This window comes from Drosophila simulans, chromosome 2L (genome assembly GCF_016746395.2).
Source record: "Drosophila simulans strain w501 chromosome 2L, Prin_Dsim_3.1, whole genome shotgun sequence".
Classification (NCBI taxonomy): Eukaryota; Metazoa; Arthropoda; class Insecta; order Diptera; family Drosophilidae; genus Drosophila; species Drosophila simulans.
The window spans coordinates 14,528,392-14,667,938 of record NC_052520.2 but is presented as its reverse complement, the minus strand read 5'-3'; the positions used below and the strand labels follow the sequence as shown (position 1 = coordinate 14,667,938).

General features: G+C 39.7%; 17 protein-coding genes and 3 long non-coding RNA genes across 37 annotated transcripts; 10 read left to right on the top strand and 10 right to left on the bottom strand.

Moving 5' to 3' along the window:
* The first annotated feature begins 11,877 nt into the window (after positions 1–11,877).
* LOC6732371 (sodium-dependent nutrient amino acid transporter 1) lies at positions 11,878–18,783 on the top strand. Of its 4 annotated transcripts, none has more exons than XM_016178264.3 (7): positions 11,878–12,357; positions 14,559–14,661; positions 14,723–15,026; positions 16,701–16,968; positions 17,262–18,003; positions 18,063–18,339; positions 18,395–18,783. In XM_016178264.3, the coding sequence occupies exons 2-7, from the start codon at positions 14,578–14,580 to the stop codon at positions 18,637–18,639; spliced, it is 1,920 nt and encodes a 639-aa protein (XP_016025021.1). In that variant the 5' UTR covers positions 11,878–12,357; positions 14,559–14,577; the 3' UTR covers positions 18,640–18,783. The 4 variants fall into 4 exon arrangements, with proteins under 4 accessions (XP_016025021.1, XP_016025022.1, XP_039149682.1 ...); XM_016178265.3 differs by lacking the exon at positions 16,701–16,968 and adding an exon at positions 15,485–15,731; XM_039293748.2 differs by lacking the exon at positions 11,878–12,357 and adding an exon at positions 14,334–14,454.
* A 1,613-nt stretch (positions 18,784–20,396) lies between these two features.
* LOC27209368 lies at positions 20,397–21,312 on the bottom strand. The gene is made up of 2 exons (XM_016184803.3): positions 21,208–21,312; positions 20,397–21,129 (listed from the first exon to the last, which is right to left on the bottom strand). The coding sequence occupies exons 1-2, from the start codon at positions 21,269–21,271 to the stop codon at positions 20,567–20,569; spliced, it is 627 nt and encodes a 208-aa protein (XP_016025019.1). The 5' UTR covers positions 21,272–21,312; the 3' UTR covers positions 20,397–20,566.
* Positions 21,313–21,420: 108 nt separating this feature from the next.
* Positions 21,421–27,766, top strand: LOC27206736. Of its 2 annotated transcripts, XR_001600110.3 has the most exons (3): positions 21,421–21,856; positions 21,916–22,123; positions 27,448–27,766. It is a non-coding gene; the product is annotated as an uncharacterized LOC27206736 (long non-coding RNA). The 2 variants fall into 2 exon arrangements; XR_001600111.2 differs by lacking the exon at positions 27,448–27,766 and having other exon boundaries at positions 21,916–22,322.
* A 23,743-nt stretch (positions 27,767–51,509) lies between these two features.
* LOC27206557 lies at positions 51,510–53,701 on the bottom strand. Of its 4 annotated transcripts, XM_016180157.3 has the most exons (3): positions 53,341–53,701; positions 52,766–53,270; positions 52,560–52,701 (listed from the first exon to the last, which is right to left on the bottom strand). In XM_016180157.3, the coding sequence occupies exons 1-3, from the start codon at positions 53,344–53,346 to the stop codon at positions 52,676–52,678; spliced, it is 537 nt and encodes a 178-aa protein (XP_016025016.1). In that variant the 5' UTR covers positions 53,347–53,701; the 3' UTR covers positions 52,560–52,675. The 4 variants fall into 4 exon arrangements, with proteins under 4 accessions (XP_016025018.1, XP_016025017.1, XP_044779407.1 ...); XM_016180159.3 differs by having other exon boundaries at positions 51,510–53,288; positions 53,341–53,700; XM_016180158.3 differs by having other exon boundaries at positions 51,510–53,270; positions 53,341–53,698.
* Positions 53,702–55,730: 2,029 nt separating this feature from the next.
* On the bottom strand, positions 55,731–56,629 carry LOC6732368. The gene is made up of 2 exons (XM_016180155.3): positions 56,009–56,629; positions 55,731–55,957 (listed from the first exon to the last, which is right to left on the bottom strand). Exons 1-2 carry the CDS (start codon positions 56,531–56,533, stop codon positions 55,913–55,915), a joined length of 570 nt encoding a protein of 189 aa, XP_016025014.1. The 5' UTR covers positions 56,534–56,629; the 3' UTR covers positions 55,731–55,912.
* Positions 56,630–61,075: 4,446 nt separating this feature from the next.
* On the top strand, positions 61,076–65,930 carry LOC6732366 (serine protease grass). The gene is made up of 4 exons (XM_002079451.4): positions 61,076–62,728; positions 62,827–62,872; positions 62,935–63,086; positions 63,184–65,930. Exons 1-4 carry the CDS (start codon positions 62,500–62,502, stop codon positions 63,654–63,656), a joined length of 900 nt encoding a protein of 299 aa, XP_002079487.1. The 5' UTR covers positions 61,076–62,499; the 3' UTR covers positions 63,657–65,930.
* A 5,225-nt stretch (positions 65,931–71,155) lies between these two features.
* On the top strand, positions 71,156–73,672 carry LOC6732365. 3 transcript variants are annotated; one of them, XR_006542020.1, is made up of 5 exons: positions 71,156–71,552; positions 72,430–72,950; positions 73,003–73,289; positions 73,390–73,453; positions 73,515–73,672. It is a non-coding gene; the product is annotated as an uncharacterized LOC6732365 (long non-coding RNA). The 3 variants fall into 3 exon arrangements; XR_006542021.1 differs by having other exon boundaries at positions 71,157–71,490; positions 72,430–72,945; positions 73,515–73,670; XR_001599965.3 differs by having other exon boundaries at positions 71,160–71,552; positions 72,430–72,945; positions 73,515–73,669.
* Positions 73,673–74,518: 846 nt separating this feature from the next.
* LOC120284193 (serine protease grass) lies at positions 74,519–75,953 on the top strand. The gene is made up of 4 exons (XM_016178267.3): positions 74,519–74,873; positions 74,951–74,996; positions 75,058–75,233; positions 75,289–75,953. Exons 1-4 carry the CDS (start codon positions 74,639–74,641, stop codon positions 75,870–75,872), a joined length of 1,041 nt encoding a protein of 346 aa, XP_016025013.1. The 5' UTR covers positions 74,519–74,638; the 3' UTR covers positions 75,873–75,953.
* A 116-nt stretch (positions 75,954–76,069) lies between these two features.
* LOC6732364 (chymotrypsin-like protease CTRL-1) lies at positions 76,070–77,644 on the top strand. Its single transcript, XM_016178268.2, has 4 exons — positions 76,070–76,340; positions 76,397–76,442; positions 76,492–76,670; positions 76,748–77,644. Exons 1-4 carry the CDS (start codon positions 76,121–76,123, stop codon positions 77,566–77,568), a joined length of 1,266 nt encoding a protein of 421 aa, XP_016025012.2. The 5' UTR covers positions 76,070–76,120; the 3' UTR covers positions 77,569–77,644.
* Positions 77,645–84,168: 6,524 nt separating this feature from the next.
* On the top strand, positions 84,169–88,685 carry LOC6732363 (vitamin K-dependent protein C). Of its 3 annotated transcripts, none has more exons than XM_039298035.2 (4): positions 84,169–84,405; positions 84,461–84,506; positions 84,564–84,630; positions 88,588–88,684. In XM_039298035.2, the coding sequence occupies exons 1-4, from the start codon at positions 84,183–84,185 to the stop codon at positions 88,675–88,677; spliced, it is 426 nt and encodes a 141-aa protein (XP_039153969.1). In that variant the 5' UTR covers positions 84,169–84,182; the 3' UTR covers positions 88,678–88,684. The 3 variants fall into 3 exon arrangements, with proteins under 3 accessions (XP_039153969.1, XP_044779611.1, XP_016025011.1); XM_044923676.1 differs by having other exon boundaries at positions 84,171–84,405; positions 84,564–84,724; positions 88,588–88,685; XM_016178269.3 differs by lacking the exon at positions 88,588–88,684 and adding an exon at positions 84,817–85,326 and having other exon boundaries at positions 84,186–84,405; positions 84,564–84,724.
* A 168-nt stretch (positions 88,686–88,853) lies between these two features.
* On the bottom strand, positions 88,854–91,388 carry LOC6732362 (chymotrypsin-like protease CTRL-1). Its single transcript, XM_002079447.4, has 4 exons — positions 91,178–91,388; positions 91,027–91,072; positions 90,814–90,968; positions 88,854–90,709 (listed from the first exon to the last, which is right to left on the bottom strand). Exons 1-4 carry the CDS (start codon positions 91,380–91,382, stop codon positions 90,246–90,248), a joined length of 870 nt encoding a protein of 289 aa, XP_002079483.3. The 5' UTR covers positions 91,383–91,388; the 3' UTR covers positions 88,854–90,245.
* Positions 91,389–92,469: 1,081 nt separating this feature from the next.
* LOC6732361 (outer mitochondrial transmembrane helix translocase) lies at positions 92,470–94,432 on the bottom strand. 4 transcript variants are annotated; one of them, XM_044923640.1, is made up of 3 exons: positions 94,321–94,337; positions 93,066–94,262; positions 92,470–93,005 (listed from the first exon to the last, which is right to left on the bottom strand). In XM_044923640.1, the coding sequence occupies exon 2, from the start codon at positions 94,232–94,234 to the stop codon at positions 93,080–93,082; it is 1,155 nt and encodes a 384-aa protein (XP_044779575.1). In that variant the 5' UTR covers positions 94,235–94,262; positions 94,321–94,337; the 3' UTR covers positions 92,470–93,005; positions 93,066–93,079. The 4 variants fall into 4 exon arrangements, 2 of the variants coding, with proteins under 2 accessions (XP_044779575.1, XP_016025010.1); XR_006542071.1 differs by having other exon boundaries at positions 92,474–92,832; positions 92,882–93,005; positions 93,066–94,432; XR_006542072.1 differs by having other exon boundaries at positions 92,475–92,807; positions 92,882–93,005; positions 93,066–94,432.
* A 1,741-nt stretch (positions 94,433–96,173) lies between these two features.
* On the bottom strand, positions 96,174–97,520 carry LOC6732359 (COP9 signalosome complex subunit 1). The gene has a single exon (XM_002079444.4). It carries the CDS (start codon positions 97,371–97,373, stop codon positions 96,279–96,281), a length of 1,095 nt encoding a protein of 364 aa, XP_002079480.1. The 5' UTR covers positions 97,374–97,520; the 3' UTR covers positions 96,174–96,278.
* Positions 97,521–98,300: 780 nt separating this feature from the next.
* On the bottom strand, positions 98,301–99,473 carry LOC6732358. Its single transcript, XM_002079443.2, has one exon. The coding sequence runs from the start codon at positions 99,258–99,260 to the stop codon at positions 98,472–98,474; it is 789 nt and encodes a 262-aa protein (XP_002079479.1). The 5' UTR covers positions 99,261–99,473; the 3' UTR covers positions 98,301–98,471.
* Positions 99,474–112,941: 13,468 nt separating this feature from the next.
* Positions 112,942–114,868, top strand: LOC27206938. The gene is made up of 2 exons (XR_005544305.2): positions 112,942–114,543; positions 114,631–114,868. It is a non-coding gene; the product is annotated as an uncharacterized LOC27206938 (long non-coding RNA).
* Positions 114,869–114,891: 23 nt separating this feature from the next.
* On the bottom strand, positions 114,892–115,963 carry LOC27208582. The gene is made up of 2 exons (XM_016184155.3): positions 115,253–115,963; positions 114,892–115,199 (listed from the first exon to the last, which is right to left on the bottom strand). Exons 1-2 carry the CDS (start codon positions 115,262–115,264, stop codon positions 114,894–114,896), a joined length of 318 nt encoding a protein of 105 aa, XP_016025007.1. The 5' UTR covers positions 115,265–115,963; the 3' UTR covers positions 114,892–114,893.
* A 136-nt stretch (positions 115,964–116,099) lies between these two features.
* Positions 116,100–116,629, bottom strand: LOC6732356 (antifungal protein). Of its 3 annotated transcripts, none has more exons than XM_044923206.1 (3): positions 116,522–116,629; positions 116,317–116,446; positions 116,100–116,202 (listed from the first exon to the last, which is right to left on the bottom strand). In XM_044923206.1, the coding sequence occupies exons 1-3, from the start codon at positions 116,531–116,533 to the stop codon at positions 116,138–116,140; spliced, it is 207 nt and encodes a 68-aa protein (XP_044779141.1). In that variant the 5' UTR covers positions 116,534–116,629; the 3' UTR covers positions 116,100–116,137. The 3 variants fall into 3 exon arrangements, with proteins under 3 accessions (XP_044779141.1, XP_039151569.1, XP_016025006.1); XM_039295635.2 differs by having other exon boundaries at positions 116,347–116,446; XM_016180152.3 differs by having other exon boundaries at positions 116,100–116,446; positions 116,522–116,628.
* Positions 116,630–117,737: 1,108 nt separating this feature from the next.
* On the top strand, positions 117,738–118,389 carry LOC6732355 (heterogeneous nuclear ribonucleoprotein A1). The gene is made up of 2 exons (XM_002079440.4): positions 117,738–117,987; positions 118,051–118,389. Exons 1-2 carry the CDS (start codon positions 117,976–117,978, stop codon positions 118,315–118,317), a joined length of 279 nt encoding a protein of 92 aa, XP_002079476.1. The 5' UTR covers positions 117,738–117,975; the 3' UTR covers positions 118,318–118,389.
* Positions 118,203–120,077, bottom strand: LOC6732354. The gene is made up of 2 exons (XM_002079439.4): positions 120,062–120,077; positions 118,203–119,887 (listed from the first exon to the last, which is right to left on the bottom strand). Exon 2 carries the CDS (start codon positions 119,839–119,841, stop codon positions 118,792–118,794), a length of 1,050 nt encoding a protein of 349 aa, XP_002079475.1. The 5' UTR covers positions 119,842–119,887; positions 120,062–120,077; the 3' UTR covers positions 118,203–118,791.
* A 5,734-nt stretch (positions 120,078–125,811) lies between these two features.
* On the top strand, positions 125,812–131,337 carry LOC6732352. 2 transcript variants are annotated; one of them, XM_016178271.3, is made up of 5 exons: positions 125,812–127,209; positions 127,328–127,443; positions 127,503–127,716; positions 127,951–129,260; positions 129,446–131,337. In XM_016178271.3, the coding sequence occupies exons 1-5, from the start codon at positions 125,898–125,900 to the stop codon at positions 131,300–131,302; spliced, it is 4,809 nt and encodes a 1,602-aa protein (XP_016025005.1). In that variant the 5' UTR covers positions 125,812–125,897; the 3' UTR covers positions 131,303–131,337. The 2 variants fall into 2 exon arrangements, with proteins under 2 accessions (XP_016025005.1, XP_016025004.1); XM_016178270.3 differs by having other exon boundaries at positions 127,298–127,443; positions 129,446–131,336.
* Positions 131,338–139,547: the final 8,210 nt, after the last annotated feature.

Genomic DNA, 139,547 nt, shown 5'->3' with positions numbered 1-139,547 from the left:
CCTGCCACATTATAAAATTAGTAAATTTTATGCCAAACTTCTGCTGCAGTCAAAATATTCGTACTGAAAAACAAACGCCAACGCAGTCCTGGCTGTCCTTTCCGCCTGCGATGCGGTAGTTTTAATTTCGCAATTTGCAGTTCGGTGTGGTTTTGTTCTATTTGCCATTTTCGGCTGTGATCCGATACTGTAGTGTTTATGGTAATTTTATTAATTCTAAACTAACACACAGAGCTGGCATGGCACGTTACTAGTACGAACCTATTTAACGAAGATCGCTAAATGTGTTTTATTATGTAGAATCATATATTTTTTTTGTATTTTTTCAAAGGATTTTTCAAATGATTTTTCATAATTTATGCATTTTCCATTAAACGAAATGGCGGAGCTTGTAAATGCACTGAAATTAACACATTTGTTTGCCTAAAATCCGTGCAAATCGCAGGCAACTTAGTAAAAAAGTCAATACCTTTGGTACATAAAAATACAAACAGCTTATTGTTCAGGCCGGTTCAAATGGCCTCGCCCTCGACGGTGTATTCAATCAACAATAAAAACGCACACGCTTAATTAATTTAACCCGAAAACTCAACCACGCGAAACGTTGACGAATGACAACGACAGAAAGGACGACAAACTCACAAACAATGCCATCCAGCCCACAGTCCACCCTCAAGAAATGTGCCCCAACAGCGGACATCGACAACAAGTTGATTTTGATTTCTTTGTCGACATTAATATAAAAAAAGTCAAATTCACCAGGACAAAGGACACAATCAAGCCTTTTCCCTTTTCCCAGAAAGCAATGTAACTATACTGTACGTTGCGCCGAAAGAATACCTCTCAACTACATTTTGCAAAAAATAGTATACCTTGGCTTGGGCAAATACATATATAAACAGCACTGATGATTTCTATATTTAGAAAAGGTATTTTCCATAACAAGCTAATAATACAAAGCGCCTTAGAGGCATTAATTTTATTTTTGCGTGACACTAAACAATTTGAAGGATATCCAACGATTAGTGGGGCGTGTCGGTAAATACAATAGAGGAACAACCAAATATAGTATTTGTATCCGAACTCTACTAATAATACTGAGTGTCCGAGATACCAGTTGTTCGACAGGTATAGATATTTGAAACCAGACTACCGATAAGCTTAAATTTCGTTGCAATAGCATGGACCCATCCACAAATGCAGGTAAGCAAACATAAACTCATTTGCACAAATCAGACCTTATTAAAGCGGGTGAAGTCGTAGTGTTCAAGGGATTACTCAATTGCTTAAGTATTCAATATTCCTCCACTGAGTGAGCGGGCAGCTCAATATCAGATAATCGCAATACATCGTTGCTTAATTAAGGTTTGTTAGTCAGTCCTCGCTTTCATCCACCTCAATCCGTCCCGAATCCCCGATTCAATTGAATGGACTTATGCACACATGCTCTTGTACGCAGACATGTTCACCAATCGCCAAAATTCATTCAATATACTACAATCCCAAGGTATCCCAGCAGGTATGCAATTGCTCCATTTTAGCAGGTAATAGCCAAATCAAATCAACAATCGAAATTTAGACCGCAATCTCTATTTCCGGAACATACAAATTACAAATACTGATTTATAACAAAAATTCAGATGTTCTCTTCATGCCGCGAATTCTTCAGTACGAGCTTAATTTGTAATGGGCTTTTTATGCATTTTTAGTTTATCCAATTGAATTTTCCTTACTTGTACTTTTATATCTGTAGTTACAGTTTAATGAAACCTATTTTCCATGATTTTTCAACTCACTTAAGGGCCTTTTCCCTCCGCTGAAGTTTTGGCCCCCACACCCGAGAAGTTTCAGCACACTGCTGGCTCAGCAGGAGTCGTTGACCAGAAGGCTGCGGGCGGGTTAAATGTCGTTGCTGTCGCTTGTGCTGTGTTGACCGGGAAAAACGCGGGAAATTAAGGATAATGTAATTTATTGATGTACTGTAAAAGTTAAGCTCCAGACGGCGGTGTATGTGCTGCGTTCCAGTATAAATTACAATTTGACAGAGAAGCCAAGATATGGGAAGGAGTCGCGCAGGGCTGCATTCATGCGGGTTGCCCAGCGCATTCATGAGCTTTTATGAGGCCAATTAAACGCAGTATAATTATATTGAAAAAGCTTGCGCACCTTTAAAAGGTAAAATAACTAAAAAATATCAATATACCAAGCTATAAAGCCACTTAAAAGCCTTTGCAGGTCTCAACATATATTTATTGTGCACTTGTGTCGGCAATAAGTGGCAAAAACTGATATTAATACAAAAACATATTTTTATTGATTTCGTTTTAAATAAAAAGTGCTAAAATTAATTGTCATGGGTTAATTACGGCCATGAGTAACGGTTATTCTATGAAACGTTTTATTAATTAGCATAATTTGACCATAATCAATTAAATAGGATTTTATTTTTGGGGTAACAAGCAGACATTGTGCAATTTTGAAGTACGCAACTCGAATTGTAAAACTGAATGAGCTGCCGTGTATTTTTCTTAGGAAAACTTAATTGAGGCAATTAAAGCACGATCAAGAAAGTCAAACGTTTTCGGTGACTGCAACGGAAATTCTTTCCGACCAAACAATCAACACTTGTCGGGAACTGTAACAGTTCGCCCGTTCGAAGGCAAGTGTGTGCAAATATTCCATGGCTTTCGGGTTTGACCAAACAAACATATTTGCCGAAATGCCTTTGGCTTTAATTTCGGGCGACGTCTTTGGCATTGGAGGCGCTGGTCTTATTCTGTCTATTTATATCCCAAGTTCCCGCCCATATGTATCCTATTTCCCGCATCCCAGACACAGATCCCACACACAGATACACGAGGAATGCCAGCAGCTAGTGGCAAGTGTAAGTGTGGCGCATTCCGGGCGTGTTGAAACTGTAAAATAGATGCTGCCATCCCCATTTCCGCCGCCCACCCAAGATGCAATTGCAGCTGGTTATATACGAACGAGCGTCAGATAATTACAGTACGTTTCATAATATCAAGTACGAAATCTAGTTAATTAAAGTTCGGCAATACAATGATAGCATTCTCTCCAGCATTTTGAATTCATTTTTTATTTGCTACCTTGCAGATAAGTTGTACTAGCAAATGTAAACCATATCTTAAGCTTTGACTTTATTTAAAAATATTTGAAAGATTCTTATGTTGCTGAAACATAGTGTACCACTCTCCCACATACTTAATCTGGAAATCCTTTTTGGCCTGCTCACACAAACACCATATAACTAACAAGGAGGAGATGTCGGCGAGGATCCCTGCCTCCCTTCTCGTATTTTAGGTTCTATACGCTCTGAGCTAGCTTAGCTGGAGGAGATTTATGGAGGAATTCCTAAAAGAAATCCAAGTCAATTACTTGCTTAATTATTTCCTTTGAAATTTATTGATTTCTTTCGCTTTACCCTTGGAGAACGCTAGGAATTCTCGCTCGACACGCTTCGTTTGCTATTTGTTTTGTCTTGGAAATCGGCAACTGTACGATTCCTTCAGCCAGAGGAAATTTGAAATGTAATGGGAAAAGCGAGTGAGTTTTGCTTTTGGCGTTTGACTTTAGTTTAGGTGTGACTGAGCTGTAGCCATGGTGCAATTTGTGACTGTCAGTTACCTTGAAGCCAATACACATACTTGACCGGAAAAATATAAATTAAATGTAATAATAAGTTTAATTTAAAAGTCATGACAAGTCATGAAAGCCAAATATGTGTTATTTTTAGTCGGCTTCAGCGAATTAACTTAAATTATCAAAATCAATAGGAGAATTCGACATACGATTTTTCTTATCTTAAACTAGGCTTAAAACTTAACTAAGTAGTTTTTCCTATGCTTAACTGAGAAGCATGAATATTGGCATCCTTACACATCAATGCATTTAAGGTGTGGAAAAAGTTGTGCGAAAACTAATTTAACTTTTATATAATTTTTTGTTTTTCCCCTTTTTGTTGTCGTTGTTTTATGAATGGCTAAATATACATATGGACTTTAAAAGTGGTAGGTGGTCTTCGAGTGGACGTGAAGTACACTTACGGGCCTTTTCCTGGCCATTTAAAAAATGAAAACTGACAAAGGAAGTAGTTGCTTTTTACTGTATTTATTTAAATACGTTTCATATAAAAAAGCTTATTTTTTTATGTAGGAATGAGTTTATGTATATAAAGTTTAAGCCTATAAAGTGTATTTCCTTCACCTTTGTTAAATACATTTAAAAGTAAATAATTTAAATGTGGCTATTTTTAATAAAAAATCGAGTAGTGTATAATTTAGTTTTATTATTTACACTGATTCACTTCGATTGCATTGCAGCATGTCTCTATTTTGTGCTGCAGAAATTACTTGTCTACACCATTTCTAAATTCCGTCGTTGGGGGTCCCATCAATTGTTTTCACAAACACAAGCGCGATTTTTTTGCTTGTCGTGTCTCAGCGAAAATGTTTTCCCATTTTTTGAGTGAGTTTTGGGTGTATGCACCCCACGGCTACAGCCACAACGAAAATCTCTTTATTGGATTATCCTGCAAAATTTACGCGGCATTAAAAGCGGCCAAACGAAACCCACTACCAGGAGCCCCAGGGGTAAAACGAATAGGAGTGTGTGTGTTGTTGGGTGTGTTGGAGGGCTTCAAGGGGTTAAGCACAAGGTAGCCAGCTCGTGAACAACAAAACGAGAGAAACATTTATTTACATTTTTAAGGTCGTCGTCGGCGCTTCCATTAGTCCACAACAACAACGAGCCACCAATACCCCCATCCCAAATAAAAAGAAAATAAAGAAAAAAGAATCCATTAGCCAAGCGCATATTTCCCAGCCATACCCTACTTAGGCCATTTAAAGTTTTAAGGCCGCAACAGAGCATCGGATTTTGTGTAGCGGACTGAAAATGAAAAGGATTTAAACTGTTGGCGATTAAAGCCCTTGGGGTAGAGTATCAATTAACTGAGAGAAACTCTTAAATTCCTCAGTACCTGTTCTGGAAGGCAATGTTTTCCTTTCAAGTTCATAAAATATAATTGATCATCAAAGTGTTTTAGTGTTCGAGAAACATAATTTAAAGGGAAATAATCAAAAATAGTATGATCAAACTACATCTCGAACTGGCTTTTTTCACCTGTCATTGCATTAACATTTTCCCTGGACGAATATGACATATCGAGAACAAAATCAAGACCTGATGCTCTCTCCAATCATAACTAGCTAAATATAGTTTCCAGCGGCTTTGATCTGGGTTCCTTTCCCCATGACCCACCACGAGAAAAAGCGAAAAGAATGCAACGAACAAATTGCTGAGAAACCTCACCAATGGCAGTTATGGTGCTGACTTCCAGAAACAGGATTATTCCGGGACTTAAAAAAAACACAACTTTCTGAGAACATGCGTAGGGTGGGTGAATGTGAGTAAAAGTAAGTAACGCTTGTTTGGCTGCAACAAATTGGAAAATTCAACCCAACAAAGTTCCCTGTAAAGAACGTGTTATAAATTACTTTTTCAAGGGAAATTAAATGCCAACAAACCAGTCCTAGAAAAAAAATTTCTCTTGAAGCACATATGTAGATTAGTCGCTTGATTAAAAGTCTCAAGACGAAGAATGATTTGTGAATTTTATTTTATGATATTACATTACGGAAAATAAATATTTTTTTGTCAAATATAGTTATTTATTTAAGAGAATTTGTTTATTTTAAGTTGTAAGAATAGAGATTGGTGGCTTTATATACATATATATTTTTTATATTTTGACGATTGATACGTTTAGTTAGTTTGTTCTGATAACTACGCATATAATTATTGTTAAAAATGGATGAAAGCATATATGCCCCTTGCTACCCATGCTGCTCCTTCTCGGCAGAAAGAACTGTTTGACATGTCAGAAGGCAAGAATGCTGCCATAGCAACAATAATTGAATATAATTTAGTATGGAAATCAAATAAATGCAAAAAATAAATCAAATATGTCAAAAAGCAGAAGAAAAATGTAGATGGGTGGGAAATTTTCATTCATCCATATATTTAGAAATGCATGTAAGAGTGCTTTCAATTTATATATAAAGGGCTATATTTACACAATGTAAAGACCATCTGTGTATGTGTGCTGTGGGAAAATCAAAATGCAAATGCATTTCCGCATATTTATTACGTGACCGATAAAAAAAGTATGAATGATGTTTTTTTGATTCGAAAATTACCTACCCTAAAAGTTAGCTTTAAATTAAATATTTAGCTATCATTATTTTGTGGCACGCCGTATTCCTAGTTGCATCCAGCACAACTTAGTTTATCGTAATCTGTCTTTAATCTTTAAGTCCTATCGACCTTTATTCCCAAGTGCACCCTAGCAAGCGCACAAAAATATATGTTAAATAAAAATAAATAAATAGGAAAAAAATATATTCGGAGGCAAAGACCCGTTGCTGCCGTTGGTTGCAGCAACACAATAGAGAAAATACGCAGACCCCAAAAAAACCCTTACCTAAAATCACGCATGACAAAATGCCAAAGAGCCACCAACAACGATATTTACAGCAGCAGCAACCAAATATTCGAAGAAATTTTGAACTGGATTCTCCCCTTTTTTCGGCCGCAGCAGCAATGACTTTTTACAATTTTCATATGAAATGAACCATTAAATTGAATTGGCATTAAAATTATGTGCATGCTCGTGAGCGAAACAGAAAGTATTCAGAAAAATAAGGGAGATATTTTCGAAGCTTTTGGCACTTTGCATACGACTAGCCAAAACCCATTCGAGTTCGAGTTATTTGCATTTTTATTACAACAACTGCGAGCGCAGTTGGAGCTGCAAATAATAAAAGAAGACGGGTACGGGTAGGGAAAAATTCAAATAAATGTTTGTTAAGTATTTTTGAATTGAGTTCACATTCACGTGCACACCCGCCCAAACATTCATACACGCATTAGGCCAAAGCGAATAGGAAACCGTTTAGATCCGTGCACCTGCTGCTTCACAGCCACAACATCACAAATGGCAATAACAGAAATGCCCTCATGGCAACGACAGCGACAGATGTGGGCACAACAATGGTATAGGACTACAAAGGTGGAATCTTGTATTGGGGTTCAAGAAATGCAGTTTCCCCGGCTCAAAGAAATAAGATCGAATATTTATAACAGCAATAAGCTATGTAAAGCATAACTAAAAAGCATCAATTGTGATTTGATGAATATTATCCACTAATAGTACAGAAATCGTCAAATAAATAGTTACTGCCTTTAATGTTTGATTTCAGATCGAGGCACTTAAAACAACGATTTTCGGTCAGCTTTTCCTACGCATTTTCCTAACCATCAATTGCGGTTTGCTTTTCGTATTGTGTTCCAATTTGGCCCTTTTCCCCGCCAGCCAGACCCTTTTTGGTTTCGATTCTACGATTTCCTCGCACTAGTTGCAGGCATCGCGTGTCTCTAATGACCCGCGACAATGGACGCTTACGAAATTTCGGGCCACCGCCTCCTTTTGCATATTGCACTGCAGCTGACATAAAATTGCCATCGCAGTACGGACAAAACCCCAAGCCACTCGATGGCCCATTCACAAGCCAGTATACAGACGGTCATTGCAGTTTATCGGTTCGCAGTTCTAATTTTCTAGGGGGCAGCGGAAGTTGGTCACTCAAACGCAGACGTTGGTGTCTTTTTCAGTCAAGTGGCACAAGTTTTCAGTTCAACTTGGTGAAAATATAATTAGAACCGCTCAAGTCAAGTCTCTTTTTATCTCCGTTTTAAGTTTCAATAGAAATTTTTAGTTCTGGACGTGGATAAGAATCGTGCCACTGGGCTGCCTCTAAAGTCCACATGATGTATACTTGATATTTGTATAGTTTAATTTGCAAGGGCATGACATTTATGTTTGATTTACCGCGCTCTCTACTTCTCTTACAGCAATCAAAGAATCCTAAAAATAACTGAAGGTAACCTTTTTAACTTTTTCTTATATTCATTGCCAGATTCTTAGGACGAATTCCTATCATTTCGACTGCTCCAAACTGATTTCATTCCCCTTCCAATGGATTCTAAAGTGCCTGTCAATGGGTTCGATGCCACTTGAAGCAGTTTGCATGAAAGAAACAACAAAAAGGCGAAATCCTTTTCATGTTTTGGCGTTATTTAATTAACAAGCAATTTGTTTCGGCCCGTTGCTAATTAGGCGCGCCCCATCAAAGGCAGCAGAAGACAAAAGTCTGGCGATGCATCGAAGCGAGCTCGGATTTCGCCCAGCGCCTTAACCCTTGACAACTTGAACGCCTTTCAGACACATTTCCATTTTCACACTCAACGTGCCGAAAACAATTAAGCGAAAAGAAGCCTTAAAAAGGAAGCAGTCAAAAGAATACAAAAAAAACGATGGCTTTGTCTTAGGGAATACTTTTAGCTTTCAGTGGGGAGGGATCGACGAAAGGTAAGGGCCCTAACGACGCAGCAAGTTATTGGTGTGTATACCCCGAAAATTCTCGAAATCCAAGTTTACACTTTTTGCACTCCTCGCGGAGCCAATTGGTTTGACAGAGCCACTGTCCGAGAATTTGAAGAACACCCAACTTACAGCGAGAAACTTGCGAACTGCACGCACCACAAGAGTCAGCTAACTATATCAACTTGCATTGCATGCCTCTTTGAGTCGAACAACAGTCAACACAACTAGCACAGCATTAGTGGTTCGGCGGGTCTTGTATCCATACAGCGATGCACTGAGGGAATTCCTTTTATTATTAAAAAGTTTTGGTCTCGAGCTTTAGGGAATATAATCAAACCAAAATCGACATGAAAACTTAAATAATATTAACATTGGCATTTCAGTTTTAAAACATATGAAGGGCAACACTGCGTATGATTGATATAAAATTGCCTAAGCTTTAATACCATTAGCATATACCTATATTAGATTATGATCTCATAATCAATGACAATTTCCGAACTTTGGTATACCGTATGTTTTTATCAGTGTACTGGAGGAATCGTTGTCATGGTCACGTTCAGCATCTGGTGGTGCTTCCGGCCGGCGCTCCGCACGAACGGACGATGAATAGCGGCCATGTTCCAAGTTCCCTGCTCCATGCACCAACCACAACAATTGTCAAACAAGCCAGAAAAATGGCGGCTTTCTGCTGCATCTCCTCCTGCCACTTTTCACTGCTCCTCCGGAAGCCGAGGGCGCTTTTAATGCAGTTCTTATTATCCTCTAATATTTTCTTTGTACTAAACTAGTTATGGCTGTCTGAATTTTGACATTGTATCCGGCATGTTTTTGGATTACATATTAATGTATCATTCTTAATTATTAATTCCTACATTAAAAAGGAAATGTAAATAGTAGTAGTAATTTATTGGAAATTGACACATAAAGCTGAAAAAGAAACGAAGTAAAGGAGAGGAACCAGAATAAGAAAATAATACGAAAACACGTTTTCTTTAGAAGAAAGAAATTGGTTTTTTCCTTCCACTGAAAGTGTCCTCCCGATAAGTCTAAACCAATTGAATAATTTAGTCCATCTACCGAAATATTTATAACAATTTAAGAAACCATTTAAGAGCTAGAATATCTACCGTTCACTGAGCACCAGAAAAAACACAAATAAGTGGCCCAGAATCATTTTCAATTAGCGCTCAGCTTGGAACATTTATGGGATTTGTCAAATATATAATTTGAGGAAAACTTTGTTTTATGGTTCCGTGGCTTTTTGAACCCGCAAATAAACATTTGCGTAATGCTCACAGTTTGTCCCATTGCCTGTTATGCAAAAGTTGTAAACGACAAGGACGGCGAAGAGTCCTCTGGCATAGCTCCTGGATATACTGTTTTATGCCCAACTCCCATTCTCCAGCTCCTCACAAAAGTTGCCGCAGTAATAAAGGAGATTACCGTGCACATAACATGTGAGTAGCCGGAGTCGAGTCGGAGATAGAGAGGGATTGGGCAAGGTCTGAAATGATTTCTGGCCTGGCCACAAAAGCCAAGGGATCCTTTGAGTCGGTCAGGACATGGATATACTGGACTCTGCAGCTTCTCCCAAAAGAAAGTTGTACAGTTGAAGCGGCACACTCATTCAGATGTGCGGAAAAATTTTAAACTACATTTTCTTATGTTCTCCTTTTTTTCTTCTAAACGTTGACCACAATGGGGGTCTAAAAGGATCTACTTGAATATGCTTGAATAAAATGATATTATGTTTCATCATAGTTCGTAGTCATTTTTTCCAGTCTTGACTTGCCGCTCCTTATTTTGACTAATTTCAGTAATATATTCAGTATGACAAATGTTCGCTTTTAAATTTGATTATATTTATTTACAACGTACATTCGGATAAAGTCATTTTAAAGCCATCTTTAAATCCCACCAGCTTTGCTATGTACAACTTTACCTCATTTTGACACCAACCTTTACCGTCTCTGCAATATTTAAAGTAAAGTTGGAGTAAAATTGCAATCTGTAAGTTTTTCGGTCTCAGCCACCGTCATTTAATTTGAAAGAGCAACAACAGCAAGCGCATCAGCAACTAAGCCGAAGAGTTAAAAATTTCTTAGCCAAGAGTTTTGCTTAGTTTTTAATTGCAATCAAAAAGTTGTGTACCAGGGAGCGATGGAGGGAGCTCACACATAGGGAGGTCCATTTGGCTACGCTCTGGGAAGTGGACAGTTTGGCCAGTCGGTCCAGTTTTGTCACCCCCAAGGTCCCAGTCATAATGACAAAAGCCGAGACCCACTGAAATGGCAATAGAGGATGAACTCTGAATGTTGCATTCGAGAAGGGCGTCGAGAAAATCCCCGGTGGCTTGGAGTGGACCGCAAAATGGCCATGCAACCAATTCTCTAGCATAAAACAAGCCAAGACCATACCCCCAAACACGTTGTCCTTGCCCATAGTCTCGGTCTCCAGCACATCGGCAAAATGCTCCGTGCAGACTTAATGATTTTTGGCTTAAAGTTTTACCAGTTAGCAGTATTTTTGCAAGTAGTTAACATTTTATGAGACAAACCACCCCACACACCACTTACTCGGACCAAATGCCCTGGGGTCTTTGTTTTATGCATTTTCCAGCTAGCCCACGAAGAACTCACTCGCTCTCCGGCGCTTTTCCTATCTTATGGGGGAAATCAACGGCGGAGCTAGACCAATTCCAAGACCAAGACCAAGATGATGACGACACACAAAAACGAAGCGAAACTTGATAAAAACTTTTATCATAACAATTTGTGTTGTTTTGCTTAGCTACCGCTCCTCGTGCTCCGGCTGCCCAAAATAAGAACAATGGGTCTATGTGTGTATTTGGTGTGCGTAATGAGAAAAGTGTAAGTGCATAGCTCAGGGCTGTTAGACGGCTATAGTTCGTCGCTTAAAGCATTTAATTTTAGATCTAGCTGGATTTTATTCCAGCAAAAATACTAAAATGTACCATGTTCAAACTTGATTAAAGTATATAAACCAAATTGGTACCTTATACCGAAAAGATTTAGTACTAAGAATTGATCTCTCTTCAAATTAGGCTTATTAATGGAGAATAATTTAGTTAATGAAGTACTTGAAACCTTATATCTTACAATTTCTTTATGTAAGTGTTATATGGCTCTAAGTTCACGTCTTAATATAGTTAAAATTTTTATAAACAGTCCAAATATACCTAAGCATATTCTTATTTACATATTTTAGATTAGATCAAGTAACTCATACCGCAGTTAGCTAGGTTACCCACCAATTTGATGAAGATCAGTTGTCATAGACACCAACCCAATCAGCATCAAACTGTAGGTTGAGCTTTCACCTATATTACTGGCAGTAACGATGGCTCGAACGACGACGGCTCTAGATTCAAGTTCACAATAAAACCATCGAAACCTTGCCCTGGCTCATTCAGTTGGCTGCTGGCGCTCGGCTTGGCTTTTTGGCTATTTGACTCACGCGATCGGGAAACGCGTTTCGCGGCAAAGGCTCTTGCAATAATAACGGGTTTCTCGGATGCGACACTCTCGGCTCGGAAGCTTTTCTAAAATAGCCAAAATCGTGTGTGCCAATCAGTAAGCCCTACAGTTCCCAAAACAATAACATTAAAGCCAATATAACTTTTAACATTTTCAAAACTCATAGCCTTGGCTTGGGCAAAGAGTTTTAATTCAACAAAACTTCAGCCGGTTCAAAGCTGTTTTAGCCGCCTGGCACTGGTACCTTACCAACATTAACAACCACTACCGACAACAACACCTGCAAATCAGCATAAGCCCAATTGTCGCACAGTAAATTGAGTCGAAGTGAAGGTGTAATTACAACTAGTGTACAAAGAATATCGAGTTGAAAAAGTGGCTAAAATAAACCGGGTAAGTCTCCATAAATCAGCTCAAGGAAGCAGAGATCAAATTAAGCTGCACCAGGCGTGTCCTTGAGATTGCAAGTTTTATACACAGCTTAAAATTAAGAAGCCATCTGACGGATTAATAGGCGATTAACGAAAATTTTTTTATTTTAAAATAATAATGTGCTGCATCTTAACTCCATTACATTCTTGTGCATTTCGATTCATTCAGTATGGTTTGACCTCTTCTACCGCTACCACTAAGGCAATAATGACGGGAATGACGTATACGCAACGTGGGTAACAAAATCATAACACTGAATGCGTGCATATTAAATAGTGGTTCGCCTATCGATCGTTATCATCCGTTTGTTTTGGTACTGAGCGCAACAAGTTGCCCATATAAAAACACGTTTTTGCATGCTAATGCCCAGACGGTAGCCGATTGAAGTGTTTGGGATCCAAACTGAGCAAATTTGAATGCGTTTTATTGTACCATTCATTTGAATATAGGTAGGTGTAAAACTGTTTGCAATGCAGGAAAATAAAAACAAATACATCAAATGAATTGGTAGCTATAGTAGAGGAAAATAACCGAAACATTTGCTATTTATGCAAGCATTTCATTTCCTTAAAGCTTTTTAACTTGTCTCAAAACTCATAATATAAGATGTAACCAGATATAACTGCTTCTGACCAATCACGGATCTCTGAAATTAATGACGTCACGTTCCATTCTCTACATTTTATTCCAAGAACAAAAATAAAAGATAAAAAATAGAGTTCTGATGTTCAGATGGTCTGACTCATAGCTCGGGGAAATCACTTTTTTGTCGCGACGCCGAGAACTGAATATTTTTAAGCAGAATTCAAAACCAGTTTTATAATGAGACCAACATAAATAAAAAATGCAAATGCTTTATTGTGGATTTAGACGTCAATCAAACATATTTGTTTCAGGTTCTCAATGAGTCTTGTTTAAAAATAATTGAAAATAGAGGAGTAAAGGGTTTCTGACCCCTACACTAATTACCTGATTTTAATTGATATTTGATGATCAATGTATATTTTATGCAAAAATTGGCTTAGTAACATTTTTGCTTGTTTTAATGGTGCAATAACTTGTAATTTATCGTTGTGGCCACAGCCTGATATTTTAAATTAATATGTACACTTGCGTGCCAACATTTTATTCAAGTAGTTGCGCTATCTTAAAAATTGGTATAATTTTCTAAATGCATCGAAACTAAATAAAATTTTAAAAAGTTATATTTTACTTGTACTTAATCAGAACTACCGTTTACATTGACATTCTTCAAGAAATCCCCAGAGAACTCAACAATTCCGTCAAAGGTATCAGACAATAGAATGAATTTTATTTAACATGCCAAATTTCAATCAAAAAACGTGCTCCTTTACGGCAAATTAATAATTGTAAATTAATGCAAACAATACGTGTCAATATTTTTCCAACAGTCAACCGGTTCGTCAAGTCAACCATACCAATATTTTGTGTGCATACAAATGCATATAAATTTATACACATATATCATTATATCACTCACGGTTTAGCAGTTTTATCTCTCACACCAATTAACAGTTTGATGCCGTAAATGCAACAAGGTGTAAATTGCTTAAGTGATTCGGTAAATAAAGGAATTTATCTTTAGTTCGCTCACATAATTGTTCAAGCCAATAAATAAATATTTATTTATTAAGCAAACGTAATTTTTTAGCAAATTTAAACACTGGGTTGATTACTTCCGATAAATAGCAACTAAACTTAATTGCAACATTAAACTAATAGGTATCAACTTAGAATCTCTAAATTACCCAATATGATATATAATTTTATTGAAGAATTTTATTTTTAAAAGCTGCACGCAAATCATAAGTATAACTGAGTAATTAATGTTACCTTAAGGTGAGAAATGTTTAATCTCTTTTACAATTTGTAAACTTTCCAGAATATTAACTTTTTAAATCTCTTATCATGGCCAGACAAGTGCCATATTTCAGTATCTAAAGGGCAATGCAGCGAATCTTTCTTTGTATCTTATTAACCATCTAAGTTTATCTGGCTCGTGACAGTGACATCATATCTTATCTACAAGATCAGTGGGTTAGTCTGATTGTCAGTTATACAGCTTCAACAAAGAACATCCAAAAGACGATCTAGCTTAGTTTTAGTCCACAACTCGATACTAACGGAACGAAAAATTTCAGTTAGATTTCCACTGGCAATATGGAAACGACGCAAAGGAACCACCAAAATCTAGCCTTCGTGGGCGACGACGGACGCAGTACGGCCAGCACAGTGGAGATTTCGGTAGGCTTTCCGTGAAACGGTTGGAGCATAATCCACGACCCAACTAATCGTCGTTCTATAGACCAACAGTCCAGCACTGCGAGACAATTCCGATGACCAGGAGGCCGCCAAAGTGCCAGAGGAGCGTGCCACCTGGGGCAAGGGCGTGGAGTTCCTGATGTCCTGCATCGCCATGTCCGTGGGTCTGGGAAACGTGTGGCGATTCCCCTTCACTGCCCTCGATAATGGCGGTGGCGCCTTCCTCATACCATATCTCATTGTCCTGTTCCTGATTGGCAAACCGATTTACTATCTGGAAATGGTAATTGGCCAGTTTTCCAGTCGCGGCTCGGTTAAAGTGTTCGATTTGTGCCCGGCGATGAAAGGTAAGCGTCCCAGATTTCATTGCAGTCAGTTCGAAGATGTCATACTCTTGTGGGGATAGAACATTTTTCAGACTAATTAAAAATCGAAATATAGAACGAAATAAGCTATTTAAAGCAACCTTGTTAAAGACAAAGTAACCTTTAAAATTGGTTAAAAATACATTTTGAATATTATAATTTAGAGTTGTAATTTATGTACATCTGTGATCCGTATAATACAGTTTTTTGAACAAATATTTAATATTCCATATGTACCTCAATGACCATTTGATCAAAATCTATTTAGTTCAATCAGAAAACATTTTTCATTTTCTGGAAAATGATCTCAAAATTCTTTTTTGAATATTAAACTACCCCATTTAACCAAGAGCATGACAATAGCGAACTGCAGAATCTACATCGTCATTCTGTTCATCAACTCGCCCGCTCGTGTCCCAAATACGCGACCACATCTATAGGTGTCGGAATCGGCCAGGTGATATCTATATCCATGGTGACCACCTACTATGTGGCCATAATGGGCATAACCCTGCGCTATCTGTACGAATCGTTCCGGTCGCCGTTGCCCTGGTCTGAGTGCCGACCGGAATGGGAATCCTTCTGCGTGGCGTCCAGTCTGGGTAACACCTCCCAGCTCGCCAGTCCCATGGACATGGATAGTTTGCCCCAGCGGCAGCCAGTGGCATCCGCGGAGTTGTATTTTCTGTAAGTGGTTTGTTCTCTCTCCCTGTGGTTGTTGCCCTCCGATTGCCTGTGTCATTGTGGATTGGTTGGTGGTGTTGCAGTGGCATGTTTTTCGATGGTGTTACGGGTATGTGTGGGTGACTGTGCACTGTGGGTAATCTTATCGCGGCTCGGAACTCGAAATCACAACGGCATACTCAAGTTTATGGCCCGGCCGACAAAGGCGCGGAATGTCCGCTTTATTACGCGACTAATTGAATGAGTGCCCGCATCCCTCTGGCGACAATTATGGCACCCATTGCCATCAATTGTGCTGCAGTGGCTCTGCAATAGACCGATGCGATTGCAACAGCCAAACAGAAAGTTATACCATCCACTGGCAGTTCAATTGACAGCCATCACCATCGTCAATATCTGCATCCAATTTCAGATTGAATAACTCAATAACAACAATGTATGGCCGTGACCCAAACTTGAAATATTATAAACACGCAATACGATACAATTCTGCGAGAGTTCAAAGCTCTCAAAAATCACGATCTTAGCATAAATACTTGCACTATATTTTAAAAATGAAATAAGTACATAATTTGAACGACAAAAATATAAACTGAAAAGATCTTTTCATTTTAACTAAGATTTTCTTAAATAGACGAAAGTTCTAACATTTAAATGTTTTATCTAATTTTCAAGACGTAACACTTTCATTATTTACTAAGCTAATCGTTAGGACATTTGAGTATATAATCCCTTTTGTTAGTAACGTTATTTAAAATTATGTTAAAGAAATTACTGATTTATTCTCTTAACTGTGACAGACAACCCTTGCCAACGGCTTCTCACTAACAAATTTATGTTTTAAGCTTCCTTTTTCCAATCATCCAACCATCATCCCAGATTCCTAATGCATCCAAAACTCTTTTCTATCCCATTTGATTTGTGTTTAAACTCTTTTTTTTTCGTAACTCGTTTGTAATCGAATGGATTAAGGTGTTGGAGCTGGCCAGGCTTTCCAGGTGTTTATGCTGAGCACTTACTATGCCGCCCTGGTAGCGATAATTGGCCGATATTTCATTGAATCATTTCGCAACCCATTGCCCTGGTCCACATGCCGTGCGGAATGGGGTATCCACTGCATTAACTCAGCCCCCGATGCGAGTAATTGGTCTCGAGTGGAAAGCGATGATCAGCGCCCGCAAAATTACACAATGAAATCAGAAAACGATCGGGTCATCACCAGTTCGGAATGGTACTTTGTGTAAGTTGGAAGTGTCGGGAACAATACTGTTAAGAAATTCACAAATTGACTATTTATATGACTACTATCGTCTTGCAAGGTTTCAAATGTTATTCTAGGAATCACTTTTCAAAAACATTTATAAAAAAGTTTATATATATTGATGGTCATTTGGCGAATTTCCTTCCAGTAATGAATGATAGTCGCATGCAAATATAAATTAGTTATTAATGGCTTTGTTTAACTTTTAGTACTTGGTGGTGGTCTATATTTAATGATATTAGTGCTGATTAAATTCTATCCGTTCCCTGTAGTAAGGAAGTGCTGCACGAGAAACCAAATATCGAGGAAGGAATCGGCCTACCAAACTGGGAGTTGGTCATTGGACTTTTTATCGCCTGGTCCTGTGTGTTTTTCATTATTCGTCGCGGAGTGAAGAGTTCGGGAAAGGCATCCTACTTCCTGGCCCTCTTTCCATACGTCATCATGGGTGTTCTTTTGGTGCGAGCTGTAACTCTGCCGGGATCAATTGACGGTATATACTACTTCATTAAGCCGCAATGGGGAAAGATTTTGGACCCGAAGGTCTGGTACGCAGCTGTAACCCAGTGTTTCTACTCCCTGTCCGTTTGTTTCGGCAACATCATCATGTACTCCTCGTTCAACAAGTTCGGCCACAATGTACATAGGGATGCGGCAATTGTAACGGGTCTGGACACTATGACCTCCTTGTTGGCTGGATTCACGATATTCGGTATCCTCGGCCATCTGGCCCACGAAATCGGAACTGATGACATCGGTTCAGTGGTAAAGGGCGGTGCCGGATTGGCATTCATCTCATATCCCGATGCCATTGCCAAGTTCAAGAATCTGCCACAGATCTTCTCAGTGCTGTTCTTCCTGATGCTCTTCGTGTTGGGCATAGGATCGAACATAGCCATGACCTCCTGCTCGGTTACCGCCATTCGGGATCGGTTTCCCAACTTTGGGCAGTGGCAGTGCTCGCTGCTCATCGCTGTAGTCAGCTTCTTTATTGGTTTAATGTATATAACACCGGTAAGTATTAAACACCTACAAATTTCGAACATATTCTCAATTTTTCATGCGTATTTTAGGGCGGTCAATATATGCTGACTCTTGTGGACTTTTTCGGCGCCTCAATGATTGCTTTGGTACTGGGAATCGCTGAGCTGTACACCATTGGATGGATTTATGGCACAGATCGCCTGTGCAAGGACATTGAGTTCATGCTGGGTCGCAAAGTGGGCCTGTACTGGAGGCTCTGCTGGAGCATCATTACACCGCTGATCATGACTGTTATTCTGATCTATTTCTATGCGACCTACCAACCTCTAACATACAACAATATCGTCTATCCAAATTGGGCTTACTGTTAGTACTGATTGTTCATTGAAGATACTCATAATTAATACCCCTTTATTTATAGCAATTGGCTGGCTAATAACGGCCTTCGGTATTCTTCAGCTGCCCATTTGGATGATCGTGGCCATTGTTCGAGATCCAGGTCAGACTTTGGGTGCGAAAATCCGTGGAGCCTTTACGCCGAAGAAGAATTGGGGACCCAGTGACCCTCTGCTCCGTGAACAGTATCACAAGGAAATTGAGAACGAGTTGACTCCGAAACGGGGACAGGGAATTTGGGCTGCCATCAAGCAAAACATCTTTGGTTGATCCAACATCAGTGAGAACAAACTTACCACCATCGCTCATGTAAATAATCTTATTTTAAGAGAAAAGAATTTAAAAGATCTTGTATAAATCTTAAGTCTGCCAATAAACTTGATAAGTATGTAGCAAATGTGGGTGGTGTCATAATTGGCCTTTTATTCTTTTTTCCTATTCCAATAAGTTAAACAGTAGTTACCTCTCTTATCACCTTGATTAACTTCTAACCCAGCTCAGGCGCAGTTTGCGCTATCCCAAAAAGTAGGGATTTAAACACCATTAAATAACCTCGCCTCGCTCCACTTCCCTTTGACCCCACAAATTGACCGCAACATTTGACAATTTTCGGCATTTGCCAAATCCGCCGCAAAAATGGTGGTCCGGGTAAGAGATAGAGCAAATCAAGAGAAATGTTATGTACTTTGTCTCCGTTACTGTTCCAAATCAAACAAAGGCAACCGGAGGGTCCAATTCACAAAAGCAGACGACGGTCACTGTCATTGTCAGCGAATCACAGTGGTTGGAAAGTTAACATTTGATTACAATAAATAGATATTAAAACCTAAAGCTGGTATTTGCCATAATGAAGTGTTTCCTTTAGGGTTAAAGATTAATAATTATTCTATGTATATTATACATATAATCTTTTTTTGGCTACGACTTCTTGTTCCACTGTGCGATGTGACTTCTCTTTTACTAACCAGAATGGGCGGGCAGGTCGCCGACGAGGCATCTTAGAGATAATTGCTTTGATAAGGCTTCGCGTTCGGTCGAAAAAAGGAGCCCGGGGCTGTCCGAAAAAACATTTTTTATAAATGTCGCCAAATATTTACATGTCGCAGCTTTGGGAAGCCGCCCAGCCGATTTTTTTCTCAGGCTACCTTTGTCTATTTCCACCAAGTTTCACCCTGGCCCGCATTGGCCTGCGGCTTGACTTTGCCAACTGACCGGGCGCAGTGGCTTCCTGGCCGGCGATGGCGATTCCGGATGGCGGTGGCCACCGTCGCGTTTCTGGAAACCGCATAAAAGTCATTGTCACAGCAAATGGATTAATTTTCGCGGCACGCTGACATATATACCTCTCTTTCGCGCTCAGTCTTTAGCACCCACTCTGTCCGTTTGTTTTTCCGACTCTTTTTTCGTACCGCTTACTTTTTGGGTATATGCGGTATCTTATACCGCTGGACATACCTCTTGTTTTTTTATGTATAATTTATTTTATTTTTACTTGGAGTGTCATATAGCCATTATCCACACTTTATATTAATGTAGAAGTAATTGCTTGTATTTTATTACCTTACATTACATTTTACATTGCATTTTACATTACTTTAGTTTTCGAATCTCTATTTTTGGAATAAATACCAGTCGAAAAATAAGTATCTTTAAGAATGGGGTATTAAATAGTCGTAGAACAATAATTTTTTTGGTATATAGAAAAATTAAAAAGCCTGTTCTGTGGTCGAGCAGGTCGCCGGCGTGGGCGTGGGTGTGGGGTGTGGCATTTACCGCAACAATAATTACGTTTTGGGTGGGGTTTTCAGATCCTGATGCTGGCACGGAAGTGTATAATGTTGCTAAGTAGTTGCGGTTATTTGTTGTTGTTGGGTGACATTTTTTGTTCGCTCTGCCTCATAATGCTGTTGTTGTTTCGTGTTCCGTAATTATCCTGAGAGGCAACAGGAGGTTTATTTCCCGCTATAAATGCTCCATAATTAAGTTTTCGTTTTTGGTTGCTCTTAAAAACAAGAAAATAAGTAATATTCCTATTCTTTCTTTGTTTTTATTATATGCAAAGGTGTTGTTCGAGAAATACAAGTGATTAGCTACAGTCCGAGCCGCCCAAGGGGCATTACTTGAAGAAATAAAACAATATATTAATAATATATTCACATGCCAGCTGAGATTAATTTTAATAAATTAAATAAATAGTTTATCCTTTCCCTTTCCCCCATCCTATAATTTGGGAAATTATACTCTTTTTTGTGGTCAGATTAGACCCTATCACTACTACTTTTTTCTTTTTAACGGTATTTCTACGTGTTTTAGTACTCAATTGTGCACTTAGTGTTGTAGTGCTACTGTATCCTTCGCTGGAATACTCTACAGTAGTTTCCTCCGGATATGATGCCGTGGTTTCCAGATCTGGTATTTCAATAACAATCGTAAAAGTCTCTGGAGTAGTAACTGATAAGAAATCGGTCGATGTAACCAGTGAAGGAGTTGGCGAGAGCTTTGGAGGCTTCGTTGTTTTCAGCTTTTTCCTCCTTTCACTTTCTTTATATTTCATCAACATCCTATCTATCATTTGAAGTATTTTGGATGATTCGTTTCCCTTCTTTTTTGGGACGGCAATGCAAGTGCTTTCGCACTCGGATCGATAATCAAATCCGCTTCGACAAGTCAGTCTGCGCAGGCAAATACCAACCGCTGGGTTATGAAACCATTTTATTTTTCCTAGTTTGCAATCGATAACGAAACGCTTTTTGCAATGGCCTAAAAAAGGTGTAAAGCTCTATTAAAATATTTTACTTTGTCGGTAGCTATGTATTTTATATAATAGCTTCAACTTACTAGGATCGAGTTTTTCCGCATCGACAACCATCAGCAAACGCAGAATTATTAACACTAGGAACATGTCATCAATCAAAACTGTTCCAAGAAGATGTGCCAATCCACAAATGAAAATAAAAATTGTATAAGTGTTTCCCGTCCAAATGCAATTAGTTAAGCCAATTCCCGACCAAGTCGAAACGATTTCCGAATATCTTTCTTTGCCACAGTAGCCCTATCTTGCTTAGTTGCGATCCGAGGGCTGACATGTTGCCAATCAGACCGAGTGCCAAAAACTTGGGCAAACTGCAGGCCAAAACTACTATTCGCAGAATGGTACATAGGGCGGTAGTATCGCAGACTCAAAACGGAGTGCTATTTAACTAAAAGCTAAAAAGCACCGACAGAAGCCAGTCGGCAAACTAAAATTCCCCTTCGCCAGAGACCGTTTTTCTTGCCTATGCTCACAAATGCATCTGACTTGCCCAAAAACCCGCAGACATGCAGGGAAAAGGGAGATGCAGTATCCAAAAACTAATCACCAATTAGGGATGGCATAGAAGATGAATGCTATTCAGTTATTCAATTTAAGCTGTAAAGATTCTTTACGGAGATATGGACACTAATATCAGCATAATCTTTAAAGCTAAAAATTTTTTGATTAGCTACGGTAAGTCCAGAAAATTATTTAAAATATATTTTGATATTTTAAAATGTCGAATTCCTTAGTTTTCCTACATCCTTTCCTGTATAAATTTAATTTACCCAGAAAACTCGGTTACTAATGTACTTGCAATCACGCTCACATCTCCAACTCATTCGCACTCCAGCTCGCAGATAACGTGGCCAAAAAAAAAATAGCCCAGGCAAAAGAAAACCAGCATAGAAATAGACCAAAGGATAGGAGAGCGAAAAAAAGGAGACTGGAAGAAATTCGGTGTGTTCTTTGGAGATTTGGCAAGTAAAGTTGCTCGCTCATGCGAAGAGCCGCAAATGTGTGCAATGGGCACAAGTTGCGAGGTGGGCCAGAGGAAGACATCCTTTTTCCCTGTTTTCTGACTTTTTCAAATGCTCTCTTTGCCAGTTTCGGGTGAAAATTTCTACGTAATTTCGCGAATAAAAAAAGGTGGAAAATGTTTGGTGTTTAGAGTAACTGACAGGTGCATAGCGCTTGTGTGTGTGTATGTGTGTCCGGTGGGCGGAAGTGGAAAATGTGTGGGTGTGTTTGTTTTGTGGCCGGCACATGGCGATGAAACATATGGGCGGGTGGCGAAAATCGGATGAGGATACAGAAAAATAAAGTAATTGAATTTTCATAGTGCTCAGAGCACACAAAACTTGCAGACTCGGTTGTTGTTTGCATTGTGCACGGCACTTGCTACTTTTAATGCGTGGATTGTCTTCTTGCAACAACCAAAGGCTTTGATAAAACTAAGCAAGTAAACTAATTTCGATTGCGGAAACCATTGTACAATCAAAATGTATATTGTATATATACAAAGTTCTAGGCAAAGACAAATCATGTTAAACAAAATTACGCGCTGGTAAGCAAATTTATTTCTTTGTTTTAACTCTTATGCATGGTAAACTGATTGAAGTGACATTTAAGCCGCTTTTGTCTACGAGATTAACCAACTTTTAATTACGTAACAAACAGCAGGGATCCGGTAAAAATGATGGTTTTAATGGTCTGATAAATGTCATTCACGTGATTATTGACATTTACGTTTTTCTTTGTTTTTTTGGTGACCCCAGCCGGGCAAAATGACAATCTAGCGGTAATGCCGTTGGTGTGGTAGAAATTCGCGGGCCTACCAAGAAGCCGCAGCGTTTGTGGTCCACCACAAGCGGATGTGCGGCCTTTGGCCAAAATGCCAATAGCCATTTCCCTCCGCACACGTATACCATTTATACATTCCCTCGCCTCGCAGGATGTGCGTTAAACTGGGGTAAATGTTTATAAATAGGCTGCGGTAGCCGTCGAAATTTAACAGTGATAGCAGCTCCATTCGGTGGTGCATAAACCACTTCTGGCAGTGGCGAAGCTCTCGTGGTTTAGTGTTCATTTATTCCAAATTGTTTGGTTTTAGTTACACATAGTTTTCATATGTTCTCTTATTCGCATACCACTTAAAAGTTAATTTTTCGAACTTTGCAACTTGGTAAGGTAAAGTGCACTTTCAAAAAATTTTAATGTAAAATATTATAATTTTAGATAAAGTGACATTGACTGTAAGATCAACTTTATCATATATTCACAGAATGGATATGAGTTCCCTCTAAACATTTACTAATAGTCCCTATATCTATTTCTATATCAATGATTGTGATAAAAATAGAATATTTTGTATATATTCAAATATTCTCTGAGCTGCCGGCTTGCTTCCAAATTGGGCACCAATCTACGCAATCAGAAACTTCGCCGAAATAAACATTTTACAACAAAACTAAACCAATCCAATGGCTACCACATTGAAACAAATAATGGGACCAACAACAAACGACAACTGGTTATAACTGCAACATCTGTTTGAACAAATAAGCAAAACACGGAAATGTATTTCGCTGCTTTCCGCACCACGCCCATTTTGAAATCGGTCTGGAATTTCAGGAGTCAGACCTTAAAGCACACTTTTCTTTTTCTAAAAAGGACAAACCAATTTAAAGTAGATTCAATAAAAAATTTAAGACTTAAAACACAATTTTTTTTGTTTGAAAGCTTTGAAGGCATTTGTTCTGTATTAATATATATCAATTGTGGTCAATTAACCCACAAAGTTATTTTTGCTTTAAGTGTTGTTCTTTATTTTTTCAATCAAAATAAAAGTCTACTATTTTTTCTCACCCAATCCAATTTAAGCACATTCATTTTTTAATATTTGAACCTATTGAATACAAGTACGTTTATTTGTTCAGAGACGGAAATCTCATTTAGGTTGTAATAACAAAATGCCACGCGAAAATCAATTAAATTCATTTCCCATTAAAATTGTCCATTGCACGGCAAAGACCCTCATCCTCCCGTGGGCGGTGGAACTGGTTCAGCAGCCCAGCTCATTTGGCATCTGTTGCCACCGTTGTCATTTTGGTCGCAATTCACGTGTCTCCGCCACTGAAACTTCCCGATCCCCTTCGCCATCCACCCTACCATGTTGTTTTACATTTCCGGTAATAAATATACGTTTGACAAAATAATAGAGAAAGCTGGGGAACAGTCAGAGATGGCACACAGGTGGCACTTGGCAATTTGCCCAAAATTTTTGCGGGGCGTGGAAAATTGGAATTTTGGAAATACACTCGCTAGGTGAGAAACTTTGCGGCATTTCATTTCCTGCAATAAATTAATTATTGCTTTGAGTCGTGCCGATTGCCTTTAAACAGTAAAACGTATGGGGCGTACAATATTTGACCGTAAAGGTGCTCTATAAGCTCTGATAAAATGATAAATATTAAACTATAGATACCTATATTTTAAATTAATACGTTCGAAAGAAATAAATAGGTAGTGACCCCAATGAGTTACCAACTAAGTTTGCAAATTATTACAGTTTCACACATCCTCTTGTCATTTAACTGACATCGCGGCTGAACAATGGGACAATGCGTGGCCGATGTGAAACGGGCGTGGGAATAGGATGTAAAGGGTGAACACTAGGGAAAGGTGAAGGGCAGGAGACCGGAGGCACACACCTGAGAAGGAGTCAGGAGTCATAACCATGACCAAAGTCACACGACATGAAACTCACACACACATGCAGCTAGGTCCACATCCGGTGACATCCGGTACTTCCTGTTCTGCACACTCCGCCTGTCTCCATCGCACTCACTGAGCAAGGATACTGGGCCGCAGCGTTCCTGCGGCCTTGTCACACGTTATCCTGCCCACCAACTACTCTCTCGTGAATGCAGCAGTCGAACACCAACCATCTCACTTTACTAGGAACCTAGAGTCTAGGCTGCTTATGCAGTTTTGGATGCCCTAACATCTGATAGGTTTAATTAATTTTACATCCAAGAATTTGTTGTACGCAATAATATTAAGTTCTTTGTCCAAGCTTGCCAGTCAGTTTTATAGTAACTAATGGGAGTTAAAAGAATAATATTCTACATTTTTATAATACAAATATATGTATCATATAACAAAGGCAACCATCATATTGGATATATTTATTGGTTTTGATTAAATGTTCCTAGCCTTACGAATAGAGTGTAGGATATGAGACTTGTTAAGTGCGATTTGATATTTACGGCTTACTTCTTGAAGTTAGCTGCTGGAGCCGCTCTTCGTCTCCTGTCTGTCATGCATCCGTTTGCAGGACGCACGGAATAATTCCATTTGTGTGTGCGGGCCCCTTTCCCGATGTCCTGGTCCTGGCATCCTTTGGTCGTGGGTATGCGTGCTTTCAACGGGCGTGGGCGGTGATGATCCCAGTTGCACTGTTTCCCCCGCCCGCCCAACTGGCTGACTGCCTGGCTGGCTGGCTGACTTATTCCACTTCCCTCCTGGGATCCTGGAATCCTGGGATCCGAGCCACTGCAGCCCTGGATCTCTCACGCTTGATGTAGTTGGTGGTTTACTACTAATTTGCAACCACATCGTTTGTTTTGTGTGAGCAGCCCCACTCCTCCGCCAGCCAGAGTCCTTTGTGTGTGACAGGAGCTCCAATTCAGCCCTTCTTCCCCTGCTGCGACACGTCTGGTGCATTAATTCTTGCATCACAATAGCAGCATGAGAGGATGGCTCCTCTGCCTCGCACACTTTCTGTCAGCTTGCTTTGTTATAAATGGTCCTCGTCCTAGTTCCCTCACTGGCTGTAGTCCAGAAGTCGTCTTTTCGGTATTTTCGCCGCTTATCAGTCCAAACTGCATATTTTGTGGTGCCATTGACATGGCCAACAGCGAAATTTTCTGGAGAAAATATACGCAAAGCGAGTTATTTGTCATATTTTGGGATCTCTGTAATTATGAATACATTGTACGGTGCAGAAACTGTTCATAATCTTGTAAGAATATAACTTACTATCTATTTCACCCATCAAAGAAAAAGTCTGTAAGTTGGTACCGGAAACTGAGTTCTGTAAAAGAAAAAAATTTTTTTCGTGTTTCCTGAGCCTAAGAACACATGAAGTACCTACGTTTGCATTGAATAAATTTTGGTCTTCCAAACAATAAGTGGCGATGCTTCAATGTTATTTTCCAATGGTTCATAAATTGGCATTAAAAAGTATTTAGCATGTTAACAAGGCAACTAAAGAACTTGAAGGTATGCATTCAACATTGGTCGCATGCCACATTCAGAAATAATAAAATGAAAAATTGACAGAAGCCAGAGTTCATACGTGAAAGCCAAGACACAACATAAACATAAATATAAGCACATACTCCACAGGGACATGTGTATGATATAGAAATTGCCTTTATAATCGGATTACGATTTTGATATGGGCACAACGGTGAAATAACAGTACACGGGAAAAGCTTAAATTTATTTTCCTGCGCAATCAATATAAAATATATGTACTAAGCACATGCAGTATTAACATCCTTGAAATACCGTAGCCTTGTTTTAAATTTGTTATGTCTTTTCGACGGTTCGTTATTTATTAAAAAGCACGATTTATGTCAATCAGCGAAATAGAGTCAATAACAAATTTAATAACTGACTTACTAGCTGAGATTGGCATTATTTAATACAAAATAAAAATTAGTTTATTCAAATTCAAGTGAGAGTGGTAGTAATAGCTATATATAAGGATCATAGTTCAAGCAATTCAACTTCAGTGAAACAACAAGAAAATCGCGAAAGAACTAGTCCAATCCCGTCTATTTGTCTTTATTCATCTTCTGCATCAACGCGCTAATATAAAAGCCGGAATCGTCCTTCCCACTCCTTTGAAACAACAAGCCATTCAATCTCCCAAACGCCCCAAATGCGCCGAATGCATTATTCATGCTTCAGTTATTTGATTATTAGAAATTTATTGATAACCATTTCTCTTACAAGGATTTATGATTGCTGCATTAAGGAAATTTAATGGATTCAATTACTTTCATTGGTTTCTGATTCTGAAATAACTAGCTTTAAGAGTTTTAGGTCCTAACTTTTGAATGAACGGTTTTGAGCTCTGTTTAGTTAACAACTAGTTTAAGGCTTCTTGTAATTGAACGCTTCAACGTAATTCCTTTGTTCAACCCTTACTTTATTTGTATTATCCTTTCATCCCCCATTCAAACTAATTAAATATTTTCTTTCATTTTCAGCATTTGTCTTCAATTACATTGAAATGTCACTCCCTACCTTCATTCCTTCATTCTGAGAAAATTAACAAATTGAGCTGCATAAGGTAAGACAGAAAGGATGGTTGCGTAGAGTCAAGATGGAGCTGACTGAACGAATTAAATAGGCATGGTTTGGCTATCATCGGTGCATCGGATACAGTTACAATATTCTTAAATATTTATACTTGTATTATTCAAATTAGAATGAAAAGGTCGCATAAATCAGATTTGAATGATAGAACACGTTACATAACCCGTTAAATTCAATTTTTTCTTTTTTCGAAAGAAACAATCTTATTAAATAATTAAAAATGGAAACAAGAGCCTGAAATGTGTTTTAATAATTTAAGATGTTCTTAAAAAGCCTCCGGAGCTTTTTGTAATAATGTAGGGCTCTCGTTTATTCGAATCAGCTGGATCAGAGCACTTTAATGCGCAATTGCCCCGGCTTAACCCATGAAAGCCCCACTACCCATGCCAACCCATCCCCTTCCTTCCGCCCATGTCCCGTTGTCCACATATGTGGGTTTTGTCTTGCTGTTCCTGTTGTTCTTGTCGCCGTTGTTGTTGTCGTCTAGTCACGTCTGCTGTTGACAAGCGTCTGTTGTGCACAGTACACCCCATATTGAATGTCCTCTGGCCTCCTTCCCGGGACATCTCCTTAGCACTTCCTCCGGCTCCTCCTGGCCATCAAACTCCCACCAGCCCCAGGCTGCACTGCATGGCGCATTTTGCGACGCCATTGTCCTGCTGGAGGTACTATTTTTGTGTCGCACAATTTACTGCACTTCCTGGCCCGGGCAAACAGCAAAAAACATCGTACACCAGAGCCAGAAGGAGCCGATGGGAAGGGGTAGCAGATCTGGGAAGGTGGAGAAAGGACGCGAGCATTGTCTCGATAATTACCCATGTCCCCTGGTGTGGCGACGCCGACTTCCGACTGCTGACCCTTGGCCCCGTTTACTATCTATCAACAACTTCTCGAACAAAAGTTGGGCACGTACGCCACAGACGGAGTGACAGGCTGCGAGGAGGTGCCAGCAAAAACCCAGTCCTTCCCTATAATCGAGAATCGGCCAACGTATTCTCCAGCAAGAACTTGTCAAAAATACATTCACTTTGGCCACTTCAAACCGCTTAAAGAGAGTACCCAGCTGAGATTCGAAAATGTTGGAAGACTCAAGCGTTGCGACATCTCGAGTACTTGTCCTTTAAATTGGAAATAAAGGTTGAAATCGTTCGCAGGAGTGTTTGAGATTGAAAAGCATTTAACGTTTTCGGACATTAAAGTACAGACAACTCCTGTGATCCCTAACCATCCTATGAGATATAATCTCCTTAATGATACGCATATGCGCCGATATTGGTTCGGCTTGTATTTGCCTATTTATTTGCATATTCCTCGGTTTAATATATTATAAATAAATTATCTTAATCATTATAATTTAATATTTCGAAATGTGCGCTTTAAATCTTTCAAACAATATTAATTGGTATTATGCAGCATATTTGCAAGCAAAATTGTGACCTAATGGGAATTGAATATGACTGACCCAGGAGCTTGGCTCCGGCACCCACATTGGAAGTAAATACACCCACGCACACGGTAGGAACAGAAACTGACGTGCCGCAACCATAAACATAAATCTCTGGCATTTAGCTCGGGCTAAAATAAAATCAGGCAGCACACAAGCCCACTAACCGTCTAAACGTTACGGATTGTGTTTGAGGGCTGGGAAAACCTCTGATGACGGAACCCGGCACGATATTCAATTGTTTTTGCAGCCGGAGAATTTAATTTGACACGTACTTTTAATGTGGGGCTCTATGCCCTCGGCACTCGCTGGCTAATGCCAGGACACGAGTTTGAGGACCCAGAAGCGAGCATCCAGGACCCAGGACCCAGAGCACTGAATCCAGTACCAGCGGCACACTGACACACATGTGCGTGGTGGGGTAGTCACAAATTGAATTTAGATACAATTTCCTGTGACTGCGTGACTCCGAGCCTAAGCCGTCCAGGTTTCATTCGAATCAACGCTCTATTCGGCGCCATTTTCCATGGCAATTAAAAAAAATTGCTGCCCCTCCTGATCGTTGGGCGGTATTGGAAAAATTTGCTGTCGCCAAACAATAAATAAGCAATTTATATGCACAAATGCATTTATCGAGCGTGAAAAGATGCCATGAATGAACGGTTCGCGCATTGAGAGCTGAGGGCAGGAGGATCAATATTGTTGAACCTTTAAAGAGTAGAACAATTTTTATATTATTTACTACATGTTCGCTCCGTGGCCAGCTGGCGCTATTAATTATATTTGCAACTTCGTAAAGAAAAAAGTTCCGAAAAAATGGCCAACAACCATTTTTGCAACCGAATTTATAATAATAAAAGAGGTTTGAATTCGATGATTAATGCATATAAAATGCCCTTTTTAATGCCAATTCTTCATTTCGATAAAAATGAAATTTAGAAATATAGTTAAAATATAAATGTATTGTACGTACGTGCCAAACTTTTTACTAAATCCGCACAAATAATCCAAATTATCAAACACCTTCTGTAAGGGTATTCACAACTCTTGTAAAATATCAAATATACCCAGTTTTTGTATCGCACAGTTTTTCTTACATGCCCACCAAAAAACACTCGTCCTTTATTCATTTTTTGCTCAGCGACAACCATTCAATATTTGCCTAAAAAATTTACGAGGCGTAGGACCCGCGTGCATTGCGTGAATAATTCTCTCACTGAGTGGTCGTTGAGTCGCCAACGTGCCCACGCCAGGTCGTTTCCCATTTCGCAAATATGATGGCGAAAAAATACCGGCGTGGCTCCACAAATTGCCCTCAAAGGGAGCAGTCCTAGATGGTGGAAGGGGAAAATGAATGCAAAAGTAAAGGGACCTGTTAATGAAAATATTATTCTGCATTCTGTGTTTTTTTTTTGTTTGTTCTTTTAGGGTGAGGTGAGAAAAACTAGTTTTGAAATGCATTTGTACTGTACTGAATGAAAACCTACTTGATAGCAATTGGCTGCCACATATGACTAGATTTTATTCACCATGCTTTGGTATGAGTGTCCCATTTTGTCGGCCAATCTAACATCCGGAGCTGAAAAGTAAAATAATAGATTTCTTAATAAAACGTTGGGAGCTGCGTGGGATTGTAGAAAATCAGCAAGTTAAATATTAGTTTTTGTTTTGCCTCTGGATTATTTTTGTCTTGCTGATGGTGGACCATCTGTTCCGCTGCTCCACGATGCAAAATTAATCACGGTCGGCACTTTCGAGTTGTTTGGACAGCAGCATTATGACAAACGGCGACGGCAGATGGCACCAGCATGCATGTCATGCAAATTATGAAACTTTTATGCCCGTTTCCAAACACACTCACGTTCAACTAGTCGTATGCGTGATATTATTGAAAGCGGTCCGGAAACAAACCAACTAATGAAGAGTAACAAGTTCAAGTTGCGTTCTTTTGCGCGCTGTCTTGCTCCTTTGCTGGTTTCATTTTTCAAACTTGTCAAATAAGTTTTATTGCTTATGATAAACAAACAATGCGATTGCATTCAGAGAAACCCCAAACCGAAATATTTATTTCGGCAACGTAACCCGAGACACCAAAAAAGTTGCTGTACTTTCACTTTCAATACCCCCACTATCATCCCCTTAAGAGAAAGTTTTAATTTTCCGAACACGTTTTGGTCAAATGAAAATAGCAGCCATCTGTATGCCTGTTCTTGTATCTTCTTTTGTACCCAACAAGGGTATATAAACTATTGTGTCGTACGAAATATAATATATTTGTTTAAGTCTTGGGGTTTTACGTCCACGAAAAGTTTACAACATATATGATATAACATGTATAATAGGTCCATGAAAGCTAGAGAGTTATACATTTTACCGATTTTACTTCCAAAGTACTTTTGCAGTCGCACCTCAAAGCTTGCACTGCGTCAACTTTCATCTAAACAAGTAGTTTATTTGGTAGAGAGTGTTAGATGGTTGGGTGGAGAAAAAAGTTCCAACTAGTCTCTCCAGTTTCAATTTCGGGGGTATCGAATTTGCAGGACATCAGCCCCCACTTCTGCCAGGCTCACTCGTCCGAATTGTCTGTGCAAACATATGGAATAGAATTGGAGAATCGGATACGTGGAATTGCGACCAGCACCCCCATCTAAACATCCCCTTTACCATCGCATTAATACGTACAGAGCGCACGACTTCACCTTCCTTCTTCCGGAGAATCTTTTGGGGGTCATCCCAGCGGATGGTTAAAGTGTCCGAAACGATTTAGTGGCTGCTCCCTGCTTCGGAGGTTATGTGTTTCCTGCGTGAAGTACTCACTGGGAATAATGGAGTGTCTTGGCCAGGAATTGCTCTTGTTTCGGGGTGAAAGTGTCGCTTGAGAGGTCACCAAAGTGATTGGACCTATGTATACAATTGAGTGTCAAGACTTTTTCGGATTAGTCTGCATATAATTGGATTTTTTACAAATATGATTAAAACACGCGTTTGAGAATGGATCAGCGTTAGGTAATAGAGATATAGTTAGGAATGCTTCCGGAGATCACCACTTGACCGAAGCCCATGCATTCAATTAGTTATGTATTTGATATATACCACAATATAATATCTGCACGACCAATGGGCACTGAAAAAAATTTAGCAATTTGCATTTCGCTGGGCAACAGCGGCGACCGCTTTCAAAAACAAACACATCCGCGCCTGGGTAAACATTTAGATGGAGAACGCCCAAAGTTCCGGTGTTTCCCCCGGCAGGTGTATTTGTGGATGTGTGCGCCGTTGTGTACAGAACGCAATATGCTCAACATGTTGGCAAACTTTCACAACTGTTAGTGTAAATATTGCATGCAACAAAACGATGCCTTAAAATAACAAAGCACCTACGCCGAACGAAGGCCGCAATGGTTACAAGGACGGGAAGTGGGTTTCGAGAGGGGCTGAGTGCCGCAGGATGGTCGATGAGTTTGGAAATTCATGCAAAATATTAACAATAATTGGTTATTTTTACTACTTCTACGGAAAACTAGTAGCTTATATAATATTTCATACAGAAAGGGATTTCTTACCAATTTTGAAAAGGTTGATGAACGTTGAAATCCATCCTAAATACATACAACTTACGTTTTATTTTAATCTTTGAAACTTGCCACAGCGATTCGTGTTTTACTCTCGGATTTTTAGTTGGCCACATGACGTCTTTGCTAATCACATAGCGTGGTCATGTTCAGGGGAAGGGATATAGAGCAATCGCTGTGGAAACTGCAGCAATAATCGGTTCTTTGTTGCAATATCAATATCATTTAAATTCAAATGTTTGGAAGAGAGGCAAGCTTAGGTACACTGATGCAAACATTGTGTGATTTGTCAAAATGTTTATAAGCCTAGAGTAAGAAAGCGGTTATTTGGAGTTTTTACCTCTTAAGCGTTATTATACTTTAAAAATACCTATTTTCTTCTTCTGCTTTAATCACGGCCGATATTTTTTAGTGCAGAGAAAAGTTTAGCATGGACTTCAATTGGCAACGGTTTTCTCCTTCTCAATTTTCTTTCACAATTTTTTGTTTTGTATTTTTTTTTTGCCGATGCAAAATGCTTTCAAAGTCGAGAATGGTAGGGGAAATGGAAATGGTATGGCCCGGCATATTAGTAAAAGAACCAAGTTGGCAAAAACGGCGTGCCTGTGTGTGTCTGTGGAAAATTGAAAATGCTTTTTAACAGAACGAAGTCGGAGGACTGCGTCCGCCTGTAAGTCCAGAGCCGAGTTCAGAAACAGTTTTTACTCTGAGCCCAAATTCATACCCTCTCTCTAACCCCGCCGTGACCCCACCCAATTCAGATTTGATGCATTTGCATTTGCACCTGTGCCCGAAACATACACACAGCCAACCGGTTTGTAAGCTTAAGTGCCATTACATGCAATCGAGTCGAGTTTGAGTAGAGTTTTCTCCACTTCACTCCGTTTTTGCTCACTCTGTCCAATCAGTGATACCAACTGTAGCCATGGCTTACAGAATGTCCTATGATATGAATCTACCGTTGCCGATTCATCAGATTTCATATTTGCTAAATGGCAATAAAAGGATGTTGATTTCAACAGAAATTAGTATTATTAGCACTAAGTGTTAATTGTTTCAATAGATCAAAAAAGATAAAAGAAACCATTGTACATATGTTAATTTTCGTGTAAATTCTTTTGTGAAGTCGGATCATTATCATCAAATACTGAATCAGCTATTGAGATTTTATATATATCCAGTATTATCTTCTCTCTTGCACGTTTACTCGCAGAAGAGCACCAAAGCGTTAATTACTAAAAAAGTGCGCAAAAGTGCACTAGAAAATTACATTCAAATTAACAAGAATTGAATTACCTACAACATAGTATATATATTATAGTGAAGTTAGGTGTTAGTTAGTTCATGTTTAAATCTCTAGTTAAACATTACTTATTGTTTCTGCTCATACACCTAAAAGCACAATTTACAACCCTCAAGTACAGAGACAGGCACAAGAAATTCAACAATTCAAAATCACAAACAAATAGTACAAACTAGTCTCTTTCGATCTTATTATCACTTCTTTAATAAAAACGTTTCTTTGTTTATTTTTTATTAATTTAAAAGTGATTGTGTTGTTTTTAAACAAGCGATTGTGCGCACGGCACTCCGAACAGCTATTTTAAACAGCTGATATCTTAACCGTGCGTGATTTTTTTTTTCATTTCTGGTACGCAACACTAAAGTCTAATTTTATACTAACATAATGGCATAATCAAAACTTAGTATTACGGACTTTTCAAAATGGCTTTTTGGCCACAAAAAGGTACCATTCAGCCTATAGTGCATAGCTCAAACCGGCACTCCGAGTCCTGGCGCAAAGTGTACTTCATCAGACAATTTGTTGGGCGGTTGTCTAGAGGCACTTTCTGCTGCTTTATGAAAGTATCGCTTGTAAGTGGCTAGATTATGAGCTGACAAAGTTGTGACAGCATCGAGTGACTGCAGGTAAATATTAGGGCAGATGGCCACCAGTTGGCCGGTCTACTTGTTAAAAGAATCCTAATAGCTTACTATATATATTTGGTTAATGCTTAAGTATGTTTAATGCTTCTGACTGAAATTCTATAGATTTACGCATTTTTGTTTTACATAAGTTGTTCGTTTGGCTAAATCAAGAAACAAGTTAATTTCCATTTAAATTGCTCTGGATATCGAAGCCCAAATTAAAATTTGAGCACTTTCCGTCTGTATCTGCGAACTACATATTCCCTGGCCCAAATCAGACAGCATTAGGAGTAGGTGTTGGGGTAACCCCATGTAACCTGTAACATGACTGAATAAACACAATTTCCTCCTGTTTTGCCGCTCCGTTCGTATGTCAACAATTCAATTCATCAAGCGAAAGTTTCACCTGAAAGGGGAGAGATATTTTCCTACTGTAGAACCCAGATAGAGAATCGTTTCGTTACTTTCCTTTCTCTATTTTCTTTAACTAAAACCCCCTTGAGAGTTTTTCTTTATTTGATCATCTTAGCTGCCACTTGCAGCTCACACAGACAGACAAACACTCGGCGGCAGGACGAAGGAAGTCGACCTCCTGACATCCTTGACTTGCTGCCTCCCATAGACTTTTACTTTTGGCTTTGGCAAACATGTGGAGGTTGCATGAGGGCGTGTGCGGGTGTCTGAGGCACAAAAAGTTTGCCAACTTATATTGAAAAATGTTGTTAACACGCAAAAGTTTTTTGCAACGTTTACTCAGCTCCAAAAACAACAATATCTACCTACAACAGCAGCACGAGCCAAAACAAAATAAAGCTAAACAAGTGGAATTCAATAACTGGACACAGAGTGCAAACAAATATACCAAAAAGCAGCTCAGCCCATGTTAAAGTGCTCGGAAAGATGGCCCGAACAGGAGATGAGCCAAGTCTGGGGCCTGATTTGAATAGAATTAGAATGTTTTCCCTACCTGAGACGTGTGCAAACGAGAGGAGTTGGATGGGTGAAGACAGTGTGGCAGTGGGCTCAAGGTAAATATTTACCCGAGGTTAGGAGCAGCGGCCATTTGAACGTAGCAACTTCTGAAGATCTGGCCAACTGGCTGCGAACCATGCGAATACCAAAATTTGTGTGTGTCCGCTAATTCAATTTGGGAAAACTTTTTGGAAAGCATTCGAGGTGCTTTTTTCATGTTAATTTTCTTTGCCGACATTTATTCTGAAGATATTTGCTTTATTTGTATAAATTCTTGATTAGTAGACAGGACAAAATGGTTAAGTTGGGGGTTTGTTATAGATTTTGATGTATTTTAATTCAACAGAACTCGTTAGATATATAAGTTTGTTGGATGCTGTTATAAGCATTTAATAAAAAATTCGCATAAAAAATTACGCCTTTGTGAGTTCCTTTTAAAGTTAAATTAAGCAACAAAAATTGTTCCGCGGTACCTTGAATAAGCAAATATACTACGAGATTTTATATGCGCAGTTGTGTTACAGTCGTGGTTATACTTTCTATTTTCCTCTAGCAAAGTCTATCACTTGTTGTTGCCATCTTCGTGTAAAGCTAATCATGATTTGCAATTTAATTTGTTTGCTCGCGTGCGTGGCGTAAATAAATTTATGTCACCTACACGTCCACGCCCCTTGGAAAAGCCATCCTCTTCATGTAAGTGGTGTTCTGTTTTGCTTCAGGAACACTTCGGGCCTTTGGATGTCCTTTTTTCGGAGTGTGAGATATTGCTTTCAACGCGTGTACTCGGCTTGCACACATTTTAATTTTATAATTATATGCATGGTGTATCACGTATTCGTCTACGAACAAGCACAAGGGAATCGCTCATGATGAGCCATAAGTAATTTGATTTGTGATACATTTCGACTTCAAAGAGTAATAATTTGATGACAATAATTACCACGCACTTCATTATTCACTGTTGAAACACTTTTCGCAGAATCCCTGTGTTAATAAATTATTTTGAGTTTCTTTATGTATAACTAGCTTAGCTAACTAGAAGTAAAAAAATTACACTGAATTTAAGTAAATATCTATACGTAATGCAACTTAAAACCTATTTAATATGGTTACTTTTAATTCCAGGTGTTGAAAACGGTTGGCTCAGGGTATTCAAACAAAGCGACGAAGTAAACAAACATTGAAATAAACAATAGCTAGATGGAGATCCGTAGCAGAAAGTGGTCAGAACGGATGCAGAGGGTCGAATGGAAGGGCAGATATGTCTGGGGAGAACATCGAACCATTTACGAATGCTCAAAAAGCCATTTAAAATGATTTACGTATCGAATCGTGTGCATCCGTGTGGTGGCCGAATAAAGCGGGACTAAGGCGGTAAGGCGGACATCGATTCTAGTTTGCCAGTTAATTACAATCGGTGCACAACTTCCTCTCTCACTCTCCGCTCTAATCGTGAATTAATAAAGTGCCAGTCAGTGGGAGATTTATGAGGCAAGCATCGGAAATCGAGACAAACCGTTTTCAGTGCAAACATTTTTGTCAATGATTTACGGTTTTCTACTGGAGTATGAGCAACTACTGGAAACTTGAGGAACTAAACTATTTAAGTTCATAAAAATTATTTGAGTTACCTTCCTAACGTAGCCCACACAATTGGCTTTCTTAAAGAGTTGCCACTTTTAAGAAGTTTATTTATATGCTTAAGAGTTGAAGGGTTTCACAAACTTAAAGTCCGACTTCTCCATGTCGCCTAGGAGGTGTGTTGCATAGGAGCAGGAGATACAACCCTTGAGGGATATTGAAAATAACGCTAGACTGGACTCGAGACCGGGGCAGATTGACAGGAAGGGAAGTGCACTTGAGCATTAGAGCGCGTGGCGGGGGCTAATGCCTTTTTCCTCAGATGCACTAAACGCCGGAGTGTGCGGCCCATTGTTGAGGGCTGCCATACAATTTGACTTCCTTATCGCCGGCTTTCAAGTGCCAATACAACAGCCGGCTCCAATGAGAGCTTCAATTTCGTGCCGCTTCCTCTGCGCCAGCTGCTCCTCTGGCCCTGCTCCTACGGGATCCCCGGGATCCAATGGCTCCTTTCTCTCCAACGACAATGAGTTGTGCTCGAAGCGGAGTTCAATGACGACGACGCATCGTTGACATCAGCAGCGCATTTGATTTATCAAAAGCTGAGAAAAGAAAAGAATAAAGCGGAAAGCTGGCAAAGTGGCAACGGCAACGGGAAAAGCGCAAATCACTTCCGTGTGAAAGGACCAACAAAAAGTGCGATCAGGTTTCCGTTCCGTTTCGAGGGCCACCTAACCAGACACTAAGGCAAGGCTGAGGGCATGTTTATGACTCGGAATTTATTGCAATTGATATCGCTGCGCACAGTGGAAAGTGGCTTAAGTCATTTCTTTGATTGTTTTTCTGAACAGTCGTTGTGGCGTTCACGTGTGTATTTACTCCTTACCAAATAAGTTGTAGACTGAACTAATTGCCTCAAACCTTTTGAAAAGGGTAAAACAGTTAAGGGAAAAGTGGCGCTTATATAAATATTTTAACTGCTCACGTCACCTTATAGTTTCTTGTGGGTAAAACATTTAAATACCCCAGAGGAACAGAATTAACGTATTTATTGCATTCATTTGAGAATGCTTCAATTTTAAAACGAGTTTTGCTCACACATTTACTAACCACTGTAGCAAACGCATTCTCCAATAAGACGACATTGAATTTCCTATTTTGCATGCTCATCCAAAAACCGAAATAAATGCGAAGAAGAAAAATCGAGCGAAGGCATGGCGACAAGAAATTTTCCCAGCACTCACGTCTTCACGGTTGCTTTGCCATAGTTTTTGTTCTTTTTAGGGAAAGATTTTCTTTTGTTTATTTTGCTATTTTTGCCTTTTTGTTCTTGTCTGGGGCAGGCAGCGAAGCAAGAACAACATCACATAAATCTTCATAAGCAAGTTTGAGCAGAACCACAGCCTCTCGGCTGGCTCGGTTAGTTTACCTTTACCTGAGCACAGCCATTTGGCTTGGGCTCCCCATTCCCCCATTCCCCACCACCCACAACTGTTAGTGGTAGTGCTAATTTTTTGCACGCCCTCGTCTGTAAATAAAACACGTTGCAAATGGCACGCCCCTGAAGAAGATATCCACACACAGCCAAACACAATAGGCGCCATAATTCAACATAAAATATAACGCACAGAGCTGGGATTCTGGAGAAGGGGAGACCCGAAGCCAACTGCTCTGCAGTTTGGCAAGTGGCTGGGAAGTGTTCCTTTAGTTTGCCGCACATTTTGGGAAAGCTTCGGAAAAGTTTGCTGAAAACCAAAGATACACGACAAAGTGCAACGATATTTTTTGAATTGCGAAATTTAAAATTACAATCGCAAAAGCAAAAGAAGTTAATTCTTTCAAACTTAAGTTTTATAAGCCAAACTATTGAAATCATCATTAAACCAAAGCATTTCTACACTTCTGGTATCTCTAGCCATCTTATGTGATAGTAATTAGACAATTATCTTGAATTTTTGATAATTTTCGAATCGATCAGACCTTTTATCGGTAAATATAAATAGCCGCTTCTAATTCAAGGGAAACGTAAGCCATCCTATTTCTCTATAATAATAAAAAAGCACTACAAAATTTACCATCAGCAAGGCAATGAACGAAAAAGAACGAAAAACTTTTCTTATTTCGGATGAAAAATGCGAAACTTTTTTAATATGCAGAAAGTTAAATTTCATTTAAATCAAGACTGCTGCAGACGCTTAATGCGATGCTTTGTCTGTTTTTTTGAGTTGATGCAAGAGCTTATGTGCGGGTTTTTGACATTTTTACAAATTAAAACGTAAAAAGCAGGCGAATAACCCATTTTATTGGTTGAATGTTAAAGCCGCTATAAAAGGCCGCCTGTAGTTAGGTAAGCTACATATCTAGGAATTTTACACGGTGTTTCGTTGCTGAATCATTTATAAACATTTTTTTAATACGCAACTGCGAAATTTTCCAACAATTTCCGATAGAAACAGCAATGAATTTGGGCCAAATTAGTACACAAACAAATAGTGGGCCCAAATTTCAGCTCGTACTATTGGCCGCAATTTTTCAAGCACAACCGCTTAAAATTCCTTTGCAGTCCAGCGCCTCTACATCGGTGAATTTTTGAGTTGGGCGTATCAAGTACCCGCCACGTATGCCGTTGGAATTCATTCCAAAGCTAGGTTCGCGCGTTTGCTGGCTGCGAACAAATAATTCGTCTATTGAGCAATAATTTACGAACCAAATTATGCAACTTCCACCACATGCTTTCCAAAAAGCTTTAGTTACAGTATAGTTATTTGAACTAAATTAAAAGCTTTTAACAGGATTTAAGTCTTTCCTTCGAGAATTAATCATTCAATTTTTAAGCTACCAACTCGATCCGATGTCCAGTGGCAGGAAAAATCATATCAAAGTGCTCTCCACTTGAGTTAGGTGCAAAAGCAATTACGCGCATTGACTTTGTAATTAAAATCGATTTTCATCAAGTTTTAGTGCCAACCAAAGCGCTTTTGATTTTCCCTTAAACGCACACACACACACGACTAGGCACTCATACCCCATTTCCACTCTTCGAAAGCGCAGCCCCGAAACAATCCGTTTTTGCCTGCTGCAACTGCTGTTTTGCGGCAATTTTGATTAGAAATTCGGCACAAACCCCTTCACTCTTTCTCTGTGCAGATTAATCTGCCAGTTGAACACTGCCCACTTCACACAGCTCCCCGAAAAAGGAACTTCCGTCCCATTATCATCATCGACATCATCGTCGATGGGTAACTCACATAACTGTTGGTGGCTCAAAAGGACAGCAAAGCCGAGCCTCCCGCAATGCAATCCTGTTCTTGACAAGGATATTTTCATATTCTACCATAGCCAAGGCTCGTTGAATATTATGAAATATGGGAAGAGTATCTTAAAATAAGGACTAAAATTTCAAAGGAAAAAATCAATCAATACCGAAAATGCAATTTCCATCTATACAAAGTCTTATAAAATCAGCTTTCCGCTTTCGATCCTTCAGTTGACTTTACGCTTTTCCTGTAGCCTTTTTAATTATCATTGTTCCTGTTAAATAACAGAAACCGCTCAGTTAATTCTGCAACGTTTGCCTTCCTTTAATTATGGACATATTGGAGAAAAGAATAAATAAAGTAACACCATAATTAAAGGAAAAAATCTCATTTCTTCTCGCACATATATTCATTTAAAACTTTTTTTCTGCTGATGCCGGCAAAAAGAATAATAAAAATATTTTTTAAAACCTGATTGAATGCGTCGTTTCACGTGCTTTTGGTGCATTGTGCCAACAATTCAATTGAATTAAATTTTACGCCATTACTCCAAGAGCCCTTCGTTCTCCCCGTACACCCCATTCCATAAAGCCCGACTCGTATCCGCACTTCCACAGTTTCATCCTCTGGATGTCTGTGCACATTGCCCACATGTGTAATCTGTTTGCCAATATTAAAATATTCATTCACCTTAATTGTCAACGGTGCAGGTCCGGCAATGGTCACGGTCCCTGGCTCGATCTCGTTCTGAGCCCTGATGCCCACAACCGCGTCAAAATCCCCCTCTATTTATACCCCTGTCACTTGGTCCCTACGCATATCTATATATAGCTTTATCTCCCACCAGCCCACACACATACGGATATAATAACTTGATCTCTGTTGAGTTGTCAGCAGAACATCACGAAAATTGTAACGAGCAGTGGAAAACTTTCTCTTTTTTGCTCAGGTACTTGTTGGGTAAGGACACGGTGTTGACGTGCTCTTCAGTATCTTTCACATCAGCTTTAGAAGCTATAACTTACAAAATATTTCAATAAATATATATTTACTCATTAAAAAATATGCTAAAATTCAAAATTTTTCTGTCAGGTAAATATTCTTATTTTCATCAATAGTAATGTAATTAAAATTAACTTAAAAATTAACGCAATTACATTTGGTAAGAAAACTTACTTGCTCTTCTTTACAGGATATCATGTAGCTCAAGTCGGTTTCGTAACAATGATATTTTTAGCTCCATTTGCTCAGGGTCTCGTGTACGAAATTTTCGCAATGCTCGCCTCACCCACACAGGAAAACTCCGTGTTTGTTGTTCTTTTTTATTTATCTGTATATGTGTGCTTTTCGCCACCCCGTGAGTGGAATCGAGTATAGGGGGCCAGGACGATTTGCGGGAGGTTGGGGCAGTGGGACGGTGGTCTAGGTCCAGGAATACAACAATTGTAATCACTGGGAATCAGCATGTTTCACATACCAACACGAAAATCTGTCGAACATAAAAAGCAAAAATGCTGTGGCCCACCACCACCCACCATAAAATAAAACTGTTGAAGGTGCAAGTATGAGAGTTTCCCTGTGAGTGCTGTGCTCCACGTGAACAGAAATAATAAAAAAAAAAAACACAACTTCGGACCCTGTAGGGCGGTGCCACGCCCCTTGCGCCCATGCCCGCACGCATTTGTACCTTTTGCGTTCCGCATATGAAAATTCAATTTGCTCTTCAATATTTGTGCTCCGTGCCCACCATCTCCATCTCCTTCTACGCCTCTGTCGCCTGTGTCATCCGCTTTTCTTCGTTGTGCTTACTTGGCTTTTTCCTTTTTCGACATTTAAATTTCATTCAGTCTTGTTGTAATTAATGATTTTTATGCAGTGCAATAAAAGCGGCAATTGTTTGGCCAATTCAACCGACGACAACGCTGAGCGGTGGAAATGGCAAGCTAAAGGAATTGTCCTTTACAATCTGGACTATACTTAAACATGTTTTCGGGGACAAATTAAAGCAGATTAACATTTTTCTCTGAGTAACGTTTATCCACTTTTGGGAATAAATATTGTTAGGATCAAATTTTTAGCATAAATATTGTTAGGTAATAAAGTCTATGTTACCGTGTGCTTCGTTATATATAGTATTTAGGCTTAGAATGATTAATTTATTTATAACCCATAAATATAGTTTCAATTCCTGTGAGGTTGGCCAAAACCGCATCCAGTGTCAATTGATTGTAATGCCATATTTAAATTCCGCTAATGCGGCTAATTCCAATTAACCGCAGCGCCTGTCATTAAGCCAATGCAAAGTTGTAAGTTGCGATAAATATTAATAATCATCAGTGCGGAAAGCTCCGAAAAAAGGCCATATAGTATTAATAATCATTTCGCAGAGACCGCAACTTTGAAAGGCTTTGTTGGCTCTGGCCTGAATGCATTTAGCACGTAATTCACAAGCAATTTAAAACCAAAAACACTGGGCGACCTTTTGGCAAACCAGGAGCCATCCGGCTTATACTTTCGCTCTACGCATCATTTGTTTGCAATGCGAACGCGACCGCAGAATATTTATTCTATATACACGCTATATTTATACATTTTTTTCAATTTTTTCCCTCTGGCTTGTCAAACGATTTGCAAAACCAACTGTCGGCTGCCGTTAACAATTGCATTTGCAGGTCTGTTTTCTGTTTGCGTGGTCAATTCCTCCACTTTTTTGTATGCTCTCTTTTTCGCCCGCTGTTGTTTTAAGCGTTAAATTTAATTACTCGCCAATGGCTGGGAAAACTATAAAAATTCATGGTGGCATCCGAGTGCGTTTCTGTGTGTGTGTGTGTGTGTGTGTGTGGAATGGAAAACGCATTCAGCGCGGTATAGAAATTTGAACAGCTGCTGCAAATAAGCAAACAATCAAGAGAGGTGCTTGCGAAAATATGAGGATGGCCAGTTTGCAGATAGTCGACCGCATACATCCGAAAACCGTTTTTATATTAACCAAACCAAAAATAAATATCGCTATATATCAATTAAACTTGTTTATTTTTTCAAATCAAAATATTTTTAGCGGAGCAATAGGAGCATTGTTTTTTAACATAAAAACCACATTTTATTGAAGAGAATTCTATGTTTTACAAATTGGGGAGGGTTTCACTCATTGCTTACGACAATTCTAATTAATTTTTATTGCACTTTATGCCTACGGTATTGAGATTAATTCATTATTCATTAACTTGGATAATCTTCTCGGTAACAAGTACAATTTAATGAATTTCAATTTTCAAATTAATAAACTCGTTAATTCAATCCAACATTTCATCGAAAGAAGCTATTCGATTTTTTTACACTTAAAACAAGACCTCGTTAATTGAAGACCCTAATAAAACCTTGGGTGGAAATGGTCAGCAAATAACCGCGTAATATTGTCGTGGTCAATTTCCGATTTATGGCTGATTTAATTCGCCAAACTTCACTATCGGGTTCACTGGGCAAATGTTTCGGCAACACGCATTGGGTTTAATTAATTTAACACGAAATCATTGAGGCGCTGTTTCCGAAATTAAGCGAAACCTGCACCAAATAGCTTATTGACATGCCACAAGTGGATGGTCATTTGTTTGTTGGCGAAAGCCAGAAAAAGTCCACCATTGGGTTTTATAGAGTATTATTATAATTTAATTATAATTAATCAGTAGCTAATACATGCACTAATGAGCATATGGAGTACAAGTAAAAAACTAGTATGAATTTTAAAATTAAAAGTCTAAACTGTACCGCATATTAACAAAACTTCTATATTAACTTTGACGTCGCAAATTCATTTTATTTTTCTTGTAGCTTAAGTGAGCAGCGCACTTTTTTCGAGAAAATAGGAAAGGAAAACAAGTATTTGCAACGGTGAAAAATTTTCAATTTAAATTTTCAGTTGCAATCTTTTCGGCTTGTTAACGACCATTTACTGAGAGCAAAGTTTTGCAGCCTCTATCCCCGCCCACGATACTTGGATCTTGGTCTATTTCAAAGTGTTTATGCGGCTACAAAATGAAGCAAAGCAAAGTTTTCGGTTTCTTTTCTTTTTTGTTTTTTTTTTGTTTTGACAAACTTTACTTTTGGTCACAAAAACTTCTGCAGTTGGCAGCTGGCAAGAGTGGCGGAAAGTAAAGCAAAACATTTTTCATAAATTTAAAATTGCAAATTTTTGGTCCCCAAATCAAAGGGGAGTGAGAAGTGAAGTGAAAGGGCCGCGTAACGAAAAATGTATCTATTTCGGCAAGCTCGGCTTTGGCCAGGAATCAATAGGGCGGCACAAGACGGCTTAATTGTGCGTCCTTGCGGTTGTGCGAGTATGCGGATGTCGGCGGACAGGACATTAGATAAATAGGCCCACGGCACGGAATACGATATACGGTATACGGGATACGGGACACGATGGACGGACGGACTGTGCAACGTCTTAATTGATTTAACACGAAATCAGTCAAACGATAATCGAAAATTGCTACGCAAACTGTTTGATTACATGCAATGTGGGCAAAGGACCTCAGCCGGCACAATTGACCCATCGACCCACCATCGGCCCAACCACCCAATCACCCACTATATCCTTCGGCTCATCCGCTTCCCGCACGCTTCACTGCCGACTGAGGAATTGACAAAGTTGCTCGATTTGGCCTGGTCGTGGGGACATAATTGAATTTCCTAAATTGCAACCGTTAGTTACTGCGGCTTCAACGGATTTGATTTGGGCGGTCCGAGCTGTGGGCGTGGCCAGTCCTATCAGCAATTGTCGTAATTGTGTGAGTTTTCTTTGCTTATCATTCATAATCGCGCCTCTCCCCTCCCACCAACCAAGCAAAACCACAAACCAGTATCTTTTGGATTTGGATTCATCGACAGTGAACTACAGTTGTACCATCCAGTTTCTTATCGCCAGGCTTTACATTCGATTTGGCAATGAACTGCCGGTCTGCCACTGTTGACTAATGCCCCTAATTAGTCAACGGGGCCGTTGTTTTTTCCACCCCGCTTATTTCTGTTTGCTTGGCTTATTTCGAGTTTCCCATTGTAGTTTTCCCGCTAATGTTGGATAATTTATATTTATTTTTGGTTATTTATGGGAAATGCGCCAATCGTGGGAGGTGCCGAGTGCGAGTTTAGTGAATAATATGTACACAAGAAAGAATAGATTGAATGCCAGTCCTGATTGTGATGAAAATTGATTGAGTGTTTTTGTGGTCGGAAATATGTGGAACAGTTTTCCCTTGAACTGTGAGTCTGGGATGAACTCTAAACTACTTACGACAAAGTTTGGTGCCGATAGATATACCAACTGTATTCTAGGGGTTCACTGATTCCATTATCATTACTCGTAGAGTAAGAGGGTATTCTAGATTTTTTTTACCAACTGATCAGGTAAATTTCTTAGCTTCAACAGGAGGTGTTATGTACGTATGGCGGTCAGAGCCGAGCAATTATGCATGCATAAACAAAATGGTCATTTCGGCGGACTGTGGGTCAATTGAGGTCGATGGGTGGCCAGGGGAAATACGTGAGCAAGTTGGCACTTAACCCCGACCACGACCCGCAAACCCCTTGCTCCTTACCGTTGTCTCCGGAGAGTTTGCAATTGAATTGCCAATGAAGCAAAGTGCCATCGTATGAATTAATGAGCAGACGGTTCGGTCGGCGACAACAATAAGAGCATTAAAGTGGGTCGGGGTGGGGCAAAATCAGTCAGGAATCGAACGGAACGGCACTATCGAGTGTGATAATCCGTAGGCCGTTTCGCTTTCGCTTTCCTCCTTTCACTTTGGCCGAAATGGTTCTGGCCATTTGAAATATTCATGCACCCCATATGGGCCGGCCGTAAATGATGCACCAATTTTCCCTCTTTGAGTGAAACCCATCGAACAATTTCGTTTCATTCAAATGGGTTTCAAATGTTCCCATCTCCGAGTTTTGAAGGAATGAATGAAAAGAATTTAAGGGGCTAATTCAAAATAAAAACATATTTTTCATAAATGATATATATTAAACTAAAACAATTATGAATTTGTCGGAAAATGTTCCATCTATAATTCTGATAACTGATTGAAGCTACTGAGTAATTCAATGAATAACGGCCGAGTGAGTCAACACTTTGATAGACATTCGGATACGTAATCGAGCAGACTCATTTTACCTGAAGTGGATCCACGCCCACAATGCACACGACGCCCACGCACGACCACACACGCACGGCAATGTCGAAACGAGATTCATGCATAAAATTATAATAAATCATGGTCCGCAATAAATATGGAATGCAGGGAGGATGGCCCATATGCGTGGGCGTCGATAAGCTGCCCGAAAAGCGGCTAAACATAATCGAAAACGCGTTTCCGTTTCCTTCCGCGCCCCACAATCCACTCACCCCACCGTTTCGAAATCCATATTCCCGAACCCCTCCTCTTGCCCCCTGACGATGCTGTCTTTTCTTCTGCGTTTTTTGTATTTAAATATAAATGAAAATGTTTTGCAGCCTGATTGCGGCATATTTTGACGCAGCCCAAGGGTGTCGATGGGTCCTGGAGTGGGCTGCAGTGGAGTGGTGTTCGCGGTGGGTGACTTAGTGGGTGGCTGAGATCCCCGTTTCGCTTTCCCTTTGATAAAATCACGTACTGCCTCCTCGGGCGCTGGGCTCTCCAGAAAGGCTTAAGCCTTAAGTTTTACGCCCAACAAAAGGAAACGCTTGCGCCATTTTGTTGTCTGCCTCAAGTGATGTTGCTGCTGTTGTTGTTGTCGATGCGTCACCACGCCCACCTCCCCCAGCCTGCCATCCCCTTAAAGCCCTTTTAAATCCCCCCATCGGTGGCACTTGAGATGGCTCTGAAGTGGTGAGAAATAAGCAGTTTACAGAACTTGATAAAGTCACATGTGCGCCGAGTGCATTCGGTGGAGTTGAGGCGGGTTTTGTCACCATTTCACGGGTGTTTAGCCACGGTCCTTTGGCCGCGCCCACTGATTGAAAATGCCGCCAAGAAGGCGTTCAATTTCATGGCTGACTACCGGCAGGTGAGGTCACCGAGGGTCAATCGTAATGTTTGGCTCCAGGTGCACTTAATGCTCGAAGTTGTAGAAAAACTACTTGTGCTCGCACGTTTCTCTCGCTTTTTTTTTTGAAAATTGATACCTCGTTTAAAACTTATTTTATGATCTTTAACCTTTCCTATTTTTGCTATTATCTACTCTATTCAACGCTATTCTCTCAGATCCAAGTCGTCAGAGGATTAGCTTTGCAAGTTCGTTTTAAAGTAATACTAATAAATTAGATTTAAAAATCAACATATATGGTAAAAGCTGTTAGTTTTACGCATTAATTTTTATTTTTACGTTAAGTAATAACTGCGCTATTGAAAAACTCGTAATACCAACAATTCCCTGCGGCTACCCTCGATAATGTCGTTGTGATTTTACCGTATATACATTTCTGATTTAGTAACCTTATCCCATATCGTAGCGGAGCAATCTCGCTAAACGTATTCGCAAACAAAACGTTTTTGTCGCCGTGCTCGGCGATGGGTGAACAATTAAGCAAGTTGCAAGGACCGTGAGTTCCCTCAGCAGTTTTCCATAACGAGGCAGAAGAACCCATGCCATCAGCCACTGAGATCTGGCCAAAAGTCAAACAAATTTAAGTACTTTTATGCGCCATAAGAGCCACCTGATAGAAATCTTTTATTTGAACAGGAGACGAGGCAACTGGCGCATCCAACCTTCCCCTTAAATGCACTTTGCATGGGGGCTGTGAGCAATAAGGGTTGCCATGTGTGCGTCTTTCGTATCAGCGCGCTTTGTGCGATTTATGAATTAACTTTTTTTGAATGAATGAATGAAGTCGACTCGCAAAGCACGCAAACACACACGCTCACACACACCCACAGACACATTGGAAAGAAAGGAAGACATGGAAAATCCTTACAAATGCTGCCCAGACATATGTATGCACAGAAAAACCAAAGAAAAGAAATTCGAATGCACAGCGAGGAGATATATCATATGTATGAATGCTCTTTATTCCAAAACGACTTTCGATAAATACTCAAAACTAAGGAAACTAAAATAAAATTACATGTTTTGAGATATTTTTGTGTCATCAAACACAAATTAAGAATAATATAATCGGATCCATTTATTATTATAAAATTCAAATTGCAGTGAATTTGTTTTTAACAAAGTGCCCAAATTAGCTGGCTTATTTTGGAAAACTAGGAGTGTTTTTATACCGCCAACTGAACATTTCACTCTTCTGTGCATATCGTATTAGTTGAACTTTTGTACCCGCAATTCTCATTTATGTGTATTTTTCTGGATGTGTTCCTATGCCATCTTGCACATTGCGAACCTTTAATTGAAATGCCTCTCAGACTAACGAGTGACTTGACTTGCACGTTTTGTTTTGACATAATTTCCACTTGCCTGCAAAAGTGCCTGCATAATGCATTGAAAAGATGGGACGGATGAGATGCCTTCGTTATGGGCTTTGTAGCGCTGATGCCGAGGTCCTTTGAGCACATATTTGCTGATTGCATATAGATAGCATTTGTCTAGTGAGTATTTACAGAGGCACATCACCAGATGAGAATTTTATGTTTGACTTGGTGTAATCAGGCCAATGTGATTCTCAAATCATGAATGTGGCGCATATTTGGTATTGAGGTGAGCACTCAAGAATCGATCTGTAAGGGTTTTTATTTATAAATTCCTTTTTTACAAATTAATACGAGAGGTATTTTGGGGAAACATTAAATGTAGTGACGTAATTCTTATATTATCTTAGTTTTTGATTAATGAGTACATATAAAATACCTTTATTTAATATATCTTTACTTAAATAACCATCCCACATCATTTGACTTTTATACGGCGTCACTGTCATGAACGCAGCATGGATTTTTGCCTATCAATACCCCGCCACTGATAAGCAGACACTGAATGAGCTTGCAACTTCCAAGTGGCTCTTGAGTACAGCCTAATATTAATTTCATCAACTTTGCCAAAGTGCAAAAGTCATGCACAGTCGAAGAGGGGGCGGAAAAATCTCTCAAGAGTCATAATCATGCGAATGTCAAAGTTAATGCGACTCAGTATCAAATTGCTAAAATAAGAAACATAAATATATACTTACATTTTTATATAGCAGCGCACATAATGTAGAAGATGACCCTCATTTGACAACCGGTCTCAAAAACAGAGTTCATCACTTTGTGGCTGTCATCGTTGGGAATTGCTTTCGGCCACGCCAATCGGTTTCGAGATTTTTTTGCCGGAGATTTGGCCTTTGTCTGGGCGGCGTTTAAGTGATTTGACGCCACTAACTCGGTACAATGGCTCCTGCGTTGTCATTTCCTCGGCCAGCCAAAATGTAATATTGTATTATCTTCTATCTGCCGCAGAGCCTTTTTCTTTGGCATGATGAATTCATGTCTGGTTTCTTTTTTCTTCTTCAATTTCTCAACCAAACTCTAAGCGAAAAGACTACACATAATTGGTTGTCCATTGCTGCTGAAAACTAAGTTATCAAAAGAAGTATAAAAAGATATGGTAAAAAGCGAGCACTGATTATAAAATATTAATTAACTAACATCGAAAATAATTTACTTTCCTAAACAGACAAGCGATTTTGAAGATGCAATTGTTTGGCACAAATAAATTGAAAACATAATGCCAGCAATTCTACAGCTTCGAATTAAACAAATAAAAGCAAAACACGCAAACACAAATAGTTCATTAAGAAGTGCAGTGATATTTCAAATTCATTTGTATCGTACCATTTTGCGATTTGCATATTTATTTGAATTGGGGAGACCATTTCTCTAGCCTTCGTTGGCTTTCTCGTCAGCTGTATGGCTGTTGGGCCCCTTAAAATCTATTCATGGTAAGTGCTTTTCCGAGTTGGTTTGCTCTGTTTAATGAACTGAACATGAAGAAATTATATTTTGCCCAACAAGCATGGAGACACACACTGAGAGCGGAATGTATCTACCAGATACAAATACACCCTGCCACACAGATACACACAGTTTAATTTTTGCTTGTCAAGCTTAATTTGCGCTTGAATGCATTGCCCCTCAATGAGTGCTTGTGCTTGTATCTGTGTGAGTAGTCAGGTTGTTCTGGCTGTGAGTGTGAGTGTGGCAGTGCTTGTATCTGTGTGTTTTGGATTGCATGCACGAATAACAGGACACGGCAGGAAATGCCAAAGAAAAAGCGACACACACAAATCCCCTCTGCGGATTGCAGCTGACGAGCGTCCTCCGCCCAGTCAGCATTTGCTTGAAAGCGTGTGATCCGATCCGGGCCATTGCTCATATTTGACTGCGGTCGTTGTCGGTTGTCAGTTTGGCGATCTATACAGGAATAAGCAGAACAATTACCGTAAATGTCGGTTGGACACACACCTATATTCTGTGATTGCAGCGCACAAAACCAATCCATAGCGCAGGCTTAGCTTTGTTGGCATTATTTGGCTACCCTCTATATACTACAGAATATCTCGAACCGGCATAAAAACATTGGTTGTTTAGGCAAGTGTACCCACCTTAAATATTCTTCAACATTACAAACCTATACTCAAGTGTACACTTTCGAGACATTAGATATTCAATGCTCATCAGACTGGTACATTTTTGCGGTGGTTCCTGAGCTTCACATCCCGTTCGGCTAATCTAAAATTTACGCTAGGGTTTGCTAGGGATATGGCCAATTCTCCAGCAGAATAAGATGAAATAACACCATCCACTAATGCGCATTGATTTTCGCATTTCTACTGGCGTCATTTTCCATTGTTATCCGTCGCTCTTGTTGTTTAGCAACGGCTCTGATGGTTCCGACGGTGAACTAATAGCAGCGGATGTGGTTAAAAGCATTTGCCCGGCTACCTTTTTCATAGACCATTAAATTTGCATTTGCTGACGCTCACTGGCGCGATTGGCTGTCGGGAAGGCTGCCATTTCCATCTTCATCTGAAACCGGGGAATTTGGAAAAAGGACTAAGCGGGAAATACTCGTAATCGACTTGGTACTAAATACTTAAAAAGTTTGTTTCTGAGACACGTGCATTTCGCAAAAAGGGCACAAAACGTATAAAAGTCACTTTTAATAAACGGGTGGAGGGGATTTACCTTTACATTTTTCCCAAGATTAAACTCAAATAAATACTTCTTGTCAGGTCTTATTTTATTTATTTAAAAAATATAATTGAAATTATCAGATTTATCGATACCAAAACATACCAAAATTCTCTGCCAAAACGTTAGATTCGGTCGCACCGAAAATATATCTTGAAAGATTAAGAACGAAGTGGTGATGGCAATTGCACTTAAGATATTACATATTACGCTGAATTCAAATATCACAAGTTCCCTCCGCCTATCTGCATTGGGCATTTCCTCTTCAACCCGCAATTCAAGCAATATTCTTCTGCGGTAAATATTATTCATTAACTGCTTATAGTGGTTCACTTCCATAGGGCTTATATGATTGGAGCCATCGGCCAACATTTCCTCTTGCGTCTGTTCGAAGTATGATTCCTCCTCTTCGTTACATAGCAGCGAACTTAACTGCATTGTCACCACTAGAGTTGGATGGGGATCATCATAGTTGTTCCACTCTCCGGGACGAATTGCCATATTAAAATGCAGATGTGATGCATAAGAATGATGCCGACTAGGGCGAATAACTTGCAAAATGTACACACATGGTTTATGCACCATCCAAATATGATTGACCTGGTTTGTCAACTGTTTATCACAGCTTAACAGAATTGTCGTCAATAGTGAGGCATCCATGTGAGGCCAACAAGGGGTAGCAATTTGTAAAATGGTCACATATGCTTGTCGTACCTTCCAAGTTGGATTGACCCCACGGAATAGTTGATCGATGCATTTAATGTCTTCGCCATACTGTGCATCATTTTTGAAATCGTTGTCTACAATGAAGTAATTTTCCGGAAGCAGTCTCTCGTCTTTTTTTGAGTGGTTTGTCAATTCACTCGCCTTATGTCCTTGGATGTAAACTTCTTCCTTGGATAGAAAGATATCACTATCATCCTTATCCTCTGCAAGCAGTTGCCCATGACTATCAAATTCATATTGATCTTCATCACCTGTGGATATACCCGATTCATACCCTGTCCGACTTTGATCATCTTCTTCCTCTGAAGTGAAGATATCGTTATTATCTAGTAGACTGCTTTCTGTTATCGTGTCATCGCTGCCTGTGTCAGAGCTGTAGCATTTTTCACTGTCATTATACAGTTGATAATACCTGGGTATTATGTCTTCAAAGTTGCACAGTGTTATATTATCATATTCAAGATTTTCCTTAGACATCCTTATTTCACTTCTTCTTTTGGTTGTGCTATATAAAGGTTTCGATAAATGACTTGTGTTACTCTTCTGCACTCGGCAATTTCGGGACTTACTGGCGCGTCGCGGCAATTTCTTTAACTTGTCTAGAATGCCTTTATCTATCGGTTTAACAATCTCGGGATTCAATAGAATATGTAGCTTATTTTCGTGGCTGAATATTTTATTAGGTTGTTGCCGCGTTACCATATTATTATAACATCCAGGATCATTGGTATCATTACGCAACTTCGATTCATATCGTGTATCTGAAATGTTGTTTTTCGGAGTTAAAGGTTTCGGACGATTTTTCATGACCGGTCCTTCAAAAAAATTATTTACGTCTATTCCCAAGTCCGTGATGTGTTTTTTCTGTACGCCAATAGTTTGACTATGGCAATTTAGCCAGGTCGTTGTACCTTCCTCGCTAAGTTTATAGTTTTTGACATTTTTTACTTTCTGGCTGACGCCAGTCAGCGATTGCCTTCGACCTAGACCATGGCTTACATTGCAAGTGGGTGTTTTCTTAATTGTCTGACCATTAACCTCTTTTCTGTTCCTTATTGTCTCGTTGGCTATTATCTGTTAACAAATGAAATTCTGTTGAGCAAATGAAAATAAATGAAACAAAAATTCAAAATTTGTAACTTACCGGCATGTTTTGATTTGGTTTATGTATATCCTACGATTGCTAGTGATAGAAAAATCAAGCCTTGCCGCAAAAAGTAGGCATCTATGAAGTGAAAGCTAAATCTTGAAAGTTCAGAATGCGTACCACTTGTTTTCGGGTACGCATCTCTGAGCGAGCCCCTTTTATAAAATTTGAAATCCTTTTAAAGCATCACCGTCATCACTGACAAACGGTTGGCACGTGCCCGATGCATAAATCGAACTGGGATGAGTATTGTCGACATCTGCTTCTGGTCTGGCGCACATGAATCATTCATGAATCGTTTTGGCACAAATGCAAATCGTGCAAATCTTTACAACAAACAAAAGCCGCCCCCCTACAACGAGCTCGCCCGCATAGCGACACGAAAACGCCAGCTAAACAATGTAAAATGTTAAATAATTATTTAAAACAGTCAAATGGGAGGGTTGTGCGGGAACGAACAACAATAAAATGTTTACTGTTTACTTTTTGGCAAATTTATGGCCTAATGCAGCTGGCACTTGACCAATACTCTCCCAAAGGCGATTCAGCAACAAAAAAGGACTATGCGAAAAATCATTCACACTGCGGGCTGGCAGTTATGTAAATAACACAATGCAACATAAGTGATTTGCATTATATGCAAATAATAATACCACAAACATAGTTTAGAAAATAATGCAATGCTTTAAATGCTGCACATAATTCATAAAGCGATTTTATTTTATGACTAATAATCTCCGATTTTTCATTTACTTCTAACTTAATATTAATAATGAAAATGACACATTAGTACTTCCAACCAAGAAGATTGCTCGTTCTCGCTGAGTACGCTTGTTGTGTTTGCCAGTTTAGGAGGCAAATCAAAGGCCCAGAATGGCGACCACAATAATCAGGGTGGCAAACAAATCACGGTATTAAATTAAGTAACACCTTCGGCAGTGCAAAACATAACCCAAGCCTCTAGCAACTGGAACTAAGGAAGGAAAGCTGGACAGGCAAATGTTTGACTCTGGCACATATGGCCTCAAGAGTGGAAATTTTAAAGCAATGCGAACCAACCTGGCAATTATATTTATGTTCCCATTTACCAAGGGGCACTCTGTTTACTTGAAAGCAATTAAAAGCAAACCAGAAGCAGGAATCCAAACATATACACCCAACTCTGCCCACCTCCACCCACTCCCCCGATACTTCATCATATTTGTGTGCGAATATTTGCTTAGTTCTGGCCCCAAGATAGGGGTTGAGTAGCTGGGAAAGATGGTTTGGGTGGGGCCACTCCGACTGAAAGGCCTCGCAGTAAAATGGCCACTCAGGAAACGAACTTCGTTTATTGTGTCAGGGATATATATCTTTTCTGAATTGTTTGTCTGAATGTACGCTAGCATCCCGGAATGTAGACCGTGCCAGCGAGTCAGAGCAATGCACAAATAACCTACGGGGCCATAAAAGAAATACGTTTACTACGTACTAAAATTGAGTAAACGCTGCTATTACACAGGCAGGGCACAGCAGTCAGAGATCCTTGGATCCTCCTACCAAGTTTTTAGCTTTCAGTTTGCGTTTTGTCCCTTTGTCGTATTTGCTCTATGCTGCGCTCTATTATTTTGAGTGCACACAACCTGCTGCAGTAAAGAAGACAACACAATTTAGAATGGATCTCTGAATGGGCATACATTCAATTTGAATTGTCCATTTTAGATTGGGGGCTTTGGCATTGCCCATTTGGGCTTCGGTTTCCCTGTCTCATCAATTAATCTCGTTTGCAGCGTTTGCTCAAATCAATTAAGAACTACCACACACCGATTGACGATAATCGAATTAACCCCGTTTTGCCTGAACAATATCAACCAGCGATGGAGTTAGCTAAACCTGCTTATATCAAATCGTGAGGGGAACATGAATTAAGGCAGGCAAAATAACTACTGATTAAGCTCAATTTTCACACACCTGACGTATATCGGTTTAGACCCAAATTCAAATGTACATTTCGACTTTAACAATCATCAGCTCAGCCAAAGCTTTAACTTGAGGCTAATGGAATGGAATGAAGAACATCATCCAACCACCTGACTTGCCACTTTGCCAACATTTACATTTGCACAACAGTTGCGGGCTCGGATTCGAATTCGGTGAGGGCAAGAAGTGAGATACAGATACAGTTCAAGATACATTTTAAGCAACAATCAAAGCTTTGCATTCAAGGCATCTCCTCTGATGGAAAAAATGTTCGATTTCAAGTGGTTTACCACATAAATTTGCACTTTGCTTTGTTTACAAAGCCATTGAAGGAAAAACAGAGAGATAACAAAGAAATTGGGGAGCAAGTGAGACTTGCAATTGAAAAAGGTAGAATTGAAAGGTCCTACAGGTTATTCACAGTTAAGTCAGGCTATCCAACGTAGTGAATTTTATAAAATGTTCAAAAAGATATTTGTTATAAATAGTTGACAATTTTATAAATGGTTTTTAGTTGCAGTCCAAATTTAATTTGCGCTTTGCGTCCATGAAGTATTTTTTTACCCATTGAGGTGAATATCATTAACATTTTGATAAGAAAGACGATGGTTTAGATACTTCCTGCGGTCCTGAGGTTCGAGTTTGATGTGTGCTCCTTGATAGCGATTGTTAGTTGAGCTTATTAACTTTGAAATCGATGACGTACCTTTTGAGTCGATGGGACTTCCGTTGGTGGACCAACAAGATGGGCACTCAACTCTTTGGGATCGTTTGTGAGATAATGGCGCGAACGGATCAGCAAGTCTTCAGACTTCTTAACATGTCTTAAAAACATTGCTTTTTTCGTGCTGCATAACTTACTGCCACTTTTATCGAGTTTTTCAAGTTTATTATAAATAGTGTGCAAGTCCAAAAATATTTCAGCTATATCCCGATCCATTGCTTCCGCTTGCTGGCTATACGTGTCCAGAGATTTTTGGATACTATCAACCTTCATTTCGATCGCATCATATTTGTTTTTTATTTTGGGCAGAATTGCATTTACAATGCTATTCACAGTTAGGTCGACATAGTTTGGAGGTGTTGGAATCTCTTTAACGGTGTTCCTCACGATTGCCTCCAATTCTGAAGTGCTGAAATCTGACTGAGTCTTCAGAGAACTGCTATCGATTAGTGATTCTTCTTTCTCCAGCGCGATGTCATTTGTACAAGTATTATTTGTTTCCGACATATTTTGGCCAAAGGGATCAAATTAAAATTAATTTTGAACACAAAAATTTTGTAGGAGTTAATTATTTTGAAATTAAAACTGACAAATTTTTCTGAGCTATCGTAAAGTTGGAGACAGTTTAATTGAACATCGGATATTCTATAATTTTTGTGTTCTTGATTAATATTTCGTTTTTCTTTTTGTGTAGACTTAAGCAAATATAGATTAACATAAAATCACCTTACAAAATATTTCGTCTAAGAGCTTTGCGACCGTCAAAATTGACGTTGTTTTTTTCATATACAGTTCGTGTTGAATGCAATTTTCTACCAAAAATCCTTTGCAGATTTCACTGATTTATTCCTGGGCCTCGGGGCCTAACTCAATTGCCTAAATGGGAAACTGCCCGCTATTTCCTGCATGCAGTGCGCAACCATTCACTTAAACCCACTCATCTGGTTCCGACTCGCCTCTGCCCACAGTCAACCATATTTTGTACCATTTTTATGGAGCATGCAAAAAATTGCCAGGGCAGAGCTGACTCGAGCCCAGCCGAGTCAATTCGATTCGAGTGGTCGATGGTGTATGTCGATGGCCGGGTCCGTGGAGAGTTCAGCGGGACGCTGAGCGCTGTCAACAATCACGAACCAATTGTCTATAAATACCAGCAGCGTTAAAGCAAACTCATTCGGAAAGGGCCGTAGTTCGAGGTCCTGAATCAGAACCGGGCCCACTGGGCCCCCTTGCTGAAATGGGGAGCCCCGCTGCGACTTCCGCCCTGTCCTTTTTCATTACATCGCATGTAACTTCCGGTTTGTTAAAGCGACACGCACTGTGCTCTGGTCCTCGTCGTCGTCCTCGTCCTCGTCCTCGAGCTGAATCCAGTCACCAGTCCTTTGGCACGGCTGCTGACAACCATGCCAACAGAAGCCCAAACAAGAGAAGGACTCACGAATGGCTGAACAGCGATCATGAGCCTATATAAAGGAGGATCATCGAAAGTGCTGACTAACTACTAAGACTACTTAAAAGTTTTATAACATGTGGAGTCACAAGAATAATATACATATTCAACAATCAAAAGATTAAATGTTATAGGTCATATTCTAATATTAAATGGATTGATAAGCTAAAATATTATAAGCTTACAAATATAAACCACATTTGTGGCAAAACTCTGTTCTTCAAATTACACGTTCGATTATTTACACAAAGAGACATTTTATTGGTAATAAACTGAATAGCTTAATTGCAATAGTAATTTTATCTCCATTATCAAAGTACGCTTCACGCAATCATCTCTATGAGCAACGCACACTGGAATCGGCATTGGGCAGGCACAGCTTGGCTCGGGTTTCCGTGTTCCATCTCCTGGTGGGTCTGTCCGGCCCTCTGCGAATGCCGATTCCCGTATCGTCGTATCCCCGTAACCTCGGGCACGAGTGATTCAGTGTTTGTCCGCACGTTTAGAACTGGAAATGACAAATTCACTGTAGGTGGGCCCAGCGACGGGATGGCGCTGTCCTGTCCCCAAACTCATCCCGCTTAGCTCCGCCAACACGTTTGCGACTCAGCAAACACCATCATCAATTTCCGTGGGGAAATCACACAGAATTTTTGCACAAACAAAATGTTTGGTTGGTCAGCGGCAGCAGGAGCAGCTAGAAAAAACATCGAAATGCCCACGAATTTTTGCATGTGACTCTGCGGCGAGTTTTTATCTTTCGTATACCAGTTGTATTTCGAACTGCGGCTTAGGCCCGCGGTGGAATATTGAATTAAAGCGCGTGTATATGTGGAGTTGGGTTCATTAACGTTGCAATTCATCACCTCCGCTTGGCTCATATAACGCTGAAATAATTATCATCTACTTACAATAAAATGATTATAATTAGCGCTCGCAATTAAAGGTGATTGATTATAAGTGAACGACATTTTATGTTTTAATAAATTAAATTAAATAAATACACATAAGTACATGTCAATTACCTTAAGTTTAAATTTTAAGCTTGCATAACCCACCAATTGACCCATTACATTAGAGCCACCCCGAGCTGTGGCCCAATTAGTCGCAATTTTGGCTCATTTGTTGCACTCACTTGTTGGGGACCAAAAGTCCCGAAGTCTCGACCATCAAATTATGATGAGGAGCGAAGTGAGGGTCACAACTTTATATCTTTGGCAGTAGCTCCTGCCGGATGTCGATCTTCTTGCTCTTGTTATTGTTGGCCATAAGTAATGCCGGTTCGGGTAATTTGCGTTTTACTTCTGGTGAAGCGTAAAACTTTCAAAAAGTCATCAAAAGTTCTTTTAGGCGGACCCACCTAAGTCGAAGCACACAGCATTTTGCCGGCTCTCTGATTTTTTTTCCTTTGCATATGTTAACAGAGAAATTTTCAACGTTCGCAAGTTGGGCACAACTTTTAAAGTCTTCTCACTTTAGAGTCCATTTAAGTGGGCATAATTTAAGTTGGGGTTTTGGGGAAAAGTCGGGGCGCTGTTTCAGCTAATTAGCCAATGCCAATGGGAAACGCAACGCACTAAACGTAAACTCGATTCGATGCTATCGGGTTGCGACTACTTACATTCTCCCATCCAATTGCTTGTTTCTGCTTCGCTCACTCTCGCCTCTTGTAATTGCAAAAGTTTATCTTTATCTCGGCCAACGCAGCAACTCGCAGCAGCAGAAGCTACATCAGCAGCAACTAAAGCGGCAAATGGTCGCATTAAAGTAATTACTTTCGCTGCCCTGTTCGCATGCAAAGCCAATGCTACATGAGACGAAACCAAAACCAGCAGAAAGAAATGAAGGATAAGGAAGCAGCTATATAATACCCATTGATCATGAGTTAACCCTTCGTTTTTTGGTAAATATAAGTTCTGATCTAAAATATAAACCACTTATATACTTTATAACTTATTTTAGAGCTCAATAAATATTGATTTTTAAATAGCTGCGACCATTTGTAATAAAGTCATCTCTGTGACGTTTGTAATTCACAGTATAGTAAACACTAGTTTTCCAGAAAAGTATATGCAACATACAAGAAAAGGGAAGGCTACAACCTGGTAATGAGTTTAGTTGTTCCCAAATTTGTTTTGCAGAAGAAAAATAAACTTGGGATGATAGAACCAGCGGTCAAATGATTCCCATATGGATATTCGTTGAGTTTTCCAAATTCGGTGTAATCAATCAAAGGTTTGCTACGTAAATCGAAATAAGCTGTTTATACCATCTGAACCAGGGATGTTTTAGGAAGAAAGCTGAGAGCTATAAAAGCTGCTATAGAAGGATCTGAATGCTTCTTGGCGAGTTAGCTCCTTGGCTTGCTTTATTACCAACTCACATTCTCCACTGATGACAGTCCTCCACTGGCACCGCAGCTGTGCCCGATGCGAGGGCAGTCTCACTTAAGAAGATTAAAGACTATTCGTTAGTGGGACTGCGAGTGCAGTATTTCCCATTTCCTTTTTCCACTCGCCAGCTCAATTTTCCGTTTGCGGCTTTTCGCGGTCTGCCTATATGTATGTATATAACCACTGGTGACAACTTCATTTGTTTGCGGCATCTCTTACAATCAGTTCCAGGAGCCGCAAAGTCGAATTGCTTTTTATGGATGCTGCTTTCGCGCTTTCCACTTTCCAACTGGCAGAAAGGTATACAGTTATTTTTTAGCTCTTAAGTTATGGAATAAACATGCATTTTAAACATGCCACGATAACGGAACTACCCTCTTAAGCAAGATGTTCTGCACACCTCAAATAATAATCCTTAAAAAGGAGCTCAAGGTTGTATCTATCCTGTCATCGCAAACAATCGCATTCCCCTGGCGACATCCCTTTCCACCCCCATCTAGTTATTTGCAAGTATCCTTGTATTTTCATCTCCCCCCGCTAACACATTTATAGCTGAAAACATATTTCTGCTGCATTTGTCGCCATTCCGTTCGTCAGCCAAAATGCAAATATCGCACTAAACATAAATCGAAGCATTTTCAATAAATTCCCACAGTGTCGACGACGTTTCTCTAACTCTTACTATGACGGCCCTCCGTTCCGCTGTTCTATCTCTCATCGAAACGAAGCGAAAAATAATAAAAACTAAAAAATGTTCAACGAAATAGCGAGACACGAGAACAATGTGTTTCACTATTTGCAATTGAATTTGGCACTCTTGATTTGCTGCACCCCACATTTCCCCCGCCAAATGTACCAGCCATCGACTCCTGAATTTTATTTGCAATAGATGCCGTTTTCGTTAGAAGAAGAACTGAGCGGTTGGAACAAGATCCGTTGAATTGAATTGTGCTTTTTAAATTTTTCGTTGTTAAATGTTTAATAATAATAAAATAATTACAAATTAACGAATTATAATTTTGCTTGCTTTGTATTCATAGTTACATAGGATTTGATTGGGAGGCAATATGCAAAAAATGACACTTATATTTTGAAAATTATTTATCGAATTTTGTTCCGTTATCTATATTAAAAAGTTATTTAACATTGGCCCAATCCTTTAGACTTAATGTAAATTACCAAACCATCGCCAAATCGTATAAAAGTGTTATAAATTTATACCATTTTACCATTTTCTTTCTCTCTTCGAATACATGTTCTGCTCTCTTATATGCGGGTTTTTAAGAGTCCTTTTGCCGGCTTTTAGCTCCAGTTGGCCTGTCTGTTGCTCCACTTATTGGCTTCGTTGGCAGCCGATTTTTCCTTGGCCTACCGCAAGCAGAAACTTGGTCAACATTATCCGCCTCTCCACATTCAGCTGTTTCCCTAGACTCGCTGAATCGGCTCTCTTTTGTCCCCATTTTCTCTCATTTCCCCAAAAATGTTCTCGTGGCGCTTGGGCCTCGTTCGCCATGCCGCTCTGTGTCAGTTTGAGTTTATGTCTTCATCGGATTGGGTCTGCTGGAAATTTATTTGCATGCCGGTCAGGCCTTGCCCCTTGGAGTATGCTCTATAAATTAAACATAAATCAGCTGCACGGCAAATCATTTGATTTCATTTGACGAAGCTCCCTGCTTTGCATTCTAGCTGGTGACACTTAGTCTTGTCTCACGTACTCCATGCATGGATGGGCCTTTAGGTCCGAGGTCCAAAATGACTGGAGTTAGTCAAATAAGGGGCAGCAGTTGATGAGTGAGTGTCAAGGGTCACAGGTCATTGGGGTGGGGTGTTGGAGAGGTGCTCCAATGGGTTGAGACGGCATTGATAAGCAAATAGCCATTTAATGGGCCTGAACTGAATACTCAAAGTAATCAGAGTGATTAGCTGTGAATTAGGTTAGGAGCTACGTTTTTTTTGTTCTGTCTATCAGGCTTATTATATTCTGGGTAGTAGAAAAATCGATGATGGCACAAGGTACCCCAAACCACACACCATCGATATATGCATCTATCAATATATAATATTTAATGGTGCATTTTCAAGCAAGTTTACGATGCGCCAAAATGAAAAGTTTTGAAATAAAAATGTGGGGATGGTTATGTGGAAATAAGAGCTTACATTGTTAGACAGGTTGACGACAAAACAGACAGCCACGTGTGGCCATAAAAACTGGTACACCGAATATACGTTAGACGTCGATTGTATTCCGCAAATGTATTTTAGGTTGCCTGACCTAGATTTAGCTTCACTTTTTCATCATATAGTAAGGCAATATTATCGACCATTTTATCGTTTTTTGAACATAACATAAAGACAGCCAATATTATTTTACATATTATTTTTTAAATAATGACTTTTTAATCGCCTCATATGAAGCTTAGCTTATTCTTAAAAAACGCAGTGGCATAACTGGAAAAACAGATTATATTTAAAAAAGGGCAACCCTCTTATCACCAAGCAATGGCGACAAATGACTACATATGCAGTTCCAGAAATGCGCCTTTATTGCGTGATCTCAAATTCCTTGAATTGTACGCGTGATAAGCATTTATAAAATCGACTTTCCCAACTGATCAGTTGGCATTCCGTCAATGGAGATCGTTGTAATCGGAATGGCATTCATTCTGCTGCTATTGGCAGTTTTTCCCCTTCTGGGGTCAACGCAATTTCTTGATTCGGAATGTGGTACACGGTCCCCCTTAAAGCTTGGACCTCGTGTAGTTAACGGCAAAGTCGCGATTAGAAACTCTAGTCCTTGGATGGCATTTTTGCATACGTCGAGTAATCAATTCATTTGCGGCGGAACTCTTATATCTCGCAGTGAGTACATATACACATTCCTAAAGAAATTTTAATTTAATCATAAAAGTTGTGTGATTTCTAAGTTGTGAAAATATTGATTCGATTTTTGTTTTAAGGACTGGTACTAACTGCAGCTCACTGTCTTATTCCGAATACCACAATGTAAGTTTTGTTAAAACGAATATGAATATGAATATAAATTAATATGTGGTTGTCCTCTGCAGCGTTGTTCGTCTGGGCGAGTTTAATAGAAAGCTAAAAGGATATCGAGAGGAGCATCAAGTGGATAGGACCTTTCAGCACCGCCTTTACGATCAAAACACGCATGCCAATGATATAGCCCTACTGCGACTGCTGTCCAATGTAGTTTATAAAGGTGAGGCTTGTTTGAAATCCAATATATATTTAAATGTAGTCTTTTATTTTTGACCTCCAAGGCACCGTATGGATTTTTAACTGATTTTCTTTAACAGCGAACATCAGACCTATTTGCATTATGTGGGATGTGTCGTGGAAACATCATATCGATATCATTAAAGTGTTAACTGGCACTGGATGGGGAAGAACTGAATCGATGCATGACAGCAATGAGCTCAGGACACTGGACATTTCGCGTCAGCCTTCAAAAATGTGCGCTTTTGGCAGCGTTTTGAGCAATCAGTTTTGTGCCGGAAATTGGAACAGCAATCTTTGCATCGGCGATACTGGTGGTCCTGTGGGAGCAATGGTTCGATATAGAGGTGTATACCGCTTTGTTCAAGTAGGTATAGCCATAACTAACCAAAGGTGCCAGAGACCAAGTGTATATACTGATGTCATGGGCCATATCGACTTTATCCGTCGTATATTTTTGACGCAGAACGGCAACGATAGGATCCAGGTGACACCAAAGCCAGATAAAGAGGCGGAATTCGATTGGAATAATTCTTATCCTATACTATGGTAGGCCTCTTACAAATAATGTGTTCTTATCATATTTAAGAGGTCATAAAATAAGAGTACGGCCATGGTAGCTTATCAAACTACTTTCTGATATGCTGACCTGAATGTTGCATTGAATAATTTTTAATTTTTGTTAAGTTGATGAGCAAAAAACCAAAATTACCGAAGCTATAGATGCTCCAAGCCCGTTTGCTTGCACTTAAGCCCAAATATTTAAGCCTGCAGCCAATATAGTGGCTAACCCCTTAATAGAACGTGAGGGATTTTTTGCCACGTCATTGAAAATACGCAATAAAATCAAATCATGCTCAAAATTTGATGAATATTCATGGCATTAAAAGCTCTTGAATTATTAACGACGAGCATATTCAGTTGGCCAAATGCTCTTCGGCAAAAGCACTTGCCCATCCACACCCCCTGTGTGGTAACCTCATGCATATTCCCGTACTATCATCTCCGTCGAAGGCAGAAAGTGTTCAATAATGAATTTTTGACAATGCTTCCCTAGCAGCGGCGACCTCGAGTAACCGGCAGAAGGTGGAAAAGCTGCAAAAAAAAATGGTCTGTGAAAAGGGGGCTAACAACCCTTAAATGGGTCTGCAATTTCACCTTTGCCAGGACTTTATAGTGAAGAGTCATTGAAAAATGCCTTTGGCAGAGTGCATCCGTCTGATCCCCAAAACTGAAAAGAGCAATGCAAGTGAAAGGGCCAACAAAGGCGCTGATTAGACGATGGAGGAGACAAAAGAAGGAAAGTGTCGTCCTGGATGCATGTTAATTGAGACAGAGGAATGGGATTTGTGTCGAGCGTATGCAGAATGATTCTGTCTGGAAAATTACTCTTATTGCTCTTCTAACAATCACAATTCTAAGAAGTCCTTAACTTGCATGTGTTTTAAAACAATTGTTCACGAACACATCGTTTTCTTAAACTTTGTAAGCGCAATGCCTGCAAAAAACTCAGAAAATAAGTTCTTGACAGGCAACAATAAATTTTTTTAATATTATTATTGTTTATGTTTACTTTTGTTTCATTGGACGCACAAAAAGCTAGACTGTCTAGACGGCACAACGTGGGTGTAGAGCCCACACATTGATATTTCGTTTTAAAATCATAAAAAATGGTATAAATTACTCATAATCAAATAGTCGAAAGTCAGAAAGTTGTTAAAAAGTATTCTGTTCACATTAAACAAAAAGCATATGTTTTATTTTATAACAAGTATAAGCGTTGGACTTCGTAATTACGATAAGAGTGATTCATAAACCGAATACATTTTATATACATTTATAACGACCTAATATATTTCAAGGCCACGTTAAATGAACAAACCCATTTAGTAAAGTAGCAACCGAAACTAAAGGAACATAAAAACGAAATCAAATTATGACTTAATTATTCCTAAACGCCTATTACCACAAGGACACAGATGTTCGGTGTCATAATGTTTTCCTGCCCGCAGATAACCAACCTCTGCGGAAAGTTGATTTCGCAGCAAAATAAATACTCGTAGCCCAGAAATATTTGTTACTTGAGTAAATTGGTCACGTCGTCGGTTTCAGGTATAAAGCGGATATTGTAAAATTAAATTGATTCTCTTTTGCCCGCCCCTTTTTCTTCGGTTTTTGTAGAATTTATTTTTCGGTTTTTGCTTTATTCGCATAATGAAAAGCCGCATGTATATATTGTGGGCAGAATAAATAAATATAGATGTTGGTTCATCATTCGCATTTTCATCAAGAAAACGTTACAAATTTACGTGACAGATTAGTGAGTGATAGATTGTGTACCAGGAAGCAGAAAATGGCAGACGAGGAATATATTTTTAATAAATTTCAAATGTATTTCAAAGCTTAACTAGAAGAGCTTTGAGTCATACCGCTGAGCTTGTGCTCTGCGTCCCGATGTAAGGGCATTTATCAAAATGTTGAGTACAAATTCATAACAAATAGGTAAAATGGTATCTATGTATTGGGTTGGTACGACATTATTCAAATTAAAAGAAAACCATTTTTTTAAACAAAATATAGCTTACTACTTTTTTTATGAAAACAGTCAAAAGTATGTCTCCTCATGGCCAAAAATTAAAACCAGATATGAACTAGTTTCTTGCTTAAGACTACATAATTTTGAGTTTACAGCAATATGTTAACGGCTTTCCGCATTTGTTCTTCAATTAAAAGCATAACAGCATAACCTACCACCATTCGTTTCAATTCTATTCAACCACTGTCAACAAGCACATCAAAATATAGAGCAAAACAAGTCCGGGAAATCGGGGAAAAAACCGTAGGAAAACAACGTGAAAAACACTTTCATAAATGAAGGGGGAGACGCTGAAGGAAGCGCAACAATATGTTGCAATTTTCTCCCAGCGCGTTGCAACAAAAGTGAAATTCTAACATCACGTAGGATGTACAAGCAGCGAAAACAAAGAAAAAATGGGAAGTAAGAGCATCAGTATCGGAAAAAGCCAGAGCCACGTATGCGAACGTTTGGCGGCGGGTCCTCTGATTTTCCCGAGGTATTCCCATATATGGCCATATCGCTATGTGAGTGTGTGACGGAGCTGGTGTGTCCATCGCAGTTGCCGTGACAATCCCAATCACAACAAGAACAAGGACCTCGCGGGCAACTGCAGCAAACAGTGAAACGAATCCAGTCCTAGTATCACGATAATTGGTACTACGCGAATGAGTTTCTCCTCACATCTTCCACAAGGCAATATGACCCACGCCAACGGCTGCGAAACGAAACAAGAAAAAGGACCAATCCAGATATTCATTTTCACGAAAGCCAACAAAAAATTCGTGAAAAGTGATCTACATTTGATAAGAATAGATAACACTATATCTCCGATTTCAGCAATATTAACTTATATAAGTATGTTGTCAGTAAATAATATATTTATTTTGGATTACTGAGTAAAAAGTGAAACAAACGATAATAAATAGATCCCAGCTGAAAATACTTTTAAGGTTAATCGTGTTTACACACTTGAAAACACAATTGGCAAGGATCCTAACTTGTGTCTAATCTAAAAGACACTAAGCGCTAATTTTCGGCTGTGTTATTTGGCCAAGTGCCAGAAACAAAGGTGTTGACTGTGCTTGCCAGGCTGCTAAACAATATATATTTAAAGGGTTAGAGGTTTTCTTAAAAGGTCAGTTTAAACTTAAGTATTAGTAAAATTAAATGCATTTCTTAAGAGATGCACATACATACTTGATCCACAATTTGTAACATCTTCAGACAGTTCAAGCTTGTATAATTACAGATCAATCGGCGCGAAGTATTTAAAGTAGACTACATTTAAATTGTTTGTCCTAGCAATTGGAACACGGAAATGTGGGAGTTGAACAAACTTTCTATGTAGGTTGTTGTTTTGAAGTCCTGTTATATTCTTTATGCTGTTTTTGTAACAAATGAAGCATTTCGCATTATGTTTCGTTACTCCCTAAAAGCACCACACAATTTACACACACACATCCGCGAATTCAGGTTCGCTAACTGTCAGCAAATCCTTTACATCTCACATAGACACGTCAAAAACCACATTTATTATGCAGAGATGCAACTTGCCTAGGAAGTTGACGACGGAAAGCTTTTTAGTTTGCTCCTGTATGTTTTTAGTTTGTGCAGACTGGAGTAGTAAAAAGAGTGTGTCTTTTCTTATATTCCGCTGCTTGTACAAAATTAAAAGGACTCGCATAGATGGGTTATTGTAAGGGTTTAAGCCTTAACTGAGCAAAATGTGGTTGGTTAATCTGTCTTTGCATGTATAAATAAAGAACAATTTTATATTTTAGCACCATTTTAAAATTTTATATTTTAACACATTTATACCCGAACATTTAACTTCTGTATTATTTATTATATGAAGATACACCTTTAGTGCTTTAAATTTCACTGAAAAAGAACTTTTTCAAAAATTTTATATTTAATTATTCATATCATTATTTCTTATTTATATTGGTGTTTTATGGTTCTATTTTAATTATAGCAGGCTTGCGATAAGCGCAAATTATTGAAAATAAATGTTAAATGTCAAATGTTGTCGTTTCAAACTGTCGCTTCCCTTAAATGATTCAATTAAAGAAACAATTTGCATTCGATTTTAAACGATTTTTATTTTCATTTTAACTTTTTCCACGACAACAATTACTGCTGCAAATAAATTACATTAAAATAGGCAGGGGAAACTGAACGATGCTGTAGACAGCGAGAATTTAATGCCAGTCCTGTCGAAATAAGTTCATCAGAGGACACCCAATGTTGGTTGCGTGAACTGAAAATATTTGATATAAAATGTTTCAGAAAGGTATATGCCACTTGGAATTACGAAGAGACTCCTAAATTTTTCATATTATGGCTCTATGAAAATGGTGTTTAATTATTTATTTTTGTATGTAATTTTCTTTTCTGCACATTAAGAATTTATGTTCTTCGGTATCCGATACTAATTTCAGTAATTTCAGAAACCTGTATATCCCGAGGGCTTTGTAATATTCGTTCGTAAAAATCCACAAATACATTTCCGCTTCTGAGTGTCTCTGATCGTTATGTTGTTTCAGTTGTCCTTTTAATTTGCATATCAATGGGCAGCGATTCGACCCGTTTTCCTGGCCGCGCCCAAAATGCATCCATCAGCATTTCCATATGTCGACATCGTCATCGACAGGAGCGGAAAGGACAACACTTTTGCCCAGTAGCGAAGGCAATCGGGCAATTTGTTGTTGTCATTTGGCACCTGTGAAGTTGTGCGCTGGACTGCGCGTTTTAAATTCATTTAACCGCAAAAATGTCAAGCCGCAAAAGAGTTAATGCCACGCCCAATGGCCGCAGCTTCCCCCTTTACGACGATGCTGAATTTAATTACTCAAGTGGCAGGCACATAAAAAACGTCCGGAAAGAAGTTAGTATTGGGAGCGGATTACTATACATATACAATTGTGTGTGTGTGGGTGAATTTATAGCCATTGAATATAATTTTTTCCCATGTGACTTTCATGTCGAGCAGGAGCATGAACATTCACCAAGAATGTCCAAGGACGGATAATCAGAACAACAGAAAATCTGAAAGAACAATGAAACATTTTCCTTGATTTTATATCCCCTGTTGTCATGAGTTTTCCTTAACGGTTGATTGTGAAAAGACAAATGAGTTAAATGATATTAAGCGGAAATTATATTTATTGTATTTATATACGAAGGTCTTTTCAGTGGCATTTTAGAGAGCACCAATTTTGGTTCTACATTTAGCTACTAGCCGAACGACTATACTATATATCTGATAGAACTTACCACTTTTAAGCTTAATGCCGAAAAAACCCAACAAACTTAGGGCGATGCACGAGAGGGGAAACTGTTGCCATTTCGCCGTAAGTGGCAGTTTTTCGCATCCCAGTGGGAGATTCCCCTGCTGCAGGCATTTGCTGCTGCCTACCGAGATCCCGACAGAACTCCCCGGTTAAAATATTCGATTTCTGGCACTTGCCAGCCAACTCTTTAAATATGCATTATGTACATTTGTAGCACGCCCCGAGACAGAGGTTTGGAACCGACCTAGGGGATCGTGAGGTTGGGGAGGAGCCTTCGGTGCTAGTGCCTAATGGCACTTAAGCTTAGGCATCTCCTCTGGTGGATGGGATGCCCGCAGCCCATGCCCCCCTGCTCTCCTGCCTTTTGGTGGTCCTGGACCCACTATATCACCGCTGGTTCTGCTGGAACGTGATTCGTTGACGCCCTACGACTTTGCTTTGGTTCCGCATCTCGCATTTTTGCCTAGGTGCAAATGCAAATTTCAGGAAAATCTGATTTCGTCTATGGATTCCTTGCTACTCCTGCATAATTTATACGCACAATGCAAGCATCCAACAGTTGGTGAGGGATTGCTCAAGAAACGGAAATGGTGTAATGGCGGATGTAATACAGATATTCCAGATATATGCTATATTTATACTATTCCTGCATGGCGGTAGGAATAATAGGTTGGAGAATAATTAGCGAAAGCAGGAAACTATGATAAATTTTCATCTACTTACATAAATCGTTATCAAAATAAATTCATAAATTTAAAAAGTAACATTCTTCTTCTCATAAGATCAGAATTGTCTAACTTACTTGCATAACTTGAAGGTTTGATTAAATGAGAAAAATAGTTAAAAAAGTATTAATATATAATGATTCGCTTCATAGTGGTAAGTATTAAGTAAGTAAGTATTTTTTTCCCGATCAATAAAATCAATTAATTAAGTTCAGTAAGTCAATCCTTGCTTTTTGTTCATTTTTTTCCATCCGATTGCTTTGTTATCCCAATATTTTTTTCCTATCTGTGTCGGTGTCTGCAGCGAAAAAAAGGGGAAAAACTCTGAAATGACGCCACTAAAGTCCGTGCTGCATAGCCGCGGGCTGCATTAACACAATCTTTGTAAATAAGCTTTTATCCGTGCCACGCAGGAGCATCTCTCCACCCATTTTAAGCATTTCTGTACCACCCAGTTTTCCAGCTTTCTCTGTTCTTCGCAGACGTATTGTCCAAACCGAGTCGAAAGGGGCTTGCTTTCTCTTTATCTCTGTGCGCTGAGGCTTTTGTTTGGGCAACAACAACCGAAACAGACGCCGCGGAGCCGCAGCGGCGCAGGGTTCAGTCGTGCAACGGGGCGTATGCGTAATGTTTCCACTTTTTGTCCATACATATGCCTGCCAGTGTGTATTTGTGTTGAAGTCTTTTGTGTGCCGACGGTTGTAATTATTGCTACTGCTACCGCTACCGTCGTTGCTTTCCTTTTGCTTTACCTTCAGCCATATCGTTCCGACATACATACATATATATACATGTATATATACATATATATATAAATTTGTATAGAAACACACATACTTCTGGTCTTTCTTTTCGGTCAGAGCTTGTTCTGGGTTTTCCACACTTCATGGCCTGGCAACTCCTTGTATCGCCTCTGCGGCGCTTCGTTCAGTTTTTCGAGCCTTTTGTCTGCGCTAATTAGCACAGCTTGTGGCCTTTTCACTGAAGAATTGCCAGCCAGCTCTGAGCTCTGGTACAGTAAAGAAAAAGTGTACGAATGTGGTCTAATTTTCAGTGCTTTCCATATTTTTGATTTTTTAACAGGAGATTTCAAGTAATTTTCTAACAAAGTATCAGATATTTTTTTTATATTTCTGCAAAAAGCTGTCAAATCCACCGTTTTTAGAAATGTTCTATTTTTTTCAATATCTATTAATTAACAACAGTTATTACGCTACCAAATTTAAAGAAGATAATATAATTTAATTTTTTAATTTTTAATTAAACTATTGTTTTAGTCTTGTTTTGTTGCAATATATTATTTAAAAATCTATCAATTTAATTCATTTTCCTACCGAAATGGTAAAACTTCTTTATTATTTTGATTATTAAATACTGATGAAACATTAAAAAGTTCGAAACTATTTATACTTAATATTATGTATAAATTAGGGCTTCAACATGTCACTTTAATTGAGTCTATTTAGTCTCCAGACTACATTCCCTTATACACCCTATTAATTTCTATAAGCCGTCGGCGATACCTTTATCCATTTAGCTGAAACACATTCATCAGAACGCTTGTGTGCGGCTCTATCCCTAAACTGTCAACTCAACATAATTTCAATTCCACAAATTCTAAATCAATTAATGTTAAGCTCTATCCGAAAACTTCGAATTTTTTGTGCGCCAGAGGGGCTTGTGCGGCGGGGGATGCACTGCCCTAAATTGGAAACAACAAATGTCAGCAGTTTTATGTACTGCAGACCACCACCGGCAGCAGCAACAACAACAACGGCAGACAAATACAATGTATAAATGATGATGTGGCTGATGATGAATGCACAAGGATGTGCCTGTGCGAGTGTGTGTGTGTGAGTTCGAATAAAACGGACATCCCTCCGTGCGTGTGTATTTGTCTATTTGTGTGCATGTGTGACAAAGTGAATACGAAATTTGCATACGTTGGCTTTACGACTGAATATAGGGAAAGAGTTTGCCTTGGCTACCAATTTACGAGCAGATCACCCAAATTGAAGGACTATCCGTCTCACTCCGCCGGACGTGTGTGTTTGTTGGTCTCGTCGCTTGTCATTTCGAATTTCCAAACATTTCTCGCAAAAAATAAACGATTTCAGCTTGAACCACTTGATTGCGGTACTAAATTAAATTATGGCGTTACTGAATACAGAATACATTTTAAATTTATGTAAATTTCGGTGCAAGTTTATGTTCATGCAAATGTGTTTATAGTATACAGAATGTTAGAAATCTCTAGAAGTGAATGAGGTTTATTTGGAGGAGAGGCCCAGACCAGAGGTAATGAAACTAGCATTTGCATTATATTTCCAAGTTTACTTTGCTGTCAATTTAATATGCGTTTCGGAAATATATATATTTTTTAATTTTATAAGTTTTAAATCTTTAAGTGTAAACCTTTTTTTCCATTAAGGAAAAAAAGTATTTGGATTAAATTACACATAAAACATTATCGATTACATTAACTGATAAAGAAAATAAAAGCGGCACGCTTATAATTTTCGTTTCATCTCATTTTCCTCTCAGGTAACTTTCGTAAAAAACTCACTTTTATAAACGAGCCCCAGCCATCTTTTGGTTCAATGCTTTTTCAGCCATTTCTCGTTAGCCTTCGTTCACTCGATTTCCACCTGAGTGTCTTGAAAAGCAAAGCGTAGCTCATTATGCAGTCTATTTGCAATATGCTTAAGTAACCAGACTCCCAATCCCCAGTTTCCCGGGCATCCAGTTCCACTGCACCAGCAACACCCACCGCCGCCGACCCACCCACAACTCCACAGAGTGCATTGTAGTGCCACTTGGTGGTCCTGGGCCCTCTTTTGCGTCCTGGGGCGGCCCGACGCTGATGTTTTGCGAGTGCTGCGGTGAAAATTAAAATTACTTTGGTTACGTCAAATAATGTTGCCTGCGGCGCTGTCCAGGACTCAAAACATAAAGCGATGGCAAAGAAGAACGGGTTGCCCAGAGGAGCGACGCAAAAAGGATGCCAAAGCCAGCATCTTCACCGGCAAAAGGCAACAATTTATAGTGGCCACCGAAGAAGGTATAGTGATAAATTTGACATGGCCAGCGCACAGACCCAAAAGGCAGCTGCGAAGAATGTAGTTGTGGAAGGCAGCAAGTGCTGCATTCCATCCCAACGTTCTCTTCATCAATTTTAATTATGCCCAAGACGGAACAATGGCCGCATTCTAGCGATGATATGGTTGGCAAGTACAAAATTGGAGAGTAAAGTACTTTACTTATTTATATATTAACTAGTATTTAAACATAGCTTTCTTGCAGATCCAGAGATACCGATCAGATGGATCCACCCTTCTTACTCGTGGGAAATTCCTTGATTATTTATAATAGTATCGATATATATAAATTAAAGTTATGCGCCCTCGATTGTAATAAAATAATCCACTTTAATCTTAGCTTAATTCTCAACTACTACGCCAACTCGTATTGCAATCATGCTGGCGTTTACCTCCTTTCAAATCAAAGGGAAAATTTTTATAACGAGCTGAGTTCGTGAAAGTACACAGAGGAAGGGAGAGACACAAACTACTTGCATGCAATATTTTATGGTAATTTTATGCAATAAACGTTGAAATGTTTGTCATCAATTTTCTTAACTCATATTTCATGTGCAACCCACCCACAAATTCTCCCACTTGCCCCACTTAGTCAACAGAGTCCTGCACTTTCTTCGCGCGGTTGGATGGAATTGAACGCCAGATGAAAGGAGCGGGTAAGCCGCCTGAAAGCTATAATTTCAAACACTTTTTATTTTAGCCGTTGTCTTCGCTAAGCGCCCCCCTTTTCCACCCAATATACCACCTTTTTCTTCCAACTCCGCCCCCTGCATCACGTTTTACCTCTGGTCTCCATCCAAATGATTTTACGGCAGACGCAAAGTGCATCTCTCTGAAAAACAGGGTAGTAATATAATTGGCTCTCCAGTTAAATATGGTATTCAAAAATAAATGTTAATGCTATTTACAATTGCGTTGTATTTCCTGTTTATACGTTCGATCTCATCTTTAAATGGGATGGTACTGTTAAATTATTTTAATGAACACCCAGTATAAGGCATCTCTATTCTGGGATATCTTGTATTGGGGATTGTTCGGCCAGAGTTCGAGTGGTGGAGCTATGCACTCTCCGTTCTCTGATGCCGGCCAATTTTTATTCGCTCCTCTTGGTTTTACCCTCACCTAATGTGATTTTCAGCGAATAAAAACGATAAATCTATGGGTAGTCCGATGATGATGATGACTACGGGAGGTGCGGCTGTGTTTGGCAAGGAAAGCGGTTTCGTTTTCATTCTTTCGTAGATATTTCGCTGCCTTCACTAACGAGGCAGTTAAAACGAATCTACGCCAATTTCTGAATTGCTTCGAACTGCAGCTAGAAATTGCAACCCATTAAATGCACATTTCCGTTTGTGAACGAATTTCCTGCTTTCCATTTCGAGTTAGCAAAATTTTTATTTGTATTATGTTGTTTTCCCCTTTCATGCTTTTCAATTATAACCTCCAACATAAAAGTGTTTAGCTAGATACCAATGTTATTTCGCTGTAAATGGTAAACAATGTAAACAATAATAACACGAAAGAAAATTAGCTTCAGCAACCCGAAGATTATATACCCTCACAGTATTTATAAATTTAAAAAAAACACCGATGTCTGATTGAAAACCGAGAAAATGTGATATCTTTTTTATCATTTTAAATATATATACTTTATATGACCAAAACTGCCCTCTTTACTGCGATGCAGTTTTTAATGCAATCCATAGCTGCTTAAAGTGACACTTCTTTACACTTTTTGTAATACGATTTAAGAACTTTAATATTATTTTTGATACGAGTACTCGCCTGATAAGCTGGATTATAAAGCCGAGCCTCAGAATTAATCGTCAAGCACTCGCGCAATGCACACCGCAGTAATCGGAGTTCCAGCATTCGTTGGAATTATTCTGATGTTCCAGCTTCTACACCCCGGATGCAGTCAATTTCTCGACCCAGCCTGCGGAATTCGAACACAATCGAGGACTGCGCATCGCATAATCAATGGCCATACAGCTAAATATAACTCGAGCCCCTGGATGGTTTTTCTGCACTCGACTACAGACATGTTTGTGTGCGGCGGATCTCTCATTACGAACAGTGCGTATTCATTGGACTCCAATGTCATTGGTTGTAAATTTCTAAGAACTGTATTTAATCTTGGCACCTTTCAATAGAACTAGTACTAACTGCAGCTCATTGCTTCATAGCAAATCAGCATTTGTAAGTAGCAATAAAAACCAAACGGATAGACTTTTAAGCACTCAAATGCATACCCTAATAGAGTAGCCAGGCTGGGGGAGTATGAAAGAACGAGGAGTGAAGAATGCATCGGATATTACTGCAATTTTCGAGAGGAGCACATGGTAGATGCGGGCTTCAAGCACAAGTTGTATGATCCCAATACACATGCTAACGACATTGCCATTCTGCGGTTGGCCAAGAGTGTCGTGTACAGAGGTAGCAACCTCGGTGTTTGGGAATAAAAATATTTTATAAAAGATTATTTTTGTAGACAACATCAGGCCCATTTGCGTTGTGTGGGATCATAAGTGGAGGCAGTATATAGACAAAATCGATTTGCTAACTGCTACTGGATGGGGAAAGACCGAAATGGAAAGTGACAGTGATGCTCTTCAGACGCTGGACATTCGTCGCCAGCCACCAGAGGTGTGTGCTAGGTTCATCGGCCAGACCATCGCTGGTAACCAATTCTGCGCAGGAAACTGGGACAGTAATCTCTGCAATGGCGATTCCGGTGGTCCATTGGGAGCAATGATAACGCATAAAAACACACAGCGCTTTCTCCAAATCGGTATAGCCAGCTATACGAACAGAAATTGCCAAAAGGCAAGTGTTTTCACTGACGTTCTGAGCCATGCCGAATTTATCCTTCGAGTGTGGAGAATGTACGGCAAGGGTCAAAGGATACCGATCCCAAAGAAACCCACAACGACCACCCGTCCGCCTACATGGTGGCAAACTCCAAAACAGACTTACCAAGACTACGATTACGACACCAATCATGGATCGCATTGGGATTGGAACTACAGTCCCGAGTGGTATCCTGGAGGATACTTTTATATTTCAACCTGGTAAAAGTTGTTAGAATATTTTAAGTACATTTATATAAATAAAACATACAAACATATTAATTAAAAGTTAATATAAACAAGAAATGGTCACTTAATCACAATTATCTTGCGAATTGCTCGATTTACTATGAAAATTAACATATACATACATACAAATTTCCGGGAATCCATTCTTGATAAGCCCATTGGCGACGTTATAAAGCAGAGATCTTCGATCGATCACCCGACATTCGAGCAATTAAGACCGCAGTTATGAAGTTCCTAGCATTAGCCATTGTGGCTATGCTATTTATTCTACCACTTCCAGGATATTGTCAGTTTCTTGACCCGAATTGTGGAACTATAACTGAATCAAAAAATCTAGTAAGGGTCGTAAATGGCAAAATAGCGAAATATAACTCGAGTCCGTGGATGGTATTTCTTAAATCAACTGATGGTGATTTCGTGTGCGGCGGAACTTTGATCACAAACAGTTCGTACAGAAATTGTTTTGTATATATACGTTTTTATTATAAAATGTCATTGCAGGACTGGTACTGACTGCAGCGCATTGCCTAAAACCGAACCAGACATTGTAAGTGATATCCATCCAATGAAAAATATTATATATCTTTTTTTCTCAGATATGCTCGTCTGGGGGAGTACATAAGAAGTGAAAAAGATGACAAATGCGTTGGAAGTTACTGCCATGTTCGAGTAAAGCACAAAGTGGACGAGGCTTTCAAGCCACGGCTATTTCACAACAAAATGTTCTGGAACGACATAGCCATTCTGCGACTAGAAAAGCCAGTGGTTTACAGAGGTGGGCTTTATAATATAACTTCAGTTTTCCCCACAAAAGGCAAATCCAACTTTTTAACTTTTTGTATGCTTGACTAGATAACATTAGGCCCATCTGTATTTTGTTGAATCCTAAATGGAAGAAGTATATCGATAAAATTCCGATACTAACCGGAACTGGTTGGGGCAAGACCGAACACGGAACCGACAGCGATGCGCTCAGGACCCTAGACATAAGGCGGCAGCCACCGCAAATGTGCCGCCAGTATATCGGTGCTAATATCGTGGGAAATCAGTTCTGCGCGGGAAACTCGAACAGTAATCTGTGCAATGGCGATTCCGGTGGTCCTCTAGGTGCCTTAATTCCCTTTAAGAACTCGAAACGCTACGTCCAAATCGGCATTGCCAGCTTCACAAACCGACAGTGCAAATATGTAAGTGTGTACACGGATGTTATCAGCCACATCGGCTTTATTCTCAAGGTTTGGCGTAACTTCGGCAACGGTCACAAAAAGACAGTTTCAAATAGACCTCAGCGACCGCCAACCAGACCACCAACCCGACCGCCAACTAGACCACCAACTCGTCCGCCGAGTCCACCGAGTCCGCCGAGTCCACCGAATCCACCGAGTCCACCGATTCCACCGAGTCCACCGATTCCACCGAGTCCACCTATTATCATCCCACCAGCACCGAATCCTCCTCCCATGCCACCTGTCATACCCCCGATTCTGGAACCTAACTTTATAGATCCCATGCCAGGACATTGGGACTTCAATTATGATTCGGTTTGGGACTCCCATGAAGGTCATTACGGGAAAGTGGACAATGACTGGTATAATGATTATAGCCCAGAGGGCGATTCGCACGAGTATTTCTATAGCCATAGATATCCAGGAAACTTTCCAATGATTCTTTAGCTGAAAGCGTATATGTTCGCAAAATAAAATATTTAAATCAATGTTAAGAAGAACAGAAATATATGTGTCAGCTTTACATGCAATGCCATAGACAAAATTATTTTTGTTCCAGCTAAGCTTTTGTTTTCCATGGGGGTTCGTGTGAAGGGGCTGGCAAAAAGCAAAGCAAAAGCATTGCCAACTAATTAAACTGATGAGAGACAAAGCCTCATGTGAAACAGTAACAAGCAGTAACAAAATAGCAGCAAATACTGCCTATCTGTCAGCAATCCACCCTGTGCACTTCTGCCTATTCCCCGAGCTCAGACTGATGTATGCAAACAACGGGCAGGAGTGAATCTACATCAGTATCTGTCTTGTTCGAAATACCCTTACCAGTCTGCAGATACATCCGTTTAAGTATCTGTGGGGGCTCCAGAACATTTTGCGAAGCTATTTATATTGACAAAATAAAATCCAGAAATGTGCGCAACATCTTGGTAAATTTACAATTTTGCTAATTATATATATATTTCACATATTTTTTAAGTAACCTCATTTACTTCACTGAAGGGCATACTTAATTTGTGTTGCGAAAGCCAGAATTACTTTCAGGTTCTGTGTACTTTTTTGCACTGTTGTTACGGCACATTTAAACAATTGAACACACTCGTATCCGTATGATGGTCAGACCATGTGGCCATGTGTATGCGTGGCATTCGACCCCCCCAAAAGCGAACTGTTGTCATGGCATTTGCACAATTTCCCACAATGAAAAATAAATAGGTGCTGGATTCATTAGGATTACAAGAGTTTGCAGTCGACAATTGTCGGAAAAAGCGGAGACATCTCATGTGAATGTGTAGAAATATAAAAACAGATAACAGTCAATTCGATTTTTTAATTGATGATTCCGGCTGTGAGCTAAACTGCCTCTAGCAATCCAATGGATTGACGTGTTCAAAGAAATGTAATAAATATTTTTACTGCCTGCAAAAATTCAAAAACCCCTCAAAAGTTGTAAACAGGCTTTCAACATTTTAAAAAAATGTAATAATCTGACAGGGATATTAATTGTGTTTTTTGCCGATGGGTCCTAATAAATATATATAAATTCGTGGTATATAAATAAATATTAAATTAATAGAGCAGAAATCTTCTACACTACAAGGAAATATATCGATAATTTACTTTGTGCGAAACATTTACGTTATCTACCCTATTTGATTTCAGTGCACCATAATATATTGTTTATATATTTATCGCACTGATATGCCGACTTTCGTTTCATATTTACCTCTGAATTTAGGGACATAGCTTACGCTGCGTCGCCTGCTAATTTCAATGTAGACTCTAATTTCATTGGTGAAATTCCCTTCTCTGGTAAATGTTTGCTCAACAACTGGCAGTACAGTTCCCAGCACTGCTGCAATTTCTGCAGTCAAAATTTTGAGCAAATAGAGTTCCAGAATGCATGTGCATGCGTATTGTTTGGACAGAAGCAGCAGGATGTGTCGGTCGTAGGGTGCATGAGGTGGTGGTGGAGTCTCTACCAAAATATTTAGCTAATTTATAAATTGCACATACTGTCCCTTTTCATCGACGCGTACACATATGCCCATTTTTTGTTGAGGTTTTCGACCAACAAAGGCATGTGAAGCACAAGTGCTGGTCAAACAGCAGTCAATTTAATTGACAATATATGCCTGCTTTATAAAATTAAAAGCCCGAAAACGACTGAAAGGAAATTTCCCTTCATTATCGTAGGAAAATAAACAAATATCTTTATTCTTTTAATGCTTAATTTATTAATGAACTAATAGGCACTTATTTTCTACGGAGCTTGTAGCACACATTCAATAGCTTCTTTATTAAATGTTATACATAATATCCGGTATCATATCGCTTCAGGACGGTTACATACTTGTGTCCATAAATGTGTATACATATTGCATAACTGCAAACAAAATTCATTTTAAAAATCGATTTACCCGCTGGGTTCTGGGTCCAGTGTCCTGTGTCCTGTGACGCAGACGTCGTCGCTGCAGTTTATGAGTTTATTGTTTACGCTGCTTTCAGCCATAAATATTTGCAAAGTGCTTGTAAAAAACAAAAGGTGGCAAGAAAACGGGGCACCCAGAGTGGGTGAGTTGGCGCATCGGACAGACAGTGTTGATGATGGCCAAGAACGCTGGGTAGCGGAAGCGAGGGAAAGCCAATAACTTTGTTAAACGCCATCGAGTCGAGCGGCTTTTGTTGTTACTCTGCTGGGGTCGGAGTTCGCACAGAACTTAACTTTTAGTTTGCATGTTTCAGCCATAAATGGAGCTGAAGGAAATTGAAGTGTCCATTGTCCTGCTGGGAATGGGATAGCCAGCCATTAGCCAGCTCCACCACTATAAGCTCGCAGAAAACAAGCCAGCCAAATCTATAATTGCCCCCAAACAATCGTCAATCAAATTGGGATCCGTCCATTGACTCCTGCTACCGTCTGTCCTGGCTTCCTTCCGTGTTAGCGCACCCAAGCTATAAAATTTAATTTATTTGTCTCTAATAATTTCCCACGGCGACTGTTTGTTCTGCAAGTGTTGGCCAGCTTGTCGAAGGGCGCAGAGTATGTACGATATCTGCAGGAGTGTATCTTTTGTAGTTACTAAATTAGTATATTGTTTTAAAAAAATATTAATGAAAATTTTAAAGCCCTGTCTCCTTTTAATTATAATTCTTAGATATGAAGTATAAGAGATAAATTTATTATATCACAACATAGTTAAAGGCTTAAAAGCTTAGTGATTTTTATATTAAACATAAATTCGCATTGCTTTAATGCAAATTATTTAAAATAAGGGTACCCACACTGCGGTGTTTAAGTATCTGCCCAAAGCGCACACTTGTTGTACCGATTTCTCCAGACTTCAGCCGAGCAAATCTGAAGCAACAAGGAGCTTGAATAAGGACCACACACTCGCTCCAAGACCCTCTCCGTTGGCCAAACTTATAACTTCATTTGGCTTGCGTGCCAATTTGAATCGAATCGGAGGTGGCTTGAGTGGGAGCAGCTATGGGGAATGCTCGTAAAGCTGCTGCTTTCCCACTTAAGCGCAATTGGTGGCCATAAAAGCCACCGCGCTTGGCTTGAAGGGATGGTCAACAAAGCAGGGAAGGGCCACGGATAATAAATAATTAGATCGTTTCGACCACAAATTGAAACTAAATGGGGCTAATAATAGGCAAACCCTTAGCTGCAGTTATTTGCATTTTTTCAATGAATTGCTCGTGGCCTGTACACTAAAACGCAATTATCGCTTTTAGTCTTTTAAATATGTAAATAATTGCAATTATGTTATTACTTTTAATAAATAATAAAAGTATTAATATGTTTTTTTCTTTCATAGCTTTCGCTTAGCTGTAATTTTTACACAATTAAACATATTTTATTATTTATATTTTATTATTTCACAATAAATTTGGAACTAAATTTCCAATTTCTATTTCTATTTTTTTACTGCTACATAATTTTATGTATTAATTTTTCTGAGTGCTGGAGGCGTAGTTGCTGTGGCAACGGAAATTTCAAGCCAAACAATTGACTTATCATTTGACTGGCGGAGCAGCCAATCCCCTAGAAGCGATCGAAGGGGACAATGGCGGAATTCCACGCAATCGGCTTATTCTGTTGACATTGCTGCGGTTTGTTGCCACTCCCAGGACCTTTCCCTTTGACCACCTGCCAACAACAATCACCCAAAGCCAACAACAATCACCGAGCATATCTTCCCAATGCGAAACAAAGAAGAGCTCTTCGGAAAATCAACAATGTTGACAGATATAGATTCGTGCTTGGGCGAGGCACGGAAGTATCAAGTTTATTGCAATTAAATAATGCTTTTAAAATAGAATTTTATAATCTTCTTTCACTTATCTATAGTCCTAATCAGCCGAGAAGAAAGTTTCCATTAAAATTGGTTAGATAACTCGTTAAACTTTTGCTACTACACTAGATAAAAAAAAATTGATCAATTCATTTAAATTTGCATATTCTTTCGTTTTCGCCATTTTACTTTCTGTTACTAGGGATTTTTCTGTCTACACTTTTTTGAAGTACACGTGGAAAGAAGCCACATTGGCCGAGATAAAAATTCAATTAAGCCCGTCCCAAGCCCACTAAAATCAACTGGCACGAACACCTTTGTCAACTAATTACATGTCGGCAACCCGATGGCCGACGAAAGGTTAAAGTAATTTGCAGGGGACCGTTCTTTGGCTTTTAATTGGAAAAATACGTTTTCGCATTGAGTGACAAAGGTGTGATTTATTATATTCAATGGCTGTTTGGTTCATCACTCCTTTTGGCCTTTTTCCAACTCCTTTTGGACCCCTTTCTGCTCTTGATTTTCTTATGTTTTGCCTTTTGTTGTCTGCAAACTTTTGTATTTTAGATTGCTTCCAAAAAGATTTTTCTTTGCAGACAAATCGAAATGAAATGTATTTGTCTATGCTAAACGACGTTTGCCTAAAGGACTTTAAAATTTAATTAAATTATATAAAAAGCATAAACAGTTAACAAAATGGGATTAATTTAAATCTTTCTCAATAACCACCACCTTGTTAAATGCAACAGTGACGAATAATCAGTTATCAGACAGGAAATTAACTTATTGAACACCTGCCAAACGAATACAATTCTCGGAACGTTCCATCAACTTTGATGGTGATTAAAATTTAATTAAAAAGTCTAGAAATAACACCAATGGATATCCAGTTAAAATAAACAGGAAGGATAAAGAAAAAATTATCAAGTAAAAAAATCTGAAGGGAAATCAGAACTCTCATAGAATAGAGATCGAAAACTTAAAATTATTAACTTCGTGTTATTTTAAGGATTAAATGGAATAGTTATCAATAAATTGTAAAATTCAAAATAGTTCAATCAATAAGCCTTGACATGGTGTATATTTCTGTAATTTAACAGTGATATTTGGTTTCTATTTAGTGAAATATTTATGTATTTATTTATTTACATATAAAATAGCATAACTCATTGATTGCAATTATTTGTATCTTCACCACACTTCCTAATAAGGACCTAATGTGACCTATCAGTTCGGTCTTATCAGCTTATTTGATGTTATTGCCAGGGCATTATGAAAAATTCCCTCTGTGTTCGATGCCTAAGTGGCCTCAGGTGCGTGTGTTTTAAGCCACTTTATGCTGCTGTGCACGTAATTAGTTAACAAGTTGCATAAGTCCTCAGACCTAAGCCGTTTAAGTAGCCATGGAGCGTTGATGTTTTCGTCCTCCTTTCGGGTTTTCGTTCTTCTGCCACTTATAGTCGGCTTTGTCCACTTGTAGCTAACGTACACGTTCGTATAAACGTGTATACGGGTATCTACACGGATAAAAATTATAGATTCCTCTATAAGGTTTTATGATAATAAAAAAAATAGGCAAAGGTTAAGCGTCCATCACAAGACTAACTATGAGTAATTATTTCTATTTAAAATTTACTCAATTTATTCCTATGCTTAAATAATTCCTCGTAGTTTAATAGCGTATTTAATCATACGAAATAAAATTGGAATTTTAAACCAATTTGGGTCGACATATAAGTTCCTCAATTGCTTTAAACCGAAACGCATGTGTTGTTCCCTTTGAAGGAAACTATTTTTCCTGTGCATCAGTACGTTTGAGTTGGCAAGGACATTTTATGCAGCTAATGATGTATTCATTTTCTATGTGCAGCTCTTGCTCCTCCCCAGTGTGTCTTTTCAGGCTTTCAATTGCCGGCAAATGAAGCTCCTTGTGGGGCTGTCAGAGCGTTCTGTGTGCTTAGTGCACTGGAAAGATACTTGAATTCGTATGAGCAAATAATGCGATTTGCTTAATGAGCTTGCCAGGACACAAAAAAAGCACACAACACATACACACACCGATAAGTAGGCAATTCGGTCAGCGAATTTCAACCTTGAACTCAATCTGTGAGCCGTAGTTAATTCCGGTAAATATATTCACAAATTCCGGCTGGCTCGGGCCGATTCTTTGGCCCTTCGCTCCCAGGAGAACTATAAATAACCCTTTCGATAACAAACATTGCGATGTGTTGATAATAAAGGGTTGATTTATTTCTATGCTATGTTGTGATTTATGACCTTTAATGGCCGCCGATGGAAAAGCTTGTGATGCGAACGCCGTCGTTGTTGAACAATAAAGGAGGAAGGAATTCGACAATGAAAATTTAACATTTAACATTGGGCAGCTGCAAAAAATGTGAAACAAAAAACGAAGTGAGAAAAGGCAGCAATAAATGCGGAAATTGTGGTGACTGGTGTGTCTTGAAGTTAATCAGTGAAAAGACATCATTCTTAATAGAAATAATATGCAACGAATTACATATTATTGTGTTTATTTTATTGCGGCGTAGGGCTTATCTTTTCTTGCCTTTCTTTTTTAATTTATATAGGGAAAATTAATTAATTTTATTAAATAATTAGTGATTCTAAAATATTAGCAACGGTGCTAATGATTATGTTCAATGATCAAGTTCAACTGCAATCCATTATACTGATATAATAATGACTCAAAATTCTCGGAATAAACAGCCTGATAAGACCGATTGTCCAGCTTATTAAAAAGAAATGCACTACCGATTGATCCGCAGTAGCGTAATGGATTCAGTTGTAATTGGAATCTCAGCACTGCTGTTTCTGCTCCCCATCCCGGGATCATCGCAATATCTCGACGGAAGGTGCGGACTTCTGTCGAATGGGAAGATTGCGAATAATATCTCGAGTCCGTGGATGGCTTATCTTCATACTTCGGAATTGCTATACGTGTGCGGCGGAACTGTGATAACTGAAAGTTCGTCAATGCAATCTCTTCTTCGAATTCAGATACATATTCTTTTACATTACAGAATTAGTTCTGACTGCAGCGCATTGCACAAGGGCCAACGAACAACTGCACGTGATTTGAAATATTTACCAACAATAAATTTCTTTTAATATATATGCTTACAGAGTAGCTCATGTTGGAGAGTTTATAGGAACGGAAGATGCTAATGACACGATGTTATCCGAGCACCAAGTAAGCCAAACCTTTATACATCCCTTATACAATACGACTACAAACGCCAATGACATTGCTATTCTCGGCTTGGCTACGGATATTGTGTTCTCAAGTGAGTTTATTAATTGCATTTCCTTTCTTTCTAATCTATTAAGACTCCGAAGTATATTGCATTTGCTTAATTCGAATTGGTTCTCTTCGTAGAAACCATTAGGCCTATTTGCATAGTGTGGTGGACCATTTGGAGAAACTATATCGACAACATCCAGGTGCTAAGCGGTGCACAATGGGGTCTACCCAATTATCAAAATGAAAGCTATGCATTTAGAATTACCGAGATAAGACGTCAACCAGCAAATATGTGTTCTACCCAAAACGGCACTGCAATTTTAAGCAGTCAGTTTTGCGCTGGGGACTCGGACTCCAAACTGTGCAACGTAGACTTTAGCAGTCCTCTGGGAGCCATTATATCCTTTAAGAACTTTCGCCGCTATGTCCTAATCGGCATTGCAACCACTAACCAAAAATGCAAAAGGGCAAGCGTTTATACGGATGTTCTGAGTCACACCGATTTTATCCTTTCAGTATGGCGACAGTACCACAAAAGTGAAAGATCTCCCAAAACTTGGGATCTGCAAAATAATTTCGATGTGGAAAATACCACATTGAATGCTAATTCAGAAGATTAATATTATTTTGTTTAAGCTTTTGCGGCGTATTAAGTATTAATAAAAAAAGTACAATCACTGAACTATGAGATTTAAAATGTGGTTCTTACTTTAAGAATTTTAAAATAATACAAAATTACTTTTAAAAGCAAAAAATATCCTTGAAAATGCCGCAACCTTCTCACCGTTAGCCTGCATAAATGAAAGCGTCCATTTTGACGGAGGCGGTACTGCGAAAAGTAGGAAGGCCTTCGAAACTTCCGGAAAATCCCGATTTGGTTTGAACAATTAAAATGCCTGAATAGCCGAGGTGCCCGCCCACATGCCAACCGACAGCACATTAACTACAAATTACATTCACATTAGTGTTTCGGAATTTTGCAGCCTGCCCATCCGGTCGGTTCCTTGGTCCTTGGTCCGTGTGCCGTGTTCCTTATTCCTAGTTCCTCGATTCGGCCTGCTCGTGCTCGTCCTCTTGTGCTTTTCATTTAGTTGCCTTGCTTTTTTCACCAAACACCTAATAAATCAAAGCGGACTCGTGAGAGACCCCAGGAGTATGCTTGTTAAATGCTCGTAATAAATTAGCTGCCGCCTCCCGGACCGCAAAGCCCGGCCCGCCCCCTGAACAACCGCCAACTGAACCGAACCCCCGCCCACCTGCCAGACACTGGGGGTCCCCGACTCCAGACCCTTGATTATTGGCTTAGCTCATGGTCTGACCATTTTACAATTGCCTCCCCGCCATCCGATGCCCGCCAATTGAACTCAATCGATGCCATTCCCGCTCTACACTCTGTGGCCCAGACTCATTCATTTTGCTTGCAATTTTATTTCTTTTTCTTTTTTGTTAGACATTTTTTTTTGTTATTTTTTAATGAAGTCAGCGCAAAATTTTACGCTGGGCTAGCAATTATTGAGCTTGGCGGGTGGAGTTTTCCGATTGGGGGAAAAGATTTCCCGCATTTGGCGTTCTCTTTTATGCAATTCATTTTTAATTCCGCTTTGCTTGAACTTTCGCTAATAATTTGGGTGAAGTGTTTAAAACTAGTTGAGCTAGTTTCTTTGTTCTCAAAGAATACTGTCAACTATTAAAAAATATTTTACGGCTCATATTAAGCACAAAAATACTAGTCTAATAACGCGGTGCTTGAGTTCCCTAATATCAAACTCAATTTCCAACCCTTTGCATTACCAAAAGGCTCGTGTTGACTGAAATCAGCTTTCTTTGATATAAATAAAACGAGCTCATGAACACACACGGACATTTTTATGAGTTGCGCGTAAATGTTGCATAATTGTTTCATGTACACAATGTCACACGCACGCGACTAACGAAGTGCTCCATGATCGGCGAAGAAGTCGCAGTTTTCTGGCAGAAGGAAGCAGGTGGGTCGAGTCGACGCTAATTAGAATGCCAGAGACAGGTAGAGGAAACCAAGTAGCAGGGATAGTCATCTGCAGCATCCCACATCCTGCACTCCGAAAAATGGGATGTTGTTAACAAGGTATTTATATAAAGAAAATGTCACACAAATTATACAAATGCAAATTTAAGTACCGCATAAAACCCACATTTGTAAATATATATTTTGATATTTAAAATAGAATCCATAAAAAGTCCTGTGGACTTTTTTTCAGTGCTGAAAATTTTGTGCCAGCCAGGCAAACTTGATGAGAGGCGCCTTCTTGACTTCCAGCCTCCGTGCCAAACTTCCTTTCTACCATTTTATTTGAACAACTTTGGCGCAGAAAAGTTCTTAAGCGTGCAAGTAAAAATGCAACGTCAACGCCTCGAACGTAGACCCAAAGTTAAATGTATCTGAGTAGCAGCAGTGAGGTGGGTAATGGGGGGAAGTGCATCACGCTAATTTCAGCAAACGCGTGGCAGGCTAAAATTAAAATAGCAACGCCAGAGATGCTTACTTTCTGAATCAGCAGCAAATAAAAGGTGGCGTGCGCTGCAAGGTATGCGACCAAATTTGCGCAGGCTTCTGCAAAAAGTTATACGTTCTAAGTGGATACAATTTTTAAAACTTTTTGTATGTTCACTTACTTATATCATACAGACAAATACAAATACAAATACAAATTTTTATAAAAATATAAAATAGTCAAAATGACTAACATTCGCACTAAAATATCTAACAATATGTATAAAAATTTATAAAATGTTTGCTTTTATTTTTAAGATTCAAATGTTCATCGGCAACCCTCTGTACGAGTACATGATATAAAAGCCCCAAAATTCCGAGACTTATTTATTATTCAAAGGCCAAAAATAAGGGATTCCGTTATATATTCAGAAGTGAGAGGCTGAAAGGCTAAGCAATTTAAATTTAATACATGCAGCAGCAGACGTGGTGGCTTGGTCACTTTGCAGTTGCATGCCGCACGCGTTCAGTACCCCCACCACTTTTGGCCACAACTGTTGCCCAAGGCAGTCCAAGGAAAATCGCTCCAAATGAAAAATCACAGCGCCGTGCAGCGGTGTCTCATTCCGTGCACCCCACTTCCGCTTTCCCCGCATTCTCTTCCGCTTCCTGCCTTTTGGGTTCCGCTCACCCACTGGCCAGCGAGGTCCTATCATTTTTATTGTGTTCTGCTCGGTGTGGCAAAGTCATATTCATTCACATTCATTCATTCACTTCTGACTTGCAACACATTTTTATATCTCCTCCTTTGGTGTTGCTCTTTTTCTGGGCAAAGAGTGTGAATGGTTTTGTATTTTTATCCAAGTTTCTCATATACACTTTTTCGAAATTTATTGTAAGCCCAAATTTTTTGGACCGCACCTTGCTTTCAAATATGCAGCCAATTAAGGATAACAATTAAAATACACTTGCGTTCATTGATTTCATCTAAGAACTTCTCTGCAGTCATTTATCAATGTATATTCATACAATATTGAATTGTTAAAGTAGAGAGTTGTTTGTAGTCGGCCTGACTGAACGACATTCGTTTTTTGTTTATTTTTTTCGTTTTCATTTCCTATTTTCACATTTTTACTTCTGTCTGTGCTTTGGCTTTTTGATGTGTCCCATTTTGTGTTTGGTGTGGTGTGTGCAGTTAAAAGATTTATAAATATGAATTTTATACATTGTGGCATGAAAAATGCAAATTTTAGAAATGGCCAAAGGAAATAGAAATGGTCGTGCGCAAAAGCACAGATTTTGCCATTTCCCTCAAAAGACTGAAGTCCCAACATTCCCCTTTGCCCCTAACCAACGTCTATTTTGTCTCTCATTTTTTTGTGTCCTTACAAAGGAGTTTAATAGTTTTTTCCACCATTTTTTATTTTGTCACACAGATGCGTTTAATGACCAAAAGACTGAAACATCCAGGATTGCAGCGAATGCAACAAATGGCCACAGGAACCACGAAAAGAATACTCTTTTAATAGAATAAAAGATGGCATATCGGTACAGTATTTCATATACAGTATTTTGATTAGTTCTGCCTATATACTTCAAAATTTAAAAGCTATGGTGTGCATAATCCTTTGAATGCAATTGTTATATGTTCTTATTGTTCAAAACATATATATTTGTGCTAACAAACTGCACTTTTAAAAGGTACATTAAAGTCGATTCAATGTTTAATTAAGCATTTTCGTTTCATTACTAGATAATTAATTGCAATTTGTGCATGATTTTTTTGCAACCCCACTGGCTGAATGAACTTGTTTGTTTTTTTTTTTTTGTTTGGCAATGTCATAAATCAGTACACTTTTATGCAAAATTTTCCGGAAATTTTATGGCTAAAATTGGCAGTTCGCTGGCTAGCTGAAGGACATTAATATTTATTAACATGCGGTGCATGATTAATGCACAGTAATAAAATTAGTTAAAGCCTCGAGAACTGCCGGCATGCAACGGGAAAAAATAGAATGTGCCCTTTACAAATAAAGGTTTCAAGTTGGATTGTAAAGTGTAATTAATATTAAATGTCATCAATTATTCTAAAACAGCACATTCGTGCACATGGGGTGCGATAATTGACAGAGAAATCGCTATTCCCATTTAAATCAATTAAATTATGAATGCGACTAAAATTATTTAATGATGCACAGGGCCATCCCGGTTTGGCTTCTCCCAGCCACTTGATGACAGCAATAAAATAAATTTTGTATTGCGCAATTGCAGTTAATTATTAATTCAATAAATTTTTGCCCACTCACTTAAAAGTATTTCAAATAATTGTCATCAATAAGTGCTCGTGAGTGTGTCTGTTGGTGAAGCAAATTACATAAATTATGCAGTTTATCAACAGCCGAGGCAAAGAAATTGTCATTTAAAGAGTGTGTTAATTGTCAAGTGGCTTGCGGAAGTACACATTTTAATTGAAATAGCCAACTGGAGGACTTATGAAATTAATATTTAAGCTATCTGATAAGTTGCAAGAGGTAAATAATTTAATCAGGCGAAAACCACACGTCAATTTAAATTCAAAAGCTGAAAGCAGATGAAAAATCGTCGCCCTCATGTGCTCCAAAATTATATGTATTTGAATAGTAGAGTCCTCTGTAATTTGGTGCTCTTTGAATTAGCTAGCAGAGTGAATCATTAAAGTTTATCGACTGTAAGCTTTCAGTTTCACATGACTTTGCCGAGGCGCATTACTAAATTAATTGTTTTTTGCTGCTGGCTGTTAAAATCCTTCTCCAAAAGTTTCTCTTGGCTCAATTATGCCATCTAGTAGGCAATTGTGAAGACGCCACAGCTGCATTTGATTTTATTACAGCGATTTACATAAAACAGTCAAGCTAAACGGCGCATACAATCGTAAACCTAAATTTTGTTGACAATCAAATTAGTTGGCCAAATCCGTTTACCCCGGATGACATTTCAAAGAGTATTTTGCCATCCCTGATAAGTCAGTAATTAGCAAAATTTACATATACAAAAATTGTTATCCTTTATCTGAAATATTAAAGACATCACTGAAAGTTTTTAATTCAACCGGAATTCATTTTTGATTAGTCGGTGACTTTTTCGCTGAACTAGATTCTGAGGAACTGTGACCTTTGCTATAATACCGCCATGCTCGCAGGATAAAGTCCATGTGGCTTAGCACATCCGTGTATATACTGGGCATGTTGCACCTTTGATTCATTGTGGCGATGCCGATCTGAACATATCTCTGTATCTTTTTGTGAACCACCATGGCTCCCAGAGGACTGCTGGAGTCCGCGTTGCATAGATTACTTTTTGTGTCCCCAGCGCAGATCATGCTGCTCGATGTGTTCTCCCTAAAGGTGCCCATATAGTTGTGACACCATTCTGGTGGCTGGCGTCGGATGTCCAGGATTCTGTTTCCACCGTCATTCTCATTCTCTGGCTTGCCCCGTACAGGGCCACTTAGTATCTGAATGCTATCGATATAGCGTTTCCACGAACGATCCCACACAATGCAGATCGGTCTGATGTTGTCTATTCCAAGAAAACATGTTCTCTTTAAAAATCTAATTGATTCATGTTAAACAATTTTCTAGCAAAACCACTCTTCATATGCGAATAGAATCATATATATTCACCTGTGTAAACAACTTTTGTTGCAAGCTCAAGAACGGCTATATCAAACGCATGTGTTATCATATCGAAAAAGGGATGTTTGCTGGATTCCCTTACATCATGCAACACTGTTAAGGTTTTTTCTTCTCCTCCCATAAACTCCCCAAGCCGAGCTACTCTGGAAAATAAACATCTATTCAAATACGATTTTTTCATCGATTTGAGCAGCTACTTACAGTTTTGAGTTGGACGTTACGCAATGCGCAGCAGTTAGTATTAGATCTAAAAACAGGAATTCCGTATTATCATCAGGCAATCAATCATATATGTACATGGAAATATGTGATACTTAGAAGCTAATATTAAATAATAGCTTTTATTACGAACTGTGAGAGATCAAAGTTCCAGAGCACACGAATATCAAATCAGTCGTGTGGAGGAATGCTATCCAGGGACTCGAGGCACGATTTACTGTCCGTCCATTCTGCTGAACACCGCACTCGCCGTCGAGAAATTGGTTTAAAACTAAAGAGGGTATACACATCAATAGAAGAATACTAACTACTGGCATTCCGATTAGTTGTGCTTTCATCGCGATACTGTCGTTTGATCGTACGAACCTCTTAGTTTATTATAATCGACATAAGTATATGCTTATCAAGAAAAAATGGGAAATGAGCTCGCTGAATTCGAAAGCTTTCAAGACACAATCTATTGGGATTTTGTCTAACCGTTTTTATTGTTTACAGCACAATTTTGAAATTGAGTTAACAGAAATATAATCCGGTTTTCCAGATTTCCATTTAGGATCGTCTTTTATTTCGACAATCTCCATTGAATTTAGGGAAGTGCATGGCATTTCGGGGAACTCGAAAGAGTGCTCCCAAGTTTACAGGTCACCAGCGGCAGTCAATTTTCTTGTTTACAATAGAGCACACATACGCAGCCCCACAACCCACACCCCACCCCATTCACACACGCACACAATGACAAATAGCAAACAATTACAGGAGGCGGGGCGAGGCCGTCTACGCCCCCATATCTTTGTGCGGCTTCGGTGTTGTTGTTGGTTTTTGGCCGCAATAAATACAATTTGCATGACAAAATAGCAAACACCGGCAGCTTTTGCATGTGCCTGTGTGTCCCTATGTGGGTAAGTGTGCGTGGGCGGGAGATGAGTTCGGGGCGTGGCGCGGAAGCGTCTGCAGGTTCACTCAGCCAAACAAAACTACACACAAAAACAATCAACGAGCAGTCCAATGCAACAACACTACCAACAAAGGACCTCATTGCATGGTCCTAAATACCGAATATAAAGTACCCTTTGCACACTTAAGATCTAACTTAAAGACCATTAAATAACATAATAATCGATTTTTCCGCTCTTTAAATTTTTAGCTTTTTTCTTATTTATTAAAGCTATTATTTTTTTTGTAATCTCTTGTATAATAAGAAATATAAAACTAGCTTAAATATAACTAATCATGTATTTAGATGGGTTAATATTAGAAGTTAATATTTTCATGCAAACTTGACTGGCTGACAAAACCGAAGTTGAAATATTGTAGTAAATATTCCTATTTCGTTTTTAAAGAACATTTTCCATATACCGACTTTATTAATTAACTTCTTTACTACTGAATTGCATATGCATGATAAAAATAAAAACACTCTTCGCAAGAGTAATTCTGAAGCAAACGAGGCGGAGGCTGAGGTCCGTAGTTAGGCTTCTGCCGCTTCTGTGAATCAACTTATGAATATTCAATTTTACATAAAAGATTTTTTGTTGTTGCTGTCGTAGCTGTTGTTATTTTGAGTTTTTGTTGCCACTGTGCTGGTGCTGTTCTTTCGCAGCCGTTCCTGGTTGCAGACCTTTTTTCAGATATCTCGCCGCTCTTCATGGCTGCAAAAACTCTTCATGCATGCCATGAAATGTGAAAAATATTGGTCGGGCTGACAGTTTGGGGTGTTGGTAACTGGGCAGGAGGTATAAAGAGGGTAGTCTCGTAAAATAGAACTAGCCGGAAGATAATGGCGAAGCACTGAAAAAAATGAGCTTGGCTGTGAAATGGAATTTGTTATTGAACATACCAAGTCGCTGGGAGCAAGACAAGTACACTTTTTTGAAGGAGGCTTGACGCTTCAGAGATTAAAATATTAATTGATATAAAATTTGGCTTATACAAAGAAATCTTCCAGATACGACAAGAGAAAACTGCAAAATTGATGAAGCAGATAACGAAGCTTTTATTGCCGATTTTATGCTCATCAATACCCAATACGTAGTCCTCAGTCCAACTCCAGATCCTTTTCGACAAAAGTGCCCTGCGCCTGATGTTTGGACGCCTTCATGACGGACAGCGACTTGAGAAGGTCGTCCATTTGGATTTCCAAGTGCTCCCACTCCTGCAAAGCATGATCCTTTACCTCGAAGTCCCATTCAATCTTGCCCTTTCCAATTTTCTCGCCGGTGTTGAGCTTTTCTCGCATAAACTGGCGCATACGGTACAAGGATGCGTGGCGACACAATTCCCGTAAATCGGATCCTGAAAACCCAGTCGTCAAGCGGGCCAGTTCCTTCAGATTAACCGAAGGACACAGTTGCTCTGTCTGGAGGATCAACTGAAGGATTTCCAGTCGCTGGCAGTCTCGCGGCACTCCAATGTGAAATTGTGCGGGCATACGGCGTAGGATGGCTTTATCGAGGTCTTGCGGCCGGTTTGTGGCCCCCAAAACAAGGACACAAATGTTGGTATTGCTCATTAACCCATCCCACTGCAACATAAACTGAGTCTTTATCATGGCGGTGGCCTCATGATCGTTGCTACCCCGCATCCTGAGAAAAGATTCGATTTCGTCTATGAAGATGATGCAGGGCTGAAGTTTTTTGGCCAACGTGAAAACGGCCGTGGCCAGCTTCTGGCTTTCGCCGTACCACTTGTCCGTTAGCACACCCACGTCCAGATTTATGAATCGCATCCCAGCATCCTTGGCAATGGCCTTGGCGATCAGGGTCTTGCCACAACCAGGAGGCCCATGCAGCAGGACTCCCTTGGGCGCTCGCCACAGTTTCGATCGGCTAAAGAGTTTACGATGACGCACTGGGAGAACCACCGTCTCCCTGAGCTCCTGGATAGTCCCATCCAGTCCAGCTATATCCGACCAACTTATATCGATGTCCTCAGGAGTCACCAGATGCGAAGCGATCATCATCTCGTGCTCATTAAAGTCACGGGCTCGAAACTTCTTTGCCGCGCCAATCGCCGAGGAGTTCAGCTTGCGCAGCTGCTCTTCCGCCACATATTTCGCCTTACCCCGAATCTTATTATTGGGATCCAGCACATTGATCATCCATTTGGCAGTGTAGTACGTTAACGCGCTAACCACACACACCCGAATTACGACGGCCAGGATGTGGCACTGAGTTCCCTCCTGCGAGTCCATTTTTCACACACCAATTTGTATCGACAATCTAGTATCGAATAATAAATAAATGTCTTTTATAAATTACACATCGTTGTATTACTAACTGCCTACTGCTACGCGACAGTGTATATACAACACAGATTTACGATAAAATTAATATAGGACTGTCAAGTGTCGTAGAAAAATATTCCTTTAAAAAGTTGTCTAAGTTCGAACAGACAAAAAAACAAAAGGTGCTTTTTAAAAATTTGTTAAGATTAAATAGGAAAAGTAGTTCTGCTAAATGTATTAAAACCAAAGCTACCTACTGCATAAAATAAGGAGTAATAAGCCTTTTTTACCCACTGTGCATTGTCCAGATGCGTTTTAATTTCTGTTTAAGTTTTCCGGGTTCTGTTCTGGCCTCTGTTCCTCCTGCAGGATTTTGACGCTAACCTGCAAGAAATGCCGGCAAATAAAACTGAAAAAGCCTGAATGGAAGGCGGAGAAGAATGTTTTCTAGTTTAGTATCTCTCAGCGGAAGTCAATGTAACAAAAGATAAACTTGTCGAGCCAGCTGCTGTTCCTTGTTCCTTGTATCTAGCTGCGAGAATCCATCGCTGTTCCTTCGGTATCCTGCTGAATTGGACGCAGCAGCCAAGGACGAAAGGCCAGGCCATAAGACGGTCAGAAGTATTAACTAAACACTGCAGCAATTTATCTGCGAACCCCTTTACCACCCAATTTTCCCAGCCCACCGAACGCAGGTCAGTTCTGTGCTTTGTCTTGAATTTATTTCCGCTGCCCTTTCCCTCTTCACGGAAATCGCTGTGCACTGTGTTGTTTTGGGCTTCCTTCCGCATTACAAAAGAATTACTCAACACAATGTCTGGACGAAGTTTCCACTACTACGAGCAGAGCCCTTTTATCCACCGTTTTTGCCCAATAGTTTTCATATTCCTGGCTCAGGTGTCTCTGTCTGCCACCCAAAAATTGGTATTTCGCAAAAGTCGTGTTAGCATTTTAATCCAACATTTTCAAGTCTGTTTGCGCCGATCAAAAATTAAATCCAATCTAAGCCAGAAAATGTTGTAAGTTAACGGAAACCTAAGAGAATTTCACAACCGCTTACTTCATGTAAAACTAAACCTTGTCTATAATCCATATGAATTTAGTTAGATTGAGCTATTGGTCAACAAAATGAATTGAATTGAATGAATTAAGGCATGTTTAAAAATTTCTTTAAACAAATCTAATTAAATTTGAAAGAGTACCTTAAGAAGTGAAATCCATCTTAAACAGTGAAGTGGCTTATTTTTTATGAGCTCTAAAATCTGATCTGCTCTTGACCTTTGCCCACTTAACAGAGTTTTCCAGACTTGGGCTCAGCTTTCGGTGAAAATCACCTTTATCCCGAAATGGAAAATGGCGAAGGGAGCCCTTACTGGGCATTATATCATACCGCCTTCGTTGGGCGCCATTATGGATGCAATTTCAGTGCGCACTTTGTGCAACATCTTTAAGCTCGTTAGCGTGCCGGGAACCTTTATGTTGAACAAACAGCCCAAGTTCTTCCACTGTCTATTCGCCTTTCACTGAGCTACTTTTGAAGAGTTCATAAAAATCACTTCAGCTATGCAATATTTCATGATTTCACCAACTCCTGCTCGCTCACTACCTTTCGCTGGATACCACCCACTATATTCGTAGTCCTTTCCCCTTATTTTGTCCTCTTTGTCAGATTCCAAGTTCGCTCGTTCGTTCTGCTGAGCACACGAAAAATTTAATTATATATTTTGTTGTTATTACTGTGCCTATATTGTTGCAAAAGCTTGAGCTTTCACTTGGAAAGTTTTGCAGCATTCGTCAAAATGTGACAAGACGATATAAAAAAAAACATCCTTTAAGTTAGATGCTTTTAAAGTAAACTTAAAATAGCTGGCAGTATCCACCGGAATATTAAAAAAAAAATAAAACTTTTAGGTTGGACTTTATTTGTTGTAAAAAATAAAAGGGTCTTTAAATCTATAGGGTCCCCGAAATACAAATGAATATTCGGTTTTGATATGTCTACTTTTAGCCCTTATCTTGATTTCCGCTTTTTCACAGATTCCGTCATAACTTCCCTGTTTTTTTTCTTTAGCATTCTAGCCATTATCAAATCGTAAAGCGCACTGACATGGGGAGACAAATAAACATCCAGCCTGACATGATCTTCGATTTCGCGCAACAGAGTCATACAGGTATCAAACTCCCTCGCGTAGAATTTGGCCAATATGGTCCACATTTTTGGCGAAAGCTGAAAGAATGGCTTAAATGCTTCCGAGTTGATAGCGTCCAGCTGTAAGATTTCTCGATCAAAAGTGGCAAGAGCGCAAAGGCCAGCATATAGAGTAACGTCTTCGGGTGCCACGATTTTATCGTAGTCGTAACGCCCATACGGAGTACTCAGGAAATATTGGGCTGCAGACTTGTATATCTTTAGGCCCATATGAGCCAAACCGGCGGCGCAGCTTAGACGTGCTGGAACCTCCTGGGCCAGATTTTCAAATCCATAGGCATACTGCTTGGCCTCATCGATGTAGGTGAGTACGTGCCACCAATTTTCCATGTAAATTGATACCCTTATCAGGTTCCGGAACATATTGATTACATTCTCGCTGCTGGTACAGTAGGGCCTGGCTCGAGCATAAAACTTGACCGCCATCTGCAGGTTCCCACTCTTCTCGTGGTGATCCCCGATCTCCTCTAGAATGCGTCGCACATAGGAGCTGCCCGAATTTGATTTCTTGAAGTTCAGTTCGGCGTCCAGTTCCTGAAGCATCAGAGTGGCCTCCATGATGTTGTCCTCCACCCAGTAGGAATCATAGGGCACCACCTCTCTCCCCCTGCCACTCGACGTACTCGGCTCGCTTCCACCTGTGGCATGAAGTTCTTCGTTTCCCTTGGACTGGGTGGGGTACTTCCTGTCCACCTCAACGCACAGTGTTTTATAGAGTTCGTCGTACAACTTGACATTGTAGGTGGTCTTCACATGATTGAGGGCCAGCTCGAGGGCAGGAACACTTAGCTCCGGACAGACCTGGGCAATGAACTTCAATCGGATGAGGCGGGGAATGTCCGTATAGCGATCAGCGTAGCTGGGCAGATGCAACAAGGTCTCCTCCACATTATCCATGGCATTGGCTGTTATCAAAATGTAGGGGGATCGGGAAATCAAGTTGGAAGAAATTCGGAAACTCTTTCCGGAATTTGTTACTATTTTAGTCCAAATGTTTGTGAATGGGAAAGAAGAGCGTTCTAGTTTTTAAAATGTTATTACTAGTATACTCTTAATAAATTCTTTTATTTACCAACATACTTTCTACTTTATGTTCAAAATATCAAAGCGTGAAAATGTAGTTTTTACCTTGAATCCTGTGAAGAATTATTTTTCATTTTTGATTTCTCCCCACACTTGGAGTCCGGGTATTTTTTAGAGCAAAGCATTTGACAGCTTAAGAAGCCGGCTAAGAGCCAAATCAATTCAACGCTTTGCACGATTTTCCTCCATTTCGGTTTTGGCCATTTTCCATTTGCGTGCGGAAGCGAAAGACCAACGACCAGGCCAATAAATTCAGCCAAAAGCGACGCATCAATAAACCGTTAACTAGCGGTAACAATTTCTTATATAAGTACGATTCCTTTCCCTTCGTCTTCCCCACTGATTTATGGCTCTCTGATGTCTGCGATTTCTCAAGTCCTGGTAATTTGATTTTTGCATTTTATCCCTACCTCTCCAACCAACCCTCGTTTGATCCCTTTCAATGCCTTTTGCCAATTTGATTTGTATCTGTATAATGGAATTTTGTTATTTCCCTGGGAATTGTAACCATTTCGGACAATCTGCAGATACAAACTCGCGTACGGACTGTTGCATATTGCATTTTTGCGAGCATGTCAGCGCATCCGGCACCAAATGCTAGCACCAAATTCATATCATCTCACACTAAAAGGTCGAGTTAACATCTTTACCAGGACTTACTACGATGTAAATTCCAATTTAAGCGTTCATTTAGGAGTAATATACAAAGCCCAATACCAATGAAATTAAAAACACTTTTTATTCATATCGAATATTTTTATAGTTCTTTAATACGAGCATGACACATATAGTTGGGATAGAATTGTCATATGCTCTCAAAATGCGAAAGCACCTTTTGTTGCGATAGGCCTCCAGACATTAATTTAGTTGGGTCAAAACTTGGTAAAAATCCTTTGGTGAAATCGAAGTTGATTAGCCAAATCGGCGGCGGTAGTGGCGCCACATATCGCAGATGGCCGGCTTGAGCAGGCAGTTGCACTCGATGGGTCGAGGATCCGGGAAGGGATCGCGTCGACACTCGGAGAAGCTTGGATACTTGGTCTTGGGTCTCTGGCCACAACGTCTAAATGGACGACGGCACTTGGGCGGATCGCGGGCTTCCTTACAGCAGTTGGGCATTTTGAAGCGCGGACATTTCAATGGTTTCGTAGCGCAGGGTTTAATGAGGTTAAGCTCCAGTTTGCCCAAGACACACAAATCCTCGGGGCAGGGAGGCTTGAGCGACTTGCGCTTGCGCCTCGGCATCGGAGGCGGTACGGGGACGCAGTGGGCCTTCCGCTTCCGCCGCTTGACCACACATTCGAACCAGGTCCGCGGATACTTCCGTTTGCCCATGTCCGAGGGCTTATAGTGGGTGAGATCGATGGCCAACATCTCGGTGGCGCAGGGGTCTTCCAAACAACTTTTGCGCGAATCGATGAAGGCGTGCATCTGAAACTCTGGATCCGAACGGCACTTGTATTCGGTCCGCCGCGTCGTTTGCCAACAGGCATCGTATACCTTTGATCTGTCTTTCTTCTCCAACGGCTTTAGGTCCTTGCGCGGCAGCAAGGGCGCCGGGTAGCCATTCTCCCAGCCATCCTGGGAGTACAAATTGTTCTCGGAGTTAAAATGGCGAAACGAAGACGGAGGCAGAAAGCCTAAAACCTGCTTTTGCAGCAAGTGCGACATGCCAATCAGCGGTTTGCTTTTGGCAAGCATTTTAATTTTGTTTGATTAAAATAAATTTGCAGCGAGTCTTCAAATCAAAACGAGATAATTTTGGGTAAAAACTGGTACGACGCCACGAGCTTACTTCGATTTCAATTTCGCAATTTAACTACTGACCGCACCGCATTTTTTGTTTTAGATGTGCTCCCTTTGGAGCGTTTGAGAAGACTGCACGTGGGGTATTGTGCTGGGTCAAATTAATGACATATGAACTGAAAGAAATCTCATGGATGTTTAGAATTTTCCAATTTTTCTACTTTCCAAAATATGTTCAATGATTCGACTAATATCAGGATATGTTAAAAAAAAAACAAACAAACAAATCTATAGTAAACATGTGAACAAAAATTCCTTTTCTCTTGAAAAAATATACAGAATTTCGAAACCATTTTCAAGAGTCAAAGCTTCCGAATTTTCTGGTACTGCTTTACTTCAACTGGAAATAGAAGCAGAAAAGCCTTCATCGGGCCAAGTTCCGACATGCCACGCCCCGTTAATGTCCACTGACAGTTACACACTCGCCCACTTGACCGCTAATCGAGCACCGCGGCTTTGAGCCTAGATTGCAATTAAAATCGATTTTCAACTTTGATCGGCGCTCTTTGATTGCCAAAGCTGCCCCTCCCACAATCCCCAGAGCCGCCCACCAGCCTGCGTTTGACGTCTATTGTGTCGATTTGTGTCTGTCAACGTCTGGGACTCCAACATCCATCCGACAACCGCCCTTTGCCGTCAGCCCTTTGAACAAATTTTAATGAAATTAGAAATTTGAGCGCGCCGACGAAAAACTGAAAACGATGTCAACGTTTTCTGGGGTACTGCACTCTTGTCCTCTCGATTACTTGCCAATCGTGGGCCATTTTTGACTTTGATTGCCGAGCCTGGGAGAAAGCGAGTTCCCATCTCTCAGCTATCAATCTGGTCGACTTTGATGCTTGGACCCAAAATCTGTCGGCGCGATTGCTACTTTCAATCAAAGGTCACTTTACAACGGACAGGTCACAATGGCCACGCCTTGACGAAAAAGTCAACTTCGCTCTACCAAAACAATTTTCAAGCCTCCATTCTTGTTATGCAGAACTTCTTTCAAAGCACTACTTCTAAATTGCACAGATTTTATTGCTTTTTAAAACGACCATTTTGACACACTCAAAAAGTGCAAGAAATTTATATGGCACGTCTGCCCTTGTGAGAAAATATAATTATATTTCAATTTATTTCCATTCCTTTTTCCCACCACAGGAAATTAGCACAAACAAAAGATGACTAAGAAACGCAGCCAGGAGTGAAAGAAGGCTTCCACTTTTTGCACTTCAATTTACTGTCTTTGACGCGGTAGAAGAAGAAGCTAGACAGTGTCTGCCACGCCCCCAGAATCAGCTTCGGGGACGTTAGCCACAACACAGTTGGTAAGTTGAAAGAAAAGAGCAGTTCTGGCTGTGCTAATTAAGTTTGGACTTGTATTTAATAACAACGCTTTCTGACTGCCGATGAGTAAAAAAACAGTTCGCTCTAAGCCTTAAAGTGATTTTATTTTATTTTAAGGCAAAGAAAAGTATGCAATTATCAATAGTCTGTCTTAATATTTTATTTTCTTCTTATATTAAAATATTTCAGAGAATTAAATTGTATGTATTGATAACTGTCTTTCATAAATGATAACATACATATGTATTTTGTAAAATACATGTAAATATCTATGTTGGTCTAAGCCGTACTTCATAGCTTTTATAATTTTCCTGTGAAATGTGTCATTTTTTTTTTTGTTTTAAGGCTTCCCAAGTTGGATCGTCCAATCAAAGCAATTATCCAAAAACAAAAGCTGAATTCAGACAGAAGTTGAACTGACAACTCAAAAAATGGCAGGCAACAAGCCAATCATGTCTAAATAATTGTTTATTTTCATCAAAATTTATTGTTCACTGCACCTGCGGCATGCCCCAAAATTGAGCACATAGACTGGTGCACAGAAAAGGGGCAGTTGTGTTTTCCAGACTTGTATAGATTTTCATTTGTACTCAAAAACATGGAAACTGAATGCCCTCATGAGTGTGCAAATTTTGTATATAATTTGTACAACAAACAAATGACTGCCAGAGTGAGACAGAGACGCAGTGAGTGAGACAGGGAGAGTGCGATTTAGGCTTTGTGCTGTGTTGACCATTCAGCTTGGGTAAATAAAACATGTAAGCTGTTTGTCAAATATTTACCATTGAGGCTTAAACGCCATTGCACGCGCGATATCGGACACTTAAAGCCAACCTTTCCACATTGACCTGCGATAGAAAAAATCTGAAATATTCGTTGTGAATGCGAAACCAAATTTACAAATTAAAGTAAGTTTCTTTTATTTTAGAATTTTAAAATAAAGATGGTCTAAAAATTATGTTGTGGCATAATTGCTTGCAAGCAGAGACAGCAATGGTCCAATTTATAAAACAATAAATGCAATAATCAATATCATACTAAATTTAATTGATAAATTATAGAAAGAACGTGATAGGGCCCTGAATTTATGAGGAGTTTGGCTGCTGTTTTTGCTCTGTACACCTGACATACTGAACAGGCAGCCCGAGTGGCTAAGTGGGAGGCGAGGACGATGAGCGGCAAAGTTCAAATTCAATTACCTTTCAAATATTTGCATTTTGCGACACAAACTTTCATCATAATGCTGCACAATGGCTGCCACTCGAACGCCACTTGAAAGCGGCCAGTGGGCGGTGGGTGGAGCTGGGCTGGGCTGGGTAGTGGGAGTAGGAGTGGGCTTGTGGTGCAGGCACGATAAAGAACAGACCGGCAGGAAGCAGCACTCAAAACAGTTGCCGCTAATGTCGTCCTTCTTCTTTTGGCCCAAACGCTAGCGACCCAACGTCGTCGAGTTCGGAAACGACAATGACGTTAACTTTCGCCGCCTACTGTATCCCGTCGCTCCTCGTTGTCGCCCACTTTCGAAACAATTACAAAACAAAGGCCAGGGACTCTGAAACCCCTGCAGCACAGCACGGTCGACGTTGAATGTCGGGCGCATAAAAAATACGTAAATAAGCCAATTTCAAAACAGAAATTGCAACAGCAACTATGCCGTCCTTTTTCCAAAAGCTGCATGCAGCTCGGAATATTCTCAATGTCCCCACGGCAAGATGAGAGGAAATCCAAGAACCTTCTTAGGCTCACATTTAAAAATTAATATTCAAATAATGTGAAATGCAGAGAACTCAGGAAATTACCCATCTGAAAAACAAAGAAGTAATTGCTTCGTAGGTTAATTATTTTGAGTATCTCACCAATCTTCTCTTAAATATACTTAGAACTTGAAAACAAGTTTTAAGGACAAGCTTAAAATGTTTTTGAACTGCAATACGTCGAAGTCTCGACCAGAATTGCCAATTGATGCAAGCAGAAATTTGTCATTTCCGAAGCAGACATCGAATGCATTATGCATCAAGGTACATAGTCACTCACTGACTCCACACACTAACCCTATTTACATGATGAATTCTTTGCCACGCACCAATTGAGGAACCTAGGTGACTGGCGATAGGTCCGCACAGAGCATAGGTAATGCCTTCCGTCGTCCTGGCAGTGGGACTCCGCGTGCATAGGGCAAAATGAAACTCCCATCTGCATACATATAATATGAGTTCTGCATGTACTTACATTCATCGTACGAATGCCCTCTGGCACGATATAAAATGCATAGAATTTTCCCTTTAGTCGATGCGTTTTGAGTAAAATTTTTATATTATGCATGGCGCTGTCTCAACAAATAAGCTGGAATAAAAAAAAATGAAAATGGCAACGCAACAAGAAAAATCATTTGTAAAGGAAATCATTAAATTTCCAATATGCATCGTATATTTATAAACATGAGTTACTGAAACATGTGTTTAATTTTAATTTGGAAGTCTGAAGTTGGTACACTTATGACTTGTCTAATATACAATACAAACACCATTTTCTTAATTATTTCTTAAATTTTTCGTTTCCTTTGAAAACGGATTAAAAGATATGTCTTTGAATATATCTGAAATTTATGAGTCATGCCAGGGACAAAGCACGGGCTTAAGGAACAAAAAGAACAAGCTAATGGGGAAATATGGTATATGGGGTGCTGCTGGCTCCCCTGACGGAATATGGGTACTATTCTGTCCGATCTGAGGCGGCTAAATGTGCAGCTGCTGTCGCTGCAGGAGTCGGCGAAGGACAATGGGAGCTGTCATCTACAATGAAGATGAGCAGCAGACTGGCTTGAATGAGCTCGGTATGGAAAGTAGTATATAGAAAGTAGGTGGGGATGGGGATTGTCTGGCCGCCCTCTGATATTTGCAGCCTGCATGGCCAGCCGGGCAAACAATAAGGGCTAACATTTATACAAGCCACCCACATGTGCACATGCATGTATCTGTATGTAGGCACATGCGAGAGGGGTCATACATACAGTCCAATCCTTTCGGCCAAGTTTGTTTCTGTCCTCGTCATCGTTGCAGTTCCCTTATCCCAGCATTGTCTCTATGCCGGTTTAATCTGTGTCAAAAGGCGTGAGTTATTACAAGCCGGCCACGCCCACTTAGCTGCAGCCTGAATTGTGGGTATAAAATGGGGCTGAAATCCAGGGCCAAGTCAAAGGTTTATCTCTTGTCAACGGCTTTTGTGCTCACGGCCTAATCAACTCATTTTGATCGGATTCCCCTTCAAAGCTTAAGTTACCAGAAACGCAATCCATCTCGTTTAGGTCAATTATGCATGGATAATTAAATAAGAGGCATATGCTAAAACTTTTACTTATGGCCCATGCCAGCTAATAATATCTTGGCTATAATGGAACCAATTAAAATTCAAATACAACTGACCATACCGACTCTGACCAAACCACATACAAAAAGCCTATTCAAAGGAAAATTAAAATATGATTATATGAGCATAAAAGTAACATTAACTATAATTAAACTAAAAGGTTCTGGCAAGCATTTGCAGTCTGACGTTGGAAGTTCCCCCTCTTTTACTTTAATGCTAATGAACTTATTCCGCATTTTGAACTCGAATGCGGAGCGTTTTCGCTTCACTCGCCCACACCTGCCCATTGCAAATTGGCTTATGGCAATCAAGGGTCATTAAACAATCGAATCGGCTCCTATGGTAGGTAAAGCAGAGAGCAGGCTATTTTGAATATGAAAGGATTGCCGACGATGGTTGGTGACCTTTAATGGCATCCTTTGAATTTAAATGTTTTTCCTGAATTACTAAAAACTAAATAAATAAGTGTATAAATTAAATATAAACTCTTATCACCCTGTTTACGTAGAGTAGTACCTGTGTTAATTGAACTGAAACTACGACCGAACGGCACTTAGTTTCTTCTGTGCACCCTATATTTATTAACCTGTGCAGAAGTCCATGGCCGAATGCATACAGTTGCTGTTGTCTGTGCTCTTCAATCGAACCCTGGTGAAATTTTATTAGTTCAACAATATATAAAGCTATTTTAGTTGATATCTGTGAAGTGGGCGTCGGAACCGCCCCTAGTTCTGTACTAAAAGTACAGTTTTATGGGGGAGCTGGGGAAACGGGAGGATAGAAAAATATGGCAACTAACTATAGAGCAAAATAACCATGAAGCTGTATGTTTTGCAGTTCACTGCATTCTGCTTATTGTACCAGCCATGGGTGCCCCTCTAACAACTTAACCCACTATTTTCTGTACAGTACTTTGCCGGATAACCAAATAGATGGTATGGTATCAGCTGAACCCAGTTAGAAGTGCTTGTATTTGATCTTCTTACCTCCTGCCTCACTTGACCGCTTTTCAATTTATTCACTTTTTCTAGGAATGTTTTCAGCTTTTTGGCTAAGACAGGCTAAACTCTAGATAAGTTGTTACATTCCTCGGAGATGGGATTGCTTTGTTACCGGTGCATAACGATTTATGTAGGAGTATCTTTTGGCAATACTTCGACCCGTCGACTGGTCATTGTTTTTTAGAGGTTTTCAGAAGCTTTCGAAACCAGTCGACTCTTCATCAATACTTAAACAGTTGTAAAGCAGTGCCAAGCCATTTTAAAATATAAAAACGCCTTACCTCAGGGAAACCATGATTGTTTGTTTAACAAGACGTACCTATTAGGCAATGCAATGCTTTTGGCTCTTCTATATATATATTAACATTTTTTCCAGCTTTGTAACTTAAGTTGTGTAGTGGCATACACATATTTTCTCAGCTGCATGCACTGGCGATAGGATTAATGACACTTAACATCTGGCATGGAGCTCAGAACCAATTAAGGAAAAAGCCATTTTCTATAGATATCTACACTGCTACAAAAAAATGTATTTCCGAACAAATTTCATATCTAGATCATCTAAAGCAGTTAGAATAAAAATTATATATATATATAACTATTTTTTAAATTGTCAGGAAAAAACATATTTTAAAAATTGAAAAATATTGCAGGTATTGGTAAATAAACGTACGTACCAATAAAAATTGAACTTTTAATTATATGCATTTGCTTTATATGTTGAACTTGTCAGCACTGACGAATTTTCAAAAAATAATATAAAAGAGGGCCAACGATAGGGGTGAGGAGTTTGAGCTGAAAAGTGTTTCCAAGTTAAATGAAGCGCATCAAACGTCAGTCGATAAATTTAAAAGCCAAAGCTATTGACTTGCAGAAATAAAAGCAAATAATGCTCCTGACCAGGCAGAGTCAGCCAGGATGGCAAAATGGAGGGATCGAAGGATGTCGCATGGCATGGTGGAATGGTTGCAGGACGACTGGATGGCGGAGGCCAATCGCCAACCCAGACCCAATCAAATACAGGAGAGTGGAAAAAGCGATTCCATGTGCATGCTGCTGACATTTTGCTGACAGCGGCAGCAGTGGCAGTGGCAGCGGCATCGGCCACCGGAAGTCCAAGTGTTGACAGCGCTCTCTACGGACCGCCAAAGGAACTGCACACGAAACTTCAGGAGAGAGACCGAGGGATGCCCGGGCTGAGTGAAGGACAAAAGGAGGACATGGTGATTGGCTACTTAACTCCTTGGCAAACTCCTGACTCCGAATGGTGGGCGTGGCAGCAGCGTATGTGATCCAGCCTCTTAACTTCCTTTGCCCAACCCCAAAATTCACCCACACCTCCTCCAGCGGGCAGTGGACAAAGTTTGTCTTTTGCATGCTGTCGAAACTTTTATAGAAATTCAATTTCTCCTATATCGGTTCTATTTTATTTTGTTCTCGTCGAACTGCATGTGTCGCCGGGGTCTATTGAAACAATAAATTTTTGAACTTGAGAAGGGTATATGTCTAACCCAGCCGAGAGCTTTGACCCCAGACCAATAAAACGTATAAAATGAATAAAAGTGTTCGAGCAGAAGGTAAAAATAAAACAAAGTTTGCCCATTGCAAAAGGTATTGTGCAAAGAGTTTTCGAAATGTTTCAGTGAAGGAACAAATAGTACAATGTCACCAAGTTTATAATTGGAAAATAGTTAATCAAACTATAGTAGTTTTAAGACGGCAGGTTTACCTTGTAAATACAGTTATGCCCCAACCAATAACTTTGGTATTTACGTAAAACTCTAGAAGTTATAGCTTCTTTTGTTTTTTATTACATTGTAACAAATGTTGCTTTGTGTTACTTTTTTAAGCAAATAAAATCCAGCTCAACATATTTCCCATTTCAGAAAACGCTGACACAATTAGTCAAACACGGTTTCATTCACTCTAATTTGTGCTTTCCGCAAACAAATTGCATATAAATTGCACTCATTTATTTGCGGGTTGGGAATGATGTTGCAAAAAATGGGGAATCTACATAAAAATATTTCGTGGGAACATAAATTCCATATTTTGCAATTTTCTTCTACTCTTCAGGGGATATCATGGGGCTGCCACGCCCCCAACTACACCACTACACACCTTCTGCTGTCAGCAAATGAACAACAATATCATCAACACAATCAAAAGAAAAGGGAAGGACAACTTTTACCTTGTCAAATGACTTGCCACGGCAGGTTCCCCTTTTCGGATGGTATTTTTGATGAGCCGTACTTGCATTGTGCCACTCGGAGTGTCTACCAAAGTCCTGTTTTCCAGGACATTATTAAAATTATATATTTGCATGCTCGTTGCAATTTCGGCAAACGTACGAATGCAAAAGAAATGGGGGTATTTGAATTTATAAATATGAAAAGCCATTTCAGTTGCCTTTTTTAAATTAAATGTCTACCTGTTACTCGAGGAGGAGCCGGCTATTCTGAATGCGTTGAAAAGTATTTAACATAAAAAGGAAGAGTTTTTTACAACATAAAGTATATATTTTTTTTAATCAATATCACTGTCTTACTTAAGTATTTTAATAAAGGGGGATATCAAACTCGAACGGATGTATTAAATAGAATTGCCTCATGCACGTCATTAAAAAAAAGGGTTTCTCATTACATAAGTGCATCAAAGCTTAAAATAACATGTCCTTTTAATCAGTGAATGGAAATCAGCTTTTAACTTTGTTTACCAGGAAGTGATCCCGAAAATTCCTCCACGCCAATGAGTTAAGTGAAATGTTTTCGTATCTGTGTGCAAAATGCTGGCTCTTGAATTTTTGTGCGCACCTTCAAGTGGCATAGACGTCTGCACAAATAAGCCGAGCATAAAATGCCTGCACAGATAGCAAATTCAGGATGCGGGAGTCATGTAAACCAGTGGCAGGTGCAAGTGTTCGAGTCCATGGGTTAAATTAAATTGAAAGGCAAATGCATAGAGCCAGGAAATGTGAGCATAATATTTGCGCCTTGTTAGTTTGTCAACGCTCCGCTGGAGCTGAATGATGACGACGACTACGATGATGGCGCTGAGTGGTTAGCGGAAGGAGTCGAATGGAAGGGGCGATGGGGGAAAATGTTTCACATTTAATGACATTTAACGTCCGACATAATTAAAATGCTAAACACACTAGCTTACAAAAAAATTCATATCTAAACTTTTCTTAAAAGCTCATTTATGTGGCTTATGATAACTTGCTCAATAGGCTTTAATAAAAGCCTTTTATTCTAAGGTCCTATATGATCCTATATTTGATAATTACTTTATAAAATCTTAGGGAAAATTTAAACTTAACTAGACCCACTCTCCACATTCAGCTCTGTAAACCAGTGTAATTATGGTGCAAAATAAATAGTTCAGGAAAAATTAAGTAAAATAAAATGCGAACAATTTCTGCTCCAATTTCAGCTTGGCATTGGACTACTGAAAAAGTTAAAGAAATGCCGCACCGAAAGACCAAAACCCCAACCATGCAACTGCCAGAATCACGCTTAAGCTAACGATTTATGTGAGATTCTTTATGTGAGATTCTTTAAGCGAAATCCAAGTCAATTAGTTTCCTAATTCGTTTTACGAAAAGGAATTTATCGATTTTATCTGCAGACGTGCAGAAAGTAGTTAAGACCAGTTTCCTCAGAACCTACTTTCTCCCCATACATTTCTGCGAGTGTGTGTGAGTGTGTTTCGGTGTTGCTGTGCATTAGTGTTGATAATGATGTTGGCTATGTGTGAGTCCGTGTGTGTTTTATGCTCTCTCTGTGGGAGTGTAAGCAATAAACCAGCCGCATTGTTCATACGCCGCGTGGAACATTGTAATAAAAAAAATTGGGGAACCAACAAAGAAAACAACAAGCGAACTCTGCTTAATTAAATTAGATTTGAAATTGGTTGGAATTTCATTTGATTGCTAAACAGGACCAACTTATTCATTACAGGTAGGCAATCTACTCAAATAAATAATAAGTGTACGTGTTATTCTATAAACTAAAACACATATTATATTTTGCTATTGTTTTTTGACAATCTACAAATGTTATACGAGTCCTTTATTGGTCCTTTAATTTTTAGCAACGCTATAATTCCATTCTAAGAACATAGACTTCAAAATAAACTAAAATATTATTTAAAATTAAAAACCTAAGTTCATTCCGCATTTGTTTACATTTTCCAGCGCCTCTCCATCTCTCAGCCCGCGTCTCCTCCGACATGCTTTCAACCCGCGACGCGATAGCAATTTGTTGGCCTTCAGCAGGAAGGAGTCTTGTAGTGGCTCAGGACGAAGTGGTAAAAGTGTTCCGCAGTCTTAAAGAATTTTTAATTGCTTTAAAAACAAGTTGAATGCTGTTTTATTTATTTTGGCGGCGCGCGGCAAAAGGAGTGCTGGCGAATGGGCGAATGGCAGGCCTGGGGGCAAGACGATGCCATAGACAAATTCCATTAAACTTTTGGCTCCTAAACTGTGTCAAAGTTTTGGCCGGGGAGTAGGCTGCCTTGGTCCGCTGGCTCAGGATAATTCACTGGAGAAGCTTAGGGACGGGGGACTCGGAAGCTCTCTGGGTAAAAGTTTTAGCGCAAAGTAAACTCAACTCTGAATGAAATGAAAATGCCACAGAGGCAGAGTCCAATAGGGTATAAAAAGCGGGGAGGATGCTGCCACTGCTGCTGGTGTTCTCGGTGAGCAATCAATTTCTGTTGACGTTGACAACAAGGCAAAAGTCCGGCTAAAGTTAAGGCCAAAAAGAGATGGTACCGGGGGCAAGGAAGATGAGATGAGACGCGACCGAGGCAACAAATCAAAGTCGAACCGATGCCGATGCCTCTTAAGACGCCTGTCGAATTGTTCTGGACGCGATGCCACGCCTCCACTTCCTCCTGCCTTCCGCCCACGGTTTTCCCTACTGCAATATCTCAATCTTAAGCCTGCTGCGGTTGAAGTGTATTTAAAAGTTTGATTAGTTTTAATGTTTGTAGGGTAAGTTTTTGATCATCATCGTTTTTTGGTACTTCTTGTAATTTCTATAAAGTTGATTCGATTTGCGACTGGTATTTAATATATCTGCATCTGAATGTATGCCCAACACTGCCTATTCATCCATAAGCGAACTAATCACAAGCATATTGCATAAAATAGCAATTTCATAAATGGAAACATTTGTCTAGACACATTGTTTGCTGCCCATTTAAAATGGTATGAATAAAATTATGCAAATTGCTTGAGTTCCAATGTTGTATAAAAGCTCAATTGAATGTTATAAATTCAAGGAATATCCATTCGGTTCATGACTACATTTGATCATTTTTAGATTACTTTTGTTTATTTTTAAGAGCCACGAGTTTTGTAGAATTCAACTATTTCGAATTTTGTAATATAACTGTAATATTAATTAATTAAAAGCGTGCATTCCGCTGCAGTAAATTAAATTATTTCAAGTATAAGCTTTTGGACTTCAAAGTAATCTCCTGTCTTCCGTCTGCCACCTTTCAGCAGTTAAATTATAATATATACATTGGAAAAAGGACCTGGCAGATGCAGTCATAAATTATGAATTATGAATGTCAAGGTGCCTACGTACGTGTGTGGCCCAAGGACTTCGTCCTTTCCGTTGCGTTCCTATTGGGCTGCTCGTCCCTCGGGTCCAATAACGTTAAGAGTCCCATGCTCTGCAGGGGGAGGAACCTCGGGCCAAGTTAATAGAAACACTTTCGGTGTGCTGAAGTTATAAACATTTATGGCAGCTACTTAAAAATGTCAAGCGAAAAAATTATGATAATGATACGTGACATTTGAAAGCAATAACAATTTAGTTAGCACGCACTTTTTGATTACTCTTCTTTTTCATCGCATCCAGCCATTCCTCTTTTTTGGCATCGACCTCATACTTTGCTTTGGGTTGCCTATATTATTTATGATTTTGGTCCACATAAAATGGTAAAATTGCTTTAAAAATTGCCTTATGCACATATAGCTGAGAAAAATGAAATGGCCTAATAAAATGCTTCCGCCGTTTTGTGGTGTTTAAGTAGGAAGACAGGTACTTTATGGAAATTATTCCCTTAAATGTATAGCCATATACGATCGTAAAGCATATTTTAATTCATATATCCTTCCATTCCAGCAAGTCAAACAGAACACCTTAAATAAAGCAAACACCTCATATGGAGGACACCTAACAAGGATTTCAGAAGCTGCACATTTTGCAAACAAAAAAGATAAAGTCAGATATATGTATGTATAACTGGAAAACTTACTCAGCTAAGCACTTTTTTGGCAATCCGCGCTTTTAGCTTATACAACAGGCAAGTGTGGGTGTGTTAATTTTTCACCAATTGTCATGGTTACGAAATTAACCAAAAATGCAGAGAAAACTGGGCTAGGATCCGGGCGCAGATCCTCTGAGGAAAGCGGGCAAACAAACTAGAAGCCAGCAACTGCAACCAGCAGTGTGGCAGTGGCAACAACATGAACAGCAAAGCACACATCCTGTGTGTCAACTGAATAATTCGTTGCATGCACAAAAGGCATGCACTCACATCCGGTTTCCTGTCATTCTTTTTGCTTTCTGCTTGCCAGAGACAGAAAGGGCTAACCAACACTGTTACACTGCAGTGCTGGGAGTGGGAGTGGAATGTAGTGGAGTGGCCAGGCCTGCAATTTATGTCTATATGTATATTTGCTGTTGTTGTCTTTATGGCGTGTTCGGTATTTGTTGCATCTTTTGTTTTCAATTCCTGCGGCCTTGTCACACGGCTCCATGAGTTTGCAGTTAAATTTATGTTTCATCCCACACTCACACTCACACACACATGGCTCCAACTCTTAACGAACAATGAGCGGGGCAGAAAAAAGTGTTGAATGCATCAGAGGGCATCCAGTCCGGGTCCGGGTCATAGGTCTTCTGGGATGGCGACGCGTCGCCCGCTTTTGTAAAGCAGCGTATAATCCACTGATTGCTCCCAAGGTTCAGCTTTCAACAATGAAGGACACAGCACATGCACAGAGCGAAATCAGAGGGCGCAAGCGTGAAACATGGGCAGTGCGGAGAAGAAGAATGATGACGGGACACGTTACCTTTGGTTCTGCTATAGCTGTCGGGTCAACGGATGTGATGCACTTCGCTGTTGCAGGCAGAGCAGTTGCCCCATTGTAGGTCCATCAGCTATTCTATCTGTTTGTCCTATATATGTTTTGACCTATATATTTATTTAGGATATCACAAATTCGCTCAAAGCTACTAAAGACTGTTATTGTACCTTTTTGTTTGAGAATATTTGGTAACAAAAAATAGTTTTCAATCAAATAGCTACACAGTTTTTGTAATTGTGCGAAAAAGTTTTAACAAAGTTTCAATTATTAACTTAAGGTTTTAAAGAGTGTATTTAAATTGTGCACTATCCCGGTGGCTCCATCATCCCTATCCTTGGTCCAACATTCTGCCAGTCTTGGAGTCCTTTGTATGTCCGCTGAATGACATCGCACCTGGCCTGTTTGAGGCTTGAACTTTCCACAGCAAAAGTCCCATCTGGAGTCCCCAGCCAGTATTAATTTTGCATATGAATACGAGGACTATGGACCATTGGATGTGTCCTTGTTGTCAGGATAGTGCATTGCCGCCGCTGCAACTATTCCCAGCATTGCCATTTTCGTTGCTCCCGCGTCATAACTATTGCATGCGATACTTTTAATAAATAGATACATTCTAAATATTAAAAAGAGAACATTATCATACACATAAATAACTTGCAAGTATATTTAGTGACTTCTTGCATTATACCCATTATTCGATAACTAAAAGTATGTAACGGTTAGTAGAGAGCGTTTCCGATCCCATAAAGTATATACATTCCTAATCAGGATGACTAGCCGAGTCGATTTAGCCATATCTTACATTTGCAAGATTCTTCTAATCACTTCTAGAACCTGAGTAATGTATATCTATTAGGCGACGTTTTCTATTGTTTTAGTTTTATTGTCCATGACAGCAACATATCTGTGCCATGTATAATCAATGTTTGAATATTGCTTTTACCATAAATAACTTAGTTTCCGAAAGCATAGTCCCGACTTCAAAAACCTCACCGAAAGAATGCACTGAGCTTAGAATTTTCTAACCACAAACAATCGATGTTTTTGCTGCTGATTTCCATTTGCATTTTCCGACGCTGGCTTCATTAGCCAGCACCCAAGTAAATCAAGTTTGCCTGCAAACGTAGCAGAAAAATTTAAATGATATGTGTGCACATCTGAACCAAGTATTTTTCTTTCACATACGCAAGCACACTCACCTGAAAAAAGGGGTAAAATAAAGCTGCCAACTCGGCAGTTGTTGTTGCACTGCAATGCATTTAAGTAAAATGAATTGCTTGCAATTTATTTTTGTTGCTTATCATATAAATTGCACTCGCTCGCCTGCAAGTCATTATTTGGCACATTTGCGCTCAATGAGTGCACATTGTTTCTACAACGTCCTCCAACCGTATCCCTCGTCCACAGTGTTAAATAGGAGTGACGAACCGGAAGATTCCAGATACAACAACTGCTGACCCAGTGGGGTTTGGGTGGCCAAAATATACCTGATCGGTTGGTCTTTTGCACTTGACTGCATCCTTAACCTTTTGCAGGAGCTGAATTCGAAGACACCTGAAAGTGCCACTTGAGCATTTTCAGATTCTTTATTTACCACCACTTGGGCACTCCGCCCAACGCCCACCCAAATAAATTTCCGGTTTGTTTTCCACATTTTTGATTTACGTATTGCTGTGTGGAGTGAATCGAAAATATACATCTTAACATCTAAAAGTGCATGTCGATCTTTATCAAATAAAGTCAGTAAGGAAAGTGTTTTCACTATATTTTTTTTTTCAAAGAGCTAAGAGTACATACACTGCAAAATTTAAATTGCAAGCAATAAACACCATTAATATAATTTACATTATAAGTTATAATTATTTCCAAGCATTTGCTAACATTTACATGCAACATTTTTATAACAATCGCTTGTTAGGTCAAATTCCAAGAACCTTTGTTATCAATGATGCTAAAAACCATATACACAATTTCACAAGAAATCTTGGCCCCTAAATACAAATTTTAATCGCATTGAATGTCGACACAAAAAAATGGAAACAATAAATCAGCACACCGAAAAAAAAGGATTAATTTGAAATCAGAAAAAAAACCATTCACATGGACTCAAAAGTATCAATAATTTAAAGGGTACCTTTGTGTGTGAAAATTTGTGAATTAAAAATTGTATCTCCATTTAATATGATATTTGAATGGTTTGTCTACATCTCAGATGCTTTTTTTTAAATTCGCTTTCGTTTCAAGTGCATGTTTCGAAAATGGTAAAGTAATCATTGGGTTTCCCAATCGTTTGGTATATAAGCATGCCCTGCGGCTCCCAGCAGATTCATAGCAACAATTTTAATTGGTGACGATGGACCTTAAGTGCTGCGTAAGTTCGCTTGGAGCAGCATTAAGCTGATCTGATAGCCGTGAGCTGGTTCTGACCCCACATTTGATTAATAATACCTCTCTTCAGCTGCTTTTGCTATCGCTTCTGTTTGCCGGGGCTTTGGGTCGCCCAGAGCCAGACGCGCCACGCCCAACTCTACCGCCCTGCTCGCCGTGGTGCGCCGGACAGCCCCCACCGCCCCCCGGAGCAGTGAACTAATTTGTCTTGTCATTCCGATTGTAACACAAAGAAATACCATTTTATAATACCTCTAAATATCTAGCCAGCCGAACAAATAAAGGTACTGAGCGACAATCAATCTTAATTTGTTTATTTACTTAATTCCATCTTTAATTTGGGGTAGTAACGCTTGTTGTACAATTTTTATGACCTCCGAAATCTTGGGTGCATCGTATATGGGTGCATTTATATACGCCAGTATTCCAAGCACATGAATACCTGTAGGAAGATGCTCTTCTCTTGCCTGCTATATTTTTAGGAACGGAATCGCTAGTAGTGCAATCTTGTGTACCATCTAAAGTATTTGTGCAAAGCTTGTAAGTGCATTTAATCGAATTACAGTCATATCGGTATGATGATCCTAGGTTGGTTGCAGCTAAAGCAGTGACCATGAAACTGACTAGTAGAACCTGAAACTATAAATATTATTTTATCAACAACTTATATTAACCCATTACGCCCCACTTACCATAAACTCCATCTTGTATGTGATAATGCTCTCTTTTGCAACATGCGTCTTATATAGCAAAAAATAAAACGAGCTTACACTTCATCATTAAATACCCTTCCATATACAATAGTTTAAAATACTTACTATAACCATTTAAGGTACACATACTTTTACTTAGGACGTCACCTTAAACTTATATGCATGTTTTATTTATATTTCTAAATCGATCGTAAAAATGGTCGTACTCAAAATTTTGTTGAGAGTAATTACATTTCCCTATCGTCAGTATTCACTAGAAGTTGATATTTCCAGCCTTGCAATGTTTTTTCAAGAGAATTAGCTGATGCAACGATGAATTCCCAGACTTAACCCCATTGAATGGAAGAAAGAATCGACATCGACAGCTGTTTTCCCATCTTTTCCTAAGCGATTTTTTCAAGAATATATTTTTTCATACACTTAATCACACTTTCTCGTTCGACCAGTCCATGTCCGTCCGCCTGCCTGTCTGTCCGTCGAGATCAGAGGAACTATAAAAGCTGATAAGTTTCCTAAGGCATACAGATTCCAGAGGCATAGACGCAGCGCACGTTTGTTTTTTGATGTTGCCACGCCCACAAACTGCCAAAAATGTCCTGGGTAATGGTTGTGCTCTCATATAGAAAGAAACAATAAACTTGTGTTAAAATCTGTAACTAATACGTTCAACAACGCTGACTATTGTTCTACTACATTTTATAGGAATTTAATATACCCCTTTTTGTCTACGAGCAAGGGGTATAAAAGACAGCTGCTTTTCAGCTATTGTAAATAGTAATTTCTGCAAATTAAAAATGTAACTAAAAAAATGTAACTAATTTAAGGGTTTTTAAATTTGGAAAATTTTTTTATTTAGACTGTATTTTAGTAACGTCCGTGTCCTTGCTGGCCATGTCCACCTTGTCCGAATCCTTGCTGGCCATGTCCACCTTGTCCGCCGAATCCTTGCTGGCCCTGTCCGAATCCTTGCTGGCCGTGTCCACCCTGTCCGAATCCTTGCTGGCCGTGTCCACCCTGTCCGAATCCTTGTTGGCCGTGTCCACCCTGTCCGAATCCTTGCTGGCCGTGTCCACCTTGTCCGAATCCTTGCTGACCATGTCCACCTTGGCCGTGTCCACCCTGCTGTCCATAGCCAGCGGCAAAGACCACTGCGATCAAGGCGAAGAAGACAATCTAAAAGAAGAGAAATAAAACGATGTTTCAATTCCGAACCCACCAAAATCCTGTCCAGGAATTTGCAGAACTTACGAAGAATTTCATTTTGGTAGATTGATTGATTGTCGAAAGCGTTCTAACTAAATCTATGTAAATGGCTGGGCTTTTATAGCAGGTGGAAGCCGAATGGAGAGATTGGCACCAAAACAAAGTAATAAAAACAAATTTTTCTTATTTTTTGCTTATTATTTTCTATCGAAATCTATATACCCCAAGCTGTGGTTAATAGATTAAGCGTCTGCGATGAGGTAGCAAAATTCTGGCACTGCATTAACAGCGCTGATTTCTGATCAGGGGTGGAGACCTTTAACCTGATCTTTCTTCTTGTTAATTTGTTTTGCTTATTTTGGAGCTGATTAGCTATGTACCGATTAAAAGCTTTTCAACTGTCACTAAATCATAGTATAAGAATCGGCGAAGACTTTTTAGCGATGCATTTAATTTCACAAACTTAACAGCATTCTTTTAGGCTGAAAAAGGTACAATTGGTTTACAAATTGTAAATGATTTTGAATGTGACCACGCACAGCGAAAATAATATTTAAATAATATTTCATTTAAAAAAAAAAGTATGTAAAGCAATAAACTAATAAGAATAACTGTTTAATGAATACAAATTTTCATAGACGGTACTTGTGGAGCATTTGACAATACCAGATTCTTTGAAAAGTCTGTAGAAGTTTGAAGAAAGCGTGGCCGACCCTATATATACAGAATATATATATTCTTGATCAGTATCACTATCGGTATCTATCTATTCTTTGGTCAATCTGTCTGTACGCCTGTCCGTATGAACTGAATGAGAATGAGACCTCTAAAAAGTTCCAATTCTTTCAGAACGTTGTCGAGCCCACTCTAGAATTTGCATTTATTTCATCTAGTCTTTATATCTAAAAATTTAATTATCTTACTAGTTATATTAGCTAAAAAATTGGTATCCGATAATCGAGGAAAGCGACAATAGCGGTCTAGCTTGTGAAACACTAAAATTCAAAGACATAATACGTATAAAAATTAATCAAAGAATACAAGGATTTCATACTTAATTATCCCTCCTCATTTCGAAAGTCTAATGATAACCCAGAAAAACAAACAAGCCCATTTGTTGCCGTAACACGTTTGTGAAGCGTGAAAACAGAACAAAAATGATTTAAAGTAATCTCAAACAACGTCTTCTTCTAAGTCGCCCTTAGTTTTTCTAAGCAACTGTTGCGGACTTATTAGATTAGCCTCGACTTCCCAGATAAGATTGATGTTGAAGGGTTCCCCCCGTGGAGCATAGGCATTGAAACAGTGCTCAAACATTAAATTCCCAGACGTCTGGAAATTTTGTGGTATTTTTGTTGGGTTAATTGTACTTGATTTTGTCAGAACATTGATAATACTTCGGCGCGTGACGACATGACGAGATTGCAGGAGAGTATAAAAGATCGGAGGCGTCCAAAAATTTTATTCACATTAGCAAGACTAATCGAAGCATCAGCACCATGAAGTTTTTGGTATGTTTTACATATAGACTTCAAAGAAGATCTTTTAAGAACTAAGTTTTAATATTGTTACAGATCCTCTTTATTGCCCTCTTCGCCATGGCCGCTGCCCTACCTCAGTTTGGAATCGAAGAATACGGTGAACAGCAGCAACAGCAGCAAGGAGGATTTGGCGGTGGATTCGGAGGTGGATTCGGTGGTCAGCAGCAGCAGCAGCAAGGATTTAGCGGTGGTTATGGAGGCGATTTCGCTGATCAGCAGCAGCAGCAGCAAGGAGGCTTTGGAGGTGGATTCGGAGGTGGATTCGGTGGTCAGCAGCAGCAACAGCAGGAAGGCTGGTAAAGACCAATTAAGGTTCAGAGCACCGCCTTAACGCAGATACCTCAATAAAATACGACACTTTAATTATAAAAACAATTGGATTTTTTATTTTAACGTGAGAAATCGTTCTCAAAACAAATGTATATTCATTACAAAAAATGTGTTTATATTTTCGGTTCATGGTAAAAATTTATTTTGCATTAAATTCGCATTAATAGAAGCGATGTCAATATGGCGTAGTTTATATTTATTAAATAGTGCCCAGAAACAAATACACTTAACATAAAGGATAAAATGAAAACTTCTCTTTCAGATTTTAAAATGGTTGCCATTTTTACTTAAAACATTGTAAATATAAATAAAAGCCAAAATATAAAAGCCATATTATAAGTGTAAGCCAAATTTTCACAAAAATTTTGTTTTTCTTTGAAATATGTAACGCAACCACAAAGCGGATTCAACATGATTGAAAAACAGATTACAATTTCGAGTATTCTAATCAATGGCCTCCTCCGCAGCCACCCTTTTTTGCTCCTCGATCTTTACCTTGTTCAGATCGACTCCTTCTTTTTTGGCTCCTTGTATCTCGCCTTCCCCCTCCGATCCGTCTAGCTGGTTGGCCTGCCAAACTCCTGTCCACGGCAGAGACATCACCGACATAACCTTGGACAGACTGTTATGGTTTCCCTGGTGTAGATCACTCTCCCCATTTCCTTCCCGTATTCGTCTGTCTCCATCCGGCAGATGCAAATCCTCGCAGCACAGCATGGAAATCAGCAAGTGCTCGGCGAAGAGGGTTCGCCGCAACCTCTGAAATTCGTCCGTATCCTGACACTGCACTTTTTGCTGTGCAATCCACTGAAGTAGAAAATATCGGTCGTCGTACTGTTCAAATGGCTCCCCGGCACTCAAGCCTAACGCCAAGTACTCTGAATTGACTGCCTCCTCTGGAGGATCATTGTTGCCGAGGAGCTGGTGATCGGAGCTCACACGTCCAGTCGACAGCCATTGGGATATATCGAATATCCTTGAATTCGAAGTTGTTTGCAGCTGCGATTGGCGGTGCTGGCGCATGTGATTCCGGGTAAATATTCGGCGTAGTGGCGGTGTGTCGGGCTCTAGGTAATTGGCGTGATCGATGTGGTTGTGCAGGAGATGTTTGGACAAGTGGCGTATGGCCACCAGTTCGACGGCCGACAGTCCGGCGCACATGGGGCAGACCACATATTCATTAGACACCCGATGTTGTACGTACACATGCTCGATAAACCGCTTAGCCGTGAGCCCAAGTAGGCCGCAATGTGGACAAGTGAAGCAATTGGACAGGTGGACCAGCTCTGGGGCTTCGCCGTAAAGCAGCGGAACCAGTTCGTCCGAGTCAGGGAACAATTGCATGGGATGATTGGCGCGATGCTCTTCCGTTTCTATTTGATGATCGTAGCATATGTCACATAGATTATAGTTCACGCAGCGCAAACACCGGAAGCGGCTGCCCTGGAAGATCGTCATTTGACAGCCGTCGCAGCAAATGTGGCGGTGACCCATCCTCGATCCTTGTGCTAACTTCGTTCTTAGCGAATAGACCTAAACTCTGGTCGAAAAAACGGGCAAAAGGGTTCTAAATTTTAACAAATCGAATATATACAATGACATGTTTTTCATAGATGCAATATATTTCCGGTAATGATATAGAATTCTAGATGCAATATATTTCCGGTAATGATATAGAATTCTACTTTTAAAACTATATTTCAAACAAACTTACTCAAGCTTTCTACATATTTCCTTTGCCTCTTTTAAGCAAATGTTCATTTTTGGTACCTTAAGAACAGCAAAAAAAAGTTAAATAAGCCTGCACTGTACTATTTTGTCCGGTGAGCACAGCACAAATAACGATAATGCAATATGTTTTCCAAACTAATATGATACGAAAAATACACCCCCATTTTTGATAAGGAACTAAATCATTTATGATTTCACAGTTGAAAGAAAGATAAATCTGTTGACAGTAGAAGATAACTCAAAGGCTATTTTATTTTTACTCAAATCATACGGAAGCATGGGGGACAAGGCATCTTAGATAGTCGATAAACTGTTATCGGAAGTTAAATTTCCCTTCAGCTGAAAGTTAAGCTTGAATTTTTTAATTATATGTCCAAATGTAATCCAGGTCCAGTGTGTGTATACATAAAATTCAAAACCCAAAAAATCCACAAAAAATTGCCATTTTAGTAGGTATTGCGTTGAACACATCGGTTCTAAATGTGGCTGTTATGCCATTAGTTGTTCTTCTGTCTCTGTCTGGGCTTGAATCTCCATCTCGCTCTCTTCTTTTTAATTTTCCAAGCTTGGTGCGCGGCAGTTGTAATAGAAGTTTTCCGGCAGCATGCACCTCCGCCCTTGCACCACCCCCTTTCGAGAACCATTGTGGTGGATTCAGTACACTCATAAAAATAAGATCTTTAATAAATAATGGATAACAAATAAAATAATTATTCCATGGTTCAGTCCTTTAAAACATTCCGAAACCTTATAAATCATTAGGTCTCAAAACCTGAACCGAATCAAACCCAAAATGACGTGGGAAACTATAAAACTATTCGGAACTTATATTTTAAAATTATTTTTAAAATGCATTAAAGCTAGCATTAAGATGTCAACTTCGGTACTTGGAAATTATTGGAAAATTTTTGGGAGTGCATAGCAGAGCTCCTGTTTTTGCGCTGGTGTTGGTAATTATATTATAGAGTGTGGCGGACGGAACGCAATCTCTTCGCCAGAGTGAGTGTGTGTGTGTGTGTATGTGTGTGTGCGTGGGCAACTTATGTTTACCAAGTGCGAAAGTGGAAACGTGCTGCAAACATGGAGTCCTGCCGCCACTGCCTTCCTTACTCCCACTTCCCCAGTGTTTTACGCTTTATAATAGGATTTGAATACAATGGCATTGTAATGAAATGTGCAGCAAACGATGGTCTGCAGACGGTCGGTCTGTCGGTCTGTAGCAAGTCGAGCTCTGCGGTTGCCTTTGGACTGGGGCAAGTTCTGCGATTGCGATACGGTTCTGCAGCGGTTCTCCGCCGGCTGTCCCTTGGCAAGAACAAGCCAAACAGCTGTTCCGCCTTTGTCTGTTAGTCTGTCTGTCTGCCTGGCCGTGTAATTTGAGTTGGTAATTAAAAGTAAAGCAAAAGGCAAACTGCTGCAACGGCCGCACATCAAGGCACCGCTTCACACGTATGCTCCGTACGCTTTCTAATGCCAAAGCAGTCTTCTAAGTGCTCCACATTGGTTCGAGACTGCTGCTTTAAAAGGTGTCCTGTTTAAGTCGGTCTGAGGAAATAGATCGGATTCTACACAATATCCTGCTGGCTGACGAATCTAAGCAGTGAAAACATAAAAGAAATGTATAAAAAACTAAGAATAAATTGGTCATGCCCACAAGTAAAGCTACAAAGGCGCTGTTTTTTCAACTTCCAAACTTCCGAGCAGCGTCAAAAGGCTTGAAAGCCCTATTTAGTTGCGGACGAAATATGTACTTCTACGAAAATTCAAAGAAGAGGGAAAACCCCATCAATCATGGCCTGTCGACCTTTGTTGATTAGTTTATCAATTAAACGTAATTGAAATTTTATTTTCATTAGCCTTGCAAAGGGTGTCGTTAAACCCGCTTCAATTGTGCTAATTAATGGCAAGCCTGTCTGAGAAGCTTCACCGAAATCTCGCAGCCATAAGCGATGATTTGGAAAATCAGAGGCCCTGATGAAAATTAGAAGGCATTGCTCGTTAGAATTGGTAGGTGGAAAACGAAAGATGGATACTTCTAATTGCGCTACGATTTTCCTTTTGTCGGAAGCTGTCAATGAAAATTCGTTCCTTGGCCTCTTTTATTTATGTTAATTCGTTTGCCGTGCTTTGCTCGATTTCAGATTTTTTTTTTTTTTTTGCTCCCCCCAGCGTGACGATATGCTCAATTGCTTTTGTAATCAATCAAAGTCAAAAGCGCAAAATGTTACTTACATACACGTATTGGGGGAGGCGTTAAAGGAGCATGTCCTGATGGGTTCGGGGGCGCGGATGGGTTGCAAAGTGCAGCCAGGATGCTCGGGGCGGAAACTGGATTGTCATGTGTGCTCGCGGGTCTCCCGATGCTAGATACTCAATGCTGGATGCTCGATGCTCTTTGCTCGTATTTTGTGTTGGTGTTTGACGTGACACTTGAGCGACACTTGAAGCCCGATAATTGATATTGTGCAGCCTGGAGTTGGGTGTACGGATGGGGCAACGGATGGGACTACGGATGCGTCTCCGGATGTGGGGGGCGTGGCAAAGTGCCGGTGTGCGACAGTTTCGGATTCTTGTAATTGTCGCTGACACATTTTCGTGGTTTAGTTGCGGGTGGATGTCCGTCAATCACCGGCTAAGTCCTATGTTCATTCATAAGAAAAGGCTGTATTTACATTTCTATGAATTTTATCTAAATAGGACTATATTCAAAAAGACGTCTTGAAATAATATTCGTTATCACATAAAGTCTAATGCATATAAATCAGAACCCTTAGGACCTAAGTTTGCTTAAATTTGAGGACTTTGCAGACTATCCGTTAAATCTGGTCAATGTGCCAACTGCCGCACACTTAGTGTCAACTTCAGGAACAGGGAACTCCTGCCCGCAGAAGGCCACCAGATAATTGTTAACCATTAAGTCGCACCGCAAATCAAGTGCAGCAATTGCAACTGGACTGCAATTCATTTGCGGCATGGATCATTAAAGGGTGCAGGGTCCGAGAACTTTGGACCGGAGACAAACCGCATGCAAAGTTGCCAACGTGGCCGAAACAGACGTCACCGCCGGAACCACTCCGGTCCAAAACAAACCGAGCTCCATCCCCCCGGGGCCATCGAAAATGCTTCAGCTGGAAAGTTTGTGAGCATAAAGAGTTTTCAGCCAAGTGATGGATGGAGTGGATGAGCTGCTGGCAGGGTAATGGGCACAAAAAGGATTGCAGAATGGTTTCACGCTGCTTTCAGATCCATTAAGCATTCCATGCCAATACGGCGATGGCAATAACGAGAAGGGGAAAAGGGGACGATGAGGATGACGAGTGGCACAGCGCTTTGAACTTTGACTGAGGAAAATAATGACACGCGTCGCAACTATTTCGCATTTCGAATATTTAATCTACATAATTTAGATAACATTATTCGTCATTAGTGTCAGAAATCATGGCACATCTAGCGAAATCCTTTTAATGTCAAATACACCAGGACCTCCTTCATACCGAACCCTTCTCGACGACAAGTGATAAGTCGATTCAGTTAATAATGTCAGACCTTCAAATGAGCAGATATCAGAGTTGACATCTATTAGACGACTGCGAGACACTTTTCAGCCAGCCTGCCAGACCGCTCGCATTAATATTAATTTATCAGCAAAGCACATTATTTATGAAATTTTATCATTTTCGGTAATTAAGATGCGCCAACGGGGTCTATGACATTTTAATTAAAGCCAACCCGAAAGCCGCAGTCGTAGGGAGTCGCCGCCGTGGACAAAAAAAGCAGATAAACGCCCCCGTCGATGTGCCTCTTGAAATTATTATCATCACACCCACGATGGCAAACAAGGGTAAAAAAAAGAGCAAGTAAAGAAAGCAAAAGTTTGTCGACAATCCCGACGCACTTTTATGGCACGGCTTTTGGCTGCGAATGAAAATGAAGATACGGGAAAGTCCCGACCCGACACCAAACTGGGTGTCGGAGTCATGAGTGTGTAACACTTAGGGATGGCATAGAAAGAACTATTCAGTTCAGGGAATTTCGATTTATACAAGCCAGGATATCGGAAAAAAATATCATATAAAATGCATCTCAATCCTATTTCGCAGATGAATGCAGAATCTGAGGTTTTTGATTGACATACTCCTACTCATTGTGTTAGGGCTCAACTTAAAATAAATAAGTTAAAGTTCTTCGTTTAACAGAAGTGTGAATTTAACGATGTATTTATTTCTTCGAGCTTATGCTGTTTTGAAGATATCCGTTTCCTTGAGTATTTTTTTAAGATTCCATCTCTACCGTAAAAACTTGGCCGTATGTGAGAGCGTACTTTTCTGCTTAAAGTATGATTGCAAGTGTGAAAATATATATGCTAAACGTGCCCGAACGCCCCGCTTCGTCTTCTCCGTTGCGCTTCATGCGTTTTTGTTTTATGACGCGGCGACGTGCTCGGAAAATGAAAAGCACTTGACGCGCCAAAGTGCTGAACTTGGCGGTCCTCCACTGGCGCTCCGCTCCGTCCGTATGTGAATCCGTCCGTCCGCCGGTTCATCAGGCCCCAAACCACCCGACCCACAGTTGGTCCGCACATGCTAAATCGTAAAATGCTCCATTCTTTCATTTTTGCTTTTTTTTCTTTACTGTTAAAGTTTTTATACTCTTTTTGGGGGTATGGTACACACGGCCAAAGGGACGGCCAATAATTGAGACAAGTCAAAAAATGTATTTAATAAACCTCAAATATTTAAGTATATTTTAATTGTTTGAAAGCATAAAGCTCAAAGATAGCCTAATCTATATCAAAATAGTATTTATAAGACTTACTTGTTAATGGTACGAAAGCTAAAAATTAAACGCAATGGATAAGGGTTAAGTCACAACTTGAACTTCTCCCAAGACCCTATGAGGACAATTTTTGGGGTAGAGTATCTCTAAAGCATTTAGAGGAAGTGAAATCAGTTTCCACTTTTTCTCGGTGCCTTATTTTTTATGCGACGTGCGCTCGCCTGTAAATGGGTTTCTCCTTGGCTTCCATTACTTCTATTCCATTCTCATTTGTTCGAACAATTTAAGAAATTGTCGCCCTGTCTTGGAACAGCTTCCTGGCCACTCCTCCTCGCATAAAAAACACTATGCATGTGCGAAGTTTATAGTAAATAAAGTATGATTGTCTATTGTCAATGCTCGTTGCTTTTGTGGTTTATAAAAATTCAACACTCTATTTGCTGCTTTTTCCTGCACTCGCTCACTCTCAGTTAATTTCATTTGATTTATATGGACTGTGCAAATGGAAATTGGAATGAGAAAGCGGATGAGCTTGGATTTGAAGTTGGGGTTAAGCCGTGTTCTGGTAATCGCTCTTGTTGATGACGCCGATTCTGGATGCTATTGTGGTCAATAAATTACCAGCTGTGCAGAAAAGCCTTTTACGCTTTTGTTCCTTTTCACACATTTGAAGTGCACTTTATGCTTTTTGCATGCACAATTCGCAATTAATTAAAACAATTATGTAGGCAGCGACACGACAAGAACAACAACAACAGCAGGAACAGGAAAAAGGCAAACAAGAGGGCAGTGATGAAAAAAAATTAAAAATCCAACAAGATATACGAACATTTTCTGCGGTAAAATGTCATGTCGCCTGTCAACCACACATTCCCAGTTCGAGTATTATGCAATTAAAAAAATGAAAGAGCTGGTCCGCTGAAATTGCCAAACCACGTCAGCAGACAGTTCTTACCTTGCTTCTTGAGTCAAAATTTAATCGAAAATGGAGGAAATTAAGCAAAAAGTTAAATATTTTTCGATACGATTGTGTAAACTATGATATGTTCCTGTACTTCATGACCATATCGATATCGCTAGTGTTGATCATGGAAAACAATGGAACCCCATTAATGTCCTTATTGGATGGCACATTTCTGGAGGCTTACAATCGTTCGACAGAGAGCCCTGAAGGCGGACTTACTGCCCATCCGTGGAGAAGTGCTGATTCTGGGAAAATCTCTTTTAGAGAACGTACTAGATTTAGTAAAATGTTAAATCGAAACCGTCGAAAGGTAATACGTCGAACGATTCCCGAAGATGAGGAGAGAAGAATTGAGAGATTGTGGGATCCCCTTCTTAATCAAAGCTACGACTTTTCTACCTTTGAGGAATATAATACGACTGCTAAGGCATTTCCCACTATGCCAAGTGAAAAGTTTGATTTGGAAGATGCTGCACGTATTTATACGAATATTTCAGAGCAAGAACCAGGTGAGAATTCAACTCACCTCTTTAATGATGAAGATTATTCATGGAGTCCAGTCAATACCGAAATGAGTTATGGTTACGAAAACCAAACATATGAAAACGGAATCGAAGGAAGCAACTCCCAAAATCCAAATGTCTCAACTGAATTCCCCCTAGTTGATGAGTATCCCATCTATAATCAAAGCTCAACCTGCATAAATTACAGCTCCCCAGAGTATCAAAATCAAACTGTCTATGATTATAATTTTACAGTACCTTGCCTTGTACCAGATGTTAATGGTAGCACAAGTTCTGTAAAAAACCAAAAATTGTTTGGCCAGAACTTTAGAACTGAAATGATGAGCCGGAAAGGTCCATTTAAAGTGTACCTATACATGAACCGCAATCCAGTTTATGGACAAGAGTATTCAGTTTTCACAACTATGCCGAGCCTGGGAAAGAAAAACTTTGCTGTCAACCTGACTCTTGATACCGATGATTACTTAATTGATGAGATATATACGGATTGGAAATACACCAAGAATCTGCGAAAGTTAATGCGAAAATGGGGCATAAGAAGTAAGCGAATCGCATACAATCGTTGTTATTTCCATCGATGTACGGCTCGATTCTACAATACGAAACATAAATACATTATTGCTAAAGTAAGTCCTTTGAACGACAGACGAAAGCTATTGGCACTTGTGCGTTTCAAAATTAAAGTACGCAAACCACCAAATGTATACTGCCTACCAGCTTTGGAGTTAGAATTTTGCAAAAATCCGGAAAAGCCAGTATATTTCTCCCCCATCGGTCATCTAGAATTTTTTGCATCAATTAGTGACGCATGCTCCACCGTGGAGTATGATACAATCACATGGCAATTATGTGATATCACAGAGAAAAGTAAGTTTTATATTATGTATTCTATTCATTTTTTTTTTAATATCGATGGTAAAACAATTGGATAAATTTTGATATATTCTAACCGCAGAAATTATTGCTCGCATAAAAAATTCCACAGGACTGGTGGTAAAGCTACTGCCCTACAAGGTGCATATCCTAACCGAACCGGATAGGCGGAAAGTCTTTTTGTTGCGAGGTAAAGCTGTGATAAACGGCGTAACTACGGTAGCTCGTGTGAGTGGACCAAGTCTAGAAGAAATGTATAACCCCTCAGGGTTTCAACTTTATTTCAGTGCTATATGAAGTACTCCCCGCCCCCAATCGAACCCCTTATCAAAGGCAATGAGCGACGTCTGGTCGATGTCAGAAAACCCATTTTTATCGACGGGTCCAGCTCCAAAGACAGGTTGAAAATAAGGGAATCTACAAACTCTAAGCGCTTCTTGTGGTCTTGTGTCAGTTTAGACGATCCATTAAACAATTATTGCAAAAAGTATATGTCCAAGAGTGAGTATGATGAACAACACTAGATTTGTAATAGCGGCGACATTGAAAAGTGCGTTGGAAATACTATTAACAGATATTAAAGTGTTAAGTAAAATATAACTAGCTAAATGCGTTAGGTTTTTTAACTCCTCTATTATCTTGATAAAAATGCAATATTTTACTCTGTCAAATAGGATTCACGTACATAAATAAGCATTTATATTCTTTAGGGTATATCAAAAGTTTTTTTTATAGGCCCCAAGTTGAGATTACCCCCATATGCTCTTAAGGAGGATGCCGTTTACGACTTCAGTTTGACGGTTATCTCACGCACCGATCCGCGGAATCGAATGATCGCAACCCAAACAGTAAAGGGCGTCGCCAAAACATCTTTCACGCCCCAAATCCTTTGCCGTCGAAATTGCGATCTAGGTGTTTATGCGCCGTTGGACAGCATACACCTGATCTCGAAATGCGATGACTGTCCGGGTATGGTGAAACGGTATCAGTGGTGGTTGTTGGACACAGAATCACAGCCCACTCTGGAATCCTCTGAAAAATATCTGATTCTCCACACTGAAGAGCCCCTTGTTCAGATCCGTCTAAGAGTGTGGGTAAAGGGCCAACGGTGGGCAGATGCGTACTACACGCTGCGCCGGAACAATGGCCCTCAAAATGGTAGTTGCACAATAAAACCTTTTTTGGGCGTCGAGGGCTTCACATTGTTCGATATCGATTGCGCCGGATTTGAGTCGCCTTTCCCGCCAATAACCTATCGCTATATGGTGTCATATGCAGTTGTGGCCTCTAATGTGCCATACTCAAGGATTGTGCTCACCTTACCCGCTTCAGAGACTATCCATATTTCGATATGTGATGCCATTGACATGTGCGTCGAAAGAAATGTAGAACTGAAAGTATTGGCGATAGATAAAAGCATGCTAACGGGGCTACAAGAAGTAATGAAATATTTGCCAAATTTCTTTAAGCGAGGTCATTGGAATAGGGCCTATATAATGGGGATAGCTGCCACCACTTTTATAGATACGTCACTCGATGGAGATGAATTCTACTCGTATCTGACTGGCTTAGTCGCCTCAACGGGCTCGCAGATGGAGCAGATAACCACACTGAGCTCTCACATGCTGATAAGGCTGCATCCAGTCGATTTTCGTGGAGCCACCGTCATGGCAGAAATGTTTAGCCACTTGGGCGACAGCTTCTCGGCGATCGTTCAGGAGCACGAATGGCTTCATCGGGAGGGCTACTATTCGTTGTCGGCCATGCATATGTTCTTTATGTCCATTTTAGGGGAAAAAACCGAAAGCCATTCAAACGCCATGTGCAGTCTACATAATCCCGCGTGCATGAATTTACAGAGAATCGATTTGGAGAAGCCGTTCGTCATTAAGTTTGATCCACTCATTTTGGTGCGCATCAATAGCTGGCTGATGAGTACATGGTTCCTCTACAGGTGCATTTACTTCCTCGGCGTCATAGCCACTCAAAGACATCATCCGTATGATGACGCATTAACAATTCATCAGAGCGGCATTGCGTATCAGGTAATTCGAAAAATTAATAATCTAATGCATCATAAAAAGTGTGATATCACAAGATATATATTATAATTATTATTTTATATTTGCGAACTATATATTTAAGAATACGAAACGCCGTTTTCACGTTGCTTATTGATACAATATTTTATTGATAACATTTTCTGCATTTTTTGCATGTTTACAACCAGATTAATGTGACTGAGGTGACACAGAACACCAAGGACATGCAGGTGAAGACAATCGACAAAATACACGTTATCAAATTATCGGCAAAGCTGCTCCATGAACTGCAACGCAGACTGAACCATAGCTCTATTCTGCTACAGATCATCTCGCAGCAGAACTTCCACAACATCTACTGGTGGTATCCAGATCCATTCCCCTCGAAGACCAGTGTGCTTATCGTTCACGCCTACAGTCCCGTTAAATTTTTTAGATCCGCCAAGGAGTTCCAGCTGACTAATCCTTTAGTATACAAGACGAATATCACGCATTTGAACGACGAGTCCTTCAATCAGTACATGACCAACAATAGTATCCAGAATAGTACGGAAGTCCACATTTACAGTGTGATGCTAAACCACAAGGCCATGTTGGCAGTGCGAATCGTGAATTGTTCGCAGCTAATGTACATTAAGATGCGATTGCACAGATGGCCAACGCTCGGTCAGATAAGGCAGCACGCTTGTCGGATAACCCCTGATATGCAGGGTAAACGCATTTGGATAGCCAACTCCTGTGAACGGAGCCCGGCATACGTGGCCATACACAAGCCGGGTGAAATTCGATATAAAAGCGCAAAAGATCGGTTAAGTCCGCGTGGAAGGAAGAAGGGGAACAAGACGGGTGGCTCGGAGACACCAGAGGTGAGAAAATATGCGGACTACATTGACTATGATAATGAGGATGTAGTGGACGAGATAGAACGCCTGAACTACTCGATACTTTTGGAAATATACCAGTGCAACATCTGGAAGAACCGTTCATTGGATCCCGGCTGGAGCGAGGAACATTGCACCACCTCCTTTGAGCACAGTCGCGGGTCATCTGTTCAGTGCACCTGCTATACCTTAGGAGCCCTATCCTCTCGTATTTTTCCGATTTCAACGGAATTGTTTGTCGAGCACATACCCGTACCCATATTTACGTTCAATATGATCCTAATTATTTTTTTCGCTCTGCTTTTTCTGCTGCTCGTCTTCAAGTTTCTCTTGCACCTCAACATTGTTTCCGCCTATCTGAAAAATCCGGAATTTCGATTGCAGTGCGATGCGTCGTCAGTGGGAAAGTCGGATCAATCGTTTATTGGTGGCTCGGAGATTCTACTCGTGATTGTGACTGGTGGTCAGGAGTTCGCCGGAACTACATCAAACGTAAAGTTTTACCTTAAGTCGCCGCATCGTCAGCAAACATCGTACCAAATCACTCAGGATCCCGGACATCCGAAATTGCTCAGGAACAGCACCATTAAGATAACGGTTCCCCGTGGACACATCTATATACCAACCCGTTTGGCATTGCGTCTCGTTCCCAATGGTCGGTATCCATCGTGGTACTGTCGCTCCATAACAGTGGTGGATCTAAAGCTCAAAGTTCAGCAGCTGTTTCTCGTTGAGAGCTGGATTGACCGGAGTCACATTCACTTTATGCGATCCAAGTACTTCACATATGGCAACTATCGTAGATATCCGAAGTACACGTGGTGCAAGCGGTTCCGGAGTCGAGCAGAGCAGCTTTATTTCAGTTGGTATTTGATCAATGCAATAACCGGACCCTCGCAAAGTAAGGTTGGGGGCATCATCATGAATCAGTTCGAACGCACTTGCGTGTGGATCTGCAAAACTGCTATCACATTGGCGTTTGTAACCTTGTACTTCGGAAAGCACACGGTATTTTCCATTCAGGAAGAGACCAGGCAAAATATTGATAATTCCCTCCAAGTTCACTTGGTGGTTATGCTGGGATTTTTCGCTTTTCTAATTGGTTTAAGTGTTCATGTGTTATTCGAAGTCGTCATTTTACGTTGGTTATGGCCACACACATAGTAAGAAAGCAAGTACTTTATTAAATGTTCATATTAATAAATAAACCAAATGAAACATATTGTATATTATTGGGCATTCACACAGTCGGGGAACAATGAACTAATTTTAAATGTTGTATATATTTTTAAATATCTATCAAAAGCGCCTCTATCAGTTTTAAAACTATATATTTTCTGTTCGATTTCTATACTTACATTTTAAGTATAACGTGTGAAGCACTTGATGGCAATTTTGAAATTTAAATAATTCAAATTAGCACTCGAAGGGCTCCGCCTTATGTTCTGGCAACTGTTTCCGACCGGGCTTGGGCTAATGGATTTTTCCACGCCTAATTACCATTACTTAGCCGAAAGGGGCAAAAAATACAGACACACATACACCCACACGCACACACATAAAAAGGTAAAATTGCATTAAAAATTATCGCTTTTTTTTAGAAACTATGCTTTTCGTTTATTATTTTTTGTAACTTGAGAGTGTATGCAAATGGAATTTCATAGTCACCATTAACACCTTTTTGCACTGTCTCTCCTTCACACCTGTTTCTTGTGGTCCACACCTATTTTTTTGTTCGCATATTTTATGTGACGTTGGGTGAAATTAAAAAAAATAAAATAAAAATGCATTTAATTAAATGCCACACAAATGCTGCGAAAAACGTTTCCAACGTGTGATATTTTATGCCAGAAGTCGGGGGAGTTTTTTTTTCTTCGCTGCTGTTGTTCTCGTTTCTCATTGTCGTGGGGACAGTCGAAAAATGCATTTTCATAACGTTACTGGGCATTATAAATGTGTTAAGTTGGGTTGGCTTGGGTCTTGAATAGTTTGTCTCTTGGAGAATAATTTACAATACCCAAATAAAATATTCTTTGTTCGAGTTATTCAATTACTTGCGAAATATATACCAAACAATATAATAACCAAACATTTGCTGACAGTGCCTAAAACAAAGAAGCTTTAAAACAGCTCTAAGCATAAATGATTTCCAATTCCCCTGATGATTGACGGCGTTCCAAATCTGGTCGCAATTCTGATGCATTTCCATCTGGCACTTCAGTATTCGCCCTTCAGGCTGTAAGCTAGTCGTGGATCTCGGAAATTTTGGCAACAGCTCAATCTGCAACCAGTTCCGATTTCTGCTTACCTTGTAGTTAGGCATGGATTTGCACATCTGCCTCCCATTTCGCACGGAGCGATTTTTTCCCCTTTGTTCGAATGTCGCACAGAGGATGCAACGGAAATTGTACTGAGGGCACGGCCATTATTCTCTTCACTCAGCCATAAGCCCAAGGAGACGACATACGCAGCTGAATTTGTCATATCGTAGTCCTTCGGGCTACTGCCTAGGTACCCACTACTGCAATTCTAAAAGCGGGGTATACTTGGTACAGGCAAGTGATATGTTACCTTTCATACTTGAAAGAATTTCCAAACTAAATTTATTTATTATTTTTAAGTATGTGTATGTTTCAAAGTAATTTATACTTAAAGCATAAACTTTGATCTAATCTTTCTAACTAATATTTGGCAGATTAGAAAGTGGTATGTTCAAGGTTTTAATATTTGTTAAACTTAATATGATTAAAATAGTGGGTAAACCAAGGTCGAAGAAATCTAGCAACGTTCTTACGTGCTTTTTTCTGTTTATGCGTTTTTCTGAAGCCACCAGCCGACAAAATTGCAGCCGACAGTTTGGCACATTCCCATTTCGGGGCCCTGGCATAACAACGCCCACTTTTTGGCCACTGTTTGCATACGTGCCCGTTGTGAAATTGCCTGGGCGCACTCCTCAAATCATTGGCCGCTGCCACGCCCCCGCCCACAGTAACCGCCCGCCGCCCCCTTTGGCCCGTGGAGGCGCAACATGTTAGTGACACAATCGAAATGGAAAACGACATGGAACATGGCAACAATAACGAGCGGCAATAACAAACAACTTCGAATTTTCTCCCCACCATGAGATACAGGTAAGAAAACCGTGCGGAAATTGAAGTGTGAAGTGTGTGAGTGGATTAGTTATCCTGAAAATTGTTGCCGCTTGGCATTGGCAAATTTCCTTCTGATTTGCTGCACTCACTCGCTTTTGGCCGACATATTTCAGCTTATGCTCACAGCTTGGGAGCTGGGGACTCAAGCTCAAAAAGATTTGCGCTCGGGGCAAACAGCAAAAATTTCCATTTAAGGCAAAGTTTGGCTAAGGTGCTGCAGCAACTCCAGCTTTCCCTCGAGGAAGACCGTCTGTAAATATATATGTATATCGGTGGCATTTTCCCTTCAGCCGTATATTCGCTTTGCCACCACATATTTTCCCACCGGTTTGTTTACGCTGCAACGACGCGACACTGCAGTGGCTCATAGGCAAATGCAGTTGGAAAAAAATGTAAGAAGAGCCATGAAAATTTTGATTGAGTCAGATGGGCTTTGGATTAGATTATTAGATATTATTTTTAAAAAACATTTATCATACTTGTAGAAATTACATCATCATTATTCCAACTGATTTAAATACTTTAATTTAACTAACTAACTGATAACTAAAGAATACTTTTTTGTGAGGTAAACTTTACAGATTTTCTATTTTGCGTTTGTGTTTTGGTCATGTACTCAAGCCTTAACTAAATAATTTAAATCCACCCAATCCATTTAAAATTATTTTCTAACAATGTCACAAAACAAGTGCACTTGCGTCATATGCCCTAAGATGATTTCCTCTGTTCATGTGGTACTTCGCCTAAGTCGTCGTCTGCGGTATTGCCGGTTTTCTAACTTCCAATTCCCAATCCACCAACGCTCTCAGCGGCACATTGCACATACGCCGTGTGGTGCAGTGGAGTTCCGTTGACGGTATTTTGCCCATAAAATTTGCAAGAATTCGTTGTGTCAATTGTGTACCCATGCCCTAAACTTTCTCTCCCTCCCTTTACGTCTGTGCTGACTGACTTGCCTAGTTGGCAAATATTCCTTTGCAGCCTTAAATTTTGTTTAACAAATTGGCATTTTTATTGTGACAGAACGGGGGCTTTAAGCCAAACACGAAGTCGTTTGCAGCTACGTTTTGCGCGAAATTGTGGCTGTAGCTGAAAGCAAACCATCAAGTCTGCATTACATGGGGCGTATGCGTAATTTCGGATGCAGTAAAAATCCAGCTGCAGATGTTTCGAAGCACGAAATTAATTACGAAAAATAAGTACGCAGATATGTATACACACACATACGCGGACGTATACTGACGCGTAATAAGATGGAGAAGGACCAACGCAAGGAACAGAGCCAGAATAATAATAATAAGTAACAAAAATAAACTTTACACGCTCAAGAAAAGCGGCAAAACCAGCACGAGCAGAAGAAGCGAAGGAAGCACTGTGGCATAAGCAGCACAGGCTATAAACAAGCATATGCTAAGGCAGAAGGCATAAAAATAAATCCGTAGAAGGGAAAAACTTTTTATATTATCTGACTACGTTCATGTGAGTGTGTGTGCGATGGATGTGTGAGTGTTCGTTGTGTGTATATTTGAGTTTAGCAGATCACTCTCGAATGTCTGAGTATCCGCCGCGAAGGACCACGATGAAGGATTGCATCTGACGGCTGTCAAACTTTTAACTCTTCTAAAATAAAAAAATATCACAATTAAATACCAGTTTGTGCCCCTACTTATAATAATTATAATTGATTTATAATTTCATGCCAAATGATCGTAAAGAAGAGGTTTTCCTGTGCAAATCTAATTGTATATATTCCCCTGAAGAAAATGGTTTTCATTTTGTCAAAGTTTTCTATCTCATTCATTTAATTTCCTTTGTCTTGCCTTCCATCTTGACCTGTTTTGCTTATTCTTATTCCAGGTCTTCGCATTTTAAGCATTTTATTTTACTGCCAAAGGCAAAGACCAAGCTTAGGGGTTAAACATAAAATAAAGGCAGCAATTAGTGCTATATAAAGAAATCATAAAGTGTAAATAATATTTTTCTAGCGCAAATGAAAAGCAAGCACCATAAGAAACAGAAAATACGTATTATTTACGGCTTTAGTTGTTCTGGCATTTAAAGGGCAAACACACAACAATCATTTGGCAAAGCCTATTTTGAAAAATTACTTGGTAAACAAAACATTAAAAATAAAAGAGACAAATTTGCCAAAGCCCATGTCATGGCAAAAACAGACATGAGTGATGCTTAAATGCAGGAACCTCTTTCTTACAACAACTTTATTCTTTAAAATATAATTTCTTAGTACTGATCGACACTTAAGTAAATATACCTTAAAATAATTCAACTTCAATAATTTCCCAATGGCTTTCTCTGTTCTTTATTCTTTCTCTTATACTTTCGCTATGCAACACGTCTTTATTTATTCGAAACGAAATAAATCTCAGAAAGCACATTTGTGTTACAACAAATGCATGCGAAATGCATTTCCTCATGCACAATCTAAATGAATTTATGACTACGATTCACAAAAACTCAATAAAATATGACTGTTAACTGTGAATTTGTCCTGCATTCAGATTGCATGCATAAAACCATCAGGGAAACCACCAAAATAAAAAAGAAAAGCTATATACATATACATCTAGGTATATATAAAGTGTATCTGTAGGGAAGGAGGAGCGTACAAGGTAAGAGTTTGTCTCTTGGCTTTACTTGGAGTGCAGTGGGAATGAGGACAATTCCTGACGGGAATCACGTAACGAAGTGCATTGTTAAAATATAATAAAATTGCAATTTTGCGTTCATGTTGCAATGTGGCGTCATATCCTTTTTCCTTTAATTTTTCACGAATTCGCCATTTCGCCATTTCCGCAGTTCCGAAAAACTGAAACTATCCAACACTCCGGCACTCCGGCGCCACCCGGCCAGTTCCCAGTCCTTTTTGGGCGGAACATCCTCCTCCGTTTTCTATGCACACTCCATAGATTTTAATGCAATTTTCTCAATGGCGGCGGGGTGGTGGCTCTGCAGCCCCAGACTCTCTACGTATGTTTGAGTGTACATATTTTTATTTTCGCTGCTGTCATTGTCGCAGCTGCCAAAGCCTTTGTTCTTGGCCCGTCGAGGGTGCGAGTCGAGTGGTGTCAGGTCCGAGTTTCCAGCTTCGAGCTTCGAGCATCGAGCAGCGAATGGTTAGCTGGGATCTGGGATGTGGGAGTTGGAAGTGGGTAGTTGGACGATCCGGGTCCAAGTCCAAAACCCAAGTCCATCCACTCCCGCTGGCTGGTTACGTTTAGTGGTCAGTGTTGACCATTTTTGTACTTTAGCTAAATGTTTTCAATCATTTTTATTACACTCATTAGTCAAAATAATACAAGCACAAAAATGACATATTTTTATATATCGTAATTTCGCTTCAAAATAAAATTTGCATCGCCTGAATGAAGTAAAATATATATAGTCGAAAATTGGAATTCAAATAGAATTTTATATATTTATGGGCAACGATTTTTATTATTTTAAACTTAACTTTTTAAAAGCAGTTCGCAGCTTAATTTGTTTTTTAGCCGTGTATAAAAATATGAAATAGAAAAAAAAGATTCCTTTCTAGCAAATTCATTGACATGAGCCTAAATATATTGGACAACCTAAGTATTATTATTTTCAAACTATAGATTCGACATCACCGTTAGTGGCTGCTGTTGTTTCTAGATGGTTTCAGTTTGGTTTGCCTGTTCGGCCAGCGTATCCGTTTGCTAGTTTCTCTCCGGCTTTTGGCCATATTTCTGCACTCAATTGTCCTTCAGTGCATTTTGTGGTCGTCTCCATTCTCCCTTCTGCATTGTGTTTGTCATCTCTCCCTCTTAGCCAGAGCTGTAAAGTATAATGCCTTTGTTTGTTCGCGCAATAAAAAATGATTACTTTAATTTCCGAGCCACATAAAAAGGCACGTCTAACATGAGAAATCGCTGTCATTGCCGGTTGGTCTTCTCAGCCACCTAAAGTGGCTGCATTGACCATGGACCTAAAAGGGGAAATGCATTAGGGGCTTTGTCAGGAAAGCTTATTCCTGTCATGACGGTGTAATGGTGCAGATTATTCTTTTATATTTCCTTTGATTAGAATGCTCGAGTGTAGGCTGTTACTCTTGCCATTTTTAAAGTTTTTTGTTAAATTTCAATAAAGCATTATTTACTTTAAACTTCTCTCTCTATATTGAATATTAATCAGTATGAGTTGATTATATTGCTAAGCAATAACTATTTTGGTTATGAACAAGTAATACCAGCAGAAAATTGCTACATCCTTTATCCTTTCTATAACACTTTTTCCCTTTTGACAATCGTAGCTTTGCAAATACAGAAATATGCCTGCCAAGTCAGTAATTTTTGTGTGTCCTCGTCCCTTTTTCCTGAACTTGATGTTTTTCTTCTTCGAGATTTTTTATTTTCTGTTATTTAGGCCCCTTTTTGTTTTCTCTGTTTTGTGTCAAACCGCATTGGGCCACAAAACAGAAGTCAGAGCCATATCCTGGCACGAGGTCCTTGGGTCGCCAACGCGCTGAGCTGCTAAGCGAAAACTTTATGCACCAAATTGTTTTCACCTGCTGTCCCAAATTTATAACACCTCACCCACCCATGGCCTCTTCTTTATATATATTTTTTATTTTTATTTGTATAATCCTTTCGGTTATGGGCCACGACACCCGCATCCTTTTTGTGGAGGGGCCGAGCAACTTTTGGGGATGACAGAAACCAGCATTGGAATTTGCGAGCCGGCGCAGGGATTAAGCGAAAGACAAAAACCGGAGGCGACTCCAAAATGCGGATTCCACTGTTCACTGCTCACAATGCCGTTCCGAAAATCATCGGCACAGTGGGCAAAATTCGCACTTCAAGTGCTTCGGGGGCTTCAGACTCTCTTCATTTTATGGCCGCATCTCTTATTTTGCATAATGTTCTTGAGCGATTTTTACGACACCCTACTGAGGGTCACTCATAATGGCCGGCACACTTGTTGTGCCCGCCGGCTACTCGGCGAAAATGGAAGTTTTCTCGACGAACACTTTTGAATGACCCTCATTAAACGACCAGAAATTATATTAAATTTGCCAAGGAAACAAAACGCCCGTCGGCAGCGGTGGCGAAAAATGTTGTTTGCTGCATAAAAAAGTTGTAAATATTTTTATGCCTGCATTAATATGCAACGCCAACCACTGTAGATGCCTGTCCATGGCAAAGTGGGTGTGAGTGGCAGGATGGGCTCCTTTCTGGCTTGCTGTCGCTGCTAATACCACCGCTAATAAAATCTTACTGCCGCAGTAGCGCCAGCCTCCTCCAGATTCGCCATCGCAGCCATGAAGCACAGCTGTGTGCAGTCATTTTTACTGCTGCACTGCAAAGGCATAGAAAGTCGGCGGTATAATGGGGGGATCCCTCCTCCTCATCCTCCTCTGCCGCCCACTTCCTTCTCGGGGCGGAGCCCTAAGAGGGCGTGGCCAGATCCAGTTGAAGCCAAAAGGCCAAAGTGTTTAAGTGCGCAAACTTTGTTATTAGATTGCCAGCGGCCACTAGTTCAACACAATGATCTTTGGCCGGAAATGAAGTGTGCTGTTATTCATGTCACGCATTAAACTAATTATAAATCACTTCTCAGTGTTTAAGTTTAATTGAAACTAACTAAATTAATTGTAAAATTTGGCAAAGGTTTTAAATAATAGTGCATAACATTTACTTCTAAGCAGTTTATTTTAAGTATTCAGGGTTAATAATTTTCAAACTGATGAATAGCAACTTTGGTTGAAGAATTATTGTTTACATAAAGATTTACCCACACGATTTGACATTATTACTACTTCGAATATAATAGTTATTTTATCAAACGTTTTTAAGCACATCAAGTACTTTTAATGGTCAAAACAACGACCTGCAGCTTCCGTCATATTTGAGCATGTCACTGGTGCCGCTTTGTTGTCTCAGCCCGCTCATTTCTCGTCATATGAGTACGGGGAAAACAGCATTTTGCAGATTGCAAATATTATAATATTCCCACACAGATGCCTTCTGACAGCTCAAGAGTCGCTGCCTGTAGTCCAGTCTATCCTTAGCGCACATAGTCGGTCCCGCCGCTTTGGTTCGTATCGCATTTCTTGCTTTGTTTGGGCTGGCTGTCTAACTGTCAGTTCAGTTAGCTTTTGTTGGTAATTATTCAGATTTTGTTTGCATTTCATGCATAAATAAATCACTGAAAATTGCGGCTCAAAACTATAAATGCCAAGTCATACATCTGTCACTGTTTGGTGAGTAGAGAGATGG

Coding starts and splice junctions, on each gene's coding strand:
- LOC6732359 (XM_002079444.4), bottom strand. CDS start 97,373: ATGGATAATGTGGAGGAGACCTTGTTGCATCTGCCCAGCTACGCTGAT.
- LOC6732352 (XM_016178270.3), top strand. CDS start 125,898: ATGTTCCTGTACTTCATGACCATATCGATATCGCTAGTGTTGATCATG. Junction 127,717..127,950: donor CAAAAAGTATATGTCCAAGA/GTGAGTATGATG, acceptor TTTTTTTTATAG/GCCCCAAGTTGAGATTACCC. Junction 129,261..129,445: donor AGAGCGGCATTGCGTATCAG/GTAATTCGAAAA, acceptor GTTTACAACCAG/ATTAATGTGACTGAGGTGAC.
- LOC120284193 (XM_016178267.3), top strand. CDS start 74,639: ATGCACACCGCAGTAATCGGAGTTCCAGCATTCGTTGGAATTATTCTG. Junction 74,874..74,950: donor CGGATCTCTCATTACGAACA/GTGCGTATTCAT, acceptor ACCTTTCAATAG/AACTAGTACTAACTGCAGCT. Junction 75,234..75,288: donor CAAGAGTGTCGTGTACAGAG/GTAGCAACCTCG, acceptor TTATTTTTGTAG/ACAACATCAGGCCCATTTGC.
- LOC6732361 (XM_016180154.3), bottom strand. CDS start 94,234: ATGGACTCGCAGGAGGGAACTCAGTGCCACATCCTGGCCGTCGTAATT.
- LOC6732358 (XM_002079443.2), bottom strand. CDS start 99,260: ATGCTTGCCAAAAGCAAACCGCTGATTGGCATGTCGCACTTGCTGCAA.
- LOC6732354 (XM_002079439.4), bottom strand. CDS start 119,841: ATGGGTCACCGCCACATTTGCTGCGACGGCTGTCAAATGACGATCTTC.
- LOC6732366 (XM_002079451.4), top strand. CDS start 62,500: ATGGAGATCGTTGTAATCGGAATGGCATTCATTCTGCTGCTATTGGCA. Junction 62,873..62,934: donor CTTATTCCGAATACCACAAT/GTAAGTTTTGTT, acceptor TGTCCTCTGCAG/CGTTGTTCGTCTGGGCGAGT. Junction 63,087..63,183: donor GTCCAATGTAGTTTATAAAG/GTGAGGCTTGTT, acceptor TTTCTTTAACAG/CGAACATCAGACCTATTTGC.
- LOC6732362 (XM_002079447.4), bottom strand. CDS start 91,382: ATGAAAGCACAACTAATCGGAATGCCAGTAGTTAGTATTCTTCTATTG. Junction 91,073..91,177: donor TGGAACTTTGATCTCTCACA/GTTCGTAATAAA, acceptor TCCTGTTTTTAG/ATCTAATACTAACTGCTGCG. Junction 90,710..90,813: donor AACAAAAGTTGTTTACACAG/GTGAATATATAT, acceptor TTCTTGGAATAG/ACAACATCAGACCGATCTGC.
- LOC6732363 (XM_016178269.3), top strand. CDS start 84,213: ATGGATTCAGTTGTAATTGGAATCTCAGCACTGCTGTTTCTGCTCCCC. Junction 84,406..84,460: donor CGGAACTGTGATAACTGAAA/GTTCGTCAATGC, acceptor TTTACATTACAG/AATTAGTTCTGACTGCAGCG. Junction 84,507..84,563: donor ACAAGGGCCAACGAACAACT/GCACGTGATTTG, acceptor ATATGCTTACAG/AGTAGCTCATGTTGGAGAGT.
- LOC27209368 (XM_016184803.3), bottom strand. CDS start 21,271: ATGTTCCTAGTGTTAATAATTCTGCGTTTGCTGATGGTTGTCGATGCG. Junction 21,130..21,207: donor TGCGGAAAAACTCGATCCTA/GTAAGTTGAAGC, acceptor CACCTTTTTTAG/GCCATTGCAAAAAGCGTTTC.
- LOC6732364 (XM_016178268.2), top strand. CDS start 76,121: ATGAAGTTCCTAGCATTAGCCATTGTGGCTATGCTATTTATTCTACCA. Junction 76,341..76,396: donor CGGAACTTTGATCACAAACA/GTTCGTACAGAA, acceptor ATGTCATTGCAG/GACTGGTACTGACTGCAGCG. Junction 76,443..76,491: donor CTAAAACCGAACCAGACATT/GTAAGTGATATC, acceptor TTTTTTTCTCAG/ATATGCTCGTCTGGGGGAGT.
- LOC6732371 (XM_016178264.3), top strand. CDS start 14,578: ATGGAAACGACGCAAAGGAACCACCAAAATCTAGCCTTCGTGGGCGAC. Junction 16,969..17,261: donor AGTTCGGAATGGTACTTTGT/GTAAGTTGGAAG, acceptor CGTTCCCTGTAG/TAAGGAAGTGCTGCACGAGA. Junction 18,340..18,394: donor CTATCCAAATTGGGCTTACT/GTTAGTACTGAT, acceptor CTTTATTTATAG/CAATTGGCTGGCTAATAACG.
- LOC6732356 (XM_016180152.3), bottom strand. CDS start 116,403: ATGGACAGCAGGGTGGACACGGCCAAGGTGGACATGGTCAGCAAGGAT.
- LOC6732368 (XM_016180155.3), bottom strand. CDS start 56,533: ATGTCGGAAACAAATAATACTTGTACAAATGACATCGCGCTGGAGAAA. Junction 55,958..56,008: donor AAGTCCCATCGACTCAAAAG/GTACGTCATCGA, acceptor ATCGCTATCAAG/GAGCACACATCAAACTCGAA.